General features: G+C 42.0%; 7 protein-coding genes and 3 pseudogenes across 9 annotated transcripts; 5 read left to right on the forward strand and 5 right to left on the reverse strand.

The window, feature by feature from the left end:
- Positions 1-1,335: 1,335 nt before the first annotated feature.
- LOC101835143 lies at positions 1,336-2,271 on the reverse strand (annotated as a pseudogene).
- A 12,956-nt stretch (positions 2,272-15,227) lies between these two features.
- LOC101834880 (olfactory receptor 2T27-like) lies at positions 15,228-16,181 on the reverse strand. The gene has a single exon (XM_013111548.1). It carries the CDS (start codon positions 16,179-16,181, stop codon positions 15,228-15,230), a length of 954 nt encoding a protein of 317 aa, XP_012967002.1.
- A 28,474-nt stretch (positions 16,182-44,655) lies between these two features.
- Positions 44,656-64,768, reverse strand: LOC121141141 (annotated as a pseudogene).
- On the forward strand, positions 57,092-58,051 carry LOC106020919 (olfactory receptor 2T29). The gene has a single exon (XM_040747990.1). It carries the CDS (start codon positions 57,092-57,094, stop codon positions 58,049-58,051), a length of 960 nt encoding a protein of 319 aa, XP_040603924.1.
- A 4,356-nt stretch (positions 64,769-69,124) lies between the features above and the next one.
- Positions 69,125-77,096, forward strand: LOC121141142 (olfactory receptor 2T29-like). 2 transcript variants are annotated; one of them, XM_040747992.1, is made up of 2 exons: positions 69,125-70,029; positions 77,066-77,096. In XM_040747992.1, exons 1-2 carry the CDS (start codon positions 69,125-69,127, stop codon positions 77,094-77,096), a joined length of 936 nt encoding a protein of 311 aa, XP_040603926.1. The 2 variants fall into 2 exon arrangements, with proteins under 2 accessions (XP_040603926.1, XP_040603925.1); XM_040747991.1 differs by lacking the exon at positions 77,066-77,096 and having other exon boundaries at positions 69,125-70,066.
- An 8,064-nt stretch (positions 77,097-85,160) lies between these two features.
- Positions 85,161-86,123, forward strand: LOC121141143 (olfactory receptor 2T29-like). Its single transcript, XM_040747993.1, has one exon. It carries the CDS (start codon positions 85,161-85,163, stop codon positions 86,121-86,123), a length of 963 nt encoding a protein of 320 aa, XP_040603927.1.
- Positions 86,124-99,149: 13,026 nt separating this feature from the next.
- LOC101832612 (olfactory receptor 2A12-like) lies at positions 99,150-100,567 on the forward strand. The gene has a single exon (XM_005067724.3). It carries the CDS (start codon positions 99,150-99,152, stop codon positions 100,164-100,166), a length of 1,017 nt encoding a protein of 338 aa, XP_005067781.3. The 3' UTR covers positions 100,167-100,567.
- A 17,856-nt stretch (positions 100,568-118,423) lies between these two features.
- LOC121141144 lies at positions 118,424-119,378 on the forward strand (annotated as a pseudogene).
- A 7,477-nt stretch (positions 119,379-126,855) lies between these two features.
- Positions 126,856-130,749, reverse strand: LOC101834614 (protein RoBo-1). 2 transcript variants are annotated; one of them, XM_040748714.1, is made up of 6 exons: positions 130,612-130,749; positions 130,036-130,116; positions 129,731-129,844; positions 129,174-129,332; positions 128,281-128,421; positions 126,856-127,156 (listed from the first exon to the last, which is right to left on the reverse strand). In XM_040748714.1, the coding sequence occupies exons 2-6, from the start codon at positions 130,106-130,108 to the stop codon at positions 126,966-126,968; spliced, it is 678 nt and encodes a 225-aa protein (XP_040604648.1). In that variant the 5' UTR covers positions 130,109-130,116; positions 130,612-130,749; the 3' UTR covers positions 126,856-126,965. The 2 variants fall into 2 exon arrangements, with proteins under 2 accessions (XP_040604648.1, XP_040604647.1); XM_040748713.1 differs by having other exon boundaries at positions 126,856-127,159.
- An 11,197-nt stretch (positions 130,750-141,946) lies between these two features.
- LOC101832346 (olfactory receptor 11L1) lies at positions 141,947-142,918 on the reverse strand. The gene has a single exon (XM_005067723.1). It carries the CDS (start codon positions 142,916-142,918, stop codon positions 141,947-141,949), a length of 972 nt encoding a protein of 323 aa, XP_005067780.1.
- Between the last annotated feature and the right edge of the window lie 1,261 nt (positions 142,919-144,179).

Raw genomic sequence — 144,179 nt, forward strand, 5'->3', positions numbered from 1 at the left:
CCTGTTTGAGAGACCTTGTACAGGGTTTCAACAGGTGTAGTTCCTGTTCTGGAAGGGCAGCAAGTGGTCCCTGAGTGAGGTATGATCCTAGCGGGTGGGTGGTTTCCATCTTGTGCACCTCTATCATGAGACCCTGCAGTGGCTCAGTAGGTTTGGGTAGGATCTGAGCCTGCCTCTGTGATTGTGGCTATCTGAGCACTGGGGTTGACCCTCACAAGTAGCCATATTTATTAAATTCAGAGTGGCTGCCACTTCTCCTGAGTTCATCTTCCTCTTGGTCTCTTCAGGATATTGTCAGTGCCACACACTGGTGTGTGGTTGACATTGGAAAGACGTCATGATTGAAAAGGAGAACATGTCTCTCCTTGATTAGAGAAACATCTCACACTTAGACAGGAGACTAGGCTTGCCAGGGCCAGGCTCACACTTCAGCTTCCTATAAGACATGAGGCCATTTGTCACCTCATGTGTTAAGTAGTTAATACTTGTTAACCATTCCTTTGTGGAGAACACTGGTGGGAGAGAGATGAATTAAGGAGGAAGAACTTGAGGAATTTTCCATGTGGGGATTGTTTTATCTTTCATTAAACTCTGAGGACCAGAAGCTAATGCTGTAATGTCCAGGTCATCATATGAAAACAGAGCTGGTCCATAGAATGCTTCTTTGTGGTCACATGGTATAGAGCTAGGAGCTCAACACTTTTGTACACTTATTTTACTTAAATTAGTGAGCCTGATCAGCTGTAGTCCCAGTTTCTCTGACTCACCAACCACTGTGAGTAACCATTTCGGGAGGATCTGAAGGACACGCAGTACTGCACCCAAACCCTGTCTGTTTCCAGCTTCCATGTGCATCACCGATTTCCCGTTATGCACCATTCTTCATCCTCAGAGGCATTCCCATATTATTTTTTCTATTACATAAAAATAAGAGGTTGTCCCTATGATCTCCCTGAGACTGTGGTAACATTGACTACAGAGCACATTTATTGATGAATTGACCATAGATGGTGTTGTAGAGAATACAAATGGTGTGGGATCACACTTGAAAACACAGTGCAAAGTTCCCGGAGCCTTAGGTGTGGGACCTGTGCTGTAGATGATGGTGGGGCTGGGCACCTCACCACTAATTGTTCTCTGCATTTTGGCCAGGTGTAGCTTTCTGTAATGGTCTCCACTTGCCACAGAGGAGCTTCTTTGATGAGGGACTAGAGCTTCACTTATCTGTGGGCATAGGACTCACTATGTAGACCAAGGTGCCCTGGAACTCACAGGCACCTGTTTGCCTCTGCTTGGAAGTGCTGGGATTAAGGGGTGCACCACCATACCTGGCTTCTACTTTAAAATGAATCAGCGACTCACTACTTTTCTCAGAGCAGCAAGCACCTCCTTGTTTCTCAGACTGTAGATGAGAGGGTTGAGCATGGGGGTGAAGATGGTATTAATCATGGAGAGTATTTCATCCTGTTCCAAAGTGTGGAAAGAGTGGGGGGTCATGTAGATGATCATGGCTGGCCCATAGTAGAGGCTCACTACCGCCAGGTGAGAGGAACATGTGGCCAGTGCTTTCCTCCTGCCCTCTGGAGATTTCATTCGGAGGACAGTGAGAAAGATGAGCAGGTAGGAGGACATGATGAGTCCCAAGGGAAGAAGAACAAACACAATGCAAATGACTGACACCACTGTTTCATACAAGGAAGTGTCTTCACAAGAGAGCTTCAGAACAGCAGGCATCTCACAGAAGAAGTGATGAATTTCCCTGGAGCCACAGAACGGGAAGTGCATGGTGTAGATGGTGTTGATGAGCGAATTCAGGATGCCTCCACCCCAGGATGCTAGGGCCATCCACAGACAAACTCTAGAGTTCATGATAATTGAATATCTCAAGGGATTGCAGACAGCCACATAGCGGTCATATGCCATGAGGGTCAAAAGGAGACACTCACTACCCCCAAGGGCAAAGAAAAAGAAAATCTGGGTCCCACAGGCAACTTTGGAGATGCTTTTCTTTCTGGAGAAAAAGTTGATGACCATCTTTGGGACAGTAGTGGAAATTAAGGCCAAGTCAATAAGAGAGAGGTGGCTGAGTAGTATGTACATTGGGGTGTGGAGACGAGTGTCTGCCCAGATCAAGAGGACCAGGACAGCATTCCCAGTGAATGCAATGAGATAGATCAGGAGGATGGAAGTGATGAGGATGCCCAGATAGTGCAGCTCAGGGAAAAGCCCCAGGAGAATGAAGTCTGCTGAGGTCCCATTCCATCTGTTCATGTCTGGACTTTCAATGTTGAAGTAGGCAGAGCAGAGGAAATACTAGAAAGTGTAACCAGAATTACATCCTTTGAATACCATTATCAAATCAAAGACAAAGTTGACAGCTGGGACCAGACTTTTTATTAGCATAAAACTCACTCCTGTGAAAATACATTTGGGTATGAAAAGTGAGGTCTTGAGAATGAGGACAAGGCTACTTGAATATGTTGTATGTAATATTAAACACTCATGTGAGATGGTACAGGCCATGCATGGTCAGACCAGACAGGTGTCAATAAAGATTGGCTGCAGAGCAGAAGATGTGGTTCAGAGGTTAAGAGTGCTTGCTGCTCTTCCACAGGACCTTAGTCCACTAACATCTAACAGGTAGCTCACACCTGCTTAGAACTCCCCATCCAGGGGATCTGATGTCCTCTCTGTCCTCTTGAGTCATCTGTAAGCATGTACACATAGTCATAGGCATCACACACACACACACACACACACACACACACACACACACAGAGAGAGAGAGAGAGAGAGAGAGAGAGAGAGAGAGAGAGAGAGAGAGAGAGAGAGAGAGAGAGAGAGAGAGAGAGAGAGAGACTTAAATAACTGGATTCTTTGGCAAAAATGCCTGGTGAGGAATTACCATTATTAGGTGTTTAAGTTGTAAAAACAAGAGCACTGTTAATCATGTTATATTTGGTGATTTGTAAATCCTTCTTAAAGTTCTTGAGATTTGAACAGTTTGCCTTATATTGGGAGCCCTCCCCAGGAGCAAGAGACCAGGGTGGGGGCAGCTGGCACGGGATGTCATAGTGCAGAAAACAAATACATATATGGACTGACACCATGAACCACACAGTAGATGATGCCAGAGGAACCATGATTTGGAGCTAGGGATACTGTTCCCTTCAAAATCTCTGTCTTCAAGGACCATATAGAGTTCTAAAGGAGTCTGGGATTCCTTCTAATGCATTTAAACTGAGAGGATGATTGTAGTCTCAGTTGTCATCTGTACCGTAAAGGAGAATGACATGATGGGTCAATTAGAATAACAGGTGTGAGCTGTTTTATTTCCCGAAAGAGCCTTAGCATTTCAGAAATACTTTATTTGAAGTAAAGGTAAATATCACTGAGTAGTTCTTGCTTCACACTCACTTTCTCTGATATTCTTAGTCAAATGTAATAATAAAAAATAGAATAAAATTTCTAGCAACAGGTTCTGTTTGAATCTTGCACTTTGGTAGCTCAATGATCCACTCACATGCCAGATCACTGGTCAGCACATCAAAATGTAATTAGACTGTTTACCAAGATGTCCCAGGAGCAGGAATGTACCACAGTGCTTACCCTGTGACTTAAAGCCCTGGGTTCAATCTCCAGCATCACATATAGAAATCCTGAACTCATCATTTGCCCCAGCCTCTGCTAATAATCTTATTAATTTGTCTCTGACTGAATCACTTTATTTGTTAGTTTAAATGTGCTTAATGGAGGCACGGGGGCATGTTTTAGACTATCCAGATGGATACACACATATACAGCTGATGGCCCTGAGTAACTTCACACACACGATGCAGGTACTCACCTACTCACTTGGATACGGCACCATCTGCTGAATGTGAGCTTGTTCTCTACCACCCTAAGTGTAATTATGGGATGTCCTAGAAATAACCTGAAATGAAATCCAAGGTTCAACTTTTGACCCGTCTAAAATTGGGGACAGTGAGATGAGAGATTCAGGAGGCTGGCCTTTGGGGACCTTGGTACTCTGTTCAGTGTCCCAGGACATGTCCCTGACTGTGTCAGGTGTAGTGTGCTCCCAGACCCTGGGGCAATGCTTTCCCAGCAGATCCTCACTCTGGCTCTGCTTCTTTCTTCCTTGGGGCCTGGATAAAACTGTCTCCCATCTCCAGAGATTGGATAAACCAACAGTAGAGATCTCTTTGGTCTCCAAGGCATACTATATGCTACTGAGGGATTTGGAAAGTTTGGAGAGTTTTACATGCCCTTCAAGTGCTCTCACATGAGCAGTCCCCTTCCCTCAACCAGAGAGAAGCATTTGTTATCTCTCAAAGACCAGAATTCACTCTGCGTGGAATGTTTTTAAGGCAATGAAAAATTAGTTTTGATATTAAAGAGGGAATTGCATGTGATGTGCTTTGAGGTGACCAGGCAGGCAAAGTGACTGAATGAGCTTTGACCTCTTCATCAACAAGGCCTTTGTTTGACTTGCTCTACTCAGATGACAGACATTTCTGGTTGTTGATGTGTCTGCTTGGGAGAAACCCAGCTTTATTGGTCTGTATCTCAGTGCCATCATGTACTGCCTGGTGAGTAAAATAATCTAATACCAAGAAAGATTGGAGGAAGCGAAGTGTACAGGGGGAGGGGAATGAACCTGTTGAGACCAGTCTAGGAGTCCCACATATGCTATTTTAAACATTTACCCATGTAAGCAGTCACTGTGATACTACTGGTTAAGAGTGGCTGTCACTTATGGAAGCATTATTCTACCTTTTCAGGTTATCACCACTTGTGGTCTTAGCACTAGGGTGATCAGGTCCTAAGTCAGCGCCAACACACAGTCAGGGTCTGCTGTCTTCCTGTTGATGGCTGGCTTAACACACTTGGATGCTGCAGGCTGAGCTCCGTCTAGCTTTCTTCTTGAGCCAGGGTAGACTGGAAGAGCAATTAGATAAAAATTAGGGTTATAGAAGATTAATACAAATAATTGTGAAATTCAAACACATTTTTAGAAGGGAAGAAATGTCAACCTATAGAAAGACGATCTTGGTTGAAGCAGTGATCATGGCTTGCCATGCTGAGCAGGAGGGAATCCTGTGTAGATCATAAACATAAGCCACCTTGCTTGCCCAACATCAGTACAAGTACAGCCCCTGGATTTGACCTAGGCAGTGTGGTCACACTCAGCACATTTAAGCAGGTCACCCTCAAAACACTGCTCCCACCTTCTGGATTGTGAATGAGAACCAAGCCAGGAATGGAGCATCTGGGGCATTGTTGAGGGACAGAAACTGGAACCAGGGAGGAAGCCCATCATTGGGTGGCCTTTCTTCTCTGCCCCCACCCCATCAAATCTACTCAAATCTATTCAAGTCTGTAAATATCTGGCTTTGGGGTAAAAACTCTCATTAATTACTACAGGGCACAAACAACTGTACCTTGAGAGGGTTTCCCTGGAACTGAGCCTCACTTCACCTCAGCAAGGCCAAGATTATGAAGCTGTTCATGCCCAGTGAGTGATAACTGTAGAACATGTGGCCTTCCTGAATGGAGGCTTCTCTGGAAAATCCACTAAGATGACCAGTTGGTTTGAGACTGACAGAGAAGATAACTTGTCAAAACACACCACACAGCACCAAGACTGTGACACCCCAGGAAACGGGGACTAAATGGGAGACTGCAGCTCAGACAGGAGCTGCCTAATGAAATTAATGCCTGCATTACATAAGCACCTTTGGGAGGCCCCATCGCCTTTGTCCTCTGGGAATCCTATCTCTAGACATCAATTAATTGTGCTCTCTGACGGCTTGAGTCTCTTCAAGATTTCAGTTCACCCCCCCATCCACTCCTCCCAAAGGATAAGGTCTCCCATAGGGAGTCAGCAAAGCCTGGCACATTTAGTTGAGTCAGGACCAGGTTCCTCCCCACCCCTTTGCTGAGCATGGCACCTCACCATAGGGAATGGATTCCAACAAGCTAGCTCATGCACCAGGGATAGATCCTGGTTCTACTGCCAGGGGTCCCTCAGCTAGACCAAGATTTACAACTGTCTCTCATATGCAGAAGGCCTAGTGTGTTCAGTGGAGGCTTCACGGGTGTCATGAGTTTCCACGAGCTCGGTTCAGCTGTCTCTGTAGATTTCTACATCATGATCTTGATATCCCTTGCTCATATATTCCCCCCTCCTTCTCTTTGACTGTATGCCTGTAGCTTGGCCTGGTGCTTGGCTGTGGATCTCTGCATCTGGTTTCATCAATTGCTGGATGAAGGCTCTATAATAAGAGTTGGGGTTTTCACCACTCTGATTACAGAGGTAGGCCAGTATGGCATTCTCTCCACGATAGCTAGGAGTCTTAGCTGGGGTCATCTTTGTGGATTCCTGGGAATTTCCCTAACACTAGGGTTTTCCCTATCCCCATAATGGCTCTATCAAGATATATCTTTCATTTCTCTCCCATTCTGTCCCTCCCCCAACTCAACCATCTCATTCCCTCATGTTATCATCCCCCATTCCTTCCCCTTTACCACCCCCTCTTGCCTCCAGTTTACCCAGGAGATCTCATCTAATTCCCCTTCCCAGGGCATCAATGTGTCCCTCTTAGGGTCCTCATTCCCTAGCTTCTCTGGAGCTGTGGACTGTAGTCTGATTATCCTTTGCTTTACATTTAGTATCCACTTATGAGTGAGTACAGACCATGTTTGTCTTTCTGGGTCTGGCTTACTTTACTCATGATGCTTTTTTCTAGTGCCATCTATTTGCCTGAAAAATTTCATGATGTTATTGTTTTTTACAGCTGACTAGCACTCTATTGTGTAAATGCATCACATTTTCTTTATTCACTCCAGTTGAGGGACATATCAATTGTTTCCAGGTTCTGGTTATCACAAATAATGCTTATATGAACTTTTTGAGCGAGTGTCCTTGTGGTATGATTGAACATCCTTTGGGTATATGGCCAAGAGTGGTAATGCTGGGTCTTGAAACAGATTGATTCCCAATTTTCTGAGAAACCAACATAATGATTTCCAAAGTGGCTGTATAAGTTTGCACTCCCACCAGCAGTGGAGGAGTGTTCCCCTTACTCTACACCCTTTCAAGCATAAGCTGTTGATGGTGTGGAAATTAGGATTCACCAGACCCAGTATAATTGAAGTGGAGTTTATTAGTAAATAACTTACATAGAAAACAATAAGTAACTGCTGGGGTGTTCCTGCTCCAAGGAGACAGACCCTGTTCCCCTATGCTCTCTGTGATCTGAAGGGGCTTTTGATCCCAATCCCTTTTCTTTTAACCAGTCATGTCTGCACCTGTGACCATGCCCAAAAGGTGTCACAAATGCTACAGGTGTGGAGGCGAATATATCACTACATGATGTCCTCAGTGTTTTTGATCTTAGCCATTCTGACAGGTGTAAGATGGTATCTCAGAGTCATTTTGATTTGTATTTCCTTGATGGCTAAGGATGTTGAGCAGTTCCTTAAATGATTTTCAACCACATGAGATTCTTCTGTTATGATTCTCTGTTCAGATCTGCAACCCATTTTAAAAATTGGATTATTTGGTATTTTAACCTATAGTTTCTTGAGTTTTTTATACATATTTTGGAGATCAGCCCTCTGTCAGATGTGGGGTTGGTGAAGATATTTTCCATCCTGTAGGCTGCTGTTTTGTCTTGTTTACTGGGTCCATTGCCTTACAGAAGTTTTTCAGTTTCAGGAGGTCCAATTTATGTCCAGTTTCCTCAGCTAGTCTGGTCTGCGCTTGGAAGGGGGAGTGTGGATTTAGGAAAGAAACAGGCTAGAACAAAATGGAGTCAGGAAGGCACCTAGTGAATACTAGGATCAGCCTCAAGTTTATTACTCAAAGCTCTTCTATACTCCAGTTAAAAGAGGGGGAAGGCAAAAGACTTCTTTACCAAGAAACAAAGAACAAGCAAGTGTAATTACCTTCTCAGTACCCAAAACATCAAGTAACCACACTCTACACCAAATATCCTGTTGTCAAGGTGAGATATCCATTAGCTACACTTTAGGCCAACTATCCTGTGGATTTAACCTTGAAGGAGCAATAATAGGCTTGAACTCTCTGACCTTATGTTAAGATGGAATGGAGCTACTTTTATGGGCCCGAACAGGTCCCCCTTCTTAATGTAATTATTAATGCCTGTGCTTCTATTACAGGACAGATGACTATGTTTGTTGTAGGTTGTCTTTTTCTTTTTAGCCTTACCCATAATTGGTATACATATTTTGCCATGCATATCCTGTCTTAAATTGACTGGAGGAAAAAAGATCTTACCCGTCTTTGACTACAATCCTCTGTTTATAAAGGGTTAGGGGAGAGTGTAATTTGATGCCATGTACCTTTGAACCAACTTTTCATGCAGGGTCTACAAACAACTTGAAAACCATAGGCAAGCATATAATGCCAAGAAATACCCATGTTCCTATGGTTACAAAATCTTTTATGAAAGGAATAAAGGATGACCAAAATGGAATGGCTTTTTAAATTAGTCTAGGATATGTCTAGCAGTTTTAGCAACATAAAAAATCCAAATCTGCTTTTTAAATCACATCAAATCTAAAGACTCATTTGTATCATGCCAAATTTTCTTAGAATGAGCTCTGCCCTTTTTGTTTTAATCCATAAACACTCTCAATGTGAACAGAAGTGGTTACAAACATCAACGGGTCAATACCATAATTCTAGTATGAATATTAATGAACACACAATTGGCTAGATTATAATTTTCATAATGTCAACACAATCAAAGGACAATAAAATGTTCTTGTGGTGGGTAAGGTATGAATCTTTTTTCTCTCCTAAAGTTCAATTGTATTGTTGTTTCTAACTTTCAAAGATAAGTTTGAGCTGTTATAGTCCTTGAGTATTGAATGCCAGTAGCAAAACTTTTGTCCCATTCCTCCCCATGAGTTTTGAGGGGTCCCTTTAGTGTCTTTAATTTGTCTTTTTGATCAGTCTAGTCCTAATTTTGAATTTCAGAGGTATTATATTGAAGAGAGGCTTTAGCTACACATCTCCTCTATAATAGTGTTTGATTGTTCCAATGGGTCTCTTTCCCACAGAGGGAAGTCTTTGAGGAACTTGTTTTTTAGGCTCTCTATTTTAACAGCAGAAATGAGTTTCAACTGGCAAAAATGAGTTCCGTGTCCCAAGGTAAAGTGGGTAAACTGTCAAATATTCAGTCCTTGGTCAGATCCAGACAGTCAAATCTCACAGAGGTCTTGGGTGTTGGTATAGCAGGCAATCTCTTTCCCTTCTCAGACTGTAGATGATGGCATTAGAAGATCAGGAACACAGCTTTAGTAAATCTCACCCCAACTCGTCTGGGGGACCTCAACTGCTATGATGTCGTCTTGTCTGCATTCCTCTGCTCCACACATCTCACCAGACATTTAGGCAGCCACTGAGATTTCCTTTTCTTCCTGTAAGACAAACATGCCCCTGATACCATATTAAAACAGGATCTGATCTTTTCCATAATCTTAAGGGTCTTTCAATTTGACTTGAGTAAAGTCACTCAAGTGTCATCATGCCAAAATCTATCCATGACTGACTGTTCACAGTCATCCACATTCAAGAAATTTAAAACTTTACCAAGATACAAAGAACAAGCAAACTTAATTACCCTCTCAATATTCAAAACATTAAGTAACCACAATCTAAACTAAATATCTTGTTATCTAGGTAAGATAACCATTAGCTACACTTTAGGCCAAATATTCTGTGATTTTAACCTTGAAAGAGCAATAATAGGCTTGAACTCTCTGACCTTATGTCAACATAAGATGGAGCCACTTTTATGGGCTCCAACACATTTATTGATTGTTGCTGTCAGTGTCTGTGCTACTGGTCTTATATTTAGGAGGAGGTCTTCTGTGTCAGTGTGTTCAAGGCTACTTCCCACTGGACTTATGTTGAGGTTTCTGATTAATTTTGACTTGAGTTTTGTGCATGGCAATAGATATGGATCCATTTGCAGTGTTTAACATGTTCACATCCACTTATGTGAGCACCATTTGTTGAAGATGCTTTCTTTTTTCCATTGTACCATTTTGGCTTCTTTGAAAAAATCAGGTGTTCATAGGTGTGTGGATTAATGTCCATTGGTCCATGTGTCTGTTTTCATGACAATACCAAGCTGTTTTTATTACTAAAGCTCTATAGTAAAGTTTGAAGTTGGGGTCTCCAGAAGTTCCTTTGTTGTACAGGATTGTTTTAGCTATTCTGTTTTTTGTTTGTTTGTTTGTTTTACCATATGAAGTTGAGTATTGTTCTTTTGAGGTCTGCAAAGAATTGTGTTGGGATTTTGATTGGTATTACATTGAATCTGTAGATTGCTCCTGGTAAGATTGCCATTTTTATTATGTTGTTACTACCTATTCAAGAGTAGGTGAGATCTTTCTATTTTCTGATATCTTCTTAAATTATTTCTTTAGAGACTTAAGTTCTTGTCATACAGGTTTTTCATTTGTTTGGTTAGAGTTACCACAAGATATTTTATATTTGTGGCTATTGTAAAGGGTGATGTTTCTCTGATTTCTTTCTCAGCCCATTTATCATCTACATATAGGAGGGCTGTTGATTTTTTTTTAGTTAAACTTGTATCCTGACACATTACTGAAAGTGTTTATCAGCTGTAGGAGTTCCCTGGTAGGATTTTTGGGGTCACTTATGTAAACTATTGCATCATCTGTGAATAGTGATAGTTTGACTTCTTTCTTTCCAATTTGTATCTCCTTGATCTCCTTTTGTTGTCTTATTGCTCTGGCTAGAACTTTGAGTACTATATTGAAAAGATGGAGAGAGTGGACAGTCTTGTCTTGTTCCTGATTTTAGTGGAATCACTTTGAGTTTCTCTCCATTTAATTTAAAATTGGCTGCTGACTTCCTGTAAATTGCTCTTTATTATGTTTAGGTATGTTCCTTGTATCCCTGATCTCTCCAAGAGCTTTATCATAAAGGGGTGTTGAATTTTTTTGAGACAGGGTTTCTCTGTGTAGCTTTGGAGCCTATCCTGGCACTCACTCTGTAGCCCAGGCTTGCCTTGAACTCACAGAGATCTGCCTGACTCTGCCTCAGGAGTCCTGGGAATAAAGACGTGCACCAACAACGACTGTCTGGGGGTTTTGGATTTTGCCAAGGCTTTTTCAGCATCGAATGAGATGATTATGTGTTTTTTCTTTCAGTTTGTTTATCTCGTGGATTATATTGACAGATTTCTGTATGTTGAACCAACTCTGCATCTCTGGGATGAAGTCTACTTGGTCATGGTGGATGAATTTTTTGGTGAGTTCTTGGACTCAGCTTTACATCAATGTTCTTGAGGGAGATTGATCTGTAGCTCTCTTTCTTCGTTGCATCTTTGTGTGGTTTGGGTATCAGAATAACTGTAGCCTCATAAAAGGAGTTTGGCAATGTTCCTTCTGTTTCTATTATGTAAACAACTTGAGGAATATTAGTATTAGCTCTTCTTTGAAATTCTGGTAGAATTCTGTGCTGAAGCCATCTGGTCCTGGGCCTTTTTTGGTTGGGAGACTTTTAATGAATGCTTCTATATCCTTAGGGGTTATAGGCCTATTTAAATAGTTTATCTGGTCTTGATTTAATTTTGGTATGTGGCACCCATCCAGAAAATTGTCTATTTCTTTTAAATTTTCCAATTTTGTGGAGTAGGTTTTTGACCTGATGATTATCTGGATTTGTAGGCATCTGGTCTGTGGACCTGAAACAGTCCCCCCCCCTTTGGGTGTGGATTCAGGGTGTCAGAAGCTAACAGAGAGGAGATTGAGGTGTGGCTTTCCTCAGCTCTTTGTGTTGGGTCAGTGAGTTCATTAGGAAGAGCAGGGAAATGCTCTGGTGGTTCTTTGTATTTTCTGTGTAATTGTCCCCAATAAACACCCATTTAACATTTATCTTCGGTATAGTGATATAATTACATTCTTGCCTTCATGGATTTCCTTGGTGTCTGTTGTTATGTCCCCCCTTTCATTTCTGATTTGGTAATTTGATATTCTCTCTCTACCTTTTGGTTAGTTTGGATAAGGGTTTGTCTATCTTGTTGATTTTCTCAAAGAACCAACTCATTGTTTTCTTGATTCTTTGTATTACTCTTTGTTTCTATTTTATTGATTTCAGCCTTCAATTTGATTATTTCTTGGTATTTACTCCTCCTGGGTGCATTTGCTTTTTTTTTGTTCTAGAGCTTTCAGGTGTGCTATTAAGTTACTAGTGTGAGATTCCTCCATGTTCTCTGTGTAGGAATTTGTGCTATAAATTTTCCTTAGCACTGTTTTCATAGTGCCACATAATTTTGGGTATGTTGTGCATTCATTTCCATTGAATTCTAGGAAGTATTAAATTTTTTTCTTGACCCAGTAGTGATTCAGTTGAGCAATATTCAGTTTCCATGAGTTTGGGAGCTTTTTTTTATAGTTTTTTTTGTAGTTGTTCTGTAGTTTTCTTTTTTTGTATTTTTTATTTTAGAAAAAAATCTTATTTTATATATCAATACCCCCATTCCCTGGCCCTCCCATCCTCCCATGCCTCCCACCGACACCCCAACCTACTCCCCACCCAATCCCCAAGGATAGTGAGGCTTCCACAGGGGATAATCAAAGTCTGTCACATCATTTGGGGGAGGGTCTAGGCTCTCTTCCATGTATCTGGGCTGAAATAGTATCCCTCCATAGAGAATGGGCTCTCAAAGTCCGTTTGTGTACTAGAGATAAACACTAACTCCACTGTTAGAGGTCCCATAGATTGCCTAGGCCTCAGAGCTGGCACCCACATTCAGAGGACATGGTTGGGTCCAATGCTGGTTCTCTAACTTTATGACTGGAGTCCCTGTGCTCTAACTAGGTCAGATCAACTGTTTCTCCAGCATGCTTGACTCCTTTGCTATTCCCTCATGAGTTTGGGGGCTTTTTGTAATTTGTGTTGCTATTGGATTTTAACTTTAAACCATGATGATCTGATAAAATACAGATTCCAATTTTTTTGTATCTGTTGAGATTTGTGACTAAGTATGTGGTCAATTTTAGAGATGGTTTCACGAGTTGCTGAGAAGAAGGTATATTCTTTTGTGTTTGGGAGAATGTTCTATAGATGTCTGCTGACACAATTTGAGTCAAAGCATCTGTTAGTTCCCTTATTTCTCTGTTAGTTTTCTGTCTGGAAGACCTGTCCACTGGTGAGAGTGGGATGTTGAAGTCTCCCACTATGAGTGTATGGGGTTTGATGTGTGATTTAAGCTTTAGTAATGTTTCTTTTACAAATGTGGTTTTCTTGGCTTTCTTTAAGGGATTTATTGATTTCTTCCAATTTTTTGTTTGCTTTTTCCTCGTTTTCTTTAAGGGAATTTTTCATTTCCTCTTTAAAGGTCTCTATCATCTTCATAAAGGTTTTTAAGGTCATTTTCTTCTGCTTCTTCTGTGTTGGGATGTTCAGGTCTTGCTGTTGTAGAACCAGTAGGTTCTGGTGGTGCCATGTTGCTCTTTAGGTTGTTGAATGTATTCTTGCACTGGCGTCTGCCCATCTCTTCCTCCAGTCAGTGCAGGCAGTGACTGTGCCTCTTGGTCTGATTGGTGCAGTAGCTGTCTGTGTCTCATGGAGTCACCAAGGTTGCAGGGGTTTGGGTATGGAGTAGGACTTCTAGATTGCAGGGATCGAGGGGGGAGCGGCACAGCCTGCCCTCAGGAGCCTTGCCTGCTGAAAGGCTAGTGTGGCTGAGATGGGTGGGCAAGGGGCCCGGGCTTTTGCTCCAGGACCTAGTGCCTAGAGATGGGGGCTGTCCAGCTGGGAGGGCGGTCACTCACCTCTTGGTCTTATTGGCAAAGTCCCTGTCTGTCTGTGGTCTTATTATTCTTTATGAGACAGTGTCTCATTTTCCCTAGGAAACTTTGAACTTGCTGTGTAGTCAGGAAAGACCTGAGATTCTGGTTCTTCCTGCCTCCACGTCACAATTTTTGGGATTACAAGTATGTGCCACCATGCCATGTCTCTTGTTTTTATCCCTTTGAATAGTGACATCTTTTGTAATTAGTTGACCACCAATTTCAGTGTATGGGATGCATGTGTTTCTCTGTATGGGAGTGGCCATTTGTTTCCCACCCACCTCTTCCTTTTTCCTTTGTAGTTATGGTGGGCAAAGGTTTCTTGCCTGATTGACACTGCAAAGCTTTGCTTTCCTTCGTTTGGATTTCTTGTTTCTCTTATTTTCTCATCTTTAATTCTGCCTTTCGTGAAGCAGACAAGAGAATTCAGGTACTGCTTCTTTAGATAGAGCAGTTCTGCAAACTTGCTTTGTTGAGAAAGAAGACAAAACCACTACAAAATGTTGGAACCATTAGAAGATGTGACTGATACTGAGAAGAGAGAGGGAACACTTAAGGAGGGTCACTGGTCACATTTAAATTTTGCTGCAATTTTTTAAGCCCAGCAAGTTGTTACAATTTCACAAATTGATTTTCTCTCTTTTTATGCTTGTGGTTAAATACTGTCTACCTTTTGTTTTGCCACATTTATTTTTAAGAGCATGTGATTGTGCTGTTGACAGTAAGAAGATGGAGGCCTGCAATACTCAGTCTCTGCTCCATATTATGGGACTTTATTTTTGCTTGTTTCACTTAAAAGCGACATGCTTATATGAAAATTCCATCTACCATCTTCAGAAAGCACACTGAGTATCATCAATAATTGGAAATGAACACACCCATTATTTTGATAAATATAAATAGTGCTGTCCTAATGACTGATGAAAAGGGAATTCACTCCTATTCCTGCTAAATGTAATCAGGAATGCATTCAGTTAGAACAAAGAAGAATTTAATTGCATAAATAATTTCCAGGGATTAAGTGAGAGTAAAAAAAATGAAAAGGAAGCATCAACAGGACCATATCTAAATTAGCAATATAGGGCCGAGAGAATAACAAATAGGTTCTTGACTTGTAATTCAGTGAATTAAGGAACCCTTTATCTTTTCACAGATGTTATTGTCAAAATCCATGTAATTTTACAAATAAATAACTCTCATTAAGGTTTTGCTCAACTGAAGTCAGCACAATGGAACTAAGAACAACAATATTCCAACAAGTTTCAGTTTCTGTGAGTCTTATACATTCCTTTCCCACAATGTTCTATTTCCAATTTGGATTCAAGTTAACTTGCATTTACCTCTAAGATGAAGGCTGGGGCACTTCACTGGAGAGACCTGGCACTGTCACGGTTGCAGCATCTGCCAGAGCACTTTTGTAGGGCTCCTACCACTTCTTTGTTTCTCAGGCTGTAGATGAGAGGGTTGAGCATAGGGGTCACTATTGTGCCCAGCACGGCTCCTACCTGGTCTTGGTCAGGTGTGTGGGAAGAAGTGGGTGTCATATAGATGAAGATGGCCTGGCCAAAGTAGAGACTCACAACAGTCAGGTGGGAGGAACAGGTGGCCAGGGCTTTATTCCTCCCCTTGGGAGAGTTCATCCTGAGGACGGTGAGGAATATGAGGGTATAGGAGGTCAGAATCAGAGCGAATGGGGTCAGGAGGAAGATTATAGTTGACACAAGCTTCACCATCTCGTAGATTGATGTGTCCACACAAGACATCCTCAGAATGGCGGGCATCTCACAGAAGTAATGATTGATCTTCCTGGAGCCGCAGATAGGGAAATTCATGGGGTAGATGGTATGAACGAGGGCTGCACCAATGGCTCCGATCCAGGTGGAGGCGGCCATCTTCAGACAGACCTTGGGACTCATGAGTATGGTGTATCGCAGAGGGTTACAGACAGCCACATAGCGGTCATAGGCCATTAGTGTCAGTAAGATGCACTCAGCAAGGCCAAGGGTGAGGAAGGAAAACATCTGAGTGGCACAGGCAAAGAAGGAGATGTTCTGCCTCCCGGTGAAGTAGTTGGTGGCCGCCTTGGGCACTGTGCTGGAGATGTAAGCCAGGTCAATGAGAGACAGCTGACTGAGCAGGAAGTACATGGGGGTGTGAAGTCGGGGGTCCAGCCAGATGAGGAGTATCAGGATGGAATTCCCAGCAGAAGCCAAGGTGTAGATGAAGAGGATGAGGAAGATGAGGAGGTTAGGGTACCTGCAACTGGGAAAGAGCCCCAGCAGGATGAAATCAGCTGTAGTTTTATTCTTCAGGTCCATATTTTCATTCAGAATTTCTTATAACAATGGAAAATCTACAATGGTAAAATAAAGGTATTGCAGAGAAAGCATTTGGCTTGATCAGTGCCTCAGCTCTATCATCCTGGGGCTGTGACTCTGGAAGGACAGGTTTCCACAGGAGAGGTGTTAGGGTAAGGCACAGGATCAGGGAACAGGGAGCAAGAAATAGGGAAGGAGATGGGCATCAGGATCGGTAATGGAAAATCCCAAGTGGCAGTTATTATAGCCAGTTAAAAACAAATCACTACAAGAACAGCCTGTACTTATCAGAGAGGTTCAAGATGTGTTAACTGTGGCAGCTGTTAGATGACCTGAAGCTAAATCTCAGGTAATAGATAAGTCAGCTATATTCTATCCCAAACCTGCATTCTGAGTTTCAGGCCACACACAACATCCCTTTACCAACTACAGAGTTAAAAACAGTAACAGAAATGTGGCTAAGGACTTCCACGTTTGGTCTGAGCAGTGGGAGCATGGTGCTCAAATGATGCCCGCTAACTCATGCAGATCAGTTTTCATGCCCAATTCAAGAAAAGCTATAGCCACCCCCATGACACGGGCCACCAATTTGTCATTCTTTGCCTTCTTTGTCCCTTTCAGGATGTGCTGTCCTTTCTCTGCCCACTCCCCAAACATTTGCTTTACTTTTCTCTGCTCCCAGTCTTGGTTTTATCTGGGGCTGTACCTCATAGAGACACTCCAAGGACCAAGATATTTCTCCTTTTGTCCAGTAACAGAGACACATTAAAATTTCACCCTATTGAAATATTTTTACCTAGGACTTGGCAAGATCATAGCCTACAGTTATTCTGACTAGAACAAATTAATAATTAGTCCCTTGATGATAACCTCTAACACAATTATTCCTTCCTCCCATCTTTGATGGTTTATTATTTATTATTACTTGTAGTTTTTTGAGACAGAGTTTCTCTGTGTAGCCCTGATGTCCCTCTTTGATGTTTTATATAAACAGCTGTCTCTTGGAATTCTTGAGTCTTACAACTTTCTCTTTAAAATTACTTTATTTTATGTATGTGGGTGTTTTGCCTGAATGCAAGTCCATACCCCACATGTGTGCAGTACCAAGGAGGCCAGAAAAGGGTGTCAGATCCCCTGGAACTGGAGCTACAGATGGCTGAGAATGACCGTGTGGATTTTGGGAATCGAACCCAGTCCTCTGCAAGAGCAGCCAGTGTTCTAAACTGATGAGCCCCATATTCCTTTCTTGAGTGTTCTTTTCCACTGACTTTCACTCCAGATCATCTTTTGAGCTTCCCTGAAAGCCTCTTTGCAGCTATACGCAGGAAATTCTAGTCATCTGCTTGGATAGGTTAGCTGTTTGTTCTGTTTTACTTATTAGGATCCATAAGTTGAAAATGATTCATCTCTACATTAACAACCTAAGAGATGTGGTTACAGCACATTGTACATTTTTCCTGATATCGTTCATCATTGTAGAATGTAATAAAACATTCTTAAGATATATTATATGTCTGTGACAAACTCATTTAAATTATTTTTTAAGGTCAGATATTTGCAGAAGCACTGCACTGTGAGAAAAAGTAGTACCCGATCTCCCCTCCCATCTACCCTACAAACATATCATATTCTGTCCTGCCACCAAGTTGATTTCCTTTGTCTATCACGAAAATGCTAAGCCCACACCTTTTCTTTTCAAACAACAAACACAATAAGTTTGGCTTCCATGATCAGTAATACACTTTATTTCTTCTCATCCAACCTTCGGTTGTTATACTTCCTTTTATCTGAGGTAAGGAAAATAATACAGTATGTCTTAATGGACCTGTAAGGCTGATTTAACTTTTTTTAAAAAAGCATAATAAATCACTGTTGATGAAAGGGTTGTACACTTACCTTAGTACACCAAAATGATAATTCAGTAATGAACAATGTAACTAGATAAGGGATTATGAATAAATGATGCACAAAGAATGTATTAACAAAACCATCACTGTTTTCTTTTCCATCAGCACTCATGTCTTAGTCTTCAAGGGGTTAACACTGATGACCTTAGTTCACCTCAAAATGAAGAAGGAAGTGTGACCCCTGGGCTCTTCTGGCCACATCCCTTTGCTTCCTTCTTGTAAGTCAGCCACACAACATAGTCAGCTTCACCACAGAATGTGTTCTGTCTGAGTGATCGCTAATCAAAGAAACCCTGCACAATGCTTTTGTGAAAATGACAAAAGGCAAAACCTGCAGAAGTATGTGGATAGATTGCACTTAAAAAAACTCTTCCTACTCCCCACACTGCTCATAAACTCTGCTTTTAGAATATCCAAGTGCTGTCATGAAATTAGGGAATATTGGGCACCTAACTGGGTTTCCAGTTTCTTGTGTCTTGCAACACAATATTGGACAGGGACACATGGACAGTAGTGACAGAGGAGACATTTAGTTTGTTTGGAAAGAGCATACTTCTAAGGGAGGCAGTGAGCCAGAGCTGGGAGTAAGGTCAGAAGCACAATGGTCCTGTACCCTGGTAGGAAGGGTTGCATCATTCTCTCTGCAAGCTGCTATTGCACACTCACTTGGAGCCCTGTGCACTCTGCACTCTGCTCCCCTGCCTCACAAGGAGGAGAACAATATTTAAGTAGTGCTTCTCCCAGCCCACAGTGCAACAATCCCCCAAGGTGGACCACTAGAGGGTGATGTTGTCTTCCCCATTGACAATATTCACAACCATAATAACAGCTACGAACACAAAAGCTGGCAGGGTCCTTGTTGCATCCTATCCCATGAACTTTCTCCCAGCCTGTGTGAAATCTGGAGTCACTGAACAAAGCAGGAGGCAGCACTACCATCCATTATCTATTTGCTGATATAACAGGAGGATCCAAGATCCTCCCTGGGCCAGGACAGGCTTTGACCCCTTCATTCAATCACTCATGCATCTATAGCAATGGGACATCATTTTTATTTTTTACTTCCTACCTCTTCTACTTGTTGAGGCAGCACATTTCCTATGACCATGACTTCAACATGAAGAACATTCTGTCTTTTCTCAGATCCAAACTTAACCTGTTCTTTCTTTGAAAAGTTTCTACCCTGCATCTATGGTTCAAGCACAAGTCATCAACCAGAGTCAACTTCCATCATGGGGAGTCAAATCTTTGTCAGTAGTCAGTGACTTTCTCAGTAGTCAGTATTCTTTCTCCCAGACTTCACTGTTTTGTGCTGCAGAGTGAGCTTCAGGTAGCCCAGGTAGCCCTTCTCTCTGTGCCCCACAACAGATAGCTCAGGTTGCCCTTCTTGCTGTGTCCCACAACACTTTGCACTCAACCAATCAGTTCTTGTCTTGAGAAGCCTGACCTCTGACCTTGTAGCCCATGAAAACAGACTCACACATTTCTGATCCACACCTGGCTCAGGTCTGAGAGCCGTGCGGTGGCTTACTGCCATATGTTGGCCAGCTCAAGAGCTGCCGACTCTTCTGAGCACCAGGGAACTGAGGAACCCTTGAGGGAGTCTCCTGGGAGTCTGTCCCCAGACTTCAATTAATCATAAACCTAGAAATCTGATGAAAACCTCACTGTCCAGTATTCTGTACTGTTTGATAAAATAACAGTTGCATTTCACCATCTCCATGGAGATGGGAAGGAAACAGCATGGCAGAGAGAGACTGAACAATTAAAGATCCTTCAGAGTCTCCTATGGCAGGGAGTCTGTCTGACAGAGGATCGGCTGGGCTCCTGGAAGGACTGAGGAAAAAATATCAAAGTTGTAAAAAGGGTAAAGATCCTAAAACAGAGTTCTGACAACCCGAGCTTTTCCCAGGGTAGTCTGAACTCCGAAGGGAAAAATGTATACTTACCTTTTGAACATTCCATCTGAGCTGCAATGTTTTAAACACTTGCCTGAGGATCTCACTCACTCTCTCAGTGCCTCTACTATACCCTCAAGCCCCCCAACCCTCCTCTTCATGGTGTCCCAGCCCCAAATTGGGCAGATACTCCCAGCTCAACCAGAGGCTACACCAGGCAGAAGACCAGAGAGGAACCAGAAACCAAGAAAAAAAAAACACCCATCCAACAAAGACAAACTCAGAAATCAGTGCCTATATAGATAATCACCCCAATCCCAGATACCTAGACACCAGTGTAAGAACACAATCAACAACTACCAAGGAAATATGTCACCACCAGAGCCCAGCTATCCTACCACAGCAAGCCCTGAATATTTTAACACCGTTGACACACAAGAAAAAGACTTTAAAACAAATTTTATAAAGATAATATAAGTCCTTATAAAGGAAGTGAATAACTCCTGTTGGGGAAGTCCTGTTATTTGCCTGTTATTTGTCAATAAAGACTGCCTGGCCAATAGGGAATCTAGATAGGAGGGACTAGGAGTCCAGGAGGATTGTGGGAAGGAGGAAAACACAGGAGTTCGAGATGTAACCGCATGGGGTAGGAAGTCCGGAACTATTCTCCGGTAAGAAACATACTTAGATTAACAATTATGGGGTAATTACTTAAGGCAGAGGTAGCCAGTAAGGGACAAGCAAGGCCAACAGCTTCATAATTAATATAGCCTCCTGTGTGTTTATTTGGGACTGATGCGGCTCTAGAACCATGCTGGCGCGGGAGAGCCCAGGCGGCTGGCGGGAGATAAACCAAAGCGGCTAGCAAGGAAAAAGCTTCCCTTAACAACTCCCTTAAAGAAAGCAAGAAGGCCTTGTATCCTGCCACTTTGCTGAAAGTATTTATCAGTTGTAGGAATTCCCTGGTACACAGTTTTTGGGTCACTTATATAAACTATCATATCATCTGCAAATAATGAAAGTTAGACCTCTTCCTTTTCAATTTATATCCCCTTGATCTCCTTTTGTTGTCATATGGCTCTAGCAAGAACTACAAGTACAATACTGAAGAGGTATGGAGACAGTGGACAGCCTTGTCTTGTTCCTGATCTTAGAGGAATCGCGTTGAGTTTCTGTCCATTTAGTTTGATGTTGGCTGTTGGTTTGCTGTATATAGATTTTATTATGTTTAGGTATGTTCATGTTATCCCAGATCTCTCCAAGTCCCTATCATGAAGGGATGCTGGATTTTGTCAAAGGCTTTTTCTGCATCTAGTGAGATGATCATGTGATTTTTGTTTCTCAGCTTGTTTATATGGTAAATTACATTGATGGATTTTCATATGTTGAATCATCCCTGCATCCCTGGGATGAAATCTACTTGATCGTGGTGAATGATTGTTTTGATGTGTTCTTGGATCCGATTTGCCAGTATTTTATTGAGTATTTTTGCATCAATGTTCATGAGGGATATTGGTCTGAAGTTCTCTTTCTTAGTTGTGTCTTTGTGTGGCTTGGGTATCAAGGTTATTGAAGGCTTGTAGAAAGAGTTTGGCAAAGACCCTTCTACTACTATTGAATGGCATACTTTGAAAACAATTGGTATAAGCTATTCTTTGAATTTCTGCACTGAGGCCATCTGGACCTGGACTTATTTGGTTGGGAGATGTTTGATGACTGCTTCTATTTCCATAGCGACTATAAGTCTATTTAAATTGCTTCTCTGTTCTTGGTTTAATTTTGGCAAGTGATAGCTATCCAGAAAATTGTCCATTTCCTTTAAATTTTCAAATTTTGTGGAGTACAGGTTTTCAAAGTATGACCTGATGATTCTCTGGATTTCCTTAGTGTCGGTTGCTATGTGCCCCTTTTCATTTCTGGTTTTGTTAATTTGCATCTTCACACTCTGTCATTTGGTAAGTTTGAATAAAGGTTTGTCTATCTTGTTGATTTTCTCAAAGAACCAACTCTTTGTTACATTGATTTTTTTGTATTATTTTCCTAGTTTCTGCTTTATTGATTTCAGCCCTCAGTTTGATTATTTCCTGGCGTCTACTCCTCCTGGGTGAATTTGCTTCTTTGTGTTCTAGAGCCTTCAGTTGTGCTGTTAATTCTCTAGTGTAACTATTCTCTAATTTCTTCATGCAGGATACAAGATCAACTCAAGAAAATCATTAGCTCTGCTATATACAGATGATAAAAAGGCTGAGAAAGAAATCAGAGAAACATTACCCTTTACAATAGCCACAAACAACATAAAATACCCTGGGGTAAATGATAACCAACAAGTGAAAGACCTGTATCACAAGAACTTTGAGTCTTTAAAGAAAGAAATTTTTAAAGAAGACATCAGAAAATAGAAAGATCTCCCATGCTCTTGGATAGGTAGGATCAATGTAGTAAACATGGCAATTCTGCCAAAAGCAATCTACAGATTCAATGCAATTCCCATTAAAATACCAGCACAATTCTTCACAGACCTTGAAAGAACAATAATCTATTTTGTATGGAAAAACAAAAGACCCAGGATAGCCAAAACAACCTTACTCAACAAAGCAACATCAGGAGGCATCACCATCCCTGACTTCAAGCTCTATTATAGAGCTGTGGTCCTGAAAACAGCTTCGTTCAGGAACAAAAATAGACAGATAGACCAATGGAATTGAATTGAACACCCTGATATTAACCCATACACGTATGAACATCTGATCTTTGGCAAAGAAGGTAAAATTATACAATGGAAAAAAGAAAGTATCTTCAACAAATGGTGCTGGCATAACTGGAGGCTGACATATAGAAGACTGCAGATAGATCCATGTCTATCACCATGCACAAAACTTAAGTCCAAATGGATCAAAGACCTCAACATAAATCCAGCCACACTGATCCTGTTAGAAGAGAACTTGGGAGGCACCCTTGAACGAATTGGTACAGGAAACCGCTTCCTGAACATAACTCCAGTAGCACAGACACTAAGATTGACAATTAATAAATGGGACCTCCTGAAACTGAGAAGCTTCTGTAAGGCAAAGAACACAGTCAACAAGACAAAAAGGTAACCTACAGATTGGGAAAAGATTCACTAGCCCCACATCTGACAGAGTCTCTAAAATTTACAAAGAAATCAAGAAGCAAGTCTCCAAAACACCAAAGGATCCAATCAAAAAGTGAGGTACAGAACTAAATAGAGAATTTTCAATGGAGGAGTCTAAAATGACTGAGAGACATTTAATAAAGTACTCCACATCCCTAGCCATCTCGGAAATGCAAATGAAAACAACTCTGAGATACCATCTCACTCCTGTCAGAATGGCTAAAATGAAAAACATCAATGACAGTTTATGCTTGTGAGAATGTGGAGAAAGGGGAACACTACTCCACTGCTGGTGGGAGTGCTGGCTTGTACAGCCACTTTGGAAATCAGTATGGATATTCCTCAGGAAAATGAGAATCAGTCTACCACAAGACCCAACAATTCCACTCTTAGGCATATACCCAAAAGATGCACATTCATACAACAGTGATGTCTGTTCCACTATATTCATAGCAGCATTATTTGTAATAATGGATCCTGGAGCAACCTAGATGCCCCTCAACTGAAGAGTGGATAGAGAAAATGTGGTACATTTACACAATGGAGTACTATTCAGTGGAAAAAACAATGGAATCTTGAAATTTGCAGGCAAATGGATGGCACTAGAAGAAACCATCCTGAGTGAGATAACCCAGTCACAAAGAGAAACATGGTATGTACTCAACAATTTATGGATTTTAGACATGAATCAGGAGAGTGCCAGCATACAATTCCACTGCCAGAGACTCTGGGAAACGGAACCTTCATTCAGCAACTGATGAAAGCAGAGGCAGATACCCACAGGCAAACACTGAACTGAACTCCTGGAATCCAGTGTCAGAAAGGGAGAACTTATGGGAAAAGGAGTTAAGACTGGGCTGGTTTAACCCACAGAAACAGTTGACCTGAACAAGGGGGGACCCTTGAACCTCAGTTTGATGGTTGTATGGTAAGCATGTGACTGATCCAGACCCTCTGAGTATTGGTGTCAGTGAGGAGGCCTAGGTATTCTATGGGGCCTTGGGTGGTATTTATCCCTGGCGCACAAATAGACTTTGAGTACCCATGCCACCATATGGGATGCTCTCCCAGCCAGGACTCTTGCGGGAGGGTCTAGGCCCTACCCTGGATGAAATGACAGTCACTAGAGATCCACCATGGAGGGCCATACCCTCCCTGGGGATCAGAGTGGAGACTGAGTGGGGGGACTGGGGCGCCTGGTGGGGAGGGTGGGAGAGAAGGGGAGGGAGAGGGAGCTAGGATTGGCATGTGAAACAAGCTTGTTTCTAACTTAAATAAAAAAGAAATCATGAAGGTAAACAAAAAACTGGAGGAAATTAATAACTCTCTAAAGAAAGCCAAGAAAACCAAGGGGAAAACAAACAAACAGTTAATGGAAATGAATAAAAAATTTCACTATCTGAAAATGGAAATATAATAAAGAAAACACAAATGGAGGGAATTCTGGAAATGAAAAATCTAGGTTAAGTGAACAGGAACTATGGATACAAGTATCACCAACAGAATGCAAGAAATAGAAGAATCTTGGTCATTGAAGATATAGTAGAAGAAATAGATATATCAATCAAAGAAAATGTAAAAAACCCTCAAATTCCTGACACAAAACATTCAGGGAATTTGGGATACTATGAAATGACCAAACCTAAGAATACTAGGAATAAAAGAAGAATCCTAGTTCAAAGACTTAGAAAATATTCTCAACAAAATAATAGAAGATAATATTTCTAACCCAAAGGATGTGATTCCCATAAAGGTACAAGACGCTTACTGAACACCTAATAGATTGGATAAGAAAAGAAAATCCCCTTGTCACATAACAATCAAAACAAAGATAAAATATTAGAATCTTCAAGGGAAAAGACAAAGTAACACACAAAGACAGACCTATTAGAATTACACCTGACTTCTCAATAGAGAGTCTAAAAGTCAGAAGATCCTGGACAGATGCCCTGCAGAAACCCTTATCTAAATTTACAAAAAGGTGGTGAGAGAATAGTCAAATCAACAAAATCATAAATGAAAGGGGGGACAAAACAACAGACACCCAGGACATCCAGAGAATCACTAGATCATACTTTAAAAACCTGTAGTCCGCCCCTCCCGGTGGGAGCCTACCCACACTAGATTCCTGGTCTTCCTTTCTACCCATGGGACCAGGCAATTCAGGGCCCATTTCTCCGTGTTCCAGTGCCTGGAGACCGCTACTGAGCCTCCCCTCCTGGCGGGAGCCTACACACCCCAGATTCCTGGTCTTCTTCTCCACCCACGGGACCAAGTAAACTGGGGCCTGTATCTGGTCCTGCTTTCCAGTGCTGGGGGACTACCTGAGGATCACCACTGAGCCTCCCCTCCCAGCTGGAGCCTATGCACCACAGCTTCCTGGTCTTCATCTCAACCCATGGGACCAGGCAATTTGGGGCTTGTTTCTGGGCCTGTGTTTCAGTGCCTGGAGACTGCCACTGAGTTTTCCCTGCCAGCAGGAGTCTACGCACCTCAGATTCCTGGTCTTCTTCTCCACCCACGGAACCAGGACTAGGACCAGAAAGAGAACTACCAGAGTATTGGACTTGCTTGCAACCACCAAAAGGAAACTCTGGTCACCAAACCACCAGGCCAGGAAGAGGATCTTTCTGCACCCTCTAGAAGAGGGGATGGGAAGGAGATAATACAAAAACACACTCTGCAACAGAAAAGCAAATATGACACCACCAGATTCTAGAGACTCTACACCAGCAAGACTCGAACATTCTAATGCAAATGAAGCAGAAGAGAATGATCTTAAAAACAACTACATGAAAATGATAGAGGCCCTCAAAGAGGATATGGGAAAATCCCTTAAATAAATGGAAGAAAAAACAAACCAAAAAATTGCCACAAATGGAGGAAAAGACAAAGCAAAAATTGCATGAAACAAATCAAACAGTGTAAGGGTTGAAAACTGAAATAGAGACAATAAAAAAAACATAGTCTGAAGGAAGGCTGGGAATAGAAAAGCTGGGAAAATGGCCATGTACTACAGATGCAAACATAACCAACAGAATATAAGAGATGGAAGAGAGGATCTCATGTGTTGAAGATACACTAGTAGAAATAGATTCATCAACCAAAGAAAATATTAAGTTCAAAAAATCCCTAACACAAAATATCCTGGAAATATGGGACACCATGAAAAGACAAAACCTAAGAATAATAGGTATAGAAGAAGGTGAGGAAACCCATCTCAAAGGGGCAGAAAACATATTCAACAAAATCATAGAAGAAAACTTTCCCAACCTAAAGAAAGACATGCCAATGAAGGTACACGAAGCTTACAGAACACCAAATAGAGTGGACCACAAAAAGTGTCCCCTCGCCATATAATAATCAAGACCCCAAACATACAGAATAAATAAAGAATATTAAGGGAAGCTAAGGAAAAAGGTCAAGTAACATATAAAGGCAAACCTATCATAATTACACCTGATTTCTCCATGGAAACTCTGAAAGCCTGAAGGTCCTGGATAGATATTCTACCAACACTAAGAGACCATGGATGCCAGCCCAGACTACTATACCCAGCAAAGCTTTCAGTCACTATATATGGAGAAAACAAAATATTCCACAACAAAACCAGATTCAAACAATACCTATCCACTAACCCAGCCCTACAGAAAGTTCTGGAAGGAAAACTCCAACCTAAGGAAGTTAACTACAACCAGAAAAACATAAGCAATAGATAACCCCACCTTACCAACAGCCAAAAGAAAAAAGGGGTGGAAATACACATGTAATTTCACCACCACCAACCATCCCAAAACAAACAAGAATGAGCAATCAATGGTCATTAATATCCTTCAATATTAATGGCCTTAACTCACTCATAAAAAGACACAGGCTAAGAGAATGGATTCGAAGACAGAACCCATCCTTCTGCTGCATACAAGAAACACACCTCAGCCTCAAAGACAGACATTACCTCAGAGTTAAGGGTTGGGAAAAGGTTTTCCAATCAAACGGGCCCAAAAATCAAGTGGGGGGGGAGAGCAATCCTAATATCTAACAAATCAGACTTTAAACTAAAATCAATCAAAAGGGATGAAGGAGGTCATTTCATACTCATCACAGGAGAAATCCAAGTCTCAATTCTGAACATATATGCCCCAAATACAAAGGCATCCATGTTCATAAAAGAAACATTACTAAAACTCAAAATCACGTATAAAGCCCCACACGCTTCTAGTGGGAGACTTCAACACCCCATTCTCACCAGTAGACAGGACTACCAGACAGAAACTTAACATAGAAGCAAAGGAAATAATAGAAGTTATGACCCATTTGGGATTAACAGACATCTATAGAACATTCCATCCAAATAAAATAGAATATAACTTCTTCTCAGCGCCACATGGAACCTTCTCAAAAATTGACCACATACTTGGCAATATACCAAACCTCAACAGGTACAAAAATTGGAATAACTCCATGCATTTTATCAGACCACCATGCATTAAAATTAGAATTCAACAACAACACAAATTGCAGAAAACCTACAAACTCATGGAAATTGAATAATGTGCAATTGCACCATTCTTGGGTCAAAGAAGAAATAAAAAAAATAAATTAAAGACTTCCTAGAATTCAATGAGAATGAAGACACAACATATCAAACTTACGGGACACTTTAAAAGCAGTGCTAAGGGGGAAGTTCATAGCACTTAGTGCTCACATGAATAAACTGGAGAATAGTTACACTAGAGAATTAACAGCACAGCTGGAAGCTCCAGAACACAAAGAAGCAAACTCACCCAGGAAATAATCAAACTGAGGGCTGAAATCAATAAAGTAGAAACTAGGAAATCAATACAAAGAATCAATGTAACAAAGAGTTGGTTCTTTGAGACAATCAACAAGATAGACAAACCTTTATTCAAATTTACCAAATGACAGAGTGTGGACATGCAAATTAACAAAATCAGAAATGAAAAGGGGCACATAACAACAGACACTGAGGAAATCCAGAGAATCATTAGGTCATACTTTGAAAACCTGTACTCTACAAACTTTGAAAATTTAAAGGAAATAGACAATTTTCTGGATAGCTATCACTTGCCAAAATTAAACCAAGAACAGATAAGCAATTTAAATAGACCTATAGCCCCTACGGAAATACAAGCAGTCATCAAGTCTCCCAACCAAAAATAAAAAGCCCAGGGCCAGATGGCCTCAGTACAGAATTCTTCCAGAAATTTAAAGAACAGCTTATACCAATTCTTCTCAAAGTATTCCACACAATAGAAGCAGAAAGTTCTTTGCCAAACTCTCTTTACGAGGCTTCAATAACCTTGATACCCAAGCCACACTTTGAAATCAGTATGGAGATTCCTCAGGAAAATGGGAATCGGCCTACCACAAGACCCAGCAATTTCACTCTTAGGCATTTACCCAAAAAATGCATATTCATACAACAAGGATGTCTGTTCCACTATATTCATAGCAGCATTATTTGTAGTAGCCAGATCCTGGGAGCAACCTAGATGCCCCTCAACTGAAGAGTGGATAGAGAAAATGTGGTACATTTACACAACGGAGTACTATTCAGCAGAAAAAAAAGGAATCTTGAAATTTGTAGGCAAATGGATGGCACTAGAAGAAACCATCCTGAGTGAGGTAACCCAGTCACAAAAAGAGAAACATGGTATGTACTCACATGATTTTAGATATGAAATCCTTATGGATTTTAGATATGAATCAGGGGAGTGCCAGCATACAATCCCACTGTCAGAGAGTCTGGGAAAGAGAACATTTCAACGAATGACTGATGGAAGCAGAGGCAGACACCCACGGCCAAACACTGAGCTGAACTCAAGGAACCCAGTGACAGAGATGGAGAAGTGATAATCATATGGGTCAAGACTGGGCTTGTTTATCCCACAGAAACAGTTGACCTGAACATGGGGGAGTTCTTGAACCCCAGAAATATGGCTGGGAATCCAGCATGGGTCTGATTCAGACCCCCTGAATGTGAGTGTCAGTGAGGAGGCCTAGGCAATATATGGGGCCTTGGGTAGTAGATCAATATTTATTCCTGGCAAACAAATGGACTTTGGGTGACCATCCCCCAATGAGAGATGCTCTCTCAGCCTGGACTCTTGGGAGAGGGCCTAGGCATGTCCTGGATGAAATGACAGACTGTGGACACCCCCCATAGATGGCCTCACTCTCTCTGGGGAAAGGAGTGGGTATTGGGGGAGGGCGAAATGGGGGGTTGGTTTGAGGGCATGGAGGAGGGGACGGAGAGGGACAGGAAGCTGGGATTGACAAGTTAAGCAACCTTTTGTTCTAATTTAAATTTAAAAATAAAAAAGACAAAAAAACCCTGTATTCCACAAAATTGGAAAGTCTAATGAATGTGTAATTTTCTCAGTAGATACCACTTACCAAAGTTAAAACAAGATTAGATAAACAATATAAATATAACTATAACCCATCAAGAAGTAGGTGCAGTCAGTAAAAGCCTCCAAATAAACAAAAAATGGTTTTAGTGTAGAATTCTACCAGACTTTCAAAGAATAGGCTAATGCTAATATTCCTCAAATTAGAATACAAAATAGAAATAGAAGGAACAGTGCCAAATTCATTTTATGATGCCACAGTCACCTGATAGCTAAAACACACAAAGATTCAACAAAGAAAGAGAATTACAGACCAATTTCTCTTATGAACATTATATGCAAAAATACTCAATAAAATACCCCAAAATGGAATCAAAGAACACATCAAAAACATAATCTCCCATGACAAAGTAGGCTTTATCCTAGAGATGCAAAGATGGTCCAACATATGAAAATCAGTGTCACCCACCATATAAACAAGCTGAAGGGAAAAATAAACACACACACTCCTTTCCAATAAAACTCTTGCAGAGGGTAGGGATGCAAGGGACATATCTCAATATGATAAAGGCAATTTACAAGCCTATAGCCAACGTTGGCACAGCCATATCTGATGGGAATGACAAAAGTCCTAAGGCAAGGATGGCTGTTTGACAAACCCAGCAATGTTGAACCACATGATGGCTACTGTGACACCTCAGGTTTTCATCTCCACCTGTTGTATACTTGGGAGACTTTTAATATTTGTACAATTTAGGGACATTGGATTGATGGAAACTTCCTTATGAATCATTTATGCCTTCTCCCAGGATTATTGCTTCTAAGTTTCCCCAGGAAAGTCCTGAACACTCCCTCCCACTTGTATGGAGATATCCTTATCTACTTGAAGGTCTTCTCTATGCCTTAGAGGTTGGGACACATGTAAAGAAGCCAGAGGCCTCTTTATGAGGCTATGAGACACTCTTGAAATTCTGTCCGTGTACTTACACAGGAACAAGATATTCAAAACAAAGTAAACTTAAAATGTCGGCAAGATTCAATGGGCTAGAGGAGCTGGCCACAGTTCAGATTGCAAGCCTCTTCTCCACTATACACTTAGGCCATTACGTGGGATTTACAGCAACAAAATTAGATTAGCTGAAGTTACCTCTGTCCTACACAGAGACTTATACTGATGGGCAAAGAATGATGCAGAAAGATGATAAAAGTATTCTATAAAGATATAAAATGTAAACATTGTATTATGTTAGAATTTGAATAATAGCTACAGCAACTTTGACCTGAGGATATTTCTTGGGCACTCTGACCAATAAGAGTTAATACTACACTGCTTGGGACTTGCTAATGGCTTGAAGTGTCTAGTGTCCTTGTGCCCACAAAAGCTACCAGCCTGAAAACAGGCTGTCATATGCCTCTAGATTCTTAAAAATCAGGTTATGGGGTTGATGAGTAAAAGCGGTTATGAAAAATAACTGTTTATCAGTGATGTCAAACCTTGAGGGAAAATGATAACTATGTTCTGTCATAGTTTATTTATGATGACTAAAAGATGAACAAGAAAAATTGTTAAACACATGCCTGTAGAATGAAGTCTTCCTGCCAGCCTTGTTCCAGAGCCGCATCAATCCCAAATGAACATACAGGACGCTATATTAATTATGAAGCTGTTGGTTGTTTGCTTGTTTCTTACTGGCTAGCTCTGACTTAAATATTTAACTCATAACTGTTAATCTAAGTATTTCTCTTACCGGAGGAAGGGTCTGGACCTCTTACCTCTATGGTGGCTACATGATGTCTGCCTGTGTCTCTCTTTCCCAGAATCCTCCTTAACTTCTAGTCCCACATATCTTTCTTCCCTATTGGCCAACAGTGCTTTATTGACATATACACAAGACTTCCCCAGCATATGCCCCAAAACAAAAATGATATGATCTATGTTTTGGAACAACATGAATGTATCCCCACTTTCTAAATTTTGTATAAATAAAGAAGCACCTTGGTTGCTAGTCACTCCAGGCTGCAAGATTCTCCCAACCACCATGGCCTGGTTCATTTCCCTCCCTCACCTACTCCTTACATCCCCTGCTGGGACCTGTATCTCTACAGGGGATGTGCTTCTTTTCTGTTTTTCTCTCTTAAAATGAAACTAAGATGTGCCCCGTGTCTGATTCCTCCTGTGGCTGCTCTTGTGTCCACCCACCTTCAGACCCTGCCCTCATCTGGAGCTTGCCTCTGACACTAGATCAAATTAAATGGAGAGAAACACTATCCACTTTCTCCATATTTATTCAATATAGTACTTGAAGTTTTAGCTACAGCAATAAGACAACTAACTGAAGGAGATCAAGGGGATGCAAACAGGAAAAGAAGAAGCCAGAGTATCGCTATTTGTAGATGACATGATTGTTGTAATTTAAGAAAAGCAGCACTGGAGAGAAAGATGCCACGAGACAGGGTTCAAATAGAGGTTTTTTTTTGTAAATTAGGGAAAGGGATCATTAACAAGGGGAAAGGGGAGGAGGGAAGACTGGCCTCTGGGACAGGAGCAACAGGAGAGAGGAAAGAGGTGGAGAGAGGGAGAGAGAGAGCAGGAGAGATGGAGGGAGGAGAGTGGGAGGGGGAGGGAGAGGGAGACAGAGAGAGAGAGACAGAAAGATGGGAGGTGGGCAGGGCCGTTATAAAAGGGAACATAGTGCATATGCACAGGTGGTCTCTTAGTGGCTGCAGCTGAGGGTATATCCTGTCAGAAGCCCAAGGACAGGACAGGACAGGACAGATGCCTGAAAACTAACAATGACAGTATACATAAGTGACCCCCAAAACTCTGTCAGGGAACTCCTACAGCTGATAAACACCTTCAGCGTAGTGGCTGGTTACAAGAAGTACTCGAAAGTATCTGCAGCCCTAACCGTAGCCCAGGAGTCCAGCTCTTCAAGGTTACTTCCAGGGTTCGAGGAAGAAGTCCACAGTAAAGTGAAACTTAGCTTAAAAGTTTTCTATCTGAGGAATTACACAATAAATTCACACAGACGCTGTTCAAGTCATCTTCTTTGTTTTGCTGCCAGTTTCAAATGTCTACAGTTTATATACACATACAACAGCAATTCTTTGGCAATAGAAAGATTACAAGGCTATTTCTCAGGGTCACAAAGCATACTTTTGTAGATATGATAAGAGACTCACATAGCAATAACTTATTAGCTTTTTTATGGCTGTCTGCAGCTGTGGCCGTGAAAAGTTCTGGCTTATCTCCTAAAATGAAGGGGTCACAAAGGGGGAGAAACTACACTAAGGAGAAACATAGGAAGGGAGCAAAGAATTTGTGCACCAAATCTATATTTTTAAGTGTGGCAAAATTTGTAAGATAAAAGTTTGTGATCAGCAAAACGTGAAAATGGTAACATGCCAGTGCCAGTGAGTAACCATGGCAACCTGTGTAAGGCGCCTGAGGGGGCGTGTGCAGCGTTGATTCGCATCAGTATATTCGCCAAATGTTAGCCGGCATTTAAAAACAAAAACAAAAGCCCTTTCAGATCTAAAAATACATCTTCTACCCTACGTGGTTAGAACAAAGAGGGACCTGTAACTGTTTTATTCATGGTTGAGGCCGAGCACCTCCCCGCTGCTCTGGCCATCTTCATTGTTTAAAATGAGCATCTTACCAAAAACAATCCACAGATTCAACTCAATCCCCATGAAAATCCCAACACAATTCTTTACAGATCAACTTCATATGGAAAAACAAAAAAAATCCAGGATAGCTAAAACAGCCCTGAACAATAAAAGAACTTCTGGAGGAATCACCATCCCCAATTTCAAGATGCACTATATACATATAGTAATAAAAGCCACATGGTATTTGCATCAAAATAGACATGTTGATCAATGGAATGAAATCAAAGACCCAAATATAAATCCACATACCTATGGACATCTTAATTTTGATTTTAAAAAGTCAGAAAAACACAATAGAAAAAAAGAAGCATCTTCACAAATGGTGCTTGTCTAACTTGATGTTGTCATGTAGATGAATGAAAATAGATCCATACTTATTACCTTGAATAAAACTCAAGTCCAAGTGGATCAAGGACCACAACATAAAACCAGAAACACAATAGCTGATAGCAGAGAAAGTGGAGGAATAGCCTTGAATGTATTGGCATAGAGACAACTTCCTGAACAGAACACCAATTGTGCAGGCACTAAGATCAACAATTGACAAATGGCACCTCATGAAACTGAAAAGTTTCTGTAAGGTAAAGGACACCATCAACAGGAGAAAAGGACAGCCTACAGAATGGGAAAAGATTTTCACCAACCCCACATCCAAAAGAGGGCTAATATCCAAAATATATAAAGAATTCAAGAAACTAGACACCAACAAACCAAATAATATATTTAAAAATGAAATACATAGCTAAACAGAATTCTCAACAGAGGCATCTCAAATGGCTGAGAAACACTTAAAGAAATGTTCAACTCTTTAGCCATCAGGGAAATGCAAATCAAAACTACTTTGAGATTCCATCTTATACCTGTAAGAATGGCTAAGATCAGCAACACAAGTGACAACTAATGCTGGTGAGGATATGGAGAAAGGAGAACACTCTTCCATTGCTAGTGGACATTTGTACAGCAACTATGTAAACCAATAGGATAGTTCTCAGAATCGATTTACCTCAAGACTCAGCTATATCACTCTTGGACATATAACTAAAGGATGCTTCATTCTACCACAAAGACACTTGCTTGACTATGTTCATAGCAGCTTTTTCATAATGCCTAGGAACTGAAAACAACCTAGGTGTCCCTCAACTGAAGAATGGATAAAAATGTGGTACATTTATAAAATGGAGTATTACTCAGATGTTAAAAAAATAACATCATGAAATTTGTAGAAGATGGATGGAACTAAAAAAGTTATCCTGAGTAAGGTAACCCAGACCCAGAAAGACAAACACAACATGTACTCACTTATAAGTGGATATTAACTGCTAAATAAATGATAATCACACTGAAATCCTCAGACCCATAAAGGCTAAGTAACAAGGAGAGCTCTAAGAAGGATGCGTGGATCCCCTGGGAAGGGGAAATAAAATAGATTTGCTGGTGAAGTCAGGGTGGGTGAGAATGGGAACAGGAAGGATTAGGTGGTGTGTGTGTGTGTGTGTGTGTGTGTGTGTGTGTGTGTGAGAGAGAGAGAGAGAGAGAGACAGATAGAGAGAGAGAGAACTTGGAGAGATGAGTGGAAAGCATTTGGGGGGTGGGTGATGTGGAAAATTAGTGCAGTAGAAAGTCCCTGGAATCTATGAGGGTGAGCCTAGGGAGGACTCTTAGTAATGGGGAATAATGAGCTTGAACTGATCAACTGCCAGTGATGGGATTGGGACACCAACCCAACCACGAAACTTTGACCTACAATCTGTTCTGCCTGCAAGATGTGTTGGGGCCATGGAGGCATAGAACTGCTGGAAGTAGCCAACCAATGACTGGTCACACCATGAAAGGGAGCCCCTGCTGGACATTGCCCAGATGGCCAAGAATTGGCTTCCTAATGATATTCTGCTATACTCATAGACTGATGCCTAGCCCAACTATCATCAGAGAAGCTTTGTCCATCAGCTGATGGGAGCAGATGAAAATACTCCCCAGCCAAACAATAGGCAGAGAGAGCCAAAATTGGAGATCTAAATCAGATCCTCCACTTCTAGCCTGGGGAACTCTGTGAAAGAGGGAGATTAATAATTGTAGGAGCCAGATGAATTGAGGATACCACAAAAACATGGCCCACAGAATCAACTAAGCAGGCCTCATAGTGGCTCACAGAAACTGAACTGGCAATCAGAGAACCTGTGTGGGGCCTCTGCAGGTATGATATGGTTTTAGCTTCATGTTTTGTGGGACTCCTAACAGTGAGAGTGGGGGTATCTCTGACTCCTTTACATGCTCTTAGGACACTTTTCCTCTTGGGTTGCTTTGCCCAGTCCTGATATGAGGGTTTGTGCTTAGTCTTATTATAACTTGTTATGCCATGTTTGGTTGATATCCCTGGGAGCTGCTCTTTTCTGAAGGGAAACAGGAGGAATGGATTTGGGGGAGAGGGGAGGTGGGGTGGAGAACTGGGGGGAAGGGGATTATTGTATGAGAGAATAATAAAAATAAGCATGGAATGTGAATGATAAAATGAATTATCCAACAATAAAGGTTAATATTCAAGAAGGATAAAAGCTCTTATATTTTATTGCCTTCTTATGTTTATCTAGATTTTTTTTGTTTTTGTTTTTTTTTGAGACAGGGTTTCTCTGTATTGTTTTGGAGGCTGCCCTGGAACTCCCTCTGTAGACAAGGCTGGTCTCGAACACACAGAGATCTGCCTGCCTCTGCCTCTCAAGTGCTGGGATTAAAGGTGTGCGTCACCCACGCCCAGCCATGTTTATCTAGTTTTATTTATACATTAGTTTCCATAGTGAACAATCTTCTTTGATCTGGTTTTTCTCTCATTTCTCCTTAGAAGAATTCAGTAACACAAGAAAGCAACCAGGGAAATTGAGGCATTTGGACATAAAACCAAAAACTCACCAACAGAATATTTGAAATGAAAAAAAAACACAAACAAAAACCTCTTTTAACAAAATAGTGGAAATCATCAACAATCAACTAGACCAAACAAGAAAGACTATCAGGGATGGAGGGAAAGGTTGAAGAAAACCTCCAAGAACAAAGGACTAAAATAATGATTTCCCTGTACCAATGCCATTCCTCACATAAATAGAACCAAACCAAACCAAACCAAACCACAAAAATTAATAGTGAAGCACAAAGGACCCCAGATAAACACAAGAGGCCTGAGCAAAAGAACAATGTCAAAGGTGCCAACATTCCTGACTTCAAATTAAGAACCAGAGAACAAAATGACCACAGTGTGAGTACAAAAACAGACACACAGGTTGGCAAAGAATGGGAGGCCCAAATAAAACCCACATAGCCATGGCCACCTGGTTTATGAAAGATGCAAAAGCACACCATGGAGAAAAGACAGTCTCATCTACGGCTGGTGCTAAGAACACTGGAAAGCCACAGGCAGAGGAATGAAATTGGACCCACTTCCAGTGTATCCAAAGTCTGAAAGAGACCTGATGGAACAGTTAGAGGAGGAAGCAGAGAAAACACACCTAAACCGGCGCAGGCTAGCACCTGTGACTAGGATTGCACTTGGCCAGGAAATGATGCCCACAGCCATCGGGTGAGATACTGAAAGACTGCAGGAGGTTGCTCATGGCAAAGGACATGATGGACCAAAGAGACAGCAGGATGGGGGGGATATCTTTGGTAGGTGTTCATCTGCCTGAAGATTAATATGTAGACCACACCAAGAATTAAAGAAGCTAACATTGGAAATCAAGCAACCCAATTAATAAATGCCCTAATTAAATGTTCTCAAAAGATGAAATCGAATGGCCAATGAACTTAAAAAAATGTTCCTCACTAAATACCAGAAAGTGTGCAAATTAACCCAACAATGAGATTTCATTTTTGTGGAGTAACATTGATCAGAGAAGACTGCTAACACATGGTTTAAGTCAATAGAAAGTCTTTGGGACCCAGTGCAGCACTAAACCTTATTCAGGGTGAGTTTTTCAGCACAAAAACCACGTCCTGGGGTGACATAACTTCAGTTAACAACAGTTAGCCAGAAGCAGAACTACAGAAGAAAAAAAGAAAGTTCCTACTGCTTTAGGTATTTACTTGTGTCTTTTGATCTGTCTGTAATGATTATCATTTTCCTGTTCTTTTCTGTGTCTTAATATTGTTTTTATTTCTTATATTTAGTTATAAAACTATTTCACATACACACATATTAACTTATTTAATACATTTATGGTAATATATATTTTTCATACTTTCTATTGCTGTTTCATTTTTTAAAAGATGACTTAAGCCGGGCGGTGGTGGCGCACGCCTTTAATCCCAGCACTCGGGAGGCAGAGGCAGGCGGATCTCTGTGAGTTAGAGGCCAGGCTGGACCGACAGCCTCCAAAACAATACAGAGAAACCCTGTCTCGTAAAAAAAAAAGATGACTTAAGTGTTTGGTACCTTTATTTTGTAATGACAAATCTAGACTTATTTTCATTGTTTTGCTTTGGTCTTCTGAGGAAAATTTGAGTTTAAAGGTACATACCCCACTTCAAATTGGAGATTTAACTTGTATCTGAGACCACACGTTAATATGATTTAGTAGCAGCTATTGAAATTATTGCAACTCACCTGTAACTAAAGGTTTTAGTGTATAACTTTCATGTTGACTTAATTTTCACATTGAAATTCTAGTTAGCAAAGCTCAAACACAGAAAGCATAGATACACACATAGGATGGGAAGAGGCATATTCATAAAGAGCATGCATTTCTTTATTTCAAAGGTACATCAATTTAGATGGCATGGTATCCATGCAATATTTTCACACAGCACATATTGTTCTTACTTATGGCTGGAAAAAATCACATCATGTATGTAGACCCCATTTTCTGTATTATTAATTTCTTTGTTGCTAGAAATGTAGGTTGGTCCCATAACATAGCCATTGGGAACAGCACTGTGGTAAACACGGAGGTACATATATTTCTGTGGTGTGTTGACTTAGAAGCTGGTAACTAGTGAGAAGTGGTTACCTGGAAGCTCTATTTTAATTCTGTTCTTGTTTGTGTGTGAGGAATATGTGTGCTTGCATATGTGTGGGTAACCATGTATGTGTGGCTGCATGCGTGCATGTGTTCCTGTTCATGTTACTGCCAGGAGTTAACAGCAGCTATTTTTCTTAGTTAGATTTGACAAAGTCCACTGCTGAGATGAAATTGGAACAATGAATAATCTGGCTTTTTGCTGAATGGGGCTCTGGCTTATCTTAAATAGCCCCAAAGTGCATGGCAAAACAGATGATGTCAAGAGAGTAGGTCATGGGGGAATAGGAAGGTTGAGTTCGGGGGTAGAATAGGGGAGAACAGGATGAGAAATACCATAATAGAGGGAATCATAGGTTTGAAGAGAGATCTGGCACCAGTGAGACCTCTAGTGATCTACAAGGATGACACCAACTGGCAAGTTAAGCAATAGTAGAGAGACTACCTTAAATGCCCATTCCTGATAATGAACTTGACGTCTACCGTATATGCCATCCCAGAACCTTCATCCAGTAACTGATGGAAGCAGAGGCAGACACACACAGTTAAACACTGAACTGAATCCATGGAACCCAGTGACAGAGAGAGAGGAGTGATGAGCAAATGGGCAAAGAGTGGGCTGGCAAAACCAGCAGAGACAGCTGACCTGAACAAGGGGGAGCTCTTGGACCTAGATCGACAGCTGGGAGGCCAGCATGTGACTGATCCAGACCCCCCTGAATGTGAGAGTCAGTGAGGAGGCCTGGGCAATCTAGGGGGCCCTGGGCAGTAAATCAGTATTTATCCCTGGCATACAAATGGACTTTGTGTGTCCATAACACAAAGAGGGTTGCTCTCTCAGCCTGGACTCTTAGGGGAGTGCCTGGATCCTACCGTGAGCAAAATGACAGACTCTAGATATCCCCTATGTGGAAGGAAATGGTGATAGGGTGGGAGGCTGGGGAGGATGGTGGGAGGTGCGGGAGGAGGGAAGGGAGAGGGAACTGGGATTGACACGTGAAGCAAGCTATTTAAAATTAAAGTAATAAAAAAAGCAAAAAAAAACCCACATGATGTCTTTTAGATATCAAAATTAAAGTCCACCAGAATTTATTGATGGACTCCATCTACTAGACTCTTTTGGCCTCTGCTGCTAAACAGGAGAGTGATCAACCCAGGATGGTGTGGCTGTAGAAATGATAGTATTTCTAGGAGAAATTGTTAGCTATAAGAAAGGAGTGGCTGTGGCTGGTTCAGGACAGGAGGTGAGAGGTACTTACTCTATAAAAGTGAGGTTTGCTATGAGAAAAGACCCTGAGACAATGACTGGTTCTGGAGGTGGGGAGTGTTACAAAGGCATAGTACATAATGTAAAAACAGCACTTCCCTTTCTGATTGTGGCATAAATGAATTAGCTGTGTCCACAATGATCTATGGAACTTCATGAATTTTGCTGCTCCTTTCCATCCTTATCCCCAATAACATTTGATATGTTGGGATAGGACTATTCTGTTAAGAAAGAAGTCAAAATGATTCCATTATGTTATCTGATTTTTGTATTTGCAATTACTTTCCCAAATGACAGTATGGAGCAATGCTGACTCAAAAAAAAAACAAATCAAAATACAACGTATAATTAAGAGTTACAAAAGTTTAGAAACTAAAGAACAATCTTTCTTAAAATTAGAAGTAGCCACTCCATATGAAACTACAGCTATGAAACTAGACAGTCAAAAGAAAGTAGAGTTATGAGACATTAAATTATTTCAAATATTCTCAACACCAAATGAAATAATTCAGAGTACAAATAACTGAAGGGCAGAGAGGAAACATGCAGGGAGCCTGGAAGAAAGATGGCTTTAGTTCTTGTCAATTAAGAAACCCATTACTCTCACACTTTGAAAACCTGTACTCCACAAAATTCAAAAATTTAAAGGAAAGGGAAATTTTCTGGATAGCTATCACTTGCCAAAATTAAATCAAGAACAGATAAGCAATTTAAATAGACCTATAATCCCTATGGAAGCAGTCATCAAAAGTCTCCCAACCAAAATAAGCCCAGGTCCAGATGGCCTCAGTGCAGAATTCTACCAGAAATCCAAAGAACAGCTTATTCCAATTATTCTCAAATTATTCCATGCAATAGAAGCAGAAGGGTCTTTGCCAAACTCTTTCTACAAGCCTTCAATAACTTTGATACCCAAGCCACACAAAGGCACAACTAAGAAAGAGAACTTCAGACCAATATCCCTCATGAACATTGATGCAAAAATACTCTATAAAATACTGGCAAATCGGATCCAAGAACACATCAAAACAACCATTCACCACGATTAAATAGGTTTCATCCCAGGGATGCAGGGATGGTTCAACATGCAAAAATCCATCAATGTAATTCACCATATAAACAAGCTGAGAAACAAAAATCACATGATCATCTCACTAGATGCAGAAAAAGCCTTTGACAAAATCCAGCACCCCTTCATGATAAAGGTCTTAGAGACATCTGGGATAACAGGAACATACCTGAACATAATAAAAGCTACATACAGCAAACCAACAGCCAACATCAAACTAAATGGACAGAATCTCAACGTGATTCCACTAAAATCAGGAACAAGACAAGGCTGTCCACTCTCTCCATACCTTATCAATATTGTACTTGAAATTCTAGCTAGAGCCATATGACAACAAAAGGAGATCAAGGGGATACACATTGGAAAGGAAGAGGTCAAACTTTCACTATTTGCAGATAATATGATAGTTTACATAACTGACTCAAAAACTCTACCATGGAATTCCTACAGCTGATAAATACTTTCAGCAAAGTGGCAGGCTACAAGATCAACTCAAGAAAATCAGTAGCCCTACTATATACAGATGATAAAAGGGCTGAGAAAGAAATCAGAGAAACATCACCCTTTACAATTGCCACAAACAACATAAAATACCTTGGCGTAACATTAACCAAACAAGTGAAAGACCTGTATCACAAGAACTTTGAGTCTTTAAAGAAAGACATTTTTAAAGAAGATATCAGAAAATGGAAAGATCTCCCATGCTCTTGGATAGGTAGGATCAATGTAGTAAACATGGTAACCCTGCTAAAAACAATCTACAGATTCAATGCAATCCCCCATTAAAATACCAGCACAATTCTTCACAGACCTTGAAAGAAAGAACAATAATCTATATTGTATGGAAAAACAAAAGACCCAGGATAGCCAAAACAACCTTACTCAACAAAGCAACATCTGGAGGCATCACCATCCCTGACTTCAAGCTCTATTATAGAGCTGTAGTCCTGAAAACAGCTTGGTATTGGCACAAAAATAGACAGGTAGACCAATGGAATCGAATTGAAAACCCGGGTATTAACCCACACAGGTACGAACATCTGATCTTTGACAAAGAAGCTAAAAATATACAATGGAATAAAGAAAGCATCTTCAACAAATGGTGTTGGCATAACTGGAGACTGGCATGTAGAAGAATGCGGATCGATCCATGTTTATCGCCATGAACAAAACTTAAGTCCAAATGGATCAAAGACCTCAACATAAATCCAGCCACACTGAACCTCTTAGAAGAGAAAGTGGGTGGTACCCTTGAACGAATTGGTAAAGGGGACCACTTCCTGAACATAACACCAGTAGCACAGACAGTGAGGTAAACAATTAATACATGTGACCTCCTGAAACTGAGAAGCTTCTGTAAGGCAAAGGACACAGTCAGCAAGACAAAAAGGCAGCCCACAGAATGGGAAAAGATATTCACTAGCCCCACATCTGACAGAAGGCTGATCTCCAAAATTTACAAAGAACTCAAGCAGCAAGTCTCTAAAACACCAAAGGATCCAATTAAAAAGTGGGCTACAGAATTACATAGAGAATTCTCACTAGAGGAGTCTAAAATGGCTGAGAGGCACTTGAAAAAGTGCTCAACATCCTTAGCCATCCAGGAAATGCAAATCAAAACAACTCTCAGATACCATCTCACTCCTGTCAGAATGGATAAAATCAAAAACACCAATGACAATTTATGCCAGAGAGGATGTGGTAAAAGGGGAACACTCCTCCATTGCTGGTGGGAGTGCCAACTTTTTCAGCCACTTTGGAAATCAGTATGGAGATTCCTCAGAAAAATGGGAATAAACCTACCACAAGACCCAGCAATTCCACTCTTAGGCATATAATCAAAAGATGCCCATTCATACAACAAGGATGTCTGTTCCACTATGTTCATAGCAGCATTATTTGTAATATCCAGAACCTGGAAGCAACCTAGATGCTCCTCAACTGAAGAGTGGATAGAGAAAATGTGGTACATTTACACAATGGTACTATTCAGCATAAAAAAATGGAATCCTGAAATTTGCAAGCAAATGGATGGCCCTAGAAGAAACCATCCTGAATGAGGTAAGCCAGTCACAAAAAGACAGACATGGTGTGTACTCTCTCATATGTGGATTTTAGACATAGATCTGGGGAGTGCCAGCCTACAATCCCGTGGCCAGAGAGTCTGGGAAACAAAACCTTCATTCAATGGCTGATGGAAGCAGAGGCAAACTTCCACAGCTAAACACTGAGCTGAACTGAAGGGACCCAATGATAGAGAGGGAGGACTGATGAGCAATGGGGCTAAGACTGGGCTGGTTTAAACCCCAGAATTAGCTGACCTGACAAGGGTTAGCTCTCGAATCGCTGACTGATGGTTGGGAATCCAGCATGGTACTTATCAAGACCCCCTGAATGTGGGTGTCAGTGAGGAGGCCTAGGCAATCTATTGGGCCTTGGGTAGTAGATCAGTATTTATCCCTGGCATACAAATGAACTCTGGGTGCCCATCCCCCAATGAGAGATACTCTCTGCCAGGACTCTTGGGGGAGGGTCTAGGCCCTGCCCTGGATGAAATGACAGACTATGGACACCCCCATAGAGGGCCTCACCCTCCCTGGGGAAATGAGGGGGTGTGGGGGGTTTGGTGGGAGGGTGTGGGAGGAGGGGAGGGAAAGGGAGAGGGATCTGGGATTGACATGTGAAGCAACCTTGTTTCGAATTTAAATTTAAAAATAAAAAAAGAAACCCATTACTTTCTTTTGCTAATTTTTACTTTCATTACTTTATTCTTGATAATTTAACTTCTGGTATAATATTCCCTGTAATGTGTCACATGTAAATGCTATGTCAGAATCAGAGAATGGGAACAAATCAATCCCAGATCAGAATAGCTGCACCAGCCAACTCTCTCTCCTAAAGATCACTGCTCTGATTGTCTAGATCCTAGGAATGAGCTTCATTACCACAGGTCATAAAACAGCACTTGGACTCTTTATGCACCATATGTGACACTTGGCCAACAGGGGACACCACACTGAATTTCCCAGAGGACAAAGCCATATACAAGTTAAAGATTAATCAACCAACCAACCAACCAACCAACCAAACAAACAAACCAGAAAACAAAAAAAAACTCTGCAAGACTGGCCAAATTACTGTAACTTCCATGGAGTTCTTATGAGGATTAGAACCTTAAGATACAAAGCAAATTAGCACCCCCCACTGTCTATAGCCCACTTAGGAGTCATTCATTGCAGCTTCGGTTCTGAGTCAGCATCCCTATCCCTGCCAGGCAAAACCTTTTGGAATATATTGGTTTATCAAAATGCTAGTTTCTCCTAAACTAAAAGCTTTCCATATCAACAGACAGCATCTGAGAACCATGGCAGAAATTTTCCCACTTTCCTACAGCCTGAACTCCTGATGTAGCCACAAATGTAGTTGAAAATGCCTGGAGTTATGACTTATGACTTGTTTGTGTTTTTTAACTTCCCATGAAACTTTGGAGCATGTCATCGGGGGAAACCTGAATCCATTTTCCTGGCCATGGTCACTCATAATAGGGTAAAAAAATAAGCTATATCTCATTCCCTTGAGGTGAGAGCTGTGTTTCATTTTGGGGGATACATTAGTACATTTACATGCAAATACAGCTACACTGACCATTTGAAACCCCTGTGGACACATGTATGATCCAGATTTAAATTTCTTTTAACCATTGTTTTTTACTATATCATAATGCAGGAGCTGAAGGGATAAAACTCTTTATTTTTATCCAATTTCAATTACATACAAATTATCAAGAAAACACAAAGAGTTAATCCAATATGTCATTTATCTTGATGCACTTAGTGTTGTTAACCACTTCTCTTTCAACTCACTCTTTTATCAGTTGAACATCGCATGTCCATTTATTTCTCAATATGACATAATATTTGAAAGATAGGATAAATTAAACAGTCACTGTAGACTTCATAAAATGTAATATTGACAGGATACAAATAAGGATTTTGAATGCACAAGAAGTTTGTCAATGAAAATTTTAGAATAGAGAAATAATTCTTCAGAAGGGATGACCATGCAATGAGAGACGGTGGATGAGGAATAATAAAAGCTTGACAGCTAGAGGACAGATGTGCAGGCAAACAAAAACTATTTATTCCAATTACTTACTTTTTCGTTTTTTGAAAGAAGGGTCTCACATTCAACAATTTTTTCAGAGCCTCTGTGACACTCTTATTCCTGAGACTGTAGATTAGTGGGTTCAACAGAGGGGTGAGTATCGTGTAAAACACAGACACCACCATGTCCTTCTCAGGGGTGTGGAAGGAGACAGGGAGCATGTAGGTGTAGACAGCAGCACCATAGAAGAGGATGACCACAGTCATGTGGGAGGAGCAGGTGGCAAGGGCCTTCTTCCTGCCCTCTGCCGAGTTCATCCTGTGAACTGTGAGGAGGATGGATGAATAGGAGCTTGAGATGACTGTCACAGGAATGACAAGCATGAGCACACAGCACAGGTACATGAGGGTCTCATAGAGCCAGGTGTCTGAGCAGGAGAGCTTTGTCACAGCAGGCACCTCACAGAAGAAGTGGTGGATCTCCCTGGATCCACAGAATGGAAAGGTCATGGTGACAGGAGTGAGCATGAAGCCATCCAAGGATCCCAGGAACCAACAGACAGACATCAGGAGGAGACACACCCTATGGTTCATGAGGACAGGATACCGGAGTGGATGGCAGATGGCCACATAGCGGTCATAAGACATGGAAGCCAAAAGGAAAAATTCTGAGCCTACTAGTGTCAGGTATAGGAACATCTGCATCCCACAGGCAGTAGTTGAGATTCTGTGGTTTCCCAGGACCTGGTCCATGAGCATCTTGGGCACAGTGACAGAAATGTACATCATGTCCATGAGGGACAACTGGCTGATGAAAAAGTACATAGGTGTGTGGAGGTGGGAGTCAGAGTGTATCAGAAGGATCAGGAGTGCATTGCCAGACAAGGCCATCAGGAAAACAACAAATATGACTACAGCAAGCAGAGCAGGGTGTTTGGACTGAATGAAGAATCCCACAAGGGTGAAATCTGACTGTCCACTGTAGTTGTTCATCCTGGTGGTGATGTACATGTGTGTCTTTTAGGCAACCAGGAATGGTTTGGGGTTAGTGATGGTGTAATAATATGTGCACAAGCCTAGCATGCTGAAAAAGTTCCCTGGACCTGTGGAATGATAATCTGCATTAAGCAATTTAAAAAAAATGAAGAATTCACACCTATGGTTAGAGCTATTACAAATCAGAGTAGAACTACCATAGTTCATGGTCATGATCTTTCCTGATGACTAACAGTGACTTCTTGAAATCTGCACAGTTATTGACCAGAATGAACAAACAAAAACAATGAAAATAGACACGTTTTAAGAATGTCAATGAGCAAAGTTATTCTTAAGAGCCATTGTATAGTTGCTTGTAATACTAATATATTATGAGATTCACTCTAATTTTTGTATTTGTTGAAGAACGTGGCTTTTTAAAAAATAATATGGTAAGAGATCTTAATTGCAAAGTGCATAGAATTCATCTAAAATTGAATTCGGAGTTCCTTACATATGTTTATTGATAGATAAATGCTCTTTAAATACATATTCATATAAGCATAGTCATATGAAAATATAAATACAACAACACAGAGAACATGCTTGCTCATCTAATGCTGGTTAGACTGAAATGATGGGAAGTCTCACCCTTCTCTGGTCTCTACTTCTCTAAGTTCATCTCCATACAGGGTCCACAATCAGATCTAAGCCTCAGCTTAGAAGTCCTTAAAGGACCATGTTCTGAAAATTGCTGATGGAGCAGAGAACATGGCCAGGTCCATGATGCCTTCATATAAATACCAGACAAACATGAGACCTATGGGAGGAGGCGGACAGAGACACAGACAGACAAATAGACTGAGAGATAGAAACACATATTTCCATTTTAAAAGGTTTGTGTGTGAAAGGAAGTTTGTGTTTGTATCTGTTGTAAACTTGAGCTTTCCAGCGGTCACCTTAAGGTACCTGCTGACCCGGGTTATAATTGTGGACACAGTGAACAAGGACTGGAGAGGCTCTCACAGTCTCTGAGAATCCCTGAACAGCGTTTGCTAGGTGAGTGGAGGAAGAGGCAGGTGAGGGACAGGAGGTGTTCTGGGAAGGCAGTGCACTCTGCTTAGTGGAGAACACGGGTGACAAGGCACCCAGCGAGCAGTGAGATGAGGAAAGCGGTGTCTACACAAGGCAGGGACCAGCAGCTGGCTATCCTTACCCATGCTGTGCTGTTAATTTCATGTGAACAGCTGGGTGCACTGTTAACGCTGGGTAGTTCTAACAGTGAAGGCAGAGAAATGGAAAAGCATCATCCCAAGCCAGAAGCACCCCTGGACCACCCTGTGCTTCTATAGGGCTCACCACATTTCCTTTCTTTTCAGTGGAGAAGCTCAGGGTCTCAGGGCATCTGCCTCACATCACACAATAACCCATGGTATGAGTGCTTAGCCTATGAGTAGGTACCCAGTCAATACCTGCCTGGGTTCTATGAGAAACTCCATTTCCCCAGGAATGTATAGTTTGTGTTTAGATCACCCACAGCCGCCTTCATATGATGAGACATGAATAAGATTAAGAAACTTATTTTGCCATTATTGTAACACTCAAATGTTGCTCACAATTGAAGTTAAAGAAACCACAAAAGAGACAACTTTGGAAAACTAATGGATTGTAATATGAACACTAATAATACATAAGGAAGGGTGGGTGTATTGGCAAATGCCTACTACAATCCTAGCACCTGTGAGACTGGGACAGCCATCAGCAATGAAATCAAGCCAAGTCTGGTGTGTGTGCGTGTGTGTGTGTGTGTGTGTGTGTGTGTGTGTATGTGTGTAACATTTATTGCTTCACTCGTATCCCAGTAAGGAAGTACTAAAAGGAAGTTTTAGGAGAATCTGAGTGTGGTAGTGCTTACCTTTCATCCCAGCACTGGGGAGGCAGAGGCATATAGATCTTATAGATCTCTCATTTAAAGGCGAGCATAGTCTACACAGCAAGTTTCGAACAGACTGGGCTGCACAGAGAAATTCTGTCTCAAACACCAACAAAAAAAAAGAGAGAGAAAAGAAGGCAGATTTTTTCTTCACACAAAACATACACAATAAATGATAAACACACCCCTTGAAGAACAAACAGCCTGTCTAGTGTCCATCCGGTGCTGTGCCTTCTCTCGTGTCCGGTCACCCACCATCACCATCAGATGCAGCTGCAGCCTGCGTCGTATGGGACAAGGGACAGCAGTTCTTTAAGTGTACAAGGAACAGGAGGCAAGGGACATCATCCCTGGCTGGGCCCTGCTCATTCCTGGATATAGGTGTTGTTAATAACTGCCCTGTGGGACTTTAAAGCAGAATGTACCCAGGGCAGCCAGGGGTGGTGATGGAAACCTCTGCTACAGCCTCATTTACCTTCAGTTTTGTTAAAGTGGAAAGTCACAGCCAGTATTAACAACGGCCTGGAACATCACCATCCTATGTTGTAGATTATGTGTTCAACTAGACAAAGATGTGCTACACTTGTTTATGCTGCATTTGTCTAACTACGTAAAGATGCATTGTATTTGCGTTAATTAAATAAAAGCAACCTGGGCTCAGAGAGACAGTGTTAGCAAGCAGTTTACAGGAAGTAGCAGGGAGGAGCTTAGCCTGGGTGTTTTAGTCTGGGTGGTGTGGAAGGAGAGAGGTTCCAGGGACATCAACTAAGAGACGAAGTTAGGCAGTGGCTACTCTAATTCTCTGAGCTCACAGGCTTTTCACCCTAGTCTTTGAATCTCTAGTTTTATTTAGGACAATAGAGATGTAGTTAAAGCTACGTTTAGCAGCATCAATGGAGCCCTTGTCTGGGGGAACAATAATTCCCCAACCCCCACCCTTGCCAAACTACAGCCTTAAAAGCCCAGGTGATAGTGGTATAAAATCCAGCCACTGTGACGAAAGTAAAAGAGCAATTATAATTAATAATTATGTCCAATATGAGTCACTTAGTGTATTTCCAGGCCCATGCATACTATAAAGAATTCTATTCCCTCCTCAGTCCCCAACCCTTGTGTGTGTGTGTGTGTGTTTGTGTGTGTTCATATAAACTTTCAGTAGTTTTTCTGACACTTTATCTTTCATGGCTGTGGAGACCAAACCTTGGGGTTCAACCCCTCTTATGAGGATGTTACAGACTGACCCTGAGGCCCCATCCTCCAAGTGTCATCCTGCCTCTCACCATCCCTTCATCTGTGTTATGCTGTCAGTCAGAAGCCACATTCTAAAGAAGTGCATTCAGTTAAAATGTTTGTTTCATTTTAAATAGTGACCTGAATATTATAGAATGATCTACAAGAACAAATGGCTTAGATGAAAATGTGAATATTTATATGCCATCAGCTGGACAAAAGTCACGCTTTAGAAAGTCACACCTCCACTCAAACTGCAGACATCTGTGAGGTGTAAGCTGTGTAGTAGATGATGGTGTAAAACAGGGAAGAAGATGGATCCAACTCTGCACTCTTGATGCTGCAGACAAATTGTTCTGAACTTTTTCTCAATGCTAAAGGTTTCTGATCGTGTTCCTATGACCTGGTGGTGTTCTTAGTCCATCCTCTGGCCACACAGTGTCCTCTGCTCATTAGGTCACACTCCTGAGCTCAGCCCTCTCACGATCCTAGCACTTTAACCGTATATTTGGTAGTGTCTTGACTCTTTCACACTTGATTTGAGCGCAGGCCCTGTGTGAACTTTGGCAGGGGAGGGGAAAAATGGGTCTCTCCCTGTTGCTGCTGGTCTGAGGCATCTGCATCAACTGCAGGTTACAGAGGCTCTGTGGGACTCCAGACTACATCCAGCACCTAAGGCCGCTGACTCAGCACTGTGAGGACATGGCTGTCTTGGGTGCTGCATGGTGTCAGGGCAGGGCCACCCGTGGATTGAAAGAATTGAGCATCTAATGCACAGAAAGGGACACATGCAGCTGCCAGGGTGACAGCCTTCTACCCCAATGTCTCCTGCCTGTCTGACCGATTGTCACTCCTGTGTGACCAATGTCCTGCATGAACTTCTCCAGCTTGAAATGTGAAGACTTTGTAGAGTCCTGGATACTGATTCATGAGGATCTCTGTTGAGGAAGAGAAATGAAAATACCAGTGTCATGAAACAATCAAAGCCTATGTAATTAACAAGTTATGAGCCCACACCCCAAAGTGATGTGTCATGGAAATGCACAAAATAGTTAGTGGAAATAAGGGAAGCTGATGCACAGTGCAGTCTGCCCACACATGCACAGACCTGACAGTTGTTCCTAGGGATTCAGTGGGAAAGGAGCTGCCACTGTCTGTGCATCTCACCTGCTCCTTCTGCAGAGAATTTGCTAGAAAGTCTTTCTTCTTTATGTTCAGAGTGCTGTAATGATCTTCAGGGATTCAGTGAGGCTCACAAGAGTCACATAGGTGTTTATAGCTTTAGTTATAGCAGCTAGTAAGACCAAAGAATGGCAGCCTCCAATGTTGATTCCTTCAACTGTTCTTCCTATCACTTTTGTCCCTAGTAACTGGCTCCCTCCAAATAAGAATTCAGCTGTATTTGTGCATTTTTCTTCAGACATGCAAATGTTACAAGGAAGTAGCTATGAACACTTTTTTAGTAAAAAGAGGATTTCTATATTATATGACTTATATGTAAATTAAGATGGCTAACTGTTTCCATAACCAAACATTGGAGAGCAAGCTGAAGATACTCAATAGGTCACAGAAGGTCTGCATGCCATATGTACAGTGTGTAAAGATGAGCAGTAAAGATCATTAAGTGATGTTAATCAAAATTTTAAGGTCAAAGTTCAATAAAACACATATTTCAATCATTAGAGTCATCGAAAGTTATTGATCTGTACTTGGAAATGTCTAAAATGGCTACTTAGTGGACAAAAAAGTGTTTACTCTCCCTAAATATTATACAAATTTTAAAATACCAGACCAGATTAGTGCAACAGACTTCTGGGTGTTGTCAATCCACTTGGAACCTTCTCCCATGTAGTCAGAGGGATTAAAGGGGCAGTACTTTTTATCCTAGTCCTTCAAGGACACTAGGTCCCATGGGGCTGTAGAATATCTGTCAAAATGTCTCACAGTTCTAGTGAGTCACCTGTCCTCTTGATCAAGAGACCACAGGAGCTCCACAGAAGTGTAAATGATCTAGGAGGACCAGATCTTAAGCCTTGACAGAAAAAAGGGTTGTTTTGTTTATCAGTATGCTCTTAAAACACTTAACAGGAGTTGTAACCATGCATTGGTCATAAAACAGGGGAGCCAGAAGGTAAAGTGTCACATAGAGGAACAAATGACTGACGAGAAAGTACACAGTGTGTGGATGCCGGTGTCTGGGTGTACAGAAGTATCAGGAGGGCATTCCCAGATAAGTCCATCAGGAAAATCATAAACATGACCACAGGAAGCAGATCAGGGCTTTTAGATCAGCTGAAAATCCCACCAGGGTGAAATCTGACTGTCCAGTGTAGTTGCTTATCTAGGTGGTGATGACCATGGGTGTCTCCTAGGCAAACAAGAATGCTTGGGATTAGTGTCATATGACCTTATGACTGAATGCTCAGTGATGTGTGCCCTAACCTGACTGTGATAACAGAGGAAGTTCCATGGAGATCTGAGGTTTATAATTTCCTTGTGTGTAAGAAAATTTCAAAACAGAATTCATATCAACATTTAGAACCATGATAACTCTTAGTGAAATTGCCACATTTCAGGGTGCTAAAATATCCAGGTCACTTACAGTGTCCTTTATCCAGAGGACCACAGTCTGCAGGATCACTGTCCTAAACTATCACAAACCAGCACTCCCAAAGGAAAATCAAACTTATTTTGAGGATTTATTTCAACCTGAGCTGTGAACCATGTCTGAACCTCTATGGGATAAAGATACAACTTGAACTCAGAAATATAATCCATATGACAGTTACCCAGAAAGTGAATTGAAAGTAATGTGGCAAAATTCATCTGAGACAGGTGAAACCCCTGTACCCTGAGGACTATGTGACACTGAGAGGTTCTGTTCTTTGAGGAGCAGCCTTATCTCACAAGTCAGTCCCAGTGATCAGGAAGACCATGGGGCTAGGACTCCACTTACTGGTCAGGTCCAGCCATGGGTCCAGCCATCCCTCAGTCATTCAGGTCTCTGTGCACTCTAATAAAAGGAGGAGAAGAATCTCAGTTTGTATGTGACCAAAATTAGTGAAATAATGGGTAGTCTCATAATACTGACAGATTCAAACAGACCACTGCACACACATTAGATAGTTCATGAGCAAGAAATTTTCTCAAGAACTGCCATGTGGATATGCATTATTGTCACTGGATTGTGAAATATGTACTGTGGCTCTCAGTGTGAGCATCTCTTCACACATTTATGATTTTTGTTTTCAACAAATGTCACCTGGCTTCTCTCATCTGTTAATCTTAGTGTTGAATCTATCCATTTGTATGTTTAATATGGAAATTTGCAGAATACAGGAAACTGGGGAGTGCTGATTGGTGCGAAGGGAAAGATCTTAGGAAAAGATGAGAGTAAAATACAGCGGCACAAAGGACAGAAGAACGATGGGAAAGGAATTTGAAGTAGGGGAAAAGGATGAAAGTGAGAACATAGGAGCAAAAGACTAAAGATGTTTGAAAAGACCATATGAAAAGGCTTGCTATTCTTCTTTATGTATTCATAGAGATGTACATGCTCTTCACAAGAGATATGGCTCCCAGATGCCATGGACTGCCCAACAACCCAATGCCAGGTGTGGTATATCTATTATTGACTTCTTTCTCGTGAATGTCATGGAAACCCTCAAAACTACACAGGCTGGTGCCATTGCTCTTGGTCACCCCTGAGACCTTGATGGTAAGACCTTATTGCAGAAGATACCACAAACATAGAAAAATCAAGTTAGTGATGACCAGGAAGTCTTCTCCCTAACGGCTAGCTTTCACAGTGTCACGAGGTGGTTTACAGACAGACAAGTGCTGACTTTTCTGTCCCCAAAGCCTATGTGACACCTCATAGTACAAGGGAAGCCAGTTAGCAGGGAGGAAAGGTGAGTACAGCTTTGTTTCTCCATACGAATGACAGGAATGTGCGGACTCATAAGACCTTGATTTTGATCAGGTAACTGTAATATAAATATTTGCATTTTTACTGAAGTCATCTGTAATTGTAGATTGTTCTGTAATTTTCATGTCACTAGTTATAACGAAACAAGCAATTACATTCAGTGCATCTCTGAAGAACATGGCTTGTGACTGACCACATAGCACAGGGATGCTGCAATAGTGAGAGGACAAGATGGCAGAGAGCGATGGGACCTCTGGGTCAGTCTGTTGGGCACTAGTAAGGGGCAGCGTCTGTGCCTACGTAGCTGAACTCCAAATTGAGAGTCCACACCTCTGAAAACTACTGGAAGTTTATTTTTGGTTGTGAGCCTAACCAGCTGAGCCATCTTTCCAGCCCATCTACTGGAAGTTTATATTAACACACACACACACACACACACACACACACACACACACACACACACACACACACGAGAGAGAGGGGGGCAGACACACAGACAGGCAGGCAGGCAGGCAGGTAGAGAGGCAGAGAAACACAGAGAAACCAAACCAACACTGACAAATGCTTAACTCTTTGACCATGCACTACCCGACTTATCTATCTCATGCTTGAGTTTTATCTACAGTGTTAAAACTTCAAATCATTGTTAATTCTGGGTACAATTACACATTTACTAATCTGGGAGATTAAAAAGAGCATAAGGAGAACAACACAGCTGTGTAATGGAGATGTCTTTCAGCTTTTTGTTTTTAGCTCTATTAACTACATCTTCAAAGTCTCCAAGGAACATTATTGACAAAACCCGCCAAAACAGCCCTTAATGAGCAGAGTCCAGCCAGGGAAGACATCACTCCCTCCTATTCCTTGTGCTCTTAAGCAGTCACTGCCCCATGGCCCACGTTTCCAAGGCTGCCAGCAGCAACTGGGGTGAGTTAGAGCTGAGGAGAGATTGCACAGCACCCACTACTTCTGACTTAATATCTTCTCTCTGAAACTTCTACTAGTTCCTGATTGTATACTTCTGAGTTTCCTTTTTGTATTTTCTGCAGAAAAGAACATAAGCTTTCTTCCAAAATGTATTTACTTAATACAACAGATTTAGCATGTTTAATCCCAGCTACTTAGAAGATCATGTATGCTGCCTTCTCAACTAATCTTATGGTGTTCTCTAGCAGTCATGGAATTGCAAGCTTACAGAGTGTCACAATGACACCAAGAATTACATGCTCATCCCATGTTTTCAACGATGAGAGCAGCAGGGCATTGTCTAGACTGAACTGCAGACACCAGAGGGAAATGGGGTTTCCAAGGGAACTGAGGAAGGGGCATCCTCACTGTCCCCCAGCATAGTGACATGTGCATCCTCTGTCAGTTGGCTGTTTCATCTTAGGTTCACACCCTGAAATCTGAGTTTTCCTCTGAAGGTGAAGGAAATGAGGTGAGTAACTGGGTCAACCGGGGAGATGTGCTGTGGGCCGGCTTCAGAACAGACTCTGGTCCTGTAGGTGACCCAGTGTGAAGCTGACCTGGCGGGCCACACGAGATGCAAACTGGAGAGCTGGAACAGGACTGACCAGGCTGCAATGCCCCTGTGTACTTCAGACACTCCCATTCTAGATCTCTTGGTGTCCTGAGTGATGCCAGAAACTCCCATTTGACCAGCACAGAAGCCAGGTTTCTTATGTCCTCTGTCCACCCTAGTGTTTAGATTTCTATATGTGGTGACCACTGCCCTAACCTGAGATCTGCCATGACCACAGATATTAACCAATCAGTTGCTGTCTCTGCACTGTTTTGAAACATTTAAGTTAGTGTCTGACTGCCAAAGAAACTTTGGTAGAAAGGAAATTTGTCTGTGTGTCTGTCACTTCTATTCATCATCTCTCTATGTCTCTCCATAATCTTCTACCATGTGCCTCCAATTTGCACAACATTCTAAGGGAGGCATCGGGACCCTGCAGTTCTCCCAACTTCCTGGGCATCACAGACAGCACAGGTTTTCCCAGTCCAGCAGCAGGAGTAGCTCAGGGAACTCTCACAAAAGTGTGAACACTTTGGAGCTTGCAGCTCTTTCTGAACTCCCCCTGCCCTGTAACCACAGCTAAACTCTTCTCAGGAAGAGGAGATATTTGTGCGGTGATGGTGAAGCTACCATAACTCAACATTTCCCAATTCAGACATCAGCAGGTTGAAAAGGGCAAGGAGGGAAAGTTCAGGTGTTAAGAGCACAGTTGCTCTTGCTGACATCCAGGTTCAGCTTTCAACACCCACAGGGTAGCTCACAACTATCTGTAGCTAGTTCTTGGGAATCTGATATCCTCTTCTTGGGAGATTGGAACGTGCGCACACACAAACACACACACACACACTCATACATGCAGTCAAAACTCACACACATACTAAAATAAATATAAATATTTTATGTTGAAAATTTGAATGTGTTTAAGTAGAAGACATGACTTAAGCTTTAGCTGGTTTCAAAAAGGCTAGGTATATTTTGTGCCTTTTGTTTTTACTTAATTTACAGCCATTTAAACACTTGACTTTATCATACTTACATCTTGTCCTGCACAGACTGGCAGGAGCCTATTAAGCACCAGCAACTTCAAAGTCTCCTTGACTTGTATTCAGAGTCCAATGCAGAGTCAGGCTGTGAGCATGGAGCATAGGGAGCAGGGCGCCCGTGCCAGGAGCATCTCAGTGTTGCTCAGCTTTCTCTCTTCTTCCTGGACCCCATGAGATAAGGACAGTGACAGCCACAAAGCAGATGGTGCTGCAAGCACAGCCTGGCGTGGTCTGTGAGCACAGTCACCTCAGGGTCCTATGGAGTTAGAGCCTATGGTGGGAGTTGTGAGGAGGTGAACTTGGAGAAGCTGAGATCTTACACAGGTGAATTCTTCTGCTAACTGCTAATCAGGGTTAAATGTGCAAATATATTTATTTTCCAATTCCTAAGTTCATGCGAATGCTTATCTAAATATACATGTAAATTTTTTACATCTATACAAAAAAGCACACTTTTAAACATCCAGAAAATTTCAAATCCGAATTCATTTTAAGTAGGCATAATCATTATTTATTTGAAGTTTTTTTCCTAGTCATTTTGAAATCCAAATTCTTAAATGTGTACACAATATTCAAACTGGAGAACAAAATAATATAGCACATGCTACAATAATATTACCCGTCTCTAATACAGCTCTCCATGATAGTGAGATCTTAGTAGTATAGTTGTGTGTGTGCTCAGCTATTTTTATTTTGTGATATTGAAAGAACTTTCATGGTTTTGTTTTATTTAATATTGGTCAAATCAGAAATCAGAGTTATCAACATCACCACCATTATCATCATCACCACCACCATCATCATCAGTACCATTATTTTAGGTAGCAGATGGAAGACTAGTGGGGTGAGTGGCAGCTGGGCTCATGGCAGTATTTGGCCAATGAGTGGGCTCCTTGCCACATGCCTCTTAGGGATTGAGCATTGGTCCTGCTGTGTGAAGGTGAAGCTTTTTTTTTAAACATGTTGAACATTATTTTATTTTTATTTTTTAATTTTATTTTACATTTGTTTTTTTTAATTTAAATTAGAAGAAAGTTCGCTTCACATGTCAATCCCAGCTCCTTCTGCCTCTCCCTTCCTCCCCTGCCCCCCCTCAGCCCTTGCCACATCCTCTTTCTTTCCCCATGGAGGTTGAGGCCCCTGCATGGGGGATCTCCAAAGTCTGTCATATCACCTGTATCCTTGGCAGGGTCTAAGCCCTCCCCCACGTGTCTAGGCTGAGAGAGCATCTCTCCATGTGGAATGGGCTCGCCAAGTCCATTTGTATGCCAGGGATAAATACGGATCTACTGCCTGAGGCCCCATAGATTGCTGAGGCCTCCTCACTTCTTCAAGCAGCACAGAAATCCCCAGAGAGTCCTATCCTGGGGACTGAGGAGGTTGTCCTGGTTGAAATTTCCCCCTTTGTAATTATAATTTTTAAGTGTTTTTTATATGAAATTCACCTCAGTTTTTAAGATTCCAAATGCATCCTTAATTAATGGAGGTCCAGGTTTATTTTAAAACCAAAATTTCAAAATAATTTTTTTGTCACTGAATCACTATTTGTGTTAGCATGGGGCAGCACTCCTCAATTTGTAGTACTTGACAGAAGACACAGTCTGTCCTTAGGAAAATTCATGACCTTAAACTATGAAAAATTTGTCTTGTAACACCAATGCTTCTAACCAAGATGTGACTTCTAATTTTTGAAAAAGTTGATTGAACTATGTATAATATGCAATCCTCAGATCTCCAGCCTAGGGAACTTCTTCTGGTACTTAGTCATGTTAGGGAACCATCACTGAGTATTCATTCCTAGGGTCACATGATGACTCTAACCTCAAGCATTCTTGGTTGCCTAGGAGGCACTCATGGACATCACCACCTGGATGAACAACTACACTGGACAGTCAGATTTCACACTGGTGGGATTCTTCACTCAGTCCAAACACCCCGCTCTGCTTGCTGTGGTCATATTTATGGTTTTCGTGATGGCATTGACTGGCAATGCCCTCCTGATCCTCCTGATACTCTCTGACACCTGCCTCCACACACCCATGTACTTTTTCATCAGCCAGTTGTCCCTCATGGACATGATGTACATTTCCATCACTGTGCCTAAGATACTCATGGACCAGGTCCTGGGAAACCACAAGATCTCAGCTGCTGCCTGTGGGATGCAGATGTTCCTATACCTGACACTCGGAGGTTCAGAATTTTTCCTTTTGGCTGCCATGTCTTATGACCGCTATGTGGCCATCTGCCATCCACTCCGGTATCCTGTCCTCATGAACCATAAGGTGTGTCTCCTCCTGATGTCTGTCTGTTGGTTCTTGGGATCCTTGGATGGGTTCATGCTTACTCCTGTCACCATGACCTTCCCATTTTGTGGATCCAGGGAGATTCATCACTTCTTCTGTGAGGTGCCTGCTGTGACAAAGCTCTCCTGCTCAGACACCTGGCTCTATGAGACCCTCATGTACCTGTGCTGTGTGCTTATGATTCTCATCCCTGTGACAGTCATCTCAAGCTCCTATTCATCCATCCTCCTCACAGTTCACAGGATGAACTCGGCAGAGGGCAGGAAGAAGGCCCTTGCCACCTGCTCCTCCCACATGACTGTGGTCATCCTCTTCTATGGTGCTGCTGTCTACACCTACATGTTCCCCGTCTCCTTCCACACCCCAGAGAAGGACATGGTGGTGTCTGTGTTTTACACGATACTCACTCCTTTGCTGAACCCACTAATCTACAGTTTCCGAAATAAGAATGTCACAGAGGCTCTGAAGAAGTTGTTGGGTGTCAGAACTCTTTTTCAAGAAACAGTATAATAGTTCATTTGGAATTAATGGTTTCTTTTCTTTTCCTCTACATATCTGTTATCCCAGATTCATGTTTATCCATTTATATGATGCTCATATGTCTGACAGAATAACACATCCTCTCATCATTGTCTTTTATTGTGCAGGAATAAGGACTTTATGCCTCTGGTTTGCTGAGATAGTTTATCAGAATTTGATGTTGACTCCGTGAAATTGGTGTGATGTGTACATTGACACAACTGTTTGGGTTTCCTTCCTTCCTTTTCTATGTGTATTGAACAAGCTGGCATTTCTGGGATGTGTCCCATTTGTCATAGTGGACAATGTTTTAATGCGATATAAATATAATTTTCCAGTATTTCGGTACAAGTTGGCATAAATATTTACCTTAGATATAGCTCCATGGTTTTTGCTATGTACTATCTTGCTGTATCTATCAGAATAGTATCAATCTTTTATGAGGGTCTGGTGTATTCCCCTTTCTTAACATTGGGAACAGTTGGAGAATTGTTATTATTCTTGTAGCACTTGCTAGAATTCAGTAATTACATCATAATCCTGTGCTTGAAAATGAAGATTTTATTTTATTTAAATCAGATATTCTTAGCTTAGCACTGCTTTATTTTATTTTGTTTTTTTTAAGTTTCCACTGACTTTAAAACATGGAATCCTAAAGAAACTGGTGTCTGGAGTTAAAGGTAAGAAAACCTCAGGGCTGAGATCACACAGCCACATAAGTAACGAAAACAAAAGGAAAAGAAATCCTGGTCCACAACACAGAGCACAGGTACAGCATCACTCCCCCAAATTTTATTTTTAAGGGTATATGTGTTTGTCTGTGTGTGTGTGTGCGCGCGCGCATTTGTTTTGTGTATATGTATGTGTAGTTATTCCTGTGTGTGCTTTTGTTTGTATGTATACATATGTATGTTTGTTGTGTCTTTGTGTTTGTGTATATGAGTATGTCTCTCTGTGTGTGGTGTGTGTTTTATGCTTGAGTGTGTGTATGTATGTTTGTGTTTCTGTGTGAATGTGTGTGTGTCTGAATGTTTGCTATGTGGATATATGTGTGCGTGTGTGTGTGGTGGTGTAACTGTGTGCGTGTGAATGTGCACGTGAGTGAAGTGTCAACAGAGGCCAGAAGATGTCATCAGAGCTTCTGGCTCTTGATCTACAGGTGTTTGTGAGCCACCAACAGGAGTGCTGGGAGCTGAATCAATTGTTGCGATGGGTTTAATCCAGGCATTTATTGGGCTTTATCTCTTACCCATTCATTGGCCCCAGTGTTCCAACTGAATAATGCCATGTACTTCACCCATGGAAATATCATGAGCAAGAGCACCTCCTTGCACCAGCTCCTGCTTCCTAATTGTCTTGCACATTCCTCCTGTTTTCTCTCCTTATTCTGTACTTTTGTGGTCAAATGATTTTTCACTACTAATATTATTTATATCCTTTCTTTTGGCTTTCAGTTCGTGTACAAGTTTTTACTTTGTGGTTATCATGATACTAAGAAATAATCTTACAGCAAAACAATTTATTTTTTCTCTAAAGACATACCATTTTTTTCCACACAAACATTTTGAATTTTGATATTACAATTTCCATCTTTTGACCTTTATTATGTCTTTATAATTTTTGTAATTGTGACCTTTAAAAAAGTTATTTATTGGAAAGGAGCACTGAATTATGGCCACAGCCTTCTTATTTCATTCTTTGCTATCAGAAGTAAAGATATCTCAACCCTTTAGTGACAAGTAGTGGGAATTAGTACATTACTGGATGTATATAATGACTGAGATGGAATCCAGAAGAAACAGAAACCTGACCCTAAAAGAAAAAATAATGAGGTTAAATGAGTCATCAACATCCTCCTGTCAAAGGGGAACAGGAGGAGGCAGCATCACTAGGTGAATAGGTATTTAGTAGGTAGATATATTTTAAAGTGTGAACCCCGAGCCATAAAACTGTGTCATTGCTACTTCATAACAGTAAATCTTTGTGTTTTCTGATGGACTGTGTGGACCCCTATAAAAGGGTCCATGAATCTCAAAAGCGGTCATGAACCACAGGTTGAGAACCTTTGGTTTACAGTTTACATAAGAATGTTTCAGTTTGCAATCTAGGGCTGGAACCTGATATGGGAAACTGGGATCCTCTTGAGTTGTTGTCACAGAAAACCTGTGATAAACACCTGGCTCCACTGTGGTGTGCTCACAGAAAGGGAGCTGAAGTGCAGACATAGGGGTTCAGCAAGGCTTTGCAGGAGAGACACAGTTCTCAGAGGGTAGAAGGATGACCATGGGAGCACGAAAGGGAGGATGGGAATGTGGGCTGAAATGCCCTCAAGGCCCACTAAGGAAGAGTCAGTGAGCCTTCTCTTGGGACATGGTTGAAAATCACAATGATTTTGAGCTGGTCCATGAAATCAACAATGAACTCTGAAGCATGGATTTGCTTCCTAAGAACGAGATGTAGGGCAAGAGAGCTGAAGCAGTTTGGGCAGGGTCCCACTTGGCCGGACCTTTCACAAGGTAGTGGACTGTGACTGTGGAGGAAGTGGTTTTTCCAATGCTGCTTATTTCAGCAATCATCCACACTTCTGCTCCCCATTGGCCACTTCTCTCGTCAGTCATCCCTACACTTATCCCTTTATAGCTGCACATGTAGGTCATCATTGGTTACCATGCTTCAGCACAGCTTGCTCTTCCTTCCTTCAGATGCAGAAGATCTGTGTTGTACAGTATTAGTTGAAGATGTGTTACATTCTGATATGCTGAGGAATGTATGTTTAATGATGCAAAAGCATGTTGCATTTGATTAACTCTGTGAAGGTGTGTTACTATGTCTGTCTAAAACACCTAATTGATCTAATAAAGAGCTGAATGGCCAATAGCTAGGCATGAGAAGGATAATTGGGCCAGTCAGGCAGAGAGACTAAATAGAAAGAAATTAACAAGGAGAGCAAGTAGGGAGAAAAGGAGAAGGAGAAGATGATGCTAGGGGCCAGACACCCAGCTACAAATCATACACATAGTAAGAAGACAAGAAGGATATATAGAAAGAGAAAGACATTGGATTATTTGGTATTTGGGTCTAGTTTCTTGAGTTCTTTATATATTTTGAAGATCAATCCTCTGTCCTATGTGGGATTGGTGAAGATCGTTTCCCATTCTGTAGGCTGTCATTTTGTCTTACTGACTATGTCCTTTGTCTTACATAAACTTCTTAGTTCTAGGAGGTCCTATTTATTAATGGCTGCTTTCGGTGTCTGTGTTATATTTAGGAAGTCGTCTCCTATACCCATGCATTATTAGGCTACTTCCCATTCTCTCTTCTATGAGGTTCATTGTGATTGGATTTATGTAGAGACATTTGGACTTGAGTTTTCTGCATGGGGATAGATATGGGTCTATTTGCATTCTTCTACACGTCGACATTCAGGTATACCAGCAACATTTGTTTCTATTGTGCAATTTTGTCTTCTTCGTCAAAAATCAGGTGTTCATAGGTATGTGGATTAATATCAAGGTCTTTAGTTCCACTGATCCACGTGTCTGTTTTATAACAATACCAAGCTCTTTTTTATTAATATAGCTCTATAGGAAAGCTTGAAGTTATTGATTGCAGTACATCCAGAAGTTACTTTATTATACTGGATTCTTTTGACTCTCCTGGGTTTTTGTTTTCCATGTGAAGTTGTGCATTGTTTTTTCAAGAACACTGAAGAATTGTGTTGCAATTTTTATGGGGATTGCATTTGAATCTGTAGATTGCTTTTAGTAAGATTACTATTTTTACTATGTTGATCCTATAGAGAATTCTCAACAGAGGAAGCTTAACTGACTGAAAGACACAAGGAATTTCTCAGCATCCTTAGTTATCAGGGAACTATAAATCAAAACAACTCCAAGATACCATCTGTCATCTGTCAGAATGACCAAGATCAAAAACACCAAGGAGAGCTTTTGCTGGAAACCATTTGGAGTAAAGGGAACACTCCACCATTGCGGTGGGAGTGCAAAGTTGTACAGTCACCTTGGAAGTCAATATAACTTCCCCATTGCCTTTTGGGAAAGAGGTTGCAACAGCAGGGGTTGAGAACTGGTCCCCAGCTGGAATAGCAGAGCAGCTGGTGATGGGACCTGCATTCCTCATTTTGTGTTGTAATCATTGTGCAGGGATCTTGGTGTCAATAAAAGAAGACACAATCCCCAGACTTCTTTCTTTATTAACCCATGTTGCAAAGTGACCTGTCATGGAATGCAACAAAATAGTTAATGGAAATAAGGGAAGCTGACGCACAGTGCAGTCTGCCCACACGTGCACAGAACTGACTGTTGTTCCTAGGGATGCAGTGGGAAAGGAGCTGCCACTGTCTGTGCATCTCACCTGCTCCTTCTGCAGAGAATTTGCTAGAAAGTCTTTCTTCTTTATGTTCACAGTGTGGTCAGGATTTTCAGGGACCAGTGAGGTTACAAGTATCATCACATAGCTGCTTATAGCTTTAATTATAGTAGTTAGTAAGAACAAAGAATGGCAGCCTCCTATTCTGATTCCTTCAAGTGTTCTTCCTATCACTGTTGTCTCCCTCCAAATAAGAATTCAGCCGTATTCGTGCATTTTTATTTATAGAAACAAATGTTACAAGGATGTAGCTATAAGACATTTTTAGTAAAAGGAGAATTTCTAAATGGTAAAACTCACCTCACAATTAAGATGGTTAAATGAAATTTGCAGGGAAATGGATAGCACTGGAAGAAACCATCCTGAGTGAGGTAACCCAGTCGCAAAAAGACAAACATGGTATGTACTCACTTATATATGGATTTTAGACTTGGATCAGGATAGTGCCAGTCTGCACTTCCACAGATAGAGAGTCTGGGAAACAGGAAAGAACCTAAAAGATATGCATATATGCATAGTACCCAAGAGAAGAAGATGGAGACAAGATCCTCTGAATGGATGGGGAACACGGCGAGGGGAGGGGGGAGTGGGACCTGGGAAGAATAGAGGGGGTAAAGAGGAAGGGAGTTGGTCATGGGGGAACAGGAAGTTGAGGGGGTGGGGGTAGAATAGGGGAAATGGGAATCATAGGATCGAAGACAGATCAGGCACCAGAGTGACCTCGAGTGATCTAAAGGTATAACATCAATTGGCAAGCTAAGCAATAGTGGAGGGACCACCTCGAATGCCCATTCCTGATAATGAACTTGATGTCTATAACCATCCGGGAGCCTTCATCCTGTGACTGATGGAAGCAGAGGCAAACACACAACTAATCACTGAACTGAACCCAAGGAACCCAGTGACAGAGAGGAGTGATGAGCAAATTGGCAAAGAATGGGCTGGCAAAACCAGCAGAGACAGCTGATCTGAACAGGGGAGTGCCCTTGAACCCCAGACCAACAGTGGGGAGGCCAGCATGGGACTGATCTGGACCCCCCAAATGTGAGTGTCAGCGAGAAGGCCTGGGCAACCTATGGGGCCCTGAGCTGTGGATCAGTGTCTATCCCTGGTATACAAACTGTCTTCATGTGCCTATAGCACAAAGAGAGATGCTCTCTCAGCCTGGACTCTTAGGGGAGTGCCTTGACCCTACCAAGAGTAAAATGACAGACTCTAGATATCCCCTATGTGGAAGGATTTGGCAATAGGGTGGGAGGGAGGGGGGGAAGGGGAGTGCGGGAAGAGGGGAGGGAGAGGGAACTGGGATTGACATGTAAAACAAGTTATTTAAAATTAAAATAAAAAATGAAAAAAAAAGATGGTTAAATGTTTCCATAATCAAATGATAAATACAAAGCTGAAAATCCTGACCACATCACGGAAGGTCTGAGTACCTTATGTAAATTATATAAAGATGAGCCGCAAAGATCATTAAGTGATGTTAATTTTAAGGTCAAAGTTCAGCCAAACACTTATTTAAATTATTAGACTCATCTAAAGTTATTCATCTGCTCTTGGAAACATCTACAAGGGCTACTTAGAGGACAAAAAGTGTTTCCTCTCCCCAAATATTATAGAAAATTTAAAAGTAACAGTCTGGACTGCTGCAACAGAGGGATTAAAGGGGCAGTACTTTTTACCTGGTCCTTCAAGGTCACTAGGTCTCATGGGGCTGTAGCACATCTATCAAAAGGTCTCACAATTCTAGTGAGTCACCTGTCCTCTTGATCAAGAGGCCATGTAGGCTCCATGGAGTGGATACTAGTCCGTGTACATCCACAATGAACAGAGTCAATACTGAGCTCCCAGTACTTCCAAAGGAGGCCGTGGTCAGAAAGGACCTCACCCATCCTCAAATCTTGGCAGAATTGGGTAAAGGCCCTGGGGGCTCTTCCCTAGTCTAAATGACCTCAGAGGAACAGACCCTTAAGTGGTCTTGATAGAAAACAAGTTTGCTTTGTCTCTCAGTATGCTCTTAAAACACTTAACAGGATCTGTAACCATGCATTGGTCATAAGACAGGGGAGCCATAATGGAAAGATCTGAAGTGCTAGTGTCACAGAGAGAAACAAATGGTTGATTACAAAGCACATGGGTGTGTGGAGGTTGGTGTCAGGGTGTCTGCAAAGGATCAGGAGGGCATTACCAGACAAGTCCATCAGGAAACCACAAACATGGCCACAGCAAGCAGAGCAGGGTGTTTGGATTGATGAATAATCCCACCAGGGTGACATCTGACTTTCCACTGTAGTTGCTTATCCAGATGGTGATGTTCATGGGTGTCTTCTAGGCAAACAAGAATGCTTATGCTTTGGGGTTAGTGTCATGAGTTCCTAGAATGCTCAATGATGTGTGTTCCCTAACCTGACTCTGCTAACAGAGGAAGGTCCCTGTGCCTGGAGAGCTGAGGTTTATAATTTCCTTGTGTGTAAGAAAATTTCAAAACAGAATTCATATGTGCAGTTAAAACCATCATAGTTCCTAGGGAAATTGCCACATTTCAGGGTCATGAAGTATCCAGGTCACTTACAGTGTCCTTTATCCAGAAGGACCAGTCTGTAGGATCACTGTCCTAGACTATCACAAACCAGTGCTCCCAAAGGGAAATCAAACTTATTTTGTGGATTCATTTCAACCTGAGCTGTGAATCAAGTCTGATCCCCTATGGGCTAAAGATACAACTTGGTCTTTTAAACACCTCAGAGATAGAATCCATATGACAATTACCCAGAAAGTGAATTGAAAATAATGTGGCAAAATTAATCTGAGACACATGAAACCCCTTTACCTGAGGATCATGTGACACTGAGAGTTTTCGTGGAGGAGCAGCATCTCACAAATCAGACCCAGTGATCAGGAAGACAATGAGCAGAGGACCCCACTCACTGGCCAGACCCAGCCATGGGTCCAGCCTTCCCTCAGGCATCTAGACCTCTGTGCACTCTATTAAAATGAGGAGAAGAATCTCTGTTTATATGTGGTCAAAATTAAGTGAAATAATGGGTCTTAGAATATAGACAGATTCACACAGATGATTGTACACAACTTAGAGGGTTCATGAGCAAGAACTTTTCTCACGAACTGCTATATGGATAAATATTTTTTGTCACTGGATTGTGAAATATGTAACTGGTTCTCAGTGTGAGAATCTCTAAACACATATAAGATTTTTGTTTTCAACAAATGTTGCCTGGTCTCTCCCATCTGTGAATCTTAGTGTTGAATCTTTTGATTTGTGTGTTTAATTTGCAAATCTGCAGAATACAGGAGACTGGGAAGTGCTGATTGGTGGGAAGGGAGAGAAAGATCTTAGGGATAGGGGAGAGTAGAATACAGTGGCACAAAGGCCAGAGGAATGACGGGGAAGGAATGTGAAGTGGGGAAAGGAATGAAAGTGAGGACAGGAAAGGGAACATCGAACTCTAAGGATGTTTGAAAAGGCCATATGAAAAGGCTTGCTATTCTTCTTTATGCATTCATAGAGATGCATGTGATCTATCCAAGAGATATGGGTCCCAGATGCCATGGACTGCCCAACAGCCCACTGCCAGGTGTGGGATATATGTTATTGACTTCTTTCTCATGCGTGTTCTGGAGATGCTCAAAACTACCCAGGCTGGTGCCATTGTTCTTGGTCACCTTCTAGACCTCGGTTGTAAGACCTTACAGTAGAAGACACCACACACTGTGTTCACAAGACATGGAAAAATCAAGTTAGTGGTGATCAGGAAGTCTTCTCTCTGCTGGCTAGCTTTCACAGTACCAGGAGTTGGTTTGTAGATGACTGGTGACTTTTCTGTCCCCAAAGCCTACATGGTACATCATGGTAAAAAGAAAGTCAGTTAGCAGGAATAAGGTGAATACAACTTTGTTTCTCAAATCATATGACAAGAATGTGAAGACTCTTAAGACTATGGATTTTGTTCTGGGGACTGAAATATAAATATTTGCATTTTCACTGAAGTCATTCGTACAAGGAGTTTGTTCTGTAATTTGCATGCCACTAGTTACAATGAAACAAGCATTTAAGTCAAAGCAGCAATAAAGAACGCTGCTTGTGGGGCTGGAGAGATGACTCAGAGGTTAAGAGCACTGGCAGCTCTTCCAGAGGACCTGAGTTCAATTCCCAGCAACCACATGTTGGCTCACAATCATCTGTAATGAGATCTGACGCCCTCTTCTGGTGTCCAACCATACATTAAGGCAGAACACTATATATATATATATATATATATATATATATTTATATATATATAAAAGAATGCTGCTTGTGACTTATCCCATAGGGATGCTGTGATATGGAGAGGAAAATATGGCAGATGAGGAATGGGACCTATGGGTCAGTCTGTTGGGCAGTATTAAGGGGTAGTGTCTATGCCTAAGTAGCTGAACTCTGAATTGAGACTTCCCACATCTGAAACCTACTGGAAGTTTATATGAACACACACACACACACACACACACACACACACACACACACACACACAGGAGACGGGGAAGGAGAAGAAGCAGAATGAGAGAGAAATAGATAGACATACAGACAGATAGATAAGAAACCAACTCTGAGAAGTGCCCAATCAATGGCCACGCACTACCTGACTTATATTATCTCATTCTTGGTATTTATCTACAGTGTTCAAATTTCAGATCATTGCTAATTCTGGTTACAATTACACATTTACTAATCTGGGAGATTAAAAAAAGCACAAGGAGAAAACCATAGCTGTGTAATGGAAACGTCTCTTAGCTTTCTTTTTTAGTTCTATTAATTACATCTTCAAAGTCTCCAAGGAACATTATTGGCAAAAACCTGCCACACCAGCCCTTAATGAATAGAGTCCAGCCAGAAATGACATCACTCTCCTCTTATTCTTTTTGCTTTTAACCAGTCACTGCCCTTTGGCCCATGTGTCCAAGACTGCTAGCAGCATCAGGGGTGAGTTGCTCCTGAACAGAGACTGCACAGCATTCACTGTTACTGAGATCACATTTGTTTTTTAATCTTCTAGTAGTTCTTGACAACATTCCTTTGATTTTCCAATATCTTTTTTATTTTCTTCATAAAAGAACATGTACATTCTTCAAAATCTTAAAATACTATTCATTTAAGACAGCAGACTTAGCTACTTAGCAGAACATGTATGCTGCCTTCTCAACTAATCTTATGGTGTTCTCTAGCAGTCATGGAACTGCAAGCTTACAGAGTGTCGAAATGACACCAAGAATTACATGCTCATCCCATGTTTTCAACGATGAGAGCAGCAGGGCATTGTCTAGATTGAACTGCAGACACCAGAGGGAAATGGGCTTTCCAAGGGAACTGAGGAAGGGGCATCCTCACTGTCCCCCAGCATAGTGACATGTGCATCCTCTGTCAGTTGGCTGTTTCATCTTAGGTTCACACCCTGAAATCTGAGTTTTCCTCTGAAGGTGAAGGAAATGAGGTGAGTAACTGGGTCTCCCGGGGAGATGTGCTGTAGGCCGGCTTCAGAACTGTTCCAATGCTATTAGTGACCCAGTGTGAAGCTGACCTGGCTGTCCACAGGAGATGCAAACTGGAGGGCTGGAACAGGACTGACCAGGCTGCAATCTCCATATGTGTCTCAGTCACCATGTTCTTGTCCTCATGGTGTCCTGAGTGATGTCAGAAACTCCCATTTGACAGAGTGCAGTGCTGATTTGACCAGCACAGAACCCCGGTTTCTTATGTCCTCTCTTGACCCTAGTGTTTAGATTTCTATATGTGGTGACCAATGCCCTATTCTGAGATCTGCTGTGACCACAAATATTAGCCAGTCAGTTTGCTGTCTGCACTGTTTTGGATCGTTTAAGTTAGTCTCTGTCTGCCAAAGAAACTTTGGTAGAAAGGAAATTTGTCTGGTGGTCTATCGCTTCTTCTAGTCATCATCTCTATAGGTCTCTCCATCGAATATCTATAATATGTCTCCAATGTGCCCAACATTTTAAGAAAGGCATCGGGACCCTGCAGTTCTCCCAACTTCCTGGGCATCACAGACAGCACAGGTTTTCCCAGTCCAGCAGCAGGAGTAGCTCAGGGAACTCTCACAAAGGTGTGAACACTTTGGAGCTTGAAACTCTTTCTGAACTCCCCCTGCCCTGTAACCACAGCTAAACTCTTCTCAGGAAGAGGAGATATTTGTGTAGTTTTGGTGAAGCTACCATAACTCAACATTTCCTGATTCAGACATCAGCAGGTTGAAAAGGGCAGAGAGGGAAAGTTCAGCTGTTAAGAGCACAATTGCTCTTGCTGAAATCCAGGTTCAGCTCTCAACACCCACAGGGCAGCTCACAACTATCTATAGCCAGTTCTTGGGAATCTGACATTTTTTTCTGACCTTCTTGGGAGATAGGAACACGTGTAGTGTGCACGTGCGCGCACACACACACACACACACTCATACATGCAGTCTAAACTCACACACATACTAAAATAAATATAAATATTTTATGTTGAAAATTTGAATCTGTTTAAGTAGAAGACATGGCTTAAGCTTTAGCTGGTTTCAAAAAGGCTAGGTATATTTTGTGCCTTTTGCTTTTACTTAATTTACAGCCATTTAAACACTTGACTTTTTCATATTTACTTGTTGTCCTGCACAGACTGGCAGGAGCATGAAGAACTACACTGGACAGTCAGATTTCATTCTGGTGGGATTCTTTATTCAGTCCAAACACCCTGCTCTGCTTGCTGTGGTAATATTTGTGGTTTTCCTGATGGCATTGACTGGCAATGCCCTCCTGAGCCTCCTGATACTCTCTGACACCCGCCTCCACACACCTATGTACTTTTTCATCAGCCAGTTATCCCTCATGGACATGATGTACATTTCTGTCACTGTGCCCAAGATGCTCATGGACCAGGTCCTGGGAAGCCACAGGATCTCAGCTGCTGCCTGTGGGATGCAGATGTTCCTGTACCTGACACTAGTAGGCTCAGAATTTTTCCTTTTGGCTACCATGTCTTATGACCGCTATGTGGCCATCTGCCATCCACTCCGGTATCCTGTCCTCATGAACCATAGGGTGTGTCTCCTCCTGATGTCTGTCTGTTGGTTCCTGGGATCCTTGGATGGCTTCATGCTCACTCCTGTCACCATGACCTTTCCATTTTGTGGATCCCGAGAGATCCACCACTTCTTTTGTGAAGTCCCTGCTGTGACAAAGCTCTCCTGCTCAGACACCTGGCTCTATGAGACCCTCATGTACCTGTGCTGTGTGCTCATGCTTGTGATTCCTGTGACAGTCATCTCAAGCTCCTATTCATCCATCCTCCTCACAGTTCACAGGATGAACTCGGCAGAGGGCAGGAAGAAGGCCCTTGCCACCTGCTCCTCCCACATGACTGTGGTCATCCTCTTCTATGGTGCTGCTGTCTACACCTACATGCTCCCTGCATCCTTCCACACCCCTGAGAAGGACATGGTGGTGTCTGTGTTTTATACGATACTCACTCCTTTGCTGAACCCACTAATCTACAGTTTCCGAAATAAGAATGTCACAGAGGCTCTGAAGAAGTTGTTGGGTGTCAGAACTCTTTTTCAAGAAACAGTATAATAGTTCATTTGGAATTAATGGTTTCTTTTCTTTTCCTCTACATATCTGTTATCCCAGATTCATGTTTATCCATTTATATGATGCTCATATGTCTGACAGAATAACACATCCTCTCATCATTGTCTTTTATTGTGCAGGAATAAGGACTTTATGCCTCTGGTTTGCTGAGATAGTTTATCAGAATTTGATGTTGACTCCGTGAAATTGGTGTGATGTGTACATTGACACAACTGTTTGGGTTTCCTTCCTTCCTTTTCTATGTGTATTGAACAAGCTGGCATTTCTGGGATGTGTCCCATTTGTCATAGTGGACAATGTTTTAATGCGATATAAATATAATTTTCCAGTATTTCGGTACAAGTTGGCATAAATATTTACCTTAGATATAGCTCCATGGTTTTTGCTATGTACTATCTTGCTGTATCTATCAGAATAGTATCAATCTTTTGTGAGGGTCTAGTGTATTCCCCTTTCTTAACATTGGGAACAGTTGGAGAATTGTTATTATTCTTGTAGCACTTGCTAGAATTCAGTAATTACATCATAATCCTGTGCTTGAAAATGAAGATTTTATTTTTTTAACGTCAGATCTTCTTAGTTTAGCGCTGCTTTATTTTATTTTTTAAAGTTTCCACTGACTGTAAAGCATGGAATCCTAAAGAACCTGGTGTCTGGAGTTAAGGGTAAGAAAACCTCAGGGCTGAGATCACTCAGCCACATAAATAATGAAAACAAAAGGAAAAGAAATCCTGCTCCACAACACAGAGCTCAGGTACTGCCTCACCCACCCCAAAATTTTATTTTTAAGGGTATATGTGTTTGTCTGTGTGTGTGTGTGTGCGCGCGCATTTGTTTTGTGTACATGTATGTGTAGTTATTCCTGTGTGTGCTTTTGTTTGTATGTATACATATGTATGTTTGTTTTGTCTTTGTGTTTGTGTATATGAGTATGTCTCTCTGTGTGTGGTGTGTGTTTTATGTTTGAGTGTGTGTATGTATGTTTGTGTTTCTGTGTTTCTGTGTGTGTGTCTGAATGTTTGCTATGTGGATATATGTGTGTGTGTGTGTGTGTGTGTGTGGTGTAACTGTGTGCGTGTGAATGTGCATGTGAGTGAAGTGTCAACAGAGGCCAGAAGAGGTCATCAGAGCTTCTGGCACTTGATCTACAGGTGTTTGTGAGCCACCAACAGGAGTCCTGGGAGCTGAATCAATTGTTGCGATGGGTTTAATCCAGGCATTTATTGGGCTTTATCTCTTACCCATTCATTGGCCCCAGTGTTCCAACTGAATAATGCCATGTACTTCACCCATGGAAATATCATGAGTAAGAGCACCTCCTTGCACCAGCTCCTGCTTCCTAATTGTCTTGCACATTCCTCCTGTTTTTCTCTCCTTACTCTGTACTTTTGTGGTCAAATGATTTTTCACTACTAATATTATTTATATCTTTTCTTTTGGCTTTCAGTTCATGTACAAGTTTTTACTTTGTGGTTATCATGATACTAAGAAATAATCTTATAATAAAACAATTTACTTTTTTCTAAAGACATAGCATTTTTCACACAAACATTTTGAATTTTGATATTACAATTTCTGTCTTTTGACCTTTATTATGTCTTGATAATTTTTGTAATTGTGACCTTTAAAAAGTCATTTATTGGACAGGAGCACTTAATTATGTCCACAGCCTTCTTTTTTCATTCTTTGCTATCAGAGGAAACGAGATCTCAACCCTTTAGTGACAAGTAGTGGGAGTTAGTACATTACTGGATGTATATAATGACTGAGATGGAATCCGGAAGAAATAGAAATCTGACCCTAACAGAAAAAATAATGAGGTTAAATGAGTCATCAACATCCTCCTGTCAAAGGGGAACAGGAGGAGGCAGCATCACTAGATGAATAGGTATTTAGTAGGTGGATATATTTTAAACCCCAAGCCATAAAACTGTGTCATTGCTACTTCATAACAGTAAATCTTTGTGTTTTCTGATGGACTGTGTGGACCCCTATAAAAGGGTCCTTGAATCTCAAAAGCGGTCATGACACACAGGTTGAGAACCTTTGGTTCACAGTTTACATAAGAATGTTTCAGTTTGCAATCTAGGGCTGGAACCTGGTATGGGAAACTGGGATCCTCTTGCGTTGTTGTCACAGAAAACCTGTGATAGACACCTGGCACCTGTGTGGTGTGCTCACAGAAAGGAAGCTGAAGTGCAGACATAGGGGTTCAGCAAGGCTTTGCAGGAGAGACACAGTTCTCAGAGGGTGGAAGGATGACCATGGGAGCATGGAAGGGAGGATGGGAATGTGGGGTAAAATGCCTTCAAGGCCCACTAGGAAAGGGTCAGTGTGTTTTTACTTGGGACATAGTTAAGAATCACAATGATTTTGAGCTGGTCCATGAAATCAACAATGAACCCTGAATCATGATTTGCTTCCTAAGAACGAGGTGTAGGGCAAGAGAGCTGAAACAGTTTGGGCAGGGTCCCACTTGGTCGGACCTTTCACAAGGTAGTGGACTGTGACTGTGGAGGAAGTGGTTTTTCCAATGCTGCTTATTTCAGCAATCATCCACACTTCTGCTCCCCATTGGCCACTTCTCTCGTCAGTCATCCCTACACTTATCCCTTTATAGCTGCACATGTAGGTCATCATTGGTCACCATGCTTCAGCACAGCTTGCTCTTCCTTCCTTCAGATGCAGAAGATCTGTGTTGTACCATATTAGTTGAAGATGGGTTACATTCTGATATGCTGTGGAATATTTGTTTAATGATGCAAAGGTGTGTTGCATTCAATTAATTCTGTGACTCTGTGTTACTATGTCTGTCTAAAACACCTAATTGGTCTAATAAAGAGTTGAATTCTCCCTAACTAGGCATGAGAAGGATAACTGTGGCAGCCAGCCAGAGAGGATAAATAGAGAAAGATGAGCAAGGAAAGCAAGGAGGGAGAAAAGGAGGAGAGGAAGATGTGAGGGGCCATACAACCACCTACAAAGCATAGACATAGTAAGAAGACAAGAAAGATATATAGAAAGAGAAAGACATTGGATTATTTGGCATATTGATGTCTAGTTTCTTGAGTTCTTTAAATATTTTGGAGGTCAGTCCTCTGTCCTATGTAGGATTTGTGAATATCTTTTTCCATTCTGTAGGCTGCCATTTTCTCTTATTGACCATGTTCTTTGTCTTACATAACCCTCTTAGTTCCAGGAGGTCCCATATATTAATGGCTGCTTTCGGTGTCTGTGTTATATTTAGGAATTGGTCTCCTGAACCCATGCATTCTAGGATACTTCCCACTTTCTCTTCTTTGTAGTTCATTGTGGTTGGATTTATGTTGGGACATTTGGACATGAGTTTTGTGCATGGGGACAGATATGACTCTATTTACATTCTTCTATATGTCGACATTCAGGTATACCAGCACCCTTTGTTGTTTCTATTGAACAATTTTGTCTTCTTTCAAAAATCAGGTATTCCTATGTATGTGGATTAATATCAGGACCTTCAATTCAATTATACTGATCCACCTGTCTTTTTTATGCCAATACCAAGCTGTTTTTATTAATATAGCTCTATAAAAAGTTTGAAGTTAGAGATTGCAATACCTATAGAAGTTACTTTATTGTACTGGATTCTTTTGACTCTCCTGGGTTTTTGTTTTCCATATGAAGTTGTGTATAGTTTTTTCAAGAACACTGAAGAATTGTGTTGTAATTTTTGGTGGGGATTGCATTTGAATCTGTAGATTGCTTTTTGGTAAGATTACCATTTTTAGTATGTTGATCCTATAAAGAATTCTCAACAGAAGAAGCTCAACTGACTGAAAGACACTTAAAGAGTTCCTCAACATCATTAGTTATCAGAAATACAAATCGAAAAACTGTGAGATACCATCTGTCATATGTCAGAATGATCAAGATTAAAAACAGTGAGGACAGCTTTTGATGGAAAGGATTTGGAGTAAAGGGAGCACACTGTCATTGTGGTGGGAGTGCAAACTTGTATAGTCACCTTGTAAGTCAGTGTGACATTTCCTCAGATTACTGTGACTCAACCTACTACAAGACCCAGAAATACCACTCTTGTGCATATACTCACATGAAGCACATTCATACCACAGGGGTATTTGCTCAGCAATGTTCATATCATCATTGTTCATAGAAGCCAGAACCTGGAAAGAACCTAGATGTTCCTAAACCAAATAATGAAAAAAGAAAATGTGATACATTTACACAATGGAATATTACTCAGTGTTAAAAAGCAATGATATCTTGAAATTTGCAGGCAAATGGATGGAACTAGACAAAAAGAAAAAAAAAACCTTCTTGAAAGAGGTAACTCAGCCCCGGAAAGACAAACACTGTGTGAACTCACTATAAGTAGATAGTAGATGTAAAGCAAAGGATAACCAGGCTAAAATTCACAACACCAGAGAAACTATATATGTAAAAGGGGACCCAAAGAGGGACACACATGGAAGGTCCCTGGAAGGGGAAATAGTTAAGATCTCCTGGGTATACTAGGATGTGGGGTAGAAGACAAAGGATGGGTGATGGGAACAAGAGGGATCAAGAACCCCATTGCCTTTTGGGAAAGAGGTTGCAACAGCAGGATTTGAGAACTGGTCCCCAGCTGGAATAGCAGAGCAGCTGGTGATGGGGCCTGGATTCCTCATTCTGTGTTGTAATCATTGTGCAGGGATCTTGGTGTCAATAAAAGAAGACACAATCCCCAGACTTCTCTCTTTATTAACCCATGTCACAAAGTGACCTGTCATGGAATGCAACAAAACAGTTAATGGAAATAAGGGAAGCTGACACACAGTGCAGTCTGCCCACACATGCACAGGCCTGACAGTTGTTCCTAGGGATGCAGTGGGAAAGGAGCTATCACTGTCTGTGCATCTCACCTACTCCTTCTGCAGAGAATTTGCTAGAAAGTCTTTCTTCTTTATGTTCACAGTGTGGTCAGGATTTTCAGGGACCAATGAGGTTACAAGTATCATCACATAGCTGCTTATAGCTTTAATTATAGCAGTTAGTAAGAACAAAGAATGGCAGCTTCCTATTCTGATTCCTTCAAGTGTTCTTCCTATCACTATTTTCTCCAGTAACTGGCTCCCTCCAAATAAGAATTCAGCTGTATTTGTGCATTTTTATTTATAGAAACAAATGTTACAAGGAAGTAGCTATAAATACATTTTTAGTAAAAAGCGGATTTCTAAATGGTAAAACTCACCTCACAATTAAGATGTTTAAATGTTTCCATAATCAAATGATAAATACAAAGCTGAAAATCCTGACCACGTCACAAGAGGTCTGAGTACCTTATGGAAAGTATATAAAGATGAGCTGCGACACAGGAAAGGCCCCAGCCCCCCAGCGACCCCACCTTAAGGAAAGGCATCAGACCTTCCAGTCCCCAACCTCCAGCAACCCCAGCTTCAGTTTCAGCATCCCCAGCTTCAGCTTCAGGAAAGAAGGAGACCAGTGGAGACAGAAAGACCCTACCTGCACCCACTGGAAGAATAGATGGGAAAAAGACAGAATAAGAGCTCACTCAGCAATAGAAAGACCAACATGGCTCCACCAGAGTCTAGAGACCTAACACCAGCAAGACCTGAAAAGCAATACATAGATGAAGCAGGGGAGACAGACCATAAAAATTATTTTATGAAGATGATAGAGACCCTCAAAAGGAAACGAGGCAATCCCTTAAAGAAATAGAAGAAAAAACAAACAAAAATCCATGAAATGGGGAAAAAGGCAAACTAAAAAATTCAAGAAATAAACAAATTTCTCAAAGAATCTAAGGAGTACCAAGAAAAAAACAGCAAAAAAAAAAAAATGAAGGAAACAACTCAAACAGTTGCAGGATTGAAAGCTGAAATAGAAACAATAAAGAAAACACAGAATGAGGGGATTCTGGAAATAGAAAATCTGGGTAAATGATCAGGAACTACAGATGCAAGTATCACCAATAGAATAAAAAGAGATAGAAGAGAGAATCTCAGGTGTTGAAGACTCATTAGAGGATATACAGTCGTCCACCAAAGAAAATCTCAAAACCAACAAATCCCTAACACAAAATATCCAGGAAATATGGGACACCATGAAGAAGCCAAAACTGAGAATAATAGGTATAGATGAAGGCAATGAAATACAACTCAAAGGTATAGAAAACGTATTCAACAAAATCATAGAAGAAAACTTCCCTAACCCAAAGAAGGGAATTCCTATGAAAATAAAAGAATCTTACAGAACACCAAATAGGTTGGACCAGAAAAAGAAGTCAACTCGCCATATAATAACCAAAACATCAAACCTACATAATAAAGAGAAAATATTAAGAGCAGCTAAAGAAAAAGGCCAAGTAATATATAAAGGCAGACCTATCCGAATTACATCTGACTTCTCAATGGAAACTATGAAAGCCAGGAGATCCTAGACAGATGTCCTACAAACGCTAAGGGAACAAGGATGCCAGCCCAGACTACTATATCCAGCAAAGCTTTCAATTACCATAGATGGAGAAAACAAAATATTCCATGACAAAGCCAGATTTAAACAATACGTATCCATGAATCCACCTCTACAGAGAGTGATGGAAGGAAAACCTAGACCCAACGAAGATAAGTACACTCACAAAGACACAGGCAATAGATAATCCCACTTCACCAAACACCAAAAGAAAAAGGGAGGAGAACCTACACACAATAACTCCACTACCAATACATCAAGCACAAACAAGAATCATCAATCAATGGTCATTAATATCCCTCAATGTCAACAGTCTCAACTTGCCTATAAATAGATACAGACTAGAAGAATGGATATGAAGACAGATCCCATCCTTCTGCTGCATACAAGAAACACATCTCAACATCAAAGACAGATGTTACCTCAGAGTAAAGGGTTGGGAAAAGATTTTCCAATCAAACGGACCCAAGAAACAAGTGGGTGCAGCAATCCTAATATCTAACAAACTAGACTTCAAATTAAAATCAATCAAAAGAGATGAAGAAGGACATTTCATATTCATCAAAGGAAAATTCCATCAAGATGAAGTCTCAATTTTAAACATTTATGCCCCAAATACAAAGTCACGTACATTCATGAAAGAAACATTACTAAAGCTCAAATCACACATAAAATCTCACACACTAATAGTAGGAGATTTCAACACTCTGCTCTCACCACTAGACAGTACCTCTAGAAAAAAACTTAACAAAGGTACAAAAGAGCTAGTAGAAGTTATTACTCAACTAGCTTTAACAGACATCTATAGAACATTCCACCCAAACACATAGAACCTTCTCTAAAATTGACCACATAATAGGAAACATAGCAAATCTCCACAGATAGAAAAAAATTGGAATAACCCCCTGTATCTTATCAGACTACCATGCATTAAAATTAGAATTCAACAATAACACAAATCGCAGAAACCCTACAAACTCATGGAAATTGAACAATGCACAATTGCACCATCCCTGGGTAAAGGAAGAAATACAAAAGGAAATTAAAGACTTCCTGGAATTCAATGAGAATGAAGACACAACATACCCAAACTTATGGGACACTCTGAAAGCAGTGCTGAGAGGAAAGTTCATATCACTAAGTGCCCACATGAAGAAACTGGAGAACAGTCACACTAGAGAATTAATAGCACAGCTGAATGCTCTAGAACAAAAAGAAGGAAACTCACCCAGGAGGAGCAGACGTCAGGAAATAATCAAATTGAGGGCTGAAATCAATCAAGTAGAAACCAGGAAAACATTGAGAAGAATCAAACAAAGAGTTGGTTCTTTGAGAAAATCAACAAAATACACAAACCTTTGTCCAAACTAACCAAAAGACAGACAGATAGCATGCTAATAAACAAAATCAGAAACGAAAGGGGACATAACAACAGACACTGAGGAAATCCAGAGAATCATCAGGGCATACTTTGAAAATCTGTACTCCACAAAATTTGAAAATTTAAAGGAAATGGACAGTTTCCTGATTATCTATCCCTTGCCAAAACTAAATCAAGAACAGATAAACAATCTAAACAGACCTATAACCCTTAATGAAATAGAAGCAGTCATCAAGAGCCTCCAAACCAAAAAAAGCCCAGGCCCAGATGGCTTCAGTACAGAACTCTAACAGAAATTCAAAGAACAGCTTATACCAATTCTTCTCAAAATATTCCACACAATAGAAGCAGAAGGGTCTTTGCCAAACTATTTTCACAAGGCTTCAATAACCTTGATACCCAAGCCATACAAAGACACAACTAAGAAAGAGAACTTCAAACCAATATCCTTCATGAACATTGATGCAAAAATACTCAATAAAATACTGGCAAATCGGATCCAAGAACACATCAAAACAACCATTCACCGCGATCAAATAGGTTTCATCCCAGGGATGCAGGGTAGGTTCAACATACGAAAATCCATCAATGTAATCCACCATATAAACAAACTGAGAAAGAAAAATCACATGATCATCTCACTAGATGTCGAAAAAGCCTTTGACAAAATCCAACACCCCTTCATTATAAAGGTCTTGGAGAAATCTGGGATAACAGGAACATACCTGAACATAATAAAAGCTACATACAGCAAACCAACAGCCCACATCAAACTAAATGGACAGAAAATCAATGTGATTCCACTAAAATCAGGAACAAGACAAGCCTGTCCACACTCTCCATACATTATCAACATTGTTCTTGAAGTTCTAGCTAGAGCCATATGACAACAAAAGGAGATCAAGGGGATACACATTGGAAAGGAAGAGGTGAAACTTTCACTATTTGCAGATAATATGATAGTTTATATAAGTGATCCAAAAAACCCTACCAGGGAAATCCTACAGCTGATAAACACTTTCAGCAAAGTGGCAGGATAGAAGATCAACTCAAGAATATCAGTAGCCCTACTATATACAGATGATAAAAGGGCGGAGAAAGAAATCAGAGAAACATCGCCCTTTACAATTGCCACAAACAACATAAAATACCTTGGCGTAACATTAACCAAACAAGTGAAAGACCTGTATTGTAAGAACTTTGAGTCTTTAAAGAAAGAAATTAAAGAAGACATTAGAAAATGGAAAAATCTCCCACGCTCTTGGATAAGTAGGATCAATGTAGTAAACATGGCAATCCTGCCAAAAGCAATCTACAGATTCAATGCAATCCCCATTAAAATACCAGCACAATTCTTCACAGACCTTGAAAGGACAATAATCAATTTTGTATGGGAAAACAAAAGGCCCAGGATAGCCAAAACAATCTTACTCAACAAAGCAACATCAGGAGGCATCACCATCCCTGACTTCAAGCTCTATTATAGAGCTGTAGTGCTGAAAACAGCTTGGTATTGGCACAAAAATAGACAGGTAGACCAATGGAATCGAATTGAACACCCTAATATTAACCCATACACACGTGAACATCTGATCTTTGACAAAGAAGCTAAAAATATACAAGGGAAAAAAGAAAGCATCTTCAACAAATGGTGCTGGCATAACTGGATGTTGGCATGTAGAAGAATGCAGATAGATCCATGTATATTGCCATGCACAAAACTTCAGTCCCAATGAATCAAAGACCTCAAAATAAATCCAGCCACACTGATCCTCTTAGAAGAGAAAGTGGGTGGTACCCTTGAACGAATTGGTACAGGAGACTGCTTCCTGAACATAACACCAGTAACACCGGCAAGTGAGGTCAACAATTAATACATGGGACCTCTGGAAACTGAGAAACTTCTGTAAGGCAAAGAACACAGTTAGCAAGACAAAAAGGCAGTCCACAGAATGGGAAAAGATATTCACTAACCCCACATATGACAGAGGGCTGATCTCCAAAATTTACAAAGAACTCAAGAAGCAAGTCTCCAAAACACCAAAGGATCCAATTAAAAAGTGGGGTACAGAACTACATAAAGAATTCTCACTAGCGAGTCTAAAGTGGCTTAGAGGCACTTGAGAAAATGCTTAACATCCCTAGCCATCAGGGAAATGTAAATGAAACCAACTCTGATATACCATCTTACTCCTGTCAGAATGGCTAAAATCAAAATCACCAATGACTGTTTATGCTGGAGAGGATGTGGAGAAAGGGGAACACTCCTCCACTGTTGGTTGAGGTGCCTACTCGTATTGCCACTTTGTAAATCAGTGTGGAGATTCATCAGGAAAATGGGACTCTACCACAAGACCCTGCAATTCCGCTCTTAGACATATATCCAAAAAGTGCACATTCATACAACAAGGGCATCTGTTCTACTATGTTCATAGCAGCATTATTTGTAATAGCCAGAACCTGGAAGCAATCTAGATGCCCCTCAACTGAAGAGTGGATAGAGAAAATGTGGTACATTTCTACAATTGAATACTATTCAGCAGGAAAAAAAAACCAACGGAACCCTGAAGTTTGCAGGCAAATCGATGGCCCTAGAAGAAACCATCCTGAGTGAGGTAACCCAGTAACAAAAAGACATACATGGTATGTACTCTCTCATATATGGATTTAGACATATATCTGGGGAATGCCAGCCCACATATCCATGGCCAGAGAGTCTGCGGAGCACAACCTTAATCCAATGGCTGATGGAAACAGAGGCAGATTCCCATAGCTAAACACTGAGCTGAACTCAAGGAACCCAGTTACAGAGAGGGAGGACTGATGAGCAAAGGGGTTAAGACTGGGCTGGTTTAACCCCCAGAAACAGCTGACCTGACAAGGGTTAGCTCTTGAAATCCAGACTGATGGCTGGGATTTCAGCATGGCACTGATCAAGACCCCCTGAATGTGGGTGTCAGTGAGGAGGTCTAGGCAATCTATGGGGCCTTGGGTAGTAGATTTGTATTTATCCCTGGCATACAAATGGACTTTGGGTGCCCATCCAACAATGAGGGATGCTCTCTCAGCCTGGACTCTTGGGGGAGGGTCTAGGCCCTGCCCTGGATGAAATGACTATTAACACCCCCATGGAGGGCCTCACCTTCCCTGGAGAAATGAGGCTGTATTTTGGGGGGTTGGTGGGAGGTCATGGGAGGAGGGGAGGGAAAGTGAGAGGGACCTGGGATTGACATGTGAAGCAACCTTGTTTCAAATTTAAATTTAAATTTAAAAATAAAAATTAAAAAAAGAATGCTGCTTGTGACTTATCCCATAGGGATGCTGTGATAGGGAGAGGAGAATATGGCAGATGAGGAATGGGACCTATGGGTCAGTCTGTTGGGCAGTATTAAGGGGTAGTGTCTATGCCTAAGTAGCTGAACTCCAAATTGAGACTTCCCACCTTTGAAACCTACTGGAAGTTTATATGAACACACACACACACACACACACACACACACAGGAGGGGGTGGAGAAGGAGAGGATGAAGGATAGCCAGACAGACAGATAGATAGATAGATAGATAGATAGATAGATAGATGATAGATAGATGAGAAACCAACTCTGAGAAGTGCCCAATCAATGGCTGTGCATTACCAGACTTGTATTATCTCATGCTTGGTATTTATCTACAGTGTTCAAATTTCAGATCATTGTTAATTCTGGTTACAATTACACATTTACTAATCTGGGAGATTAAGAAAAAAAGGACAAGGAGAAAACCACAGCTGTGTAATGGAGATGTCTCTTAGCTTTTTTTTTTTTAGCTCTATTAATTACATTTTCAAAGTCTCCAAGGAACATTATTGACAAAACCCTGCCACACCAGCCCTTAATGAGCAGAGTCCAGCCAGAAATGACATCACTCTCCTCCTGTTCCTTGTGCTTTTAACCAGCCACTGCCCTTTGGCCCATGCGTCCAAGGCTGCCAGCAGCATCGAGGGTGAGTTGGTCCTGAACAGAGACTGCACAGCATTCACTGTTACTGAGATCATATTTGTTTTTTTAATTTTCTAGTAGTTCTTGACAACCTTCCTTTGATTTTCTAATATCTTTTTTATTTTTTTCATAAAAGAACATGTACATTCTTCAAAATCTTAAAATACTATTCATTTAAGACAGCAGACTTAGCTACTTAGCAGAACATGTATGCTGCCTTCTCAACTAATCTTATGGTGTTCACTAGCAGTCATGGAATTGCAAGCTTACAGAGTGCCACAGTGACACTAAGAATTACATGCTCATCCCATGTTTTCAACGATGAGAGCAGCAGGGCATTGTCTAGACTGAACTGCAGACACCAGAGGGAAATGGGGTTTCCAAGGGAACTGAGGAAGGGGCTTCTTCACTGTCCCCCAGCATAGTGACATGTGCATCCTCTGTCAGTTGGCTGTTTCATCTTAGGTTCACACCCTGAAATCTGAGTTTTCCTCTGAAGGTGAAGGAAATGAGGTGAGTAACTGGGTCTCCTGGGGAGATGTGCTGTAGGCCGGCTTCAGAACAGACTCTGATGCTGCTGGCTCCAGTAGCCTGGGGTCACTGTACCAGTGCTGTTAGTGACCCAGTGTGAAGCTGACCTGGCTGTCCACAGGAGATGCAAACTGGAGAGCTGGAACAGGACTGACCAGGCTGCAATGCCCCTGTGTACTTCAGACACTGCCATTCTAGATCTCTTGTTGTCCTGAGTGTCTTGATTTCAGAAACTCCCATTTGACAGAGTGCAGTGCTGATTTGACCAGCACAGAACCCAGGTTTCCTATGTCCTCTTTCCACACTAGTGTGTTAATAGATGTCTGTATGTGGTGGCCACTGCCCTAACCTGAGATCTACCATGACCACAAATATAAACCAAACATTCTGGTGTCTCTGCAATGTTTTGGAATATTTAAGTTAGTGTCTGTCTGCTAAAAACAAACTTTAGTAGAAAGGAAATTGTCTGTGTGTCTATCTCTTTTTCTATTTACAATCTATCTGTATGCCCTTCCATTCATCTTCTGCAAAGTGCCTCTAATTTGTCCTAAATTTTGAGGAAGGCATCGGGACCCTCCAGCTCTCCCAACTTCCTGGGCATCACAGACAGCACAGGTTTTCCCAGTCCAGCAGCAGGAGTAGCTTAGGGAACTCTCACAAAGGTGTGAACACTTTGGAGCTTGCAGCTCTTTCTGGACTCCCCCTGCCCTGTAACCACAGCTAAACTCTTCTCAGGAAGAGGAGATATTTGTGCGGTGATGGTGAAGCTACCATAACTCAACATTTCCCGATTCAGGAATCAGAAGGTTGAAAAGGATCTGGAGGGATGGCTCAGCTCTTAATGGCACAGTTGCTCTTTCAGAATCCCAAGTTCAGCTCTCAACACCCACATGGCAGGGCACAACTGTCTGTAACCAGTTCCTGGGAATTTGCCAGCCTCTTCTGACCTCCTGTGGATATAAAGACACATGTAGTGCATACACACACACACATTCATACATGCAGTCAAAACACCCATTCACACTAAAATAAATATAAATATTTTAGGTTGAAAAATTGAATCTGTTTAAGGAGAAGACATGGCATAAGCTTTAGCTGGCTTCAGAAAGGATAGGTATATTTTGTGCCTTTTGCTTTTACTTATTTTATAGCCATTTAAATATTTGACTTTATCATATTTACATCTTGTCCTGCACAGACTGGCAGTAGCCTATTTAAGCACTATAAACTTCAAAGTCTCCTTGACTTGTGTTCAGAGTCCAATGCAGAGTCAGGCTGTGAGCATGGAGCATAGGGAGCAGGGTGCCCATGCCAAGGACATCTCAGTGTTGCTCAGTTTTCTCTCTTCTTCCTGGACCCCCATGAGATAAGGACTGTGACATCTACAAAGCAGATGGTGCTGCAAGCACAGCCTGGCGTGGTCTGTGAGCACAGTCACCTCAGGGTCCTATGGAGTTAGAGCCTATGGTGGGAGTTGTGAGGAGGTGAACTTGGGATTCTGAAAGTTCCCAAAGTGAGATCTTACACAGGTGAATTTTTCTGCTAACTGCTAATCAGGGTTAAATGTGCAAATATATTTATTTCCAATTCCTAAGTTCATGTGAATGCTTATCTAAATATACATGTAAATTTTTTTACATCTATACAAAAAAGCACACTTTTAAACATACAGTAAATTTCAAATCCGAATTAATTTTTAAGTAGGCAGTAATCATTATTTATTTGAAGTTTTTGTCCTTATTATTTTGAAATCCAAATTCTTAAATGTGCAAACAATATTCAAACTGGATAACAAAATAATGTAGCAATACTACAATAATATTTCCCATCTCTAAGATGGCTTTCCATGATAGTGAGATCTTAGTATTATACTAGTGTGTGTGCTCAGCTATTTTTCTTTGTGATAGTGAAAGTACTTTCATTGTTTTGCTTTATTTAACTTTGGCCAAATCAAAAGTCAAAGTTATCATCATCATCACTACCATAAATCATCAGCACCATCAGCAGCAGAAATACCATCATCATCATCACCACCATCATCATCAGTACCATTATGTTAGGTAGCAAATGGAAGACTAGTGGGGTGAGTGGTAGTTGGGCTCATGGCAGTATTTGACCACTGAGTGGGCTGCTTGCCCCAAACTTGTTAGGATTCTGAGATTGGTCCTGCTTGTGTGAGGGTGAAACTCCTTCAAGCAGCACTGAAATCTTCAGAGAGCCCCATCCTGAGGACTAAGTAAGTTGTCCTGGTTGAAATTTCCCCCGTCTAATTATAATTTTTAAAAAGTATTTTTATATGAAATTCACCTCAGTTTCTAAGATTCCAAATACATCCTTAATTCATGGAGGTCAAGGTTTAAAACCAAAACTTTCAAAATGATTTTAAGTTTTTTTGTCACTGAATCACTATTTGTGTTAGCATGGGATGGCACTCCTCAAGTTTGTAGTACTTGACAGAAGACTCAGTCTGCCCTTAGGAAAATTCATGACCTTAAGCTATGGAAAAATTGTCTTGAAACACCAATGCTTCTGACCAAGATGTGACTTCTAAGTTTTCAAAAAGTTGATTGAACTATGTGTAATATGCAATCCTCGGATCTCCAGCCTAGGGAACTTCGTCTGGTACCTAGTCAGGTTAGGGAACCATCACTGAGAATTCATTCCTAGGGTCACATGATGACTCTAACCCCATTCTTGGTTGCCTAGGAGACACCCATGGATATCACCACCTGGATGAACAACTGCACTGGACAGTCAGATTTCACACTTGTGGGATTCTTCACTCAGTCCAAACACCCTGCTCTGCTTGCTGTAGTCATATTTCTGGTTTTCCTGATGGCATTGACTGGCAATGCCCTCCTGATCCTCCTGATACTCTCTGACACCTGCCTCCACACACCCATGTACTTTTTCATCAGCCAGTTGTCCCTCATGGACATGATGTACATTTCTGTTACTGTTCCCAAGATGCTCTTGGACCAGGTCCTGGGAAACCACAAGATCTCAGCTGCTGCCTGTGGGATGCAGATGTTCCTCTATGTGACACTAGCAGGTTCAGAATTTTTCCTCTTGGCTGCCATGTCTTATGACCGCTATGTGGCCATCTGTCATCCACTCCGGTATCCTGTCCTCATGAACCATAGGGTGTGTCTCTTCCTGATGTCTGTCTGTTGGTTCCTGGGATCCCTGGATGGCTTTATGTTCACCCCTGTCACCATGAACTTTCCATTCTGTGGATCCCGGGAGATTAACCACTTCTTCTGTGAGGTCCCTGCTGTGACAAAGCTCTCCTGCTCAGACACCTGGCTCTATGAGACCCTCATGTACCTGTGCTGTGTGCTCATGCTTGTCATTCCTGTGACAGTCATCTCAAGCTCCTATTCATCCATCCTCCTCACAGTTCACAGGATGAACTCGGCAGAGGGCAGGAAGAAGGCCCTTGCCACCTGCTCCTCCCACATGACTGTGGTCATCCTCTTCTATGGTGCTGCTGTCTACACCTACATGCTCCCTGTCTCCTTCCACACCCCAGAGAAGGACATGGTAGTGTCTGTGTTTTACACAATACTAACACCTCTGTTGAATCCACTAATCTACAGTCTCAGGAATAAGAATGTCACAGAGGCTCTGAAAAAATTGTTGGGTGTGAGAATTCCCATTCAAAAAACAGTAAAATAAATCATTTCTTTTCCTTTACACATTTGTTGTCCCAGATTCATGCTTATGTCATTTAAAGGATGCTCATATGCCTGACAGTATGACACATCCTCTCATCATTGTCTTTTATTGTGCAGGAATATGGACTTTATACCTCAGATTTGCTGAGCTATTTCATCAGAATTTGATGCTGACTCAGTGAAATGGGTTTACTATATATTGTCACAATTTTATGGGTTTCATTTCTTTCTTTTCTATGTATATTGAACAAATTTAAATTCCTGGGACATGTCCCCTTTGTCATAGTGGGCAGTATTTTAATGGTATATAAGTATAATTTGTCAGTATTCTGTTAGGAAGTTGTCATAAATGTTTATCATGTATGTTGTCCCATGGTTATTGCTATGTGTATCCTTGTTGTGTGCATCAGAACAGTGTCAGCCTCTTGTGGGAGTTTGGGAAGTATCCCCTTCCTTAACAGTCCAGAAGAAATCAAACCCTGACCCTAACAGAAGAGATAATGATGTTAAGTGTATTATCAACTCCCTCCTGTCAAAGGGAGACAGGAGAAGGCTGCTTCGCTAGATGAATAGGTATTTAGTAAGTAGATGTATTTTAAAGACTGAACTTTCTCTAAACCATCTGAAGCAAAGCTTCTCAACCTTCTAGTGCTGTGACCCTTTAATACAGTTCCTCATGTTGTGATGATCCCCAACCATAAAATTATTTCATTGCAACTTCATAACTGTAGTTTGTTTCTGTTGTGAACAGTAATTAAATATCTGTATTCTGATGGTTTTAGATGACCAGTGTGAAAGGGTCTTTATATCTCCAAAGGGGCCACAACCCACAGGTTGAGAATTACTGGCCTATAGTTTCTATAAGAATGTTTTCAGTTTGCAGTCCAGGGCTGGAACCAGTTATGGGAAACTGGGATCCCCTTGAGTTGTTGTCACAGAAAACCTGTGATAGACACCTGGCCCCAGTGTGGTGGGCTCACAGAAAGGGAAGTCAATTGCAGATATAAGGTTCAGCAACGCTTTGCAGGGAAAGACAGTTTTCAGAGGGTGGAAGGATGGCCATGGAAACATGGAAGGGAGGATGCCTTCAAGGCCCACTTGGGAGGTGTTTGAGAGTCATCATTGTTTTGATTTGGGCCCATGAAAGCAGCGATGAACTCTGAATCACGGATTTGCTTCCTAGGAATGAGGTGTAGGGCAAGAGAGCTGAAGCAGGTTGGACAGGATCCCACTTGGCCAGACCTTTCACAAGGGAGTGGAATGTGACTGGCTAGTAAGTCACTTCTCCCATGCTCCTTATTTCCTCTAATCATCCACACTTGTGCTCCCTATTGCCTACTTTTCTTGTCAACCATCCCTAACCTTATCCCTTTACAGTCATGACCAAAAACCTAGCTTCACAGGAAACTCATCACTGGTCACCATGCTTCAGCCAAGCTTTCAGCATTGCTTTCATTGTGTCCTGTAAGTTTGGATATGCTGTTTATTCTTATTGAGCTCTAGGAAGTGTTTAATTTCTTTATTTCTTCCTTGACCCACCTTGCATTCAGTAGAGAGTTGTTCAGTTTCCACGAGTTTGTAGATTTTCCAGCTTTAATCCATGGTGGTCTGATAGGATGCAGAGGGTTATTTCAATTTTCTTCCATCTGTTGAGACTTGATTTATGATTGAGTATTCGATCAACTTTGGAGAAAGTTTTGTTAGTTGGTGAGAAGATGGTACATTTTTTTGGTGTGTGTTTGGGTAAAATGTTCTGTAGATATCTGTTACATCCATTTGGTTTATAATATCTTGTTAACTCCAGTATTTTCCCCTGTTTAATTTTTGTCTAGAGAAGTTGTCCATTGGTCAGAGAGGGGTGTTGAAGTCTCTCACTATCAATGTGTGATTTAAGCTTTAGTAATGTTTCTTTTAAAAATGTGAGTGCCCTTGCATTTGGGATACAGGTTTTCATAACTGAAACATCATCTTAGTGGGTTTTTTCCTTTCATGAGTATGAAGTGTCCTTACCCATCTCTATTGATTAATTTTGGTTGGGGATTCCCATCCAACAATGAGAGATGCACTCTTACCATGAACTCTTGGGGGAGGGTCTAGGCCCTGCCCTAGATGAAATGACAGACTATGGACACCCCCATGGAGGACCTCACCCTCCCTGGGGAAATGAGAGGATATTGGGGGCTTAGTGGGAGGGCACAGGAGGAGGGAAGGGAAATGGAGAGGGATCTAGAATTGACATGTGAAGCAACTTTGTTTCTAATTTAAATTTAAAATAAAAAATATATTAAAAATTTGGTTGGAAGTCCATTTTGTTAGGTATTAGAATCAATATATCAGCTTGCTTCTTGGGCCAATTTGCTTAGAAAATATTTTTCCAACCCTTTACTCTGAGGTAATATCTGTCTTTGATGTTAGAGGTATATTTCTTGTATGCAACAGGGTGGATCCTGTTTTGCATTCATTCCGTTAGCCTGTATTTTTTGTTGTTTTTTTTTGAGACAGGGTTTCTCTGTCTCAAACCTACACAGATATTCACCTGCCTCTACCTCTCAAGTGCTGGGATTAAAGGTGTATGACACCACTGTTAGCCTGTATCTTTTTATTGGGGAATTGAGTCCATGGATATTAAGAGATATTGACTGTAATTCCTGTTATTTTGTTGTTGGCAGTGATGGTGGTGGTGGTGTGGGGGGGAGGGATATAGATATGGATATGGAGATAGAGTTTTCCTTCTTTTCAATTTGCTGGTTATTTACTGTCTTTTCATGGATATAATTAACCTTCTTGTGTTGGAGTTTTTCTTCTAGCACCCTCAGTAGGGATGAATTTGTAGATAGATACTACTTGAATTTGCTATGGAATATCTTGTTTTCTCTATCTATGGTGATTGGACATTTTCCTGGATATAATAGTCTGGGATGGCATCTGATCTCCTAGACTCTGCAAGACGTCTGTCTGAGCATGACAAATAAAAGACCCAGAGACAGATACTGCGGTTCAAGCTTCAAGTTGAAGATCAGAAAAGCAAAGCAGCTGGTCACTAGCTCTTACCACTACCTCAAACTGAAAGGTGATCCTGGCTCTACCAAATTTCAGATTGTAATCCCAGACTGCTATGTTCTCCTCAGCATGGCTGGAGAATTTTGAGACTGACTACTGAAGACCCTGCTTTTATATCTCTCCAGTGCTGGACTTAAAGGCATGAGCTTTGTTACTCTTTTAGATTGATTCAGTCTCATGTAGCCCAGGTGGCCTTGAACTCAAGATCCATCTACCTCTTAATCTTGAGTCCTGGGATTAAATGTGTGTACCACCATTGCCTGATTTCTGTATCTTGAGGCTGACTTTGCTTTCTGAATCTTCGGGCAAAATTTAATAAATCATAAATAATATATCACCACATCTGTCTAGGCCTTTCTGGCTTTAAGAGTTTCCATTGAGAAGTCATGTGTAATTCTATTAGGTATGCCTTTATATGATACTAGGCCTTTTCCCCTCACAGCATTTAATATTCTTTCTTTGCTCTGTATTATATGGAGGGGACATTCTTTTCTTGTCTAATCTATGTGGTGCTCTGTAAGCTTCTTGTGCTTTTATAGGCATCTCCTTCATTAGGTTAGGAAAGGTTTTTTTTCTGTGATTTTGTTGAAGATATTTTCTGGTCCTTTGAGCTGTGTGTCTTCTTTCTCCATGTTCTATTTCAATTATTCTTAGATTTGGTCTTTTCATAGTATCCCAGATTTCCTGAATGGTTTGTGTTGGGAACTTTTTAGATTTAGCATTTTCTTTGACTGCTATATCAATTTATCCTCTTGGATCTCTTACGTCTGAGATTCTCTCTTCCATTTCTTGTATTCAGTTGGTGGTACTTGTGACTATGATTTCTGTTCTCGTGCCTCAATTTTTTTCATTTCCAGAATTCCCTTAGTTTGTTTTCTTTATTGCTTCTATTTCCATTTTCAGGTCTTGAACAGTTTTGTTCTTTTCCTTCAAGTGTTTGCTTGCTTTTCCTTGACTTTCTTTAATGGATTTATTCATTTCCTCCAATTGTGTATATTTTTTAAAATTTCCTTAAGGAATTTACTCAGTTCCTCCTTGAGAACCTCGATCATCTTCATCATGTTGATTTTAAGGTCTTTTTCTTGTGTCTCTGTTATGTTGGAATGTCCAGGGCTTGATGTAGTAGGATAGCTGGGTTTGGGTGGTGACATACTACCTTGGCTGTTGTTTCTTGTATTCTTACACTGGTCTCTAGACATCTGGGTTTGGGATAATTAAAGGTCTAGGTACCGATTTCTGATTTTGTCTTGTTGGATGGATGTTTTGATCCTTCATTGTTTCCTTTCTGGTCTTTTGGTCTGGATGGCCTAGGTGTCTCTCAAACTGTTTGGTTTCTGGTAGAGCAGAGTCTCCATCCCACTTAGAGGCTGGGCATGGCAACTCAGAGGCTACAGGACTGGTGATGGGGGAATGCCAAGATATTGAGAGAGCGGGGGAGTTTGGCAGGCAGGCAGTCTACCTGGATTTCTCCCAGTCTGTGTGGTCTCTGGTAGAGTGAGGAGTCTCCACCCCAGTTGGGGGCTGGGTTTTTGGTGGATGGGCTGGTCTCTGGTTAGAATAGGGAAGTCTCTACTCCAGTTGGATGCTGGGATATGGTGACTAGAAAGGTGGAGGACTGGGGATAGGTGAGCAGGAGCCGAGAAAATAGGTGAGTTGGTGAGCAGGCAACCTACCTGGACTACTTCTAGCTTGCTTAGTCTCTGGTAGAGCAGGGAATGTCTCCCCCTGTTGGATGCTGGAACACAGCAAGTAAGAGGGTGGGGGACAAGGGATAGAGTGGGGAGCTGCTGAGGTAGTGAGAGCATGGGAGGGTTGGGGGACAGGCTGCATCTCTAGGATAGTGGGAAGTCTGGGCTGGAGCTCCTTATGGAAGGGAGTAGGAAGCACAGAGTGATGTGTCCTGCAAGCCCGTCTTCCAAAGTCTGTTGCTGCTGTGTTCTCTTCCACTGACACAGACCCCAGTTCCTTGGCGTTTCTATGTAGACTCAATCCCGGGGACTCTGTGTGAGTCCCTTCAGCGCTGAGCTGATGAGGGCTCCAGGTTCTCAGAATAAGCAGCTAAGTTGTTCTCTGCCTCTCCAGTGTGCACATGACCACTGCTGGACTCCACCACTACAGTGTAAGCAATCTATTACTCCCCTCTTCCTAAATACACAATATGTGCCCCTGGTTCTGTTACTCAAGAGAATTCCTGCTTACACAGCCAGTCACATGTTTAGGAATCCATATTGCAGAACCACTAAGACAAGATGTATAAGGCCTTGGGATGATGTTCCAGGCCCAGAGTCAGCCGAGCCAATGGGAGGAAGAGGAATCCCTGCATCCACTGGGAAATGAACTCGGTGATGGCAATGGTTTCTCTGGTTCTAAGTTCTTCATTGGTTCAGCTACACCAAGAGGAGGCGGATCTGGGTCTCTCCTCCTTGCTTCCTGTTCCCGTTTTTCTTGCCCTTGCCACAAACGGTGGGGCTCCATGGAGAAGAGGACCAAGTTCATGTCAGTGGCAGAAGCCTCCCACCACAGCTACTGTGCCCAGGCGTGGCCTGTCTGTCCCCTCTGCTTGTGCTGGAAGGAATCTACCAAGCCTCCACCATGAGCTGTGTGTGGTGGCACCATCTCTCCCCTAATACAGCGACTGCAGGACCTGACTAAGGGAGGAGCCCAGAGAGGCACCCCTCACTTCTGAAGGAGCAAATGAATCTGACATAGGCCGGAGAGCCTCCCAGGAGAAGGGGAGCCCTCCCAGGGAGGGAGTGACGAGAAGAGCATCCCCATGTCTCATGGAGACAGAGATGAGGGCCACACAGGCCTGAGGAGGGAAAGCACTGCTACCACCCTCCCTCCCCCGAGGAAAATGCCTCAGCCTTGGGAGGGTATTCATAGACGCTGAATTAAATAGGGCAGTCCGATCTGGTGGTTCTGTTTGGTTGTTGCCTGTTTCCTGTTTCTCTTTTATTTTTTTCAATTAAAAATGTTTTAGCCAGCTTGGTCTACAGAGAGAGTTCCAGGACAGCTAGAGCTGTTACAGAGAAACCCTGTCTTGAAAAACCAAGCCAAAAAGAAAGGCCCCATTTTTATGACACTGACCTGCGCCACGTCTCTGTGCAGGTGGCAAGGAGGCGAGTACATCATGGTGAATAGATGAAAAGGGACCCTCACAGTTCCCACAGAGAGAGGATGCATGAGGGCACCAAGCCACCGAACCAGCAGGGTGTGATCAGGCATGGAAATACAGTGAGTTAGCCATTGTGTCTGGACCATTGGGGCAGTCACAAGCCAAGGCTGGCTGAAGCATGGGGCCCCTGGAGAAGCCGAGGCGGAGATGAGGGAATGAAACTAGGTGAGCTGAGTTTCCATACTATCTACTATACACTCTTGTTTCTTACTTCCTTTATATAATGTTGCTTTTAAAATATGTTCTACTCAGACTTAGTTTAAAACCCTGGCTAGGGGTGGGTCTGTTTCCTTCACTGAACCTCTGATTAAGTCCACAACCCAACCCCTGTCCCTTATCTGGCTTCCCCACTCCTGGCCACCTCACCAGCCTTAACTCCTTCAGGGCAGAGCAGCAGACAATGAGTCATCACACCATACCGGAACCCCCAGAAGCCAGGCAAATCTGCTTTACATGCCGTGTGTAATGCACGCCTTCTAGTCCTAGCCTCCACCACCCTGTCCTAAGGGTGTTCCTGAACCAGGGGCTCTTCATCATCGATTTCTCTGCTGACCACCCCAGTGCCCTCACCTGGATCTGTTTTTTCCTTGTCCTGATGGTAGTGAGTGAGAGATCCCCTTAGGTTTGCACGACCCCTTTCATAAGATTTCTGCCCTCTTCTGGCCACATCTAGAATCACAGCTGTGGAGTCTCAGCGCACACACAGTGGTAGGGCCTTTGCATGGATCTTCAAATTACTCATTTTTAGTATTTCACACTTTATTCCACATTGAAATATGAAAAGAGGCACATGAGCACACAGTTATTGTACATATCAACAATAATAAAATAAAAACAATAATTCGAATAATAAATACACATTATTCTATTGTCATTGTAGACAGACAGGATTTGTCTTTAAATTTTTTAATAAGTGCCTTTAGGTGTAATTTATGTATGATGTATCCGTTCAGATTAAATCTCATTTACCCAGAAAAACGATGCATTCAAATAGATAGAGAAAAATTAGCTCCAGACAAATAGAAGCTAAGGGAACTGGGGTTGGTATGTAAAATGAAAAAGAATAATAAAGAATTAAAAATGCATGCATATTCTCCACACACAGATATACATGAAAGGAAAAAGCCAAGTGCTTTTAATTAAGAAAAAAAGGAATACTGATTATGGAGGAAGAAGGGAGAAAGTTTCTCACATAAGAACACATGGCAGAAAACAATCCATGAAAGCAGTAGAGGAACAGAGGAGAATGGGAAAATAGTCAGTCATGTGTGACACAGCAGACCAGAGAGCAACCAGCATCAATTACCGGAAAAGTAATAACAACCAATCAATCAGAACAACAAACAATAAAATCCAAGCAGTAGCAAACCCTTCTCGATTCCAACCTTGAGTGCAAATAACCTGAAGTCACCAATTAAAAGGTGCAGACTAACTGGATTGGGGTCAGGAAACACGTGTGGGTAGGAGCGGCATCTATAAACCAAGAATGAAAGCAGGAGGGCAACAGAGGAGAGTGGAAGGTTGGAACTCAAGCTAAGCAAACGGAAGCCACAGTTAAGCTGGGGTAGCTGTTCTTAAACGTGATAATTTGAAGCTAAAATAAGAGAGAGAAAGAGCTACTACATATCCATAAGAGGAATAGAGTGCCCGCAAATGGCTGCAGAACTTTATACCTAGGAGATGGGAATATATATTCTTCTCAATGGCACATAGAGACTTCTGTAAAATTAATGGTATTACAGGCCACAAAACAAACCTTAATAAGAAATATTAATCTTTAGAAGATAGTTTTTTTGTTGGTGTTTTCTTTATTCTTTGGATTTTGGGGATCCACAATCCAGCTCCCAAATAAATACACAGAATCTTATTATTGATTATAAATGCCCAGCCTTAGCTTGGCTTATTTCTACTCATATTTACTTAAATTATCCTGGGCTTTTATCTTTCACTATTCTATAGACGTTTCTTTACTTACTCTGTGGCTTGCTGGGTGGCTGCATGGCTGTGTGGCTGGGTGGCTGGTGGCCGGGTGGCCGGGTGGCCGGGTGGCTGGCCCCAGGTGTCCTCTCTCCTTCTTTTCGTGCTCCTCCTTCTCTTTTTTCCTTCTATTTATTCTCTCTGCCTGCCAGCCTTGCCCATTCCTCTCTCCTGCCTCACTACTGGATGTTCAGATCTTTATTAGATCAATCAAGTGTTTCAGGCAGGCAAAGTAACACAGCTTCACAGAGTTAAACAAAAACAACACAAGACCCCCTGAATGTGAGTGTCAGTGAGGAGGCCTAGGTAATCTATTGAGCCTTGAGCAGCAGATCAGTACCCATCCCGAGTATACACACGGACTTTGGACTCCCATAGAACAATGTGAGGTGCACTCTCACCCTGAACTCTTGGGGAAGGGTCTAGGCCCTGCCCTATATGAAATGACAGACTATGGACACCCCCATGGAAGGCCTCACCCTCCCTGGGGAAATGAGGGGATAATGGGGGGGGTTGGGGGCAGGGCACGGGAGGAGGGGAGGGAAAGGGAGAGGGACCTGGAACTGACTTGTGAAGCAACCTTGTTTCTTATCTAAATTTAAACTGAAAAAAAAAGCAACACAAAAGAATGCAACACATCTTCACATCATTAAACAAATATTCCACAGCATAAACGAATGTAACACATCTCTAATATCTCACAACAGCTTTTATATTTTTATTTTTATTATATGTCTTACACCTATCTATTTTATGTACTTGTTTTATTACTGAGGATTTCGTTGGCTTTTATCCTTGCATTTATTTTCTCCTCCTCTCAAAGTGCTCCTTTACTTTGCTTCTCCTGTGCTTTCTTCATGCCTGCTGTCTTAGTTTTACATTTACCCTAAACAACTTTTAACATCATAGCACACTTTTAATTATTATTAACCAGTTGAGTTCTATAGTTATTGGTAATATGTTACTGTGATGTAATTAGATGGGAGTCTATTTTTATATATTATTCAGCTTAATAATGTTACTGTTGTAGTAATTGGTGTTTTTGATTTTAGCCATTCTGACAGGGCAAGATGGTATCTCAACTTGTTTTGATTTGCATTTTCCTGATGGCTAAAGATGTTGAGCACTTTCATATGTGTCTTTCAGCCATTTTAGATTCCGCTATTGAGAATTCTCAATTTAGTTCTGTCCCCCAATTTTTAATTGGATCCTTTGGTGTTTTGGTGACTAGCTTCTTGACTTCTTTGTTTTTATTGGAAATCAGCCCTCTGTCAGATTTGGGGTTGGTAAATATCTTTTCCCATTTCATGGACCACTGTTTTGTCTTGTTGACTGTGTCCTTTGCCTTACAGAAGCTTCTCAGTTTCAGGAGGTCCCATTTATTATTGTCTATCTTACACAATGGAGTACTACTTAGTGGGAAAAAAGCAATGGAATCTTGAAGACAAATGGATGGAATTAGAAGAAACCATGCTGAGTGAGGTAACCCAGTCACAAAAAAGCAATCATGGTATGCCCTCACTCATGTATGCGTTTTAGACATAGAGCAAAGGATTACCAGCCTACAATCCACGCCACCAGAGAAGCTAGGGAACAAGGAGGACCCTAAGAGATGTACATGGTCCCCTGGAGAAGGGGAAATGGACAAGATCTCCTGAGAAAATTGGGAGCATGGAGGGAAAGGAGAGGGAGTTAGGAGAAAGGGATGGGGAGAAGAGGAAAGGAGAGGAGGACATGAAGGAGCAGGAAGATTGAGTCAGAGGAAGAATAGAGGAGAGCAAGAAAAAAAGATACCATAATAGAGGGAGCCATATGGGTTTAAAGAGAAATCTGGCACTAGGGAGATGTCCAGAGATCTACAAAGATTACCCAAATTAACAATCTAAGCATGAGTGGAGAAGCTACCTTAAATGCCCTTCTCCAATAATGAGATTGATGACTACCTTATATATGCCATCCTAGAGCCTTTATCCAGTAGCTGATGGAAGCAAAAGCAGAAACCCACAGATAAACACTGAGCTGAACTCCTAGAATACAGTTGCAGAGAGTGAGGAGTGATAAGCAAAGGGGGTCAAGACCAGGCTGGAGAAACCCACAGAAACAGTTGACCTGAACAAGGGGGAGTTCATGAACCCCAGACAGAACTGGGAAACCAGCATAGGACCAATCCAGATCCCCTGAACATGGATGTCAGTTTGGAGGTCTGGGCAATCTATGGGGCCTCTGGTAGTGGATCAGTATTTATCTCTAGTGCACGAATGGACTTTGGGAGCCCACTCCACATAGAGGGATACTCTCTCAACCTAGACACGGGGCGGGGGGTGTCAAGGTTTTGCTCCAAATTATATGACAGACTTTGAAGATCCCCCATGGAAGGCCTCACCCTCCCTGGGGAGCAGAAAGTGGATGGGATAGGGGATTGGTGGGAGGCAGGGGAGGAGGGGAGAGAGAAGGAACTGGGATTGACATATAAAACAAGCTTGTTTCTAATTTAAATAAAAATTTTTAAAAGAGTCAAATCTTATTATATATAGAAACTGATGTAATTGAAATTGTCACCTTGAGTGAAATGAGCTAGACTCAGACAGAAAAGCATTGCATGTCTCCTCTCATATGCGGAATCATTGAAAATAGGATATAAACTGTTAAGTAAATGAGAGGGAACCAGAGGGACTAAGGGAAGGAGGGAGGAGAGGATGTATGTGTTCATAGCACAGTTCGTGCATGCATGCATGTCTGCACTGATCACAGTGAAATCCATAGATTCCCTGCAATACATACAATTTAATAATTATAAGAGACTAAAATATAAAATAAGAAAAACAGCATGTCAAGAACACTTTGCTTTTAGTTGTTTTATACTTAAACTTCCAAGTAGAGTTGTTTTTCTGAGAGAAGAAATGAAGTTTCATTATGTCACCATGAATGGGAAATTATAAGTTGCATTAATGATGTAAGTCGCATTAATTATAAGTTGTATTAATCATTTGACACTGACAGTAAGTGGAAAAATAATTAATTTGCTTTTTGTTTTTCTTGCATGAAGTAACTGGTTCCCTTGGGGACTGACCTAAAACTTTGCTTTGGTAATGGGTTTTATGAAACTCAAGTCTCCAATCTGCACCAACTTTGTTTGTTTTCATTTCAGAAAGATCCTGGTAAATATAAAGTAGAGATGAGTATGAAAAAGAATAAAGAGGATGTGGGTATCTATCATGATAAAATCATGGGAGCTCGGGAACGAGATCCATGTTTGTGATCACAGCTGAGCAGCACACCGTGCAGAGAGAAGGGAGTCTCTGGGTGTGTCATACAAGTGCTCTCAATCTGGCAGGTGGCTGTCATTCTGATGTCGTTTTCCTTATAGACAGAACCAAGAAACTGGCCCTTTTCAGAAAAATTCATTTATAATCTGCCAATATTGAGCACAGACTGGTGGCTGACTTTTCCAGCATCAGGGAGCTAGGCGGGTATGTCAACTGCCTTTCTCTGCCAAACTCCTTTCCTTTCTCATTCAGAGGGTGTTTTCTTTTTTCTCTCTCTCTGAAAGCATTTTATGTGAAATTAAGCAAGGAAGTAACAAAACAGAGACATCTAGCAAGACAAAGAGGAAACACTGTCAGTGTGTGAGAGTGGAGACAAAAGCCGTGTTAAGGTAGGAGGGATGTAGCTGTGTGAAGATTGGGCTCTGTGTCTGACGGCTGACAGACCTCTAGGCAGAAAATATCCTCAAAAGCATTATTTTTCATTGTTGTGTTGCTATGTCAACAAAAGCCAGTATTTGCATCTGTGTTGTGTGATATTCTACACCTTACTGAACCTGCTTAGACCTGCCATTTCAGCACACTCAAAAATTTAATTCATAATTTCTTGAAGAAATGTATACTTCTAATTGTGTATTTAGGAAGCATGGCCTTGCAAAGACTATTTTACAATGTGTTTAATATAATGAATAATCTTGGTATTGATATTCTGAAAGATAGGCACTACATGCTTTCTTTCATATGCAGACTTTGATTTAAATTTGTATATACAGATGTACTTTTGAAACTAGAAAGGTGACCATGGACCATGACAGGGGATAAGAGATCTTCATGCAGTGAGATCAAAAGAGAGGGTGATGGGATGCATAAAGGTAATGGAAGGACCAGAAGGAGAACTGTGTGAGGAGGAGGGAGACCAGCCAGGGGGGAATGAGGGGGATGTGGAGTGAGCAAGGGAGACGAGTAAGAACAAAGTGTACACAGAAATGTCTGATGAAACAGTGCACTGCACGCTAACTTAAAAACAACAAGAAAATTCTTGCTTTGAAACAACTATATCCTCTGAAACCATGACTAAAAATATGAAAGCCAGAAGTCTGGGTGAATTAACTGTATTAAAGCTACAGTCTAGTTCCTGTAGGGACTAGGCATGTTGTATTCTTTGGCTAAATGAACTCTCTGATATCAATTACCAGCTTAGTTGAAGGAGAATGTAATTATTCTCAATGTTCACATTTTTACTCGTGATGTCAGACAAGTCACTTTATCTTACTGAAGTCATTGGTGGCTTTTAAGAGTCAGATAATTAAAACAGACAGAGGAGTGCCCTGTAGTCTCTATGATATGATGTAGCAATGGTAAAATGATCTCTGTGGAGCTACAAGATTTTGTGTAATTTCCCCCCAAAATGGTCACTCACAGTGAGGGGGGTGATAGGTTGAATTTTTGTCTGAAAGGGTCTCACAGAAAGACCACCATTTAAATTTAGGACCCATGTTACCTTCAGCATTAAAGCAAATGTGAAGTGGCCTGATCTGACCCAAGAGTTTTCATGTGGGGTCCTTTGGTTTCTTCTCATTTGACCAGGTATGGCTCAGGAACAGGCATGAGACCCCAGAATTCCAGCGCCATCACTGAGCTGGTCCTTGTGGGGTTTTCTGATCACCCCCAGACTGAGATTCCCCTCTTCCTCTTCTTCTCTCTGGTCTACCTGGCAAACTGCTTGGGGAACGCAGCTGTCATCACGTTAGTGGCTCTAGAGCCCTCTCTGCAGACACCCATGTACTTCTTCCTCTGCCACCTGGCTTTCCTCAATGGATTCTTCAGCACGGTTGTGACTCCTAAGATGCTCTTCAATTTTCTTACAAGCAGGAAGGTTATATCTTACCCGTTCTGCCTGGCTCAGACCTACCTTACCCTATTCTTGGAGTCAACCGAGTGCTTCCTCCTTGCGGTGATGGCCATAGATCGATACGTGGCCATTTGCTATCCGCTGAGGTACCTTCTCATCATCAGCTGGGCGGTATGCACAGCGCTGGCAGTAGCAGTCTGGGTCATAGGCTTCTGTGCCTCAGTCATACCTCTCTACGTCACAATCCTGCCACTCTGTGGTCCCTACATTGTTGATTACCTTTTCTGTGAACTGCCTGTCCTTCTGCATATGTTCTGTGCAGACACGTCTTTGCTAGAGTCCATGATGGCCGTTGGAGGGGCTGGCACGGTGCTGTTCCCTTTCCTCCTGATTGTTGTCTCCTACCTTCGCATCCTCGTGGCTGTGATAAGATTAGACTCAGTTGAGGGCAGAAAGAAGGCCTTCTCAACGTGTGCTTCACACTTGGCTGTGGTGACCATCTATTATGGAACAGGGCTGATCAGGTACTTGAGGCCCAAGTCCCTCTACTCCGCCGAGGGAGACAAGCTGATCTCTGTGTTCTATGCGGTCATCGGTCCCGCAATGAACCCATTCATCTACAGCCTGAGGAACAAGGAAGTGCAGAGTGCCATGAGGAGAGTGGTAGAGAGGTGCAAAAAAGCACAAGAATCACATTCTAGAATCTTCAGGAGCTGAGCACTGTATTCGTTTGCCTCACGGGTCTCGTGTGCACATTCTGTGAGACTAAACCTCACCAGTAGCAATTTCAGCTTACCAGAACTGCTGATGAAGATATTCACATTTTGACAAACTTCCCCCAACATTTTTGTTTCATATTTGTCACCTCTATAGGCAAATAATGATGTGCATTAATTACGAGTCAACATGTCTGTCAGCTCACTCAAATATGGACAAAAAATCCAAGGACGTGCATGAGTACAAGAATTCCATGTCAACAATGCTGCCACTGATCGAATTCTTTATTTTATAGTTCCCTTTCTCTCTCTCATTTTGGTTTTGTGAGACAGTGGCTCACTCTGCAGTTCAGGTTGGCCTTGGCTTCCTGAGGGCTGGCACTGATGATGTATACCACCACACTTGGGGTCGGTTCAGCTTTCTTTCCATTTGTAAGACTTCATATTGTGAAAAATGCTGGGTTCCTGGTCCCTAATCAGCTGTGCTTTGTTGAGGAACTCAATCTCAAGGTAAATCCTAGCTCTTCCAGAATTAAAGGCAATGAAAATTGTGCAACGTGCATGTGATTCAATGTTACAAGATGAAACCATGTTAAAGTTGCTAATGAGAAATGTGTCATGGTGCTGAAAACTGAACCCAAGACACTGTGCCTGCTGGACAAGCACGGAGCTTCCTCCCAAGCACCAGTGAATACATTTAAAGGAGCAGACTTCCATTATCTTTTGTTTTATTTATTTGCTTGCTTGCTTGTTTAAATGTCTGTCTGTTTTGAACTATTTTAGGAAAAGTATATGTTTTCCTTAAATTTAAAATAGAAAGACATTTTGCTTTTATGAAGATCCAAGTTCGGTTCCCAGCTTCCACATCAGGTGGCTCACAATCATCTGTAATTCTAGCGCCCAGGAACTACCGCCCTCCTCTGGCCTGTCTTGGTACTGCACTCACATGTGCACACCCACATCCAGACAAACACACATACATATGAATATATATGCATATATATAGTAAAATTAAAAGACATTCTTTTAAATTTAATTTTATTTCATATGGATTATAGCTCAATCAGAAACAGTAAATTCTATAAACTTATATATACTTATATCGATTGGCTGTAATATATTAACAAGTACATATTTTAAAAGACTGGATACTGGTTGCTATGATACTGATAATTTTGGAGACAAAGTGCACATTTAATTCCATGTTCAGCCATTCTTTGTGCAAATATTTCTATTTGAAAAATTCAGGAAAGCTGATATACATGTAGATAAGCATATCATTTTAAAAGTAAACACTTCATTCTAAAGACACGGTGTCTAACCAACTGCTGTTGGCAGCTGGTGCCTCGACACTAGTGAGCAATCCTTTTTATAGGCTGGTAATGTGTTCAGAATAGAATTTTCAAAAATAATTTATTACTTTTACTTTATGTGCATTGGTGTTTTGCCGAATGTATGTCTGTGTCAGGTCTCCTAGAATTTGAGTTACAGGTGTGAGTTACCATGTGGTTGCTGGGAATTCAACCCATGTCCTCTGAAAGAGCAGCCAGTGTTCTTAAGCAATGATCCATCTCCCCAGCCCCTCATAAAAGATCTTATATCTACATGGTGGTTAGCTGTAAAGCTTAAGGAACCCAGCATCTCCAGTGAGACCACTGCACACCTGCACAAGTAGTTAACTGACAGTGTGTGCCATCCAGATGGACTTGGATTTCCTGGGAAGAGATCAAGGGCTAAACTATCCAAGACTCTTGGCTTGTTTCTATGTTAGAGCATTTGTTATATTTTTATGTACAATGGCAGAAGAATAGAGACAGAAGGTGACTGTGCAGTGAGGCAGAGGCGTCTCCCAGCACTTGGAGACAAGAGGCAGGTGGACTTTTGTGAGCTCAAGAGTAGCCTATTCTGCATAGAGAGTTCCAGACCAACCAGGACTGTGTGGTAAGACTCTGTCTCCAAAGAATATATACATATACATGTATCATAAACATACACATTTTACATAAATGTATTACATACATATATTCTTATATGTAATATATTTATATTGGTTTTGTTCATTCTTCTTCTTCTTATCTTGTTTTACATTCCAACCACAGTTTCCCCTCTCCTCTCTTCTCAGTCCCTCCCCCTCAGCTCCCTTTCTCCCCCCATCCACTCCTCCTCTTCTGTTTCTCTTCAGAAAAGTTCAGGCCTCCCATGAATATCAACCAACCACTGTTCATCTTTAAAAATTCCAATATTAATTATTAATATTAACTCTCATATCACATAACCCATAGCACATAATAAATATATCTGTGTATCTACATGCATAAATACAAGGTAAAGAGGCTGAGAGTTCAAGGGATTTCAGAAATGGGCAGAGAGCCTGTATTGATAAGATAAGGAGATCAGCGCTGAGAGGGCAGCTGCTGAAGCTGCCGAGTCAGGTTTGAGGGAGAAACTGCAGAGTTCAGCTTAAGACCAACTCCCAAACCTGGTCACAGCAGGAAGTATGTCATGAATCGGCAACAGTGGGTCAGGTCAAGTCCAGGAGTGCAAATAGGTGCATTGGCAGGGAGTCAAGTAGGCCTCATCAGAGACAGAACCTAACCAATAGGAAACTCTAGGGACAGCTGGAGATTTTCTGGCTCCTGATGCGCACAGCAGGTGTCAGGTCAGTGGCTGGTATGAGGCCATGTTATCTCACTACTAGGTGTCTAACCCTTTAGGGGGCTCAGGTAAGGATGTGAAACTCTTTTCTTCTTCTGGTGTGTCTGATAAGTTCTTGGGCCTAGTTCTCTGATAAGAGTGAACTGTATCCATGTGTCCTCACACCCCCAATTCTCTCCAATAAACTTATAGGGTGGCTGTCTTCCTAGTCCCAGGAATAAGTCAGCCACCAGTCTGTACTGGCTGGGTGGAGAAGTCTCTGGGGTCCTCCCAGGGACTGTAGTCATCCTGCTCTCTCAAAATGGAACCAATGGTTGCCTGTACCCTGGAGTGTCCTAGGACAATGCACGGCTGGAGAGGCTACTGTCTTATACGCTGTGAAGCAGCTTCAGGCACAGCCTGAGCTCAACACGCAAATGATGCTTTTATGGAGTTCTGCTAGGTCCCACAGTTTCATTTAAATTCCAATGGAGCTAAACATTTAGTTGCTACTAAATCAAAGACCCAAGAGCACAGATTCTTCTGCTACCCAGTGGTTCTCATTGTCTGTTAGTTCCCTAAACTCGGTAAAGAACAAACCATATATAAAAACTCATATTCTTTTAAAATTTTTATTTATTTTTATTTTATGTGTATGGTTACTTTCCCTGCATGTATGTCAATGTACCACATGCATACCTGATGTTTGTCAAGGCAAGAAGAGGACATCAGATCTCCTTGGACTAGAGTTATAGATGCTTGTAAGTGGACCAGAGTTACATTACAGATGCTTGTAAGCTACCATGTGGGTGCTAGGAATCAAACACGAGTCCTCTGCAAAAGCAGCCAGTGCTCTTAATCACTGAGTCATGCCTCCAGCCCCTGAATCAAATTCTTATACTGACTCTTAATACACTTGAGAATGTACTTAATTCTGTAAAAATTAACTCATCCTCACATTTGTTTAGAACAAATAGTATACCACATCAATAATAAGTATGGGTTAGCTAGTGATGAAACGTGGATACAAATTCTCAGTCAATTTAAGAGATACATCTGTAAGAGAAAACAAGGATCAGAATCAACCCTGAGGAGAGTGGTGATGGGAGGGATGCAGAGTAACTCAGTCTCCTGAGGATTAGTTAAGAAGTCTATGCTCAAGTAACAATTGTGTGACTTGCCTGGAATCATAATGGGATCATTCAAAAAAGGAAGTTTTTGTTTTAAGATGTGTGTGTGTATGTGTGTGTGTGTGTGTGTGTGTGGTGTGTGTGTGAAGTGGTGGACAAAGGCAGCCAGAACTCATTGTTCAGTGTGAGTTTTGATACAAACAAGAAGGAATATGATTCACAAAACAGCTCGAAGGGACGATGGCAAGAATGAGGCTTGTCCTGAACTCGAGGTCGGAGTTGAAAATGTGTCATCCTGTGAATGGATGCTTGTTCCAATGTAGCCCTGGCATTTTCTTCAAACAGACCCATAGCATGCTATGTGTGACAGGAGCTCAATTTGTTTGTTTATTAAAAGCATCTACTGAGAAAGAAGGAAGAAATAGAGACTTAGTCCTAAGCAGGGAGCATTTTGTTAACCTACACTTGTGAATTGGCCAAAAAACGCCTACAGGGGTAAGGTGAAATTCAGTCTCTTTTAAAGGGGCAGAAATGACTTCTGTGATCTGCAAGGGAAACTGAGAAATCTAGTCTTTTAGGAGGAAACTATCAGAACTCATGGGTTCCTGAAGTAAATTGTTTGAAGAAATTGGATGCCAAAGACTTCTGGGCTGATAGCACAACTGGATTAAGTACCAGTTGTTTGAGGAAAGGATGTCTTTAGAATTCTTGGACTGCAGCTGGGTGTGGTGGTATATACTTTTAAAAGGCAGAGACAAGTGGATTTCTGTGAGTTTGAGGCCTGCCTAATCTACATAGTGAGTTCTAAGGCAGCTAGGTCTATGTAGAGAAGCCCCTGTTGTTAATCCTAAAGATGGGAGGAGAAAGACCACCAAGCCAAAACATCATGTCCAAATTAACTAAAGCAGATGATTAATTAATGCAAGTTTTTTCACTCCTGTACACAGGTTGCCTCCCCCTAGGGCAAGAATCCAGAGATCAGCACTGGATGCTGAGAAATCCCAATTCAACATTTTTAGACCCCTAGTGACTAGCCCATCACAGAATGACTTGTCCTTCTGCCCTCTCCTGAGAAACCGGAGACCCCAAGATAAACTTAAAAGATAACACTGCCTGATCCAGGAACTTGCTCACCACATTCCTGCTCAATGTTTAACTATACAATGCCCAAAGAATGCTTGCTTGAGATAACCTTCCTGTTAAGACGTAAGCTATCATTTAACTTCCTCATCCTTTATGTTTATGATGTTTGCCGAACTCCCCCATTCGGTTTTTCACTTTTAAAAACCCCCAACTGCAGCTACTAGGGGTCGAACTCCTCTGCCCCTGCGAGGCTTATGAGCTCGGACCTAATGCACTGGTTCCCCCAAATAAACCTCGTGTGCTTGCATCAAGAACAGTCTCTCTTGAATTATTGGGGTATCAGCTTATCCCGAGACTTGAGTGAGGGTCTCCCCACTCAATGTGAGGAAGACAAGGTTTTTATACCTCGGGGGTAAGCGGTTTCCAAACTAGGGATCTGGTGGATAAAATAGGCAAGGATACAGGAATAGAACATGACAAGGTGGTGGAAACAAGGTAGTCATAACAAGGTAACGATAACAATTTTTTAAAACACAGGTAGGGTTGAAAGACCATTACAGCTTTTTGAAACAAAGACATGATTGCAATATGATCTTAAGGTACCCACAGCAGCAGGTGACAATAATAACCTTTTGAAACAAAGGTTTTGGTTGCCATTTCCTGGAACAGGCAGTATAGGATGATTTGTAGTTAAGGTTCCAGGTGGGGCATAGCCCAACCCTTGAGAAACAGAGTTCCTCACCTGGATCTGGTCTGACACCCATGTTTATTAAGAATTAAATAGATCTCTAATTAAAACATTTGCTTTAGAGATTGTAAGACACAGAAATATAAAGCCTGTTACTGTGTTACCTTAGAGATGCTAAAGCCTGCCTTAGGAAAACCTGTCACACCTGCCTCTAGTGATCTAAAGGGATGACACCAACTGGCAAGCTAAGCAGTAGTGGAGAGACCACCTCGAATGCCCATTCCTGATAATGAACTTGATGTCTATAACCATCCTGGAACCTTCATCCAGTGACTGATGGAAGCAGAGGCAAACACCCTCAGTTAAACACTGAACTGAATCCAAGGAACCCAGTGACAGAGAGAGAGGAGCGATGAGCAAATTGGCAAAGAATGGGCTGACAAAACCAGCAGAGATAGCTGATCTGAACAGGGGAGAGCTCTTGGACCCCAGACTGACAGCTGGGAGGCCAGCATGTGACTGATCCAGACCCCCTGAATGTGAGAGTCAGTGAGGAGGCCTGGGCAACCTATGGGGCCCTGGGCAGTGGATCAGTGTTTATCCCTGGCATACAAACAGACATCATGTGTCCATAACACAAAGAGGGATGCTCTCTCAGTCTGGACTCTTAGGGGAGTGCCTGGACCCTGCCCTGAGTGAAATGACAGACTCTAGATATTCCCTATGTGGAAGGAATTGGCAATAGGGTGGGAGGCTGGGGGGGATGGGAGGGTGCGGGAGGAGAGGAGGGAGAGGGAACTGGGATTGACATGTAAAACAAGCTATTTAAAATTAAAATAATAAAAAAGATTGGAATAACAAAACAAAACAAAAAAAAACCTGTCACACCTGTTTCTAAGTCAGGACACCAAATGTGTCTTAATCTTAAATGTGCTGCCTGTTCTGATTGGCCGACTCTTTAGCAAATGCACAGTTCTACTTTTGCAGTTTTTGTGAACATTTTGTCTGTCTGATTGGTTGACTTCTGGTTGAACCCAACACCTTTGTTTTCCCTATATATTGTCTAAGTATCTCAATATGGAGGCCTCTCTCTTCTCCTATTCCAGTGGGGTGTGATAAAGATTTTTACTGTAATAAAGTTTTGGGGTTTTTTGTTGTTGTTTTTACTTTTGTAATACTAGTTCCTCTAAGAGTCCTTTGGTCTAAAATTGGGGATATAACACAGAGGTTTAATCATAAACAGAAACGAGCCTAGTTTTGTCTTTGCTATAAGATGGCTTTGAAGCCTAAGATGGAGGCAGGTTGGTTCATCACCCATCTTAAGAGGGATGGGGTGAGAAATCTTGAACTTCAGTGACTTTACTGGTCAGCCAGGGAATTACCTGTAAAATCCCTTAGATAAACATGCATTGAGTTTACAATTCAAAAAATGTTCCTGTTTCTTGTAGGCATACCACCTACAATCTCAACCAAAGTGGAGCACCAGCCTGCCTCCATTTTAGGCCTAAAAGCCATCATATAGTAAAGACAAACTGGGTTCCTTTCTGTTTATGATTAAACCTCCATTTCTCAAGGATTGTGCTACGCCCCAGCTTAATTACAAATGGCTCCGCACTGCCTGTTCCAGGAAATGGCAACCATGCCTTTGTTTCAGGAGGTGTGACTACATTCTTTGATGTATGTCCTTGTCTTTCTCTTTCATTTTCATCTAATTTTTCTATATTCTCTCCCTGTTTTGTTTAACAGTCCTTAATAGCCAGTCCTCTTACCCCAGTAAGCATGCTTACAGCTGATAATTTTTTATTTCCCCCCAATAAAAGGAGAAAGGACTGGCATCTGCTCAGAACACGCCAAGACCAAGTTCTCATCATAAAGGAGGTTTATTTGCCCCAGAGGGACAGAGGGCAGGGAATAAGAGACAAATATGAGAGGTAGAGGATGAAGGAGATGGGGAAAGGGACTAGGGAGGTGGGGCAGGGATGATTGTTCTGGAGGGACACAGGCTGCCTCTGGTTAGAGAGGAGGCAGACAGGACCATAAGCAATGGCAGTTTATAAAGAAAAAAGGGGAAGCCCTGTGTTAGGATGAGGTGTTTAGTTTTAATTGGGCTTGTTTGCCATACCTGGGTCATCCAGAGCCCCGTCAAAAGGGACCTCAAAAGGCCAGCCAGTAAGGGCCTCTCTCTAAAATCCTGACTTATGGGGAGACAGCCAACTGGCCAGTTCTGGGTCACATCTAGAATAAAGCTTGCTTCAATTGAACAGTCATGGATTTGGTCATTCTCCTTGCAATTTTCAGGTATAGCATCAATGTTCAGTCACACACATTTTAAAAAATATTTTTCTTTCACCTTAAAAACATTTTATGATTCATATTTTCCAAGTTTAAAAAGTTAGATTTGACAGGTAAAAACTATATATTTACTATATATAGTATGGTGGTTTGCTATATGGATATATTGCCTAGTGATTAGATCCATTTGATTCTTTGCCTCAAATACTATTCTTTTTTATATGTAGTGAGTAAGGCCCAAAAGAAACCCTGGGCAAATGGCTGTCTGTGGTGCCTATTAACAAACAAAAATGTATGCTGGCCTCCAGGCTCTCTCAATATCACAACCTCCTGTGGCTCTTCTCAGTTCTTCTCACCCCACCCCCACCCTAAACTTCTCCAGCTCGTGGGCTTCCATGCCCCCAGCTCCTCATCCTATACAACCAGTGAAACCATGTGATCTCTGGGTCCTATTTTTGTCTTCATGCCTTGGTCCTCCCCTGTTGCCCCCTCCACCTTCATGACACAGTTCAGTCTGCTGCCCGTGCTTAGTCTACTAGTCTACTTAGTCTACTGCTTTGGACTCTTCTAGGTGCTTCTGACTGTTCTTTTTCTCATATCTACAATAAAATCCTCCCCCTCCCAATTGTACCTTAGAGTGGTCATGTCCTCAGTTTATTCAGTGAGAACATTTAAAATCCTCATAAAAATGTTTAATCAGAAACACTTCATACAGAGCCCTTGAACTTTCTGTCCTAATCGGGTGAGGTACGTGATTAACCAGTCTCATAGTTTCCAGCCTTGACAAGGCCCTCATACTTTCGGCTTCTGCACACCTGTTTAGAAAAAGCCCACATGAGTGATGTTATGAGGCAGTGCTAGGTTAATTTACATTAATATGATGTTTTCTGGGTTCATCCATATTGTTATAAACAACAGGATTTATGTCCCTTTTGAAGACTGAGTAGTACTATGGACACAAAGTACACACTCAAAACTGTAAGAACGAAATGCTGGAGTATAGACAGGACTTCTACTCAGGCCCATGTCTGCAATAGTCCTTCCTCTCTCAGACAGGGGCAGACACCTGCTAAGTAACTGGGGGAATGACTTAACATCAAAGAGATATTGGTGGCCACACTTTCTGTTCTCCGTCCCTTGTCTGTCTCCTATCAGGAAATCAGACAGCCTGGCTGCAGCTTCCTGCTATGAAAACACTCCCTTAGAGAGCTATGAAAATATACTGCCCCTTATGCCAAATGGGCCCCTGATTCCTCCCTTCAGAATCACTCCCATGCTGTCTATCTCTGTCACCAGGACCCAGACTCTACAGAGCCCTCATCATTCTGTTGTCTGTCTTTCTGTCCATGGCATTAACAACTCTTCTAATAAACTTCTTTTATTATTATTATTATAATTTATTTTTAAATTTAAATTAGAAACAAGGTTGCTTCACAAGTCAGTTCCAGGTCCCTCTCCCTTTCCCTCCCCTCCTCCCGTGCCCTCCCCCAACCCCTCTAATATCCCCCCCATTTCCCCAGGGAGGGTGAGGCCCTCCATGGGGGTGTCCATAGTCTGTCATTTCATCCAGGGTAGGGCCTAGACCCTCCCCCCAAGAGTTCAGGGTGAGCGTACATCTCACATTGTTGGATGGGAGTCCAAAGTCCATTTGTATACCCAGGATAAATATTGATCTACTTCCCAAGGCTCAATAGATTACCTAGGCCTCCTCACTCACACCCACGCTCAGGGGGTCTTGATCAGTCCCACGCTGGATTCCCAGGCATCAGCCTGGGATTCAAGAGCTAACCCTTGTCAGGTCAGCTGTTTCTGGGGGTTACACCAGCCCAGTCTTAATCCTTGTGGTCATCAGTCCTCCCTCTCTGTTACTGGCTTTCTTGAGTTCAGCTCAGTGTTTAGCCTTGGGAGTCTGCCTCTTCTTCCATCAGCCACTGAATGAAGGTTCGGTTTCCCAGACTCTCTGGTCATAGGAGTGTAGGCTGGCACTCCCCAGATCTATGTCTAAAATCCATATATGAGAGAGTACATGCCATGTTTCTCTTTTTGTGACTGGGTTACCTCACTCAGGATGGTTTCTTCTAGTGCCATCCATTTGCCTGCGAATCTCATGATTCCATTATTTTTTTCTGCTGAATAGTACTCCATTGTGTAGATGTACCACATTTTCTCTATCCACTCTTCAGGTGAGGGACATCTAGGTTGCTTCCACGTTCTGGCAATTACAAATAAAGCTGCTATGAACATAGTGGAACCGACATCCTTGCTGTATGAATGGACATCTTTTGGATATATGCCTAAGAGTGGAGTTGCTGGGTCTTGTGGTAGGTTTATTCCCATTTTTCTGAGGAATCTCCACACTGATTTCCAAAGTGGCTGAACCAGTTGGCACTCCCACCAGCAATGGAGGAGTGTCCCCCTTTCACCACATCCTCTCCAGCATAAATTGTCATTGGTGTTTTTGATTTTAGCCATTCTGACAGGGGTGAGATGGTATCTGAGAGTTGTTTTGATTTGCATTTCCCGGATGGCTAAGGATGTTGAGCACTTTCTCAAGTGCCTCTCAGCCATTTTAGACTCCTCTATTGAAAACTCTCTATTTAGTTCTGCAGCCCACTTTTTAATAGGGTCCTTTGGTGTTTTGGAGACTTGCTTCTTGAGTTCTTTGTAAATTTTGGAGATCAACCCTCTGTCAGATGTGGGATTAGTGAATATTTTTTCCCATTCTGTGGGCTGCCTTTTTGTCTTGCTGACTGTGTCCTTTGCCTTACAGAAGCTTCTCAGTTTCAGTAGGTCCCATTTATTAATTGTTGATCTTACTGCCTGTGCTACTGGTGTTATGTTCAGGAAGCTGTCTCCTGTACCAATTCGTTCAAGGGTACCACCCACTTTCTCTTCTAAGAGGTTCAGTGTGGCTGGATTTATGTTGAGGTCTTTGATCCATTTGGACTTAAGTTTTGTGCATGGCGATAGACATGGATCGATCTGCATTCTTCTACATGCCAGTCTCCAATTATGCCAGCACCATTTGTTGAAGATGCTTTCTTTATTCCATTGTATATTTTTAGCTTCTTTGTCAAAGATCAGATGTTCGTATGTGTGTGGGTTAATACCCGGGTTTTCAATTCGATTCCATTGGTCTACCTGTCTATTTTTGTGCCAATACCAAGCTGTTTTCAGGACTATAGCTCTATAATAGAGCTTGAGGTCAGGGATGGTGATGCCTCCGGACGTTGCCTTGTTGAACAGGGTTGTTTTGGCTATCCTGGGTCTTTTGTTTTTCCATACAAAATTGATTATTGTTCTTTCAAGGTCTGTGAAGAACTGTGCTGGGATTTTAATGGGGATTGCATTGAATCTGTAGATTGCTTTTGGCAGGATTGCCATTTTTACTACATTGATCCTACCTATCCAAGAGCATGGGAGATCTTTCCATTTTCTGAGGGCTTCTTTAATTTCTTTCTTTAAAGATTCAAAGTTCTTACGATACAGGTCTTTCACTTGTTTGGTTAGCGTTACCCCAAGGTATTTTATGTTGTTTGTGGCAATTGTAAAGGGTGATGTTTCTCTGATTTCTCTTTCAGCCCTTTTATCATCTGTATATAGTAGGGCTACTGATTTTCTTGAGTTGATCTTGTAGCCTGCCACTTTGCTGAAGGTGTTAATCAGCTGTAAGAGTTCCCTGGTAGAGTTCTTTGGGTCATTGATGTAAACTATCATATCGTCTGCAAACAGTGAAAGTTTGACCTCTTCCTTCCCAATTTGTATCCCCTTGATCCCCCTTTGTTGTCGTATGGCAATAGCTAGGACTTCAAGTACCATGTTGAAAAGGTATGGAGAGAGTGGACAGCCTTGTTTTGTTCCTGATTTTAGAGGAATTGCATTGAGTTTCTGTCCTTTTAGTTTGATGTTGGCTGTTGGTTTACTGTATATAGCTTTTATTATGTTTAAGTATGTCCCTGTTATCCCAGATCTCTCCAAGACCTTTATCATGAAGGGGTGTTGGATTTTGTCAAAGGCTTTTTCAGCATCTAGTGAGATGATCATATGATTTTTGTTTTTCAGCTTGTTTATATGGTGGATTACGTTGATGGATTTTCGTATGTTGAACCATCCCTGCATTCCTGGGATGAAACCTACTTGATCGTGGTGAATGATTGTTTTGATGTGTTCTTGGATCCGATTTGCCAGTATTTTATTGAGTATTTTTGCATCAATGTTCATGAGGGATATTGGTCTGAAGTTCTCTTTCTTAGTTGTATCTTTGTGTGGCTTGGGGATCAAGGTTATTGAAGCCTCATAGAAAGAGTTTGGCAAAGACCCTTCTGCTTCTATTGTGTGGAACACTTTGAGAAGAATTGGTATAAGCTGTTCTTTGAATTTCTGGTAGAATTCTGCACTGAGGCCATCTGGACCTGGGCTTTTTTTGGTTGGGAGACTTTTGATGACAGCTTCTATTTCCATAGGGGTTATAGGTCTATTTAAATTGCTTATCTGTTCTTGATTTAGTTTTGGCAATTGATAGCTGTCCAGGAAGTCATCCATTTCCTTTAAATTTTCGAATTTTGTGGAGTACAGGTTTTCAAAGTATGACCTAATGATTCTCTGGATTTCCTCAGAGTCTGTTGTTATGTCCCCCTTTTCATTTCTAATTTTGTTAATTTGCGTGTTCACTCTCTGCTGTTTGGTAAGTTTGGACAAAGGTTTGTCTATCTTGTTGATTTTCTCAAAGAACCAACTCTTCGTTGCGTTGATTCTTTGTATTGTTTTCCTGGTTTCTACTTTATTGATTTCAGCCCTCAATTTGATTATTTCCTGGCGTCTACTCCTCCTGGGGGAGTGTGCTTCTTTGTGTTCTAGAGCTTTCAGCTGTGATGTTAATTCTCTGGTATAACTGTTCTCCTGTTTCTTCATGTGAGCATTTAGCGCTATGAACTTCCCCCGTAGCACTGCTTTCAAAGTGTCCCATAGGTTTGGGTATGTTGTGTCTTCATTCTCATTGAATTCGAGGAAGTCTTTAATTTCTTTTTTATTTCCTCTTTGACCCAGGGATGGTGCAGTTGATCATTATTCAATTTCCATGAGTTTGTAGGTTTTCTGCAATTTGTGTTGTTGTTGAATTCTAATTTTAAAGCATGGTGGTCTGATAAGATGCATGGAGTTACTCCAATTTTTTTGTAGCTGCTGAGGTTTGATATGTTGCCAAGTATGTGGTCTATTTTTGAGAAGGTTCCATGTGGTGGTGAGAAGAAGGTATATTCTTTTTTATGTGGATGAAATGTTCTATAGATATCTGTTAATCCCAGTTGGGTCATTACTTCTATTAGCCCTTTTGCTTCTTTGTTGAGTTTCTGTTTGGTATTCCTGTCTAGTGGTGAGAGTGGTGTGTTGAAATCTCCCACTATAACTGTGTGGGGCTTTAGATGAGATTTAAGTTCTAATAATGTTTTTTTAACGAATGTGAATGCCTTTGTATTTGGGGCATAGATGTTCAGAATAGACACTTCCTCTTGGTGGGTTTCACCTGTGATGAGTATGTAATGACCTCCTTCATCTCTTTTGATTGATTTTATTTTAAAGTCTAGTTTGTTAGATATTAGGATTGCTACCCCGGCTTGTTTCTTGGGTCCATTCGATTGAAAAATTTTTTCCCAATTGCTAGTCTTCTTTATGTATTCATAGGGATGTACGTGCTCTACCCAAGAGATATGGCTCCCAGAAGCTATGGACTGCACAATAGCTCAGTGCCAGGTGTCAGGTATCTGTTATTGACTTGTTCCTCATGCATGTCCTAGAGACCCTCCAAACTACACAGGCTGGTGCCATTGCTCTTGGTTACCTCCTAGACCTTGATGGTAAGACCTTGCTGCAGAAGACACCACACACAGTGTTCACAAGACATGGAAAAATCAAGTTAGTGATGACCAGGAAGTGTTCTCCCTGCTGGCTAGGTTTCACAGTGTCAGGAGCTGCCTTGTAGACAAGTGCTGACTTTTCTGTTCCCAAAGTCTACATGGCAGCTCATGGGACAAGGAAAGCCATTAGCAGGGAGAAAGGTGAATACAGCTCTGTTTCTGTATACGAGTGACCACAATGTGCAGACTCTTAAGACTATGAATTTTGTCCAAGTGACTGTAATACATTTACATTTTTCACTAAAGACATCTGTACTTGTAGATTGTTCTATAATTTTCATGTCACTATTTACAATGAAACAAGCATTTAAGTTCTATGGAGCTCTGAAGAACATGGCTTGTGACTGACCACATAGCACAGGGATGCTGCAATAGTGAGAGGACAAGATGGCAGAGAGCGATGGGACCTCTGGGTCAGTCTGTTGGGCACTAGTAAGGGGCAGTGTCTGTGCCTACATAGTTGAACTCCAAATTGAGAGTCCACACCTCTGAAAACTACTGGAAGTTTATTTGAACACACACACACACGGGGGGGGGGAAGGGTAGAAAGAGAGAGAGAGAGCAAGAGCAAGTGAGCAAGAGAGAGAGAGCGAGCGAGCGAGCGAGCGAGACGAGAGAGAGAGAGAGAGAGAGAGAGAGAGAGAGAGAGAGAGAGAGAGAGAGACCATCAGACAGAGAGACAAACCGAATGCCGAATGCTTTGGCCACATATTACCTGACTTAACTATCTCCTGCTTGATATTTATATACAGTGTTCGAATTTCAGATCATTTAATTCTGGTTACAATTACACTTCTACTAATCTGGGAGATTGAAACGGCACAAGGACAAAACCATAGTTGTGTAATGGAGATATCTCTCAGCCTTTTTTTTTTAGCTCTATTAATTATATCTTCAAAGTCTCCAAGGAACATTATTGACAAAAATCCACCACACCAGCCCTTAATGAACAGAGTCCACCCAGAGATGACATCACTCCCTCCTATCCCTTGTGCTCTTAAACAGCCACTACACCTTGACCCACATGTCCAAAGCTGCCAGCAGCATCTGGGGTGAGTTTGAGCTGAAGGGAGACTGCAGAGCGCACATTGTTACCGACTTCACATCTGCTCTCTGAAACTTCTAGTAGTTCCTAACTGTAAGCCTTTGGTTTTCCTCTATCTTTTTTTATTTTCTGCAGAAAAGATCATGTAATTTATTTCAAAACGTTCAAATACTGTTCGCATAATGCATCTGTCTTATCATGTTTTAGTTTCAGCTACTTAGCAGAACATGTATGCTGCCTTCTCAACTAATCTTATGGTGTTCTCTAGCAGTCATGGAACTACAAGCTTACAGAGTGTCACAATGACACCAAGAATTTCATGCTCATCCCATGTTTTCAATGATGAGAGCAGCAGGGCATTGTCTAGATTGAACTGCAGACACCAGAGGGAAATGGGGTTTCTAAGGGAACTGGGGAAGGGGCATGTTCTTTGTCCCCCAGAATAGTGAAATGTACATCTTTTTTCAGTTGCTTGATTGATACTAGGTACACATTCTTAGTTTTCCTCTGAAGATGAAGGAGATGGGGTGAGTAACTGGGTCTCCTGGGGAGATGTGCTGTAGGCCGGCTTCAGAACAGACTCTGATGCTGCTGACTCCAGTAGCCTGGGGTCACTGTACCAGTGCAGTTAGTGACCCAGTGTGACACTGACCTGGCGGTCCACAGGAGATGCAAACTGGAGAGCTGGAACAGAACTGACCATGCTGCAATCTCCATATGTGTCTCAGTCACCATGTTCTAGTCCTCCTGGTGTCCTGAGTGATGTCAGAAACTCCCATTTGACAGAGTGCAGTGCTGATTTGACCAGCACAGAAACCAGGTTTCTTATGTCCTCCGTCCACCCTAGTGTTTAGGTTTCTATATGTGGTGGCCACTGCCCTAACCTGAGACCTGCCTTGTCCACAAATATAAACCAAACAGTTTGCTGTCTCTGCAGTGTTTTGGAATGTTTATATTTTGAACATAGATAGTCTCTATCTGCCAAAGAAACTTGGGTAGAAATGAAATCTCTTGTCTGTCTGCCTGCCATTCTATCTGTTCATCTGTTTATCGTAACTCTCTATGTCTCTCCATACATCTTCTACCATGTGCTTCCAGTTTGCCCAACATTTTGAGGAAGGCATCAGGACCCTTCAGTTCTCTCAGCTTCCTGAGCATCAAAACAGCACAGGTTTTCCCAGTCCAGTAGCAGGAATAGCTTAGGGAACTCTCACAAAGGTGTGAACACTTTGGAGTTTGCAGCTCTTTCTGGACTCCCCCTGCCCTGTAACCACAGCTAAACTCCTCTCAGGAAGAGGAGATATTTGTGCAGTTTGAGAGCTAACATAACTCAACATTTGCAGATTCTGGAATTAGATGGCGCTGGAGGGATGGATCAGCTGTTAAGAGCACTTGTTTCTATTGTAGAAAACCCAGGTTCAACTCCCAACACCCACAGGGCTGCTCACAAACATCTGCAATGGTTTTCAGAGGATCCAACATCCTCCATTGCCCTCCTTGAGCAATAGTGACTAGTGTATTGCAACCCTCCCCACATTCATACATGCAGTCAAAACACACATGCACACTAAAATAAACATAAATATTTTAATTTGAAAAGTCTAATCTTTTGAAGGAGAAGACATGGCATAAGCTTTAGCTGGCTTCAGAAAGGCTAGGCATATTTTGTGCCTGTTGCTTTTACTCATTTTGCAGCCATTTAAACATTTGACTTCATCATATTTACTTCTTGTCCTGCACAGACTGGCAGGAGCCTATTAAGCACCAGCAACTTCAAAGTCTCCTTGACTTGTGTTCAGAGTCCAGTGCAGAGTCAGGCTGTGAGCATGGAGCATAGGGAGCAGGGCGCCCGTGCCAGGAGCATCTCAGTGTTGCTCAGCTTTCTCTCTTCTTCCTGGACCCCATGAGATAAGGACAGTGACAGCCACAAAGCAGATGGTGCTGCAAGCACAGCCTGGCGTGGTCTGTGAGCACAGTCACCTCAGGGTCCTATGGAGTTAGAGCATGTGGTGGGAGTTGTGAGGAGGTGAACTTGGAGAAGCTGAGATCTTACACAGGCAAGTTTTTCTCCTAACTGCCAACCAGGGATAAATGTATAACTATGTTAAGTATTTCTTTGTAAATTCTTAAGTTCATATGAATGCTTATTTAAACACATTTAAAATTTTATACATTTATACAAAATAAGCACACATATACATGTACAGAATATCAAATCCAAAGTTTTCTTTAAGTAGACTGTAAACATTATTTATTTGAAATTCTCTTACTTATTATTTTGAAAACCAAACTCTTAAATTTGGGCATGATATTTAAACTGTAAAACGAAAGAATTGTAGCCCATAATACAACAATATTACTCATCTCTAAGATGGCCCTCCAGGTTGGTGAGATCTTAACACAGTGTTGTGTGCACAACTATTTTTACTTTGTGATATTGAAAGAACTTTCATTGCTTTGCTTTATTTCACCTTGAGCAAATCAGAAACCAAAATTACCAACATCATCGCCACCTCCACCATCATTATCAGTAGCATTACTTTAGGTAGCAGATGGAGCACTACTGTATTGAGTGACATCTGCAATTGAGGCAGTATTTGGTCAACGAGTAGTTTTCTTGCTAAAAATTTTTAGGGTTCTGAGAATTGGTACTGCTTGTGTGAAGGTAAAGTTTCTTAAGCAGCACAGAAATTCTCAAAGGAGCCAAATCTCGGGGACCAGGGATGTCCATTTGCTGAAATTTCCCCTATAAGTTTTAATTTTTTTATATTTTATTTTCCAGTTTAAATTTAGATAAGAAACGAGGTTGCTTCACAAGTCAGTTCCAGGTCCCTCTCCCATTCCCTCCCCTCCTCCCGTGCCCTCCCTCCAACCTCCCCCCCCGTTATCCCTCATTCCCCCAGGGAGGGTGAGGCCCTCCATGGGGGTGTCCATAGTCTGTTATTTCATATAGGGCAGGGCCTAGACCCTTCCCCAAGAGTTCAGAGTGAGAGTGCACCTCACATTGTTCTATGGGAGTCCAAAGTCCGTGTGTATACTGTTTTTTTTAAAATATGAAATACACCTCGCAGTTTTTAAGATTCCAATTGCAAGGCTTATTTTAAAACGAAAATTTTCAAAATAATTTTGATTTTATGGTTTTTTTGTCACTCAATCATTATTTGTGTTAGTCTGGGGCAGAATTTCTCAAGTTGTTAGTACTTGGCAGAAGATACTATTTGTTGTTAGGAAAGTTCATGACCTTGAACTATGGAAATTTTGTCCTGAATTACCAGTGGTTCTGATCAAGACATGAATTCTAAGTTTTCAAAAAAATTGATTGGATTATGTGTAATATGCAATCCTCAGATCTCCAGGCCCAGGGAACTTCATCTGGTAGTATAATCAGGTAAACGGGAACATCACTGAGTATTAGTTCCTTGGGTCACATGATGACACAACCCCAAAACATTCTTCCTTACCTAGAAAACATTTATGAACTTCACCAACTGGATGAGTAACTACACTGGACAGTCATATTTCATCCTTGTGGGATTCTTCACTCAGTCCAAGCACCCTGCTCTGCTTGCAGTAGTCATATTTGTGGTTTTCCTGATGGCATTGATTGGCAATGCCCTTCTGATCCTTCTGATACAATGTGACACCCGCCTCCACACACCCATGTACTTTTTCATCAGCCAGTTGTCCCTCATGGACATGATGGGACATTTCTGTCACTGTGCCCAAGATGCTCATGGACCAGGTACTGGGAAACCACAAGATATCAGCTACTGCCTGTGGGATGCAGATGTTCCTCTATGCAACACTAGCAGGTTCAGAATTTTTCCTTTTGGCTACCATGTCTTATGACCGCTATGTGGCCATCTGTCATCCACTCCGGTATCCTGTCCTCATGAACCATAGGGTGTGTCTCTTCCTGATGTCTGTCTGTTGGTTCCTGGGATCTTTGGATGGCTTCTTACTCACTCCTGTCACCATGACCTTCCCATTCTGTGGATCCCAAGAAATCCACCACTTCTTCTGTGAGGTGCCTGCTGTGACAAAGCTCTCCTGCTCAGACACCTGGCTCTATGAGACCCTCATGTACCTGTGCTGTGTGCTCATGCTTGTCATTCCTGTGATAGTCATCTCAAGCTCCTATTCATCCATCCTCCTCACAGTTATCAGGATGAACTCGGCAGAGGGCAGGAAGAAGGCCCTCGTCACCTGCTCCTCCCACATGACTGTGGTCATCCTCTTCTATGGTGCTGCTGTCTACACCTACATGCTCCCTGTCTCCTTCCACACCCCTGAGAAGGACATGGTGGTGTCTGTGTTTTACACGATACTAACCCCTCTGTTGAATCCACTAATCTACAGTCTCAGGAATAAGAGTGTCACAGAGGCTCTGAAAAAATTTTTGGGTGTGAGAACTCTCAGGAAACAGTAAAATAAGTCATTTGGATATGTTTCCTTCCTTTTCCTCTACATATCTTTTGTCCCAGGTTCACACTTACGTCATTCGTATGATGCTCATATGCCTGAGAGAATGATATGTCCTCTCATCAAGAACTTTTATTGTACAGGAATATGGACTTTAGGCATCTGATTTGCTGAGATATTTTATCAGAATTTGATGGTCAGCGAAATAGATTTGCTATTTATATTGACAAAATGGTATGTGTTTCATTCCTTTCTTTTCTATGTGTATTGAAAAAGCTGACATTCCTGGGGTGTGTCCCATTTTGTCATGGTGGGCAATGTTAAGGGAACATAAATATAATTTAGCAGTATTCTGTTAGAAGCTGGCATAAATATTTATCTTAGATATAGCTCCATGGCTTTTGCTATGTACTTCCTTGCTCTATGTATCAGGACACTATTAGCCCCTTGTGAGGACTTGGGAAGTATTCCTCTTCCTTACTATTTGAAACTGTTGGAGAATTGTTATTACTCTTGTAACACATGTTAGAATTCATTTTCCTGTGATTTAAAACAAAGATTTTATTTTTAAGGGTATATGTGTTTGTGTTTGTGTGTGTGTGAGTGTGTGTGTCTGTGTATTTGTTTGTGTGTATGTATGTATGTGTGTGTGCGGGGTTTTTTGTATATGTTTGTGCTGTGTGTATATATATGCACATCTTTGTGCCTGTGTGTTTGTGTATGTGAATGTGTGTCTCTCTCTCTCTCTGTGTATATATTTGTGTGTGCAGTGTGTGCATTTGTGATTGAGTGTGTGCTATGTGGATATATGTGTTTGGGGGGTGTAACTGTGTGTGTGAATGTGCATGTGAGTGCAGTGTCAACAGAGGCCAGAAGAGGTCATCTGGGTTTCTGCAACTTGATCTACAGGTTGTTGTGAACCGCCAACAGGAGTTTTGGGTACTGAATTAACTAGTGAGATGTGTTTAATCCAGGCATAATTTTGGGTTTTATCTTTTACCTATTCATTGGCTCCATGTGTTCCATCTGAATAATGCAATTCACTGCCACCATGGTAGTATTATGAGCAAGAGCACATGTTTCTACCAGCTTCTGCTTCCTAATCATCTTGTACATTCCTCCTGTTTACTTTCCTTACTCTGTACTTTTGTGGTTAAATGAATTTTCTCTAGTAATATTATTTATAGCCTTTTCTTTTGGTTTTCAGTTTGTATATAAGTTTTACATTTTTAAATTTATCTGTTTAATTTACAAAGTCATATTTAACATATCAATCCCAGTTTGTCCCCCACCAATACCCCCATGCCACCCCAATCCACTCCCCAGGAATGTGAGGCCTTCCATGGGGGATCATCAAAGACTTTCACATCATTTTGGGGAGGGTCTAGGTCCTTCTCCATGTATCTGGGCTGAGAGAGTATTCTTCCAATGGGGAATGGGCTCCAAAGTTCATTTTTCACTAGGGATAAATACTGGTTCCACTTTCAGAGGTCCCATAGACTTCCCAGGCCTTCTAACTGGCACCCATATTCAGCAGGCTTGGTTCGGTCAAATGTTGGTTCCCTAGCTTTACAACTGGGGTCTGTGTGCTCTCACTTGGTCAGGTCAGCAGTTTCTGTGGGTTTCTCCAGCATGGTCTTGACCCCTTTGCTCATCACATCTCCCTCTCTACAACTGGATTTCAGGAGTTCAGTTCAGTGTTTAGCTGTGGGTGTCTGCTTCTTCTTCCATCAGCTACTGGATGAAGGCTTTAGGATAGCATATAAGGTAGTCATCAATCTCATTATTGGGGAAGGGCATTTAAGGTAGCATCTCCACTATTGCTGAGATTCTTAGTTGGGGTCATCTTGTGGATCTCTGGACATTTCCCTAGCTCCAGATATCTCTTTAAACCTATAATGACTCCCTCTATTAAGGTATCTCTTTTCTTGCTCTCTTCTATTCTTTCCCTGACTCAGTCTTCTGATCCCTCATGCATGTGTGGGTTAATATCAGGGTTTTCAATTCTATTCCATTGGTCTATCTGTCTATTTTTGTGCCAATACCAAGCTGTTTTCAGGACTATAGCTCTATAATAGAGCTTGAGTTCAGGGATGGTGATGCCTCCAGATGTTGCCTTGTTGAACAGGGTTGTTTTGGCTATCCTGGGTCTTTTGTTTATCCATACAAAATATATTATTGTTCTTTCAAGGTCTGTGAAGAATTGTGCTGGTATTTTAGTGGGGATTGCAGTGAATCTGTGGATTGCTTTTGGCAGGATTGCCATGTTTACTACATTGATCCTACCTATCCAAGAGTATGGGAGATCTTTCCATTTCTGAGGGCTTCTTTAATTTCTTTCTTTAAAGATTCAAAGTTCTTGCGATACAGGTCTTTCACTTGTTTGGTTAGCATTACCCCAAGGTATTTTATGTTGTTTGTGGCAATTGCAAAGGGTGATGTTTCTCTGATTTCTTTCTCAGCCCTTTTATCATCTGTATATGTAGGGCTACTGATTTTCTTGAGTTGATCATGTAGCCTGCCACTTTACTGAAGGTGTTAATCAGCTGTAAGAGTTCCCTGGTAGAGTTCTTTGGGTAATTTATGTAAACTATCATATCATCTGCAAATAGTGAAAGTTTGACCTCTTCCTTCCCAATGTGTATCTCCTTGATGCCCTTTTGTTGTCATATGGCTCTGGCTAGAACTTCAAGTACAATGTTGAAAAGATATGGAGAGAGTGGACAGCCTTGTCTTGTTCCTTATTTTAGAGGAATTGTGTTGAGTTTCTTTTTTTTTTAATTTATTTGTTTATATACAGCGTTCTGCCTGCCTTTATGCCCAGAGGCAGACGAGTACACCAGATCTCATTATAGATGGTTGTGAGCCACCGCGTGGGTGCTGGGACTTGAACTCAGGACCTCTTGAAGAGCAGCCAGTGCTATTAACCTCTGAGCCACCTCCCAGCCCTTGTGTTGAGTTTCTGTCCATTTAGTTTGATGTTGGCTGTTGGTTTTCTGTATATAGCTTTTATTATGTTCAGGTATGTTCCTGTTATCCCTGATCTCTCCAAGACCTTTATAATGAAGGGGTGCTGGATTTTGTCAAAGGCTTTTTTAGCATCTAGTGAGATGGTCATGTAATTTTTGTTTTTCAGCTTGTTTATATGGTGGATTACATTGATGGATTTTCTTATGTTGAACCATCCCTGCATCCCTGGGATGAAACCTACTTGATCATGGTGAATAATTGTTTTGATGTGTTCTTGGATCCAATTTGCCAGTATTTTATTGGATATTTTTGCATCGATGTTCATGAGGGATGTTGGTTTGAAGTTCTCTTTCTTAGTTGTGTATTTGTGTGTCTTGGGTAGCAAGGTTATTGAAGCCTCATAGAAAGAGTTTGGCAAGGGCCCTTCTGTTTCTATTGCGTGGAATACTTTGAATAGAATTGGTATAAGTTGTTCTTTGAATTTCTGGTAGAATTCTGCACTGAGGCCATCTGGGCCTGGGCTTTTTTTGTTTGGGAGACTTTTGATGACTGCTTCTATTTCCATGGGGGTTATAGATCTATTTAAATTGCTTATCTGTTCTTGATTTAATTTTGGCAAGTGATAGCTGTCCAGGAAGTCGACCATTCCCTTTAAATTTCAAATTTTGTGGAGTACAGGTTTTCAAAATATGACCTGATGATTCTCTGAATTTCCTCAGAGTCCGTTGTTATGTCCCCTTTTTCATTTCTGATTTTTTCAATTTGCATATTCACACTCTGTTGTTTGGTAAGTTTGGACAAAGGTTTGTCTATCTTGTTGATTTTCTCAAAGAACCAACTCTTTGTTGCATTGATTCTTTGTATTGTTTTCCTAGTTTCTACTTTATTGATTTCAGCCCTCAATTTGATAATTTCCTGGCATCTACTCCTCCTGGGGAAGTTTGCTTCTTTGTGTTCTAGAGCTTTCAGCTGTGCTGTTAATTCTCTAGTATAACTACTCTCCAGTTTCTTCATGTGGGCACTTAGTACTATGAACTTCCCCTGTAGTACTGCTTTTAAACTGTCCCATAGGTTTGGGTATGCTGTGTCTTAATTCTCATTGAATTCTAGGAAGTCTTTAATTTCTTTTTTTATTTCTTCTTTGACCCAGAAATGGTACAGTTGTGCATTATTCAATTTCCATGAATTAGTAGGTTTTCTGCAATTTGTGTTGTTATTGAATTCTAATTTTAAAGCATGGTGGTCTGATAAGATGCATGGAGTTATTCCAATTTTTTGAAGCTGCTGAGGTTTGATATGTTGCCAAGTATGTGGTCGATTTTTGAGAAGGTTCCATGTGGTGCTGAGAAGAAGGTATATTCTTTTTTATGTGGATGAAATGTTCTATAGATGTCTGTTAATCCCAGTTCAGTCATTACTTCTAGACCTTTTGCTTCTTTGTTGAGTTTCTGTCTGGTATTCCTGTCTAGTGGTGAGAGTGGTGTGTTGAAATCTCCCACTATAATTGTGTAGGGGTTTATATGTGATTTAAGTTTCAGTAATGTTTCTTTTACGAATGTGGATGCCTTTGTATTTGGGGAATAGATATTCAGGATAGATACTTCATCTTGGTGGATTTCACCTGTGATGAGTATGTAATTATCTCTTTTGATTGACTTTATTTTATAGTTTAATTTGTTAGATATTAGGATTGCTACCCCTGCTTGTTTCTTGGGTCCATTTGATTGGAAAATTTTTCCCAACCTTTAACTCTCAGGTAATGTCTGCCTTTGAGGGTGAGGTGTGTTTCTTGTATGCAGTAGAAGGATGGGTTCTGTCTTCAAATCCATTCTGCTGGCCTGTGTCTTTTTATGGGTGAGTTAAGGCCATTAATGTTGAGGGATATTAATGACCATTGATTGTTCATTCTTCTTTGATTTGGAATGGTTGTTGGTGGTGGAATTATGTGTGGAATTTCACCCCTTTGTTCTTTTGGCTGTTGGTAGAGAGGGATTCTCTAATGCCTATGTTTTTCTGGTTGTAGTTAACTTCCTTGGGTTGGAGTTTTCCTTCCAAAACTTTCTGTAGGGTTGGGCTAGTGAATACGTATTGCTTGAATCTAGTTTTGTCATGGAATATCTTGTTTTCTCCATCTATAGTGATTGAGAACTTTTCTGGGTATAGTAGTCTGGGCTGGCATCCATGGTCTCTTAGTGTTGGTAGAATATCTATCCAGGACTTTCTGGCTTTCAGAGTATCCATGGAGAAGTCAGATGTAATTCTAATAGGTTTGCCTTTATATGTTACTTGGCCTTTTTCCTTAGCTGCTCTTAATATTCTTTCTTCATTCTGTATATTTGGGGTCTTGATTATTATGTGGCAAGGCAAGGGGACTTTTTTTGTGATCCACTCTATTTGGTGTTCTGTAAGCTTCTTGTACCTTCATTGGCATGTCTTTCTTAAGGTTGGGAAAGTTTTCTTCTATGATTTTGTTGAATATGCTTTCTGCCCCTTTGAGGTGGTTTTCTTCACCTTCTTCTATACCTATTATTCTTAGGTTTGGTCCTTTCATGTGTCCCATATTTCCTGGATGTTTTGTGTTAAGGATTTGTTGGTCTTAAGATTTTTTTTGCTTGATGAATCCATTTCTCCTAGTGTATCTTCAACACCTGAGATTCTCTCTTCCAGCTCTTGTATTCTGTTGGTAATGCTTATATCGGTAGAACCTGACCATTTGCCCAGCTTTTATATTTCCAGACTTTCTTCAGATTGTGTTTTTTTTATTTTCTCTATTTCAGTTTTCAACCCTGGCACTGTTTGCATTGTTTCTTGCATTTTTTTGGTTTATCTTTTCATCCATTTGTTGCATTTTATGAATTTTTTGCTTTGTTTTTTCTTCCATTTCTTGCATTTTTTGGTTTGTTTTTTCTTCCATTTCCTGCCTTTTTTGCTTTGTTTTTCTTCCATTTCTTGCATTTTTGGTTTGTTTTTTTCTTCCATGTCTTGCATTTTTTGGTTTGTTTTTTTCATCCATTTCTTTGAAGGATTTTCCTATATCCTCTTTTAGGGCCTCTATCATTTTCATGAAGGTGGTTTTAAGGTCATTCTCTTCTGCTTCATTTGCATTGGAATGTTGGAGTCTTGCTGGCATGGCATCTCTAGAATCTGGCAGTGTCATATTTGTTTTTCTGTTGCTGAGTGTGTTTTTGTATTGTCTCTTTCCCATCTCTTCTTGTAGTGGGTGCAGAAAGAGCCCCTTACTGGTCTGGTGGTTAGGGGACCAGAGTTCCCTTTTGGTGGGTGCTAGCAAGTCCAATAATCTGGTAGTTCTTCTATTCCTCATCCTCCTTCTGGTCCCGTGGGTGCAGAAGAAGACAAGGAATCTGGGGTGCTTAGCCTCCCACCTGGTCCCCTGGTCCCTTTGCTGGATCTGCTGGTTTCCTGGTCTCGTTGGTGGAAGAGAAGACTTGGAATCTGGGGTGCTTGGCTCCCACTGGGATTGGAAGCTCTGTGCAGTTCCCAGGCAATCCCCAGGCACTGGAAAGCAGGCCCAGATGCAGGGCCTGTTGTACCTGGTCCCGCCGGAACAGCTGGTCCCTTGTCTCCCTGGATCTCTCTAATAAACTTCTTATCTCCAACAATCCTTCTCAGTGTCCTCTTGAACCCTCACCTGACACCTTAGGCACCCCTGCTTTTCTCCATTCATTCCCCTGCAGGACATTGAGGCTGCACCCCACTCCCATCCCACTTGCTGTCACATCAAAGTCATAGTCCAAGGATGTACATTTCACAATTCTCTTGTCAGCTCTGCTACCTAAAATTCCTCTCTTTGTGCTATTAATACTGGGGTATGAACTCCAAAGAGGTTAATGAGTTGGCGCTAAGGATGGTGCCTGACGGAGGAGGTGCAGGATTCAAAAGGCCACACTTTCAGCAGAGTCTGGGGCAGGGTTACCTCAGCTGTTCTTCCCTCAGATGAAAAATAGGTCAGAGTCATAGCAAGATGACTATGTCACTTTAGGAAGAAAACCCCACTCACTCACTCATTAATGTCACTCATCAATGGAAAGTAGAGCATTGTCCCCCCCCCCCACTGGATGGGAACTACTCATCCCAAGTTGTTAGAAACACTGACTAAGACAGAACCCACTTGGGCTAATGCCAAAAACTGTTTTTCTAGGTCTAGAAATGTGTCTCAGTAGCACCATATTTCCCAGCATTAAGTCCAGGGTTCTCTCCAGCATAACATACATGCATGTATAGATGTGTACATACATGCACATACATATACACAAATGTTTTCTTCTAATGGTTTTACAAATTTCTTTCTAATATGAATAAGCTTCCTTCCCTTCCTTTCTCCCTTTCTTGCCTTTATTTATTCTCTCCTTCAGTTTTAAATATATTTAATTAATTATTTGATTTGCCTAATTACTCTGACTAGGACTTCTAGTACTACATATTAAGGAGAAGAGGGAAAACATTGAAATAGTCATATCTGTATATTTCCTGGTATTACAAAAATGAACATGAAGAACAGAGAAGTAATCCCAGTTTTTATTTGTTCCATGTTTTGGAAATAACCATCCAAGCATGCCAATGAGTCCATGTGCATAGGATTGTGAGGTTGTCAGTCCCTGGATGTTCAAAGCAAGACTTTCAGCAGAAGCAGAACAATGGGAACTGATGAAATTAATTTGAGGGTAGGGCTCCCATTGTTTGAAACTGGTGAGACGCATGAGGTTTTGATTTGTATGCCATTGAGGACATTCTGTTGCAGATTGCAGGTGTTTTCAGTTGCGCAGCCCTTCCCATACAGCGTTAAAGGAGATCCTGCTGCTAAAAGAAAGATCCAGGAGTTAGTATTCTCATTCTCCTCTCATTTCTCCCCATTTTCGCTGTGCGGAAAACACCTTCTAAGGCAAACCCTCCCCAACTCATTCCAGCTACTGACAGAGTGGTCTTCTGTAAGACCCACTCATGTCAGAACAGGATTGGTCTGTGGGGTCAATAGGATACAGGTAGATAAGAGGGATGGGATAAGACTCTGGAGAGGGGTTGATAGCGTTAAGAGACAAGAAAGGACAGGGTACAGGTGAAGGACACAAGAGTCAGGGCAGTATAATACAGCGTATTGCTTTTTCGAGTTTTGATTCTGTCCTGTCTTTGTTGTTGTTGTTTTGTTTGTTTGCTTGCTTGGTGTGTGTGTGTGTGTGTGTGTGTGTGTGTGTGTGTGTGTGTGCATATGATAGCTAAGTGCATACAGCTATAGTTGATCGTGAAAATATAAAAGTCAATCTAAGCCCTCACAGCTTCGGGATGATGACTCTAACTGTATAGATGAAGTTCATAGAGATGTTAATCTTTGGATCTGGCTAATCTCACTAAATGATGTTTTTTATTTGTAAATTTTTTACAATTAAAGTTTTAATTTAAATGATTAAAAAATAGAACAGAAATGGCATGTCACTTCTGAGATTAGACTGTTAAAGTCTACAGCTTCCTTTATCAGTTGGTGCCTCTTGGTCTCATCATTAGCTTGGAGGGAAGTCAGCTGGTATGTCAAGAGGCCACTGCATGAAGAGGAATTGGCACCACCAAAATTATGAGTAAACTAGAAAGCAGATCCTTCATCTGAAGGACCACAGCCACAAGGCTGACAACTGATACAGTCTCAGGAAACACCCTAAGCATTTGAAGGACCTCAGGCTTTTGACAACTCACACAGCCCAAGAAGACACTTGGAGCCAGAACCAGAGACAGTGTTGGGTTGAGATTCTAGAGAGACCTGCAGAAACTGGGATGTAGTGGCTGTTTGCTATTTTCAGCTGCTAAGCTCTGGATGTACAGAAGTAAACAGTGGTGCACTGTAGCTTTGAAGAGTACCAATTGTTTTCTTAAATGATAAGAAGCAAAAAAGAAGGGTATGTACATAAAAATGTTATAGGAAATACTCATACCTGTGCTGGAGGTGCCGGTAAACTCAATGCACTTTGTCTCTTTGCCTGTGCACTTTAGGGTGGTAACTGAGGAGCATGACTGGGTTTTCTCACTGTAGCAGGCAGTGCATACAACACCATTGGGTGAGGAAGATGAAGACACTGAATGGAGAGAGAAAAGTTTTCATCTCGGGGAACAGGCAGAAGAGATAACCAAGAACACAGCTATCCACTACTCATCTGATATAGTATTTTCCTCATGAGCCTACCAGAAAGCATTGCAGCCAAGATAAGGGGAAAGATACTGGCGTGTGAATGCACTGAAGGATCTCACAGAAACCCAGTGCTGTCCTTAGAGTCCGTCAGGTACTCTGTTCTCTGCCCAGAAGGAAAAGCCCTACATAATGGGAGAAGAGAGACTCTCTTTTCTAAACAGATGCTGTTCATAGGGTGAGAAATGAGCCAGCTGTGGTCACACATTTATGTACTCTCTGCTGCTCCAACTTTGGAGGCTGAGGCAGGCGGTTTACTCAATCCCAGTAATACAAGCCTGGATACATGCAAGACTCCATCTCAACAATACAAAAATCTGAGATGAGGAATAATATAGGTGAGAAAAGACTCTAGACTGGAGGAGCAGAGAGCAAAGCATTTAAACCTGCAGATGCAATATCCTCCTTAGAGAATAGGCCCAGGACCAATCACTGCTGCCCAGCTGTCACTCAGTCTGTGTATGCAAGTATGTACGCACATACCCAAGAGAGTGGCTTGCATCCAACCCAGACCCTTATAAATGAAAGCTTCAAACAGGGAAAGCAAGTGTCAGGCTGCAGCCCATCAGCAGAGAGATGGACCCACGGAAAGGCAGAGGAGCCCTCAGCAGGTGCCGGGGCGCAAACATGAGCTGTACTCACCTGTTATGTCATCTTTGTTGCACTGCTCAGATGTGCAGCAACGGTTTTCAAAGATAAATCTCCGTTGATCACCCAGCGTTGCTGAGAATGACTCATCATTGCATGTGTTTGATTCTCCAACACACCCTTTGTTCTTAAAAATGCGGTCTGTAAACGTAGCTGCAGAAAATTGAACCACCAAGTAAATTTTCCTCCTGAGCTCATGGTAAAGAGCTTGTCCCTTCATACCCCCTGCCTTGAGAACAGCACTTCTCCAAGAGTCCCTCTGCAATGGTCTGTTTCAGAGAATGAACCAACACAGGGACCATTTGTTACAAAGGGAGTGACTGGTGTAGAGTACTTGCTTGGCATGAATTATACCAGAGTTTGATCCTTGACGCTGGAAAAGTAAGAGTGGAGTCACATCCCAATGGTCCTCATCATGTACAATCCAGGTTCTACAACAAGCACATGCTCCATCTACACCACCTCCCAGAACCCCAGGCTCCCACCAGTCTCATCCTGGAAAGGAAGCAAGGATAAACTGGAGGACTGTCAGGGTGTGAGGGTTGGCTTACATGGTGTATCAAATTGCTGCATTTGATTGAAGCAGCCTTTAGAGGCTGTGCAAGAACTTGTACTGCCAGGACATGATGCATCTTCACATTGTTGTACTGTACACAGGTAACTGTCTGCCAGGAGGAAATGTACGTCATTTAAAAGGTAACCCCAGAGCCCTGTAGTTGATGCTTCCTAGCAGTCAAGCTATGAGGGTAGACAGACCACTGGAGTCTCATGTGGTTGGTTACCACCCCACAAGGCTCTTGACTGCTTACCTCCCCCTCCCATCTTTAGGAGAAAGGAATGCCTTGTTTACTCTTACCCACAGAGCAGACAGCCAGGATGGTAAAGACAAAGACTGTGAGGAGACTCTTCAGGCTGCCAGACCAGGCCATGGTGACTTCTGTGAACGCGAAATGAGATGCAAGTGATGGCAATGGGGCATAACTATGGGGCTCAGACCTGTAATCCAGCAACTCACACACCAGACTGTGTTGTTGCCCATGTATTCATTCACTCACTCTTTCTGAGAGCCAAACTTTATGCTGGCTTTATGCTAGATGTGGTCATTTGGAAGGATACAAAACAGGAAAAGATACCATAGCCTTTATCAAGTCGTGGAGATAGCGGGGTCTTCCTTTCCAGGGAAGGAATTTCACCCAGGAGAGATTCTTCTTGCATGGGTCTGGAGGGCACTAGATGTCCTTCCACATTTGAAATGGCTGAATCAAGAAGCCACTCCTCTGGAGAGCAGCTCTCTATGTGCTAGAAAGTTCTGGGCCATGGTGCTCAAGAGCAATCTGCCCCTCAGCTAAGGATTCACCACTTCCAAAGTCACCTTCCCCCTAATAGCTGGCTATCATCACCAGGTATCACAGCCCACACTGGAAATGCTCACCAAGAAGTAGTCCTGCTCTTCTGAAAGGTCTGCCTTGAGATGGAGATGAAGGCCAGTGATCTCACCATAGAGAGCAAGAAAGGAATGCTTTCTCTGCCTTCACTGTCACTGACTCTTATAACCCAGAGGGCTATAAGTCACTGGCAATTAAGTCACTGCAGATAGTGTTTTGGCGTGAAGCCAAGTGCACTGAACTTCCTGATCTAGAGAAAGAAAGTGATACTGTGAGAGTTGTTCTTCTTGAACTTCCAGTTGATAGGGCATGTGAGAGGGGGGTGGTTATAATGCCTCTGTGCTGGAGGGGAGCGATAGAAAAGTTTGGAGCACTCAAAAGTTAAAGGGATAGGAGGCTGACCCACAGCATGTAACAACCATCCTCTTCCTCTCCTCGGGGCAAACTCCTAGTGTTCCCTCTTCCAATCCTTCATTTCTTCTTAGAGTCAGACCCTGGGATTCATTTACTTCTCTGCCCAGAGGGAACTGGGTGTGTTTATTTATCATTTCACTTTCCCCATCTATTTTTATGTCAGCCTCTTGTTAGGGCATAGCTCACTAGCCTTCTTATTTACAATGGAAAGAGAAAAGTTAAGCTAGAGAGATCAATCTTCCTCTAGCCTCTTCTAATCATCCAGACTTTGGGTACATTCTCTTGAAATCCTGGAGCCAAGGACAGAGGAACCACCAACCCTTCACCTCCAGAAACCAATATGCAAAGTTTTGAAGAAGGTGCTAGTTACAGGAAAAGAATGGGGATTCTATATGCCTCAGAGGCTGGAGTGTGGCAGGAATGAAGCAAGGATACCTGACAGTCACAGAGATGAAGGGGTGAGCAAGGACACCCTGAGGATCACAGAGATTAGCAGAGACTTGCCTGGAATTTCTACACAGGCCTGAAATGATGGGGCATGTGTTCTTAGTGTTCAAAGTAAGTTGACAAAAATATTTCAGGAGACACAAAAGCATGAGCTGGGAGAGACTTGCCACAGGTATGCTGAGGGAAGATATCATGAGTCCCTAGTTCCTGGTTAGAGACTGAACCATTGCTCAAGATTATGGGATAACAGCCAAGACATGCTCTACATTCTCCCCCAAAATATAACTAAGGGTTAGTCTGAATCTTGTCTTCCTAAGAAGGAATCCAGTGTCCATGCCTTGTGTCATTTCATAACGTGCCCCTAGTCCCACACACTTTCACCTTTTCACGCTGGTCCTCACACCCTCTCCCAGGGCCAAAGTCATAGCTGAAGATTGTAGTTTATGATTCCTTATTGATTCCAATGAATAGACCTTTTTGTGTAACTAGGACTTGACTGTGGGTTCCCAATTAGCTGAGGAGAATGGAGATAAGGATGGTTACGGCATATAGGCTATGAGCCAAGAGGCTAGACTTCCAAGTTGTGGCCATGTTTGAGTTCCATGCTGGCCTGGACACTGCAGACCCCCGGCAGACAGACAGGGATGGAAGATGTGGAAGTAGCTAGCTTCTGGCTTTTTCCTTCCCTTCCTGTCTGGGCTTTTCTCTCACCATCAGGGCCCCTTCCAGCTGACTGGTCCAAGGCTGGTCCTGAACTGAGCTTCTTTCAGTCTTCTCTCTTTGCTTAAGCCGATCAGCTCAAAATTAGGAGAAAGAGACCCGTCCCAGGCCACTCAAAGCACTTAAAATCACCAAGCCTCACGTGGGGGTGTGGGTCCATGGACTTTGTCCCCTCTCTGCTGTCTTTCTCTCCGTGGGACTGCCGCGTGCACTTCTTCACTTTTAATAAAACTTGACACTTGTTGCTGCTTACTGTGTCTGAGACTCCTCCCACCTTGTAATTCTTTACTTGAAGGAGAAAACAACCTGGATGAAGACACCTAGACGGTGACTGTGACAGTATCATCACCCAGTCTATTTTAGCAGGAGTCCTACTGAACTGGCAACCCAGAACTTCCCTTAAGCACTGGAGTGCCCGCTGCCCTTCGCTCTAAGTTTATGCTTGGCCGTGCTGGACTTAGAACTCAGTGAATCTCTTTTAGCTACAGCAAGACACAACCTAACGCCCACCTTTTCCTAGTAGACAGTGGGCCCCGAGGGATGGAGTGGGGAAGAAAGAAGAGAGCAGAGTGTTGGTGATCCAGCGCAGTCACAGTTAGCTGCAAAGACAGTAGAGTACTCCATCCAGGGTCCTCACCCGACCCTGTCCTCTGGCTTCAGTAGGAGTCAAGCTCCTATCCCCCAGGGAACATTTCCAGGCCAGGGAGTAAGAAAAAAAAACCGCAGGCATAAAGGTGTGGTTTCTGACAACATCAAGTGCAGGCAGGTGGAGGGAGTCAGTGATGACAGCGTCACATTAGTGTAAATATCCCCACCTAGTAACCCGCCATCCAAATGGTCGCTATGTACTGCTAAGTCAGAGGGAGTCTCGAGCTGAGGGCTCTGTGACCTCCCTATCTTCCCACTTTCCTTCCTTCTTGGTGACATTTTTTATCTGGTGTCTTGAAGAGGCACTGGCCACAGCAGGCAAACTTAGGAGATGCACCCCTGGGCCCTGCCTGATCACCTTTATGTCTGGCTATCATTGGTTGCACACAAGGGAAGGGAGGGGCTCTGGAAGGTTCCTTTGACCTTGGGAACGTACCCTTCGGTGCCCCATGGTATTAGACATAATGGTACTCTGTACCTGGGAGGCCATGGCTGCTATCAAGTCAGATGAAATGAGGACTTGGCCCCGAGATGGAGCCTCCTTAATCCTCTGCTTCACTTTTCCCTTCATTTGCTAACTTCTGCTCTCTTGTCAACTTTGTTGATGGTCCCCCACTCCTTTGGTGAGGATAGACTCCAGAGAAGCATTATGGGAAGAAGAGAGGACCTAGAAGTATGGAGCAACAGGCCCTTCCAGGTCCTCAGCATGAACGTCCAAGCTGACTGGGGACTTGTGTGATAAGACACCAGGAGGATTGGAGCCCCCAAGGTGGCCTCTCCATGTTAGTTTGGCCTTGCCCTTTCTGGGATCACCTGGGATGCCTTGGGGGCATAGAGGTTTGTTCCTAGAAGCTCTGCATCTGCTCCTGGCTGATGGGAAGAAAGCCTGAGTGAGAGTCTTGCTGACACTCCCTGCATATAGTTTTTAGGGTTCAGAAGAACACTTGGCTCCCCAGCACGAGGATCTCTTGACTCAGATAATCTGGGTTTATATCCTAGTTCTGTTGTGTGACCTTCATACGATGACTCAGGTTCTCTGTGTCTCAGTTTCTTCAAAAGCTTGGGGTCTGTCATGGGTGGTTGTGAGGCTCACACAAGCTATAGGTGAAACACAGCCAACAGCGCTTGACTTGCTGAAGTTCTCAGAGTGCTGGCTGTCCTAATTAAGATAATTTATTTAGCACCTACTGTGTGCCTTCCCTGTTAAGCAACAATGAATGGAAACATGCCTTCTTTTTTATCTCATATTTTTGTTTTGTTTTTATTTAAATTAGAAACATGAATGCTTCACATGTCAATCCCAGCTCCCTCTCCCACCCCTCCTCCCTTGTCCTTCCACCAGCCTCCCAGCCCCCCACCCAATCCCCACATCATTCCCCAGGGAGGGTGAGGCCCTCCTTGGGGGATCTCCAAAGTCTGTCATTTCATCCAGGGCAGGACCTAGGCCCTTCCCCATGTGTCCAGGCTGAGAGAGCATCCCTCTATTTGGAATGGGCTCCCAAAGATCATTCATAATCCATGGTAAACACTGATCTACTACCCAAGGCCCCAGTGATTTCTATGACCTCCTCACTGAGACTACATTCATGGAGTCTGGATCAGTCCCCTGTTGGCCTCTCAGCCATCAGTCTGGGATATAAGAGCTCCCCCTTATCCGGTCAGCTCTCTGTGGGTTTCACTATCATGGTCTTGACCCCTTTGCTCATCACTCCTCCATCTCTGTCACTAGGTTCCAGGAGTTCAGTTTAGTGTTTAGCTGTGGGTGTCTATCTCTGCTTCCATCAGTCACTGGATGAAGGTTCTAGGATGACATATATGGTAGTCATCAACCTTATTTTCAAGGAGGGGCATTTAATGTAGTCTCTCCACTATTGCTTAGTTTGCCAGTTGGTGTTATCCTTGTAGATCTCTGGATATCTCATTAGTGTCAGCTCTCTCCTCAAACCTATAATGACTCAATCTATTATGGTATCTCTCATCCTGCTCTCCTCTATTCTTACCTCAATCAACCTTCCCGGTTCCCCATACCTTCTTCTCCCCTCCTCTTATCCCCCTCTCTTTTTCCTAGGAAACATGCCTTCTTTTTGAAGAACAGAAGTGAGAGGGCAGGGACGGGAAACTGAGTAGGTGGTCTTCTGCTGAACAATAATACCAGGAGGCATGAGGAAAGGTCACCCCCGGCAGGCAGACAGACTCAGGAACAGGGGAGGGAGCCCAGGCGCCCCTGCCACTGCCCATCATTGACTAAGCTCACAATTAAGGTGGACCCTACTGCACCAGCTGGTCGATACAAGCCCTTGGAGGTTGGGTGGGGAACCTGGAATGTTCCAGGGGAAAGGCTGCCAGAAAGTACAGAGAAAGCTGAGACACAGGGCCCCTGGACTCACCCCCCTCCCAAGGGCAGAGTGAGATCTAGGGGAGCACTCCAAAGTTCAGGGGACACAGCACAGTCCTTCCTAAGAAGGAAATCATGTTCACCACTGCCAAGAAGCCCATGGGCCCTGCATAGTGAGGGCAGTCACATACCAAGATAAGCAAAAGGAAAGGGAGGGTGGCCTTCACCATCACAAGTGGAGGAGGTGGCCTCTGTACCTGGGCATGAGGTGGGTGGGTACACTGTATGAGGTGGTGAGTACACTGTGGGAGGCAGTCATGGGGGCAGATCCAGAGCAGGCCAAGTGGGAGTCCTGGGGTAAAAGCCACCTGCAAGAACCACCTGTCAGTCTGTCTTCCAGACCCCTTCATATCAGCACTGACGCGGACAAGGGACACTTATCTACAGATTCCTGCCGAACCACCCTTTATTCTCAGAAACTGAAAGGCAAGCAAGGCAGGGAGCAATTACACTCTAGCAGGTGTTAGTTTTACTCACCAACAGCAAGTCTTCTGTAAAAACTTGAGTTCAAGGATGAACACAAGCCATCCCTATGTATACAATGCTTTCAGCCATAAAGACCAATGAAGTAATGCTGTCTGTAGGAAGACGATACAAGCAGAGATCGCCATAATCAGCAAAGTAAGTCCATATCAGACAGGCCTCACCTTTCCTCTCATTTACTGGTCCTAATCTTTATAGGTACATTGAATGGTATATGTACAAATGACAGGAAAAGAGAACTGAAAACTGTGAGGAGTGGCAGGGCGGTGACAGGGGAGAAAGTGAGAGTGGGAGGTAATACTCATAGTACATGCTTGTGTGACAAATGCCTTAAGAAAGCCTATAAAATAAATAAAATCATAAAGCATTGGCTCAAGCTTTTTGATCACTTGCGCAGATGGACAGTCATTTATCATATTCATAATGTGGTTTGCAGAAAGTCTTTTCTGGTTAAAGTCTCTCTAATAGACACATCACAAATCCTACTGGCTCTCCGTTCTATCTGGTGCCTGGAGGAGCCTCTCCTGTGCACTCAGTTTTCTCCTTGAGAAATACAAAGGATCACAAGAGACAGATTTCTGCATGTACATGTGTGCACGTGTACACACACACACAAACGTGCATACACACACACACACATGCACACATGCATGTCCACATGCACATATCATAGGCTATCTTCTTTCTAAGCTAGAGAGAAAAATATCTAACAGACTCCTGATTTATTATTTCATCAGCCAGCACATCCAAACCATTCAAACTGATTTTGTTTAAGTCTTTATTTAAAAAAAGAGTCTTAATTTATATTTAAGAACAGGGAGCCCAAAAGGAAGAAACTTCGTGCCATGTCATGATCTCGCTGAGATTTCTGAGAAGATCCCTTCTTGTTGAGAATGTTCCTCATAAATACACCTCAGACATTGGCTCCCTCCACCTCTTCCATAATTGCAGTGCAAATTTTTTGCAGGTGTATTTTTGACAGTTCCAGTAACAGTTGTTATGAAATTGTCACATATTTTCTGTATCCACTTGTTGTGTTGTCCATGGTCAGTACAAAATGTGCCTTGATGGGGGGCTGGATTTTTATTTAAGAGTCTGCCTGGGTTGATATTTATAGGAGTAAGTGGAAATTTTATCAAAATCAGGATGCTTTCCAAAGATCTCAACAGAAATTGCTGTAGAGGATTGTTTTCTCGTGTGAGGCCAGAAGGGTAACAAACGACAGAGTAACTGCAAGAGACATGAAGTTATGTGGGCAGGAAATGCCCATTAGAGATAGTGACACATATAGGTCTTTAAGAACTCTATGAGGCAAGGAAACACTAGAAACTTTTCTTTTGACACGTGGTCTCACTGAGTAGCCCTGGCTGACCTGGAACTCACCATGTAGGCCAGGCTCTGATACGTAGTAATCGTGCATCTCATGGGGAAGGTTGTGAGGGCTGGGTGTATTTAAGCCAGTAATGACCAGTTGAGGGCCATGGTTCCTATCTCCTTAAGCATCTTCACTCATCTTCTTTGGACCTTTCACTCTCCTCTGTTCTGTTTGCTTGCCTGCTTGCTTTTTAATGTGTACATGGATATTTTGCCTGTATGTATGTCTATGCACCACACATGCACCTGGGACCCTCAGAGGCCATAGAGGACACTGGGTCCTGAGGAACTGGAGTTCAGCTGGTTGTTAGCCACCACACGTGTGCTGAGAATCAAACCCCAGTCCTCTGGGAGAGCAACAAGTGCTATTAACTACTAAGCCCTATCTCCAGCCTCTCGAATTTATCCTTAATATACTGTTCAATCTACTAAGAATTTTGGACAATATGGACAGTCTAAAAGACTGTAAAAGTCTACAAAGACAGTCTGAATAGTTGTGAAATCAAATAAATTGCTAAATATCTCTCTGCCTAAAATTGAAAAATTCAACATTTTTTTCCGATTAAGAGATGGAAAGTGATGGTCAGTTAATAAAGGGGATGAGTGTCTGAGTTTGATCTCCAGAATCACATAAAAAAGCTGGTTGGAAGGTGTGAGCCTGAAATCTCAGCACTGGGAAAGCACACACAGGGGGATCTCTGAGGATTACTGACGAGGCAGTCTAGATGACTTGATGAATTCCAGACTTGTGAGATAGCAGCTATTGAGGGATATCTGCAGGAGAGGGGGGTGATGGATGACCACAAGGAAACAGCATATCCCTACACAGCAGGATAGCTACATACAATGAACTCACAATGCTGTGACACCTTTCACAAGACCTGTGCAAGCCTAAACAAGGCAGAATCCCAGTATGGAAAAGGGAGGTGGGTATGAAGTTCTACCTCTAGCTGAGGAGCTACTGGCGATTGTTAGCAGCTGGGAGGGGAGGGGCCAGTTTTCTCTGAAAGAGTAGTCATTGAAGAGTCAACCACTCACCAGTGGAAGGTCATAAATCCAAGAATGTTTGGACAGCACAGATTGGCTTCAGTGTGGGTGGTTGGACACAGTATTGGGTGGGGAAGGAAGGAGTGGATCTGGATCTGGGAAGAGCTGGAGGACAGAAGATGAATATGCTCAAAATGCATTGTACCAAATCCTTGAATAACTAACTAAATATAAAAGATGAAAGAATAAAGGAAGAGAACAAGTAAATGGAGCCTGAGAAATGACATTTGGGATTTCCTTCTGGCCTTCACATACATGCACACACAATTGTACATGCATACAAATGCACACACACACTTAAGTACATGAGTAAAATACTGTAACTTCAGATATGATAATTTTGGAAGTGTCCTGCCTATATTAAATACATCAATTGACCTGTATTAGATACACCAATAGAGCTGTTTCAGTAACAAATACAAAACTACAAGTAGTCATCCACAGCAGAGAAATCTGAATTTCTGTCATGCGTAGAGTATGTAAACAGTATTGCTCATCTGCTGAGGTTACATTTCTCAGAGCAGAGCTAAGCCTTGTGGAACCTGGATGAAAATGCATGTCAACATAGACCCACAGACACGTCTAGCATGCATACAGATTTTATATGAAGAAACAAAAAGCAGGAAAATGAGAGATTCTACATGACTTAAAACTGTCTTTAGTAACTTCAAAGTTGTTTTCCTCTTTTAGGATTTAAGGCTGAGGATTTTCATAATTTATATTATTATTTTTTCTTTAACCACAGAAAGAGTTGACCCCCACTCTCAGGTTGACATCTTCATAGGAGTGGTCAGAATTTAAGGCCAGCCTGGGTTATGTAGTAAGTTCCAGGCCTTGAAATACAACATGAGATCTTGTCTATTAAAAAAAAATCAATCAATCTATAAGTGGGGAAATGATGTTGATGTGTCCTGTGGTTTTCATGAAAGTGGAAAGATTGATTGATTGGCAGTTCAAAGCCAGTTTCTCCATTTATCATTTAACTGTTGGTGAGATAGAATATTGATCAAAAATCACTGACAATCACATATTAATAAATGAAGTGTGTTTTATTTTATGACACAATGGGTAGGTTACATGGATGAATTTAGACAGCAGATGTGTGTTGGGGTACAAAGATGGGCTTTGTCCAAGTTCTGAGCTACTCTCCCTAACATTTCTATGACCAGAAAAGTATCAGATTTCAGGAATTGTTCCTTTAAAAGATAACGTAGGCAGGGAACACCTTTAATTGCAGTACTCAGAGATAGAGAAAGACAGATCTCTGCCAGTTCAAAGCCAGCCTGGCCTACAAGTTCCAGGTCAGCCAAGGCTGCATAGTGAGACACAGTCTCAAAAAACCAAAACATTTTAAAAAAGACAATACACGTAGAATGAAAACAAATGGTATTTTTTAAATGTGGCCACGGAGTGCTAGAGAGATGGCTCAGTATATATGAACATTTGTTGTTCTTATAAAGGGTCCTTGTTTGGTTCCCAGCACTCACATGGTGGGTCAAAACTATCCACAACTCCAGTTCTGGGGTTGCTCTTCTGGTCTTCACAGCTAACACACACACACACACACAGCACACACACACACACACACACACAGCACACATACAGACACACAGGCAAAATATTCACACACATAAAATAAAATAATCTAAAACAAAAATTTAAGATGTGGTATTGGCTGAGTCAACCCCGCAACCCATTTGTCTGATGGAGGGAACTGAGAATTGTGCTAAATTTCAGTCAACTTAAGGGCACTTCTGTACAATCTGGGGACACTGGTGTTTTTCTTGGTATGGTCCCCTGAGGGAGAAGAGACGTGGCGTCATTAGAGGCATGGTGTGGGAGGATTCCAATGGTCCAGAGCCCGCTGCAGCTCAGGTTTCCTGCTCAGGGGGGCCTGTCTTTGGGATCACACACCCAGCCACTTTGCCTAGTGGAAGCTGAGTATGAACAGTGCCCTGTGAAACCACTAACACCTGTGTCCTCTATGATCCCTTCATACTACATTCCAGCTGTGTAATGCTTTATTTAGAATACTCTATCCTCCACTAATCCCAGTACCTTGGAAAATCATTTCTTTAACTTGATTCTGTCTTAGCACATAGCTCACTCTCCCCTCAGGAGGGAGAGCTGCCCATCTACTGACCCTGACCTCTCACATGCTGTCACCACATTCTTCAAATTCAGATCTGCTGCTTATTACCCATCTCTTTTCAGAAAAAGAAGAAAATCCCCTCTCTGTGTCCATAAAATGGCGTTGAAATGACCCCTCCCACCACATCCTACAGTAAATAAAGCATTTCCTGTTGTGTTTTGGCATGTCCACATTTGCCCACTGTCCCTTCCCTTTTGCTGTATCTTGGGCTCTGGTTAGCACTTCTAGTAATCATTTATATTTTTATATACTGACTGACCTTCCCCACAAGTATTTAGATGTACTCAGGTGCTTAAAACCTTACGAATTATAAAAATGCAACCGTCCCCCCAGTAAGAAACTTTTTCCTCACCATTCAAAAGCACGTTTCTTGGGACAACTGTTCACCTATGCCTCTGCCTATGTTTCCTACCAGTCATTCCCTCCTCCGCAGTCACAACGAGGCCACCACCCTGAAAAGGAATAACAGCAGTGTCTGTTCCGACATGCTTAATTAAAACATCTTCATCCTCCTTCTGCCTGCTGGCCAGCAGCCACTCCCATTCCTTCCAGGAGCCTGTGCAGCCATTGCAGGACCCCACCCCCACCCCGCCCCTGTGGATGCTTCACTTTTGCTTCCAGGCTGGGTCCCTTTTCCTTCCTGTTTCATGTTTTAAAGCTCCTTCGTGGCCTTTTCTTCACTCGGTTCTCTGTTTGACATTCTCCACCAGCACACTTCCTTTGGTGGGCTATGTATATTATTAAACCTAAAATCAAGCCAATTCCCTCCCCAGCATGAGCTGCTGCAGAGGTCCTAACAGTTTGGGGATGGGGTCATTATCTCTTTTTCTAAATGTCACTGAGATATTTTTAAATTGTAAAGTTAATCATTCAGTTGTGATCATTTAGACAGATTTTTAAAATTCTGTGGGGCTTTTAACCTATATGATCTAATCCTGCAGCTCTCCAAACTCTTTTCTGGGCCTGCCCGGGTCCTCCATGACTTCTTCTATCCTCAATGCCTGTCCTCTGCCTGGGGTTCCTCCCAGTCTTCTCATCCTGAAATGGAGGTTGCAGCCCTGTGGGAACCTCGCTGTTCTAAGCCCAAGTTCTCTCCCTGGCCTAGTACCAGCAAACTTAAGTCAAAAGTTTCTTCCTTTTTTAATGCATTTCTCTTCCCTTCCAGACCAGAGCATCCATTAAGGAAATGCCTTCCTTCTCTGGCCTTTTGTATATCGTGTTAGACTGTAGCACCTGGTACAGGTCAAGGGGTTAAAAATATCTGCAGGGTTAATTACTAGATCACTGGGGAAGACTAACCCAGATCTTCTAAGTATCATCTGAATTAAGAAAACAGGAAGGAAAGTAAAGCCGTGAACTCCAAGACATGATGTTTTGTAAGTTTTCTTTTCCCCTCCACTCTGTCTTTTTCTTTGTTTCTTTCATTTCTAGATTGTCAGTAACTAAAACACCTTAAATTCTAAGTCATCTGAAAAAGAAATGCTTGGCACTGCAGACATCCTTACTTATTCTTTCTCACCATGAGGACATTTCAAACTGTTGTCTCTTTTCATTCATTCTTTGGCCAGCTATTGAATAGCACCAGACTTCGTGTCTAAAAGGCTGGTCTAGTAGTGCCTTAGAGAAACTTCTGTACCCGAGCTGCATGAATGATAAACAAGTCCCAGTGCCGAGCCTGGAAGCCCTGTGTGTGCAGGGCTCCCTACTGAGTGAGGACACGTCTCTTCACCTGGGCTCTGTAGACACCACACTTCATTCTCATGATCTTTCTAACGGCCTCTTTGAAGTCTTTGTTCCTCAGGCTGTAGATTACTGGGTTCAGCAGTGGAGTGACCACGGTGTAGAAGACAGAAATGACCTTGTTGATTTCTGGTGACAGGTGTGCATTTGGGCGCACATACATGGAGATCATGGTCCCGTAGTAGATGGTGACCACGGCCAGGTGGGAGCCACATGTAGAAAATGTCTTCATCCTGCCAGAAGTAGAAGGGATTCTCAGAATGGAGGACGCTATGAAAACGTAGGACATGAGGGTTAGAAGGAAACAGATGCATAGCACAGCGATGGATAGGACAAAGATGGCTGTCTCTGTCACATAGACACTGGAGCAGGACAGCTGCATTAATGGAGGGAGGTCGCAGAAGAAATGGTTGATGAGGTTGGGCCCACAGAAGTCCAGCTTAGAAATCATCAGGGAAGGCAGGAAGCCTGTGCCCACCCCTGTCACCCAGGAGACTGTGACCAGTGCAATGCAGTTGTCAGGACTCATGAGCACAGAGTAGTGGAGTGGGCTGCAGATGGCCAGGTACCGGTCATAAGCCATTGCGGCAAGCAGGAAACATTCAGTGGCACCGAAGAAGACAAAGAAGTAGAGCTGGGTCATGCAGGCAGGGAAGGACAGCGTGTGGCCCCAGGCGGCCAGGTTGGCCAGCAGCAGGGGCACTGTGGTGGACGTGTACCAGATCTCCAGGAAGGACAGATGCTGGAGGAAAGTGTACATGGGAGAGTGCAGGCGCGGGTCCTCACTCACCACTATGATGATCACCATGTTGCCTGTGATGGTGAGGAGATAGAAGCACAGGAAAATGGCAAAGAGGAGGGACTGCCACCCAAGAAGGTTCTGGAAACCCAATAGCTGAAATTCAGTGACCTTGGACAGGTTTTGGGGTTCCATTTTCTGCGAAGGCAGAACACATTTTGAAAAACATAGTCTGTACAAGATATAAAGCATTTGCAACGTTTGATGCCTAGAACGCCAGAGGTTAGCCATTTAGTAGTTTGAAACTATCGCACAGTGTGCTGGCTACTTATTGGACAAGTTTATATGGGATGGAATTTCGCAGGTAGGGAGGGCATGATAGGGAGGGCATGGTAGCGGGGGCATGGAGGGATGGGCATGACGGGAATGATGCGGTGTGGAAGGCATAGCAGTAGGATCATGAGGCAGCTCTTACCATTGTACCCACAGTTGGGAAGGAGAGAGGGGTGTGTGAGCTGAGTTCACTGCTATAAGCTTTCTCATTTAGTTCAAGACTCCAGATCATGGACAGTGCTGCCGGTCAGGGAGTCCTCTCACTTAACTGACATAATCTAGATATACTCCCTCCTAGACATACTCCCAGGCTAGTCTATTTGAAGATCGAAATATCAAGTTGACAATATCACATGCAGGTTTTCAGAGGGATAAATGTATTAATTCCACCTTTTCTCTATACAAACACATTTTGTTTATTTGGGTTTATTTTTTAATTTGGTGATATGGGGTCTCACTAGGTAGTCCAGTATGGCCTGGAATTCATCATCTGCCTGCCTTAGCCAGTCCATGCGTTGAGATGATATGTACCTGCCGCCACACCCAACTGGTAGCCACATTTAAAGGAACAAGCTGGAAGTAGATGTCAAATCCTGGAAAGAGATCTGCTCCATTTCTTTGCAGTTTGTGAAATACCGAAGTCTCAGATCCAAAGACATAAGGAAAAGACATTCGTAGCAGCACACACTTAAGGACAGAAGCAGGCAAGCTGCCCGAGATGATGGGGAGATGAGCAGGGTGAGAGTTCTAGTTGTAACAACACACCAAAACTAAATTCTCATACCTCAGATGTATACATTTATGGTTTACATCAATAACATTGAGAAATCTCAGAAACTGGCAAAAACAACAAAACTTCATTAAAATCATGAATATGTGGAAGAAAATGCTTTTCTTGTCTGAAAAGGAGAGAGGCACACTCTCTGAGATCCTGAGAAAGTTTATTCATTCTTCCTTAAATAACATCTTGCTGTCAGTCTAGTGCGTATGTGTGTCTGTGTGTGTGTGTCTGTGTACGCATCTGTGCATAAATATGTGTGTATGTGTATATATGTGAGCGTGTGTGTGTGAGACTGTGTGTATGTGTGAGCATGTGTGAGTGTATATGTAGCTCAATGATCAG

This window comes from Mesocricetus auratus, unplaced genomic scaffold, assembly GCF_017639785.1.
Source record: "Mesocricetus auratus isolate SY011 unplaced genomic scaffold, BCM_Maur_2.0 Super-Scaffold_100007, whole genome shotgun sequence".
Taxonomy (NCBI): Eukaryota; Metazoa; Chordata; class Mammalia; order Rodentia; family Cricetidae; genus Mesocricetus; species Mesocricetus auratus.

Excerpts from the sequence above, each read along its gene's own strand:
- LOC101834880 (XM_013111548.1), bottom strand. The coding sequence starts at position 16,181 with ATGGACCTGAAGAATAAAACTACAGCTGATTTCATCCTGCTGGGGCTC.
- LOC106020919 (XM_040747990.1), top strand. The coding sequence starts at position 57,092 with ATGGACATCACCACCTGGATGAACAACTACACTGGACAGTCAGATTTC.
- LOC121141142 (XM_040747991.1), top strand. The coding sequence starts at position 69,125 with ATGAAGAACTACACTGGACAGTCAGATTTCATTCTGGTGGGATTCTTT.
- LOC121141143 (XM_040747993.1), top strand. The coding sequence starts at position 85,161 with ATGGATATCACCACCTGGATGAACAACTGCACTGGACAGTCAGATTTC.
- LOC101832612 (XM_005067724.3), top strand. The coding sequence starts at position 99,150 with ATGTGGGGTCCTTTGGTTTCTTCTCATTTGACCAGGTATGGCTCAGGA.
- LOC101834614 (XM_040748713.1), bottom strand. The coding sequence starts at position 130,108 with ATGGCCTGGTCTGGCAGCCTGAAGAGTCTCCTCACAGTCTTTGTCTTT. Across the intron at positions 128,422-129,173 it reads CAACAAAGATGACATAACAG|TGTCTTCATCTTCCTCACCC; the intron begins GTGAGTACAGCT and ends CTCTCCATTCAG. Across the intron at positions 127,160-128,280 it reads TACCGGCACCTCCAGCACAG|CAGCAGGATCTCCTTTAACG; the intron begins GTATGAGTATTT and ends TCTTTCTTTTAG.
- LOC101832346 (XM_005067723.1), bottom strand. The coding sequence starts at position 142,918 with ATGGAACCCCAAAACCTGTCCAAGGTCACTGAATTTCAGCTATTGGGT.